The 144,179-nt window shown below is 40.5% G+C and overlaps 4 protein-coding genes across 7 annotated transcripts; 1 reads left to right on the top strand and 3 right to left on the bottom strand.

Annotated features, from left to right (window-relative positions):
• Nucleotides 1–43,526: 43,526 nt before the first annotated feature.
• Nucleotides 43,527–91,116, bottom strand: Optix (optix). Of its 4 annotated transcripts, none has more exons than XM_018460653.1 (3): nt 90,162–91,116; nt 44,915–45,313; nt 43,527–44,714 (listed from the first exon to the last, which is right to left on the bottom strand). In XM_018460653.1, the coding sequence occupies exons 1-3, from the start codon at nt 90,788–90,790 to the stop codon at nt 44,300–44,302; spliced, it is 1,443 nt and encodes a 480-aa protein (XP_018316155.1). In that variant the 5' UTR covers nt 90,791–91,116; the 3' UTR covers nt 43,527–44,299. The 4 variants fall into 4 exon arrangements, with proteins under 4 accessions (XP_018316155.1, XP_018316158.1, XP_018316156.1 ...); XM_018460656.1 differs by having other exon boundaries at nt 43,527–44,681; XM_018460654.1 differs by having other exon boundaries at nt 44,915–45,310.
• A 15,934-nt stretch (nt 91,117–107,050) lies between these two features.
• On the bottom strand, nt 107,051–109,839 carry LOC108730746 (vasorin). Its single transcript, XM_018460644.1, has 4 exons — nt 109,557–109,839; nt 108,828–109,184; nt 108,089–108,690; nt 107,051–107,614 (listed from the first exon to the last, which is right to left on the bottom strand). Exons 1-4 carry the CDS (start codon nt 109,614–109,616, stop codon nt 107,320–107,322), a joined length of 1,314 nt encoding a protein of 437 aa, XP_018316146.1. The 5' UTR covers nt 109,617–109,839; the 3' UTR covers nt 107,051–107,319.
• Nucleotides 109,840–111,093: 1,254 nt separating this feature from the next.
• On the bottom strand, nt 111,094–113,751 carry LOC108730748 (protein C12orf4 homolog). The gene is made up of 9 exons (XM_018460645.1): nt 113,216–113,751; nt 112,760–112,981; nt 112,468–112,671; nt 112,232–112,347; nt 112,002–112,138; nt 111,808–111,928; nt 111,617–111,735; nt 111,404–111,529; nt 111,094–111,321 (listed from the first exon to the last, which is right to left on the bottom strand). Exons 1-9 carry the CDS (start codon nt 113,749–113,751, stop codon nt 111,208–111,210), a joined length of 1,695 nt encoding a protein of 564 aa, XP_018316147.1. The 3' UTR covers nt 111,094–111,207.
• A 1,843-nt stretch (nt 113,752–115,594) lies between these two features.
• Aos1 (SUMO1 activating enzyme subunit 1) lies at nt 115,595–117,499 on the top strand. The gene is made up of 6 exons (XM_018460661.1): nt 115,595–115,776; nt 116,170–116,341; nt 116,428–116,684; nt 116,767–116,948; nt 117,025–117,157; nt 117,232–117,499. The coding sequence occupies exons 1-6, from the start codon at nt 115,682–115,684 to the stop codon at nt 117,392–117,394; spliced, it is 1,002 nt and encodes a 333-aa protein (XP_018316163.1). The 5' UTR covers nt 115,595–115,681; the 3' UTR covers nt 117,395–117,499.
• Nucleotides 117,500–144,179: the final 26,680 nt, after the last annotated feature.

Raw genomic sequence — 144,179 nt, 5'->3', positions numbered from 1 at the left:
TAACGCTGCTCTCCCTAACGTAGATAATCATTTACGATTATCAAGTAATTAGCGGATAGAACGTGGTTTATCTAGCATCACGCAGTTAAGTAACCGTATGACTCCGTACAATATCGCTTATAAATAATTTAGCAAATCAATGAATTCTTTAGGAACTTCCTGAAAATATATTTATCAATCTCCTTACTTGGTTTTTTTTTATGAGGTTTATATATTTTTACCAAATTAATGAACATATCCTTGACGAAAATGTAATAGTGAAACGTAATGGATAAACACATTCAGTATTACATTCATTCACTGAACGGTTAAGTAGCAATCGAATGTGATTGATTCTTACTTTCAGATTCAATCGGACATATTAAATTGCTACTTGGCTATTTAGTGGGCGATTGTAGTACTGAATGCATTCAATGATCGGTATAAAAGAGAATTCATGAAATCGCGCAATATTGTTTTTTTATTTTTATACGTTATATGGGTGGAAATATTGATATTTTATTAAAATCAAGCATCTCTCTTTATTTATCAGATGAATAAGATGCAGCTGCTGATATACTGAATGAGGTACATTGCGAGTCACGATGCGGTCGTGATATAGTTGACGTAGGATGCACCAGCTCCGGTGCCAATATGGTCTCGTTCGTTCGGGGCGCGTTACGACGTTTTTCTCAGTTGGCGTTTCAGCCGACGACGAAAGCCGTCGTCGTCGCCGCGACAAGACGAGACGGAAAGGAGAAAGAAAGGGGGAGGCCGTGGGATGGATACATAGGAGGCGAAAAAAGAGGCACCACGACGAGCGCGAGTGCGACAGAAGGACTTGAGAAATGTCAGCCGGCAAATTGGAAGAAGGGAAGAAAGAGCGAGACGGGTGGGTGAAAGAGAGGAGGATGGGGTGAGATAGGACGGGCGACTCTCTACGGCAGCCCCGACGTCAAATAAACATGCCAGGACGAGCAATTTCGAATATTAGAAGGTCCCGCAGGGTAGGTGCATCCTGCGTCAGGACGCGTGAGCTACGGTGATGACGTTCGACCGCAGGACGCATCAGAGACCGACTTGCGCGGCCCGTTGCAATTGCAAGTGCTGACCGCAAAGTAAATGGGCGCCGGTCAGCGAGAATTAAAGATCCTCTCGCGTCGCCGGTCCGCTCGAAAGACGAGAATCTTTGAACGTCGTTCGAAGTTCACGCGAGTGGACTTGGGAAAACTTGGGTTTGTCCTCTTTCTCGGTAATCGTTAAGCGATCATGTAGCTCGTTATTTTTATTACTTTTAGGATAGGTATTTCGATACTTTGCATTAGGTAAATGTTTCTTTACGTTCACATATTATAGAAATATACGTTTTTTTTACAATATTTAAGTATAAGTTATCTTATCTTATTGATAGACTTTTTAAAGAAGATAGACTTTTTACTTCGAATAGGTGAATAAGCAGTAATCAAAATAATATTACAGTCATTAAAATAGGTTAATAATACTGAGAGAAATATATGATTTTTTCTGAGGTCTGCGGTTACTCTGCAGCTACAGTGACGGAGACTGAACCGCAAATGGAATATTGTCGTTCATGTTTATTGCTAAGGTTAAGATACGTTATTGGAAATATAATTTACATTTTCTACAGTCGAAGGAAATATTAAATCCGAGTTATTTAACAATGCTTATACACCAGAATAACATTGTGATCAGAACACGATGAGATTCAGCATCCGTCTATCTTCTGATTGGGAGCTTCAATTGGGAGGAAAGAATGAATCATCCGTTTATCCCGTTTTTTAATTCGCCGAATGGGCAATTAGGAGTGCACGTAACTGTTATCTCGTTCGTAACTTTCGATCCTTTGTTTCACTAAATGTCAACGATGCCAATCTCCGTGACCAATCATACGCTGCAAATTATTTCACTCTTGATTCATTGAAGATGCGCTTATAACATTTTAAAAGATGACGCAGTCGAATTAATTAACTTAATCAAAATAAGAAATTCTAATTAATTCTAATATTAATTCTATATGAATAAATATTAAGGACATTATAGTTTTCGATACAATCGGTCGATATTGCGTATGATTTATGCGCTCTGACATTTGCTTATCCATTTTGAGATAATGAATCCATGAAATATTTTATCTATTTGTATATTCATAAATCTTTCATTTTTTATAAATACTTTTATAATACTTTCATTTTTTATAAATACTTCCCTATGCAACTTATTGTACAATTAGACACATCCGAAATTACACAGATTCGTTATCTAAACTTAAAAATATAACAAAATAATGTAAATAACGCTCGAAATTTGCAACAGCACAACAAAGTAACTTTCGGAGACGACCAATAAACGAACAACTTTAAAAATATATATATTATTTATTAATACGATAAGCAACGACAGACTACGTCGAAAATAAAATACAAATAGAAAATTCAAATTATACCAGCGTGCAAAATAATTAATATTTCAAAAAATAATTATTGCGTGCATAAAATATAATTATAAATGATTGTATATAAATAGTAAATTACTTACTCTACGGTTGCTTCGTCGTCGTCCGATGTTTCTCAGGTCTCTTCCTTTTTCTTCTTTGTGACATTAACACTCACTCGCGAAAATACGGTTAATTGCGACACTAATCATCAGAAATCACTAATCATCACGCGCTCACTAATCACCAGAATACGATATTCGCGTAGTACTTTGCGTAGCACTCCCGCTATTAATCGCACACGATGTGCACGTTATTATACTGCGACTAAAAAATAACACGAGAAAGTATGACATGCCTCTGACATTCGATGTTTCGAGGTGAAACGAACGAATTTCAAACAGTAAATAACGATTGCTTTATTCCAATGCCATTTGTAAAGAATCAGTGATTAATTGAGACAAAATACCGTCTATAACAATGTAATCAAAATTTGATATTGCATGTTCACGTATTGCGAAATACATATATTAATAAATAATCAATGTATCGTATTAATAAATAACGGTTTGTTACTAAAATTACATTTAATTACACTTAAGCCAGCGTAAAAGTAAAATACAACGCGAGATGTAATCGAAACCAAGGCTTACCAGAAATAATTATTGCCCACGCGAGAAATAATAATTTAGAAGTCTCATTTTCTTCGCTCCGATTCCTACATCAAATGAATAAATTGCGCGAGATATCTGTTTCGATGAATAACCGTCATTTCGATATGCTTATGAACCGTTAAGCTTGGAAACTCATTAATCATCAGTCCGATAATTATTAATTGCAATGTACATAGGAAATAAACATGTTCGGCATCTCGTACTTATCACGATCGCGTTTCGAAGATTAATGCGACGCATATAGAACGCATATAAAACAACTCGCGCCTATACTTGAATCTCTGCGCGATTGACAATAAGGTGATCGCATATACATATATTCACGAATAACAACAGGGTAAAGTCATCTATTATGGAATAGGTTCCTAATATGAGATAACGGGGTTTCTGCTAAACTAGTAAGCGTATGTGTTTGTTTCTATCATGAACTTTTTACTCTTAATGTGAAACCTGTTTAGTAGAAAATTCATTAATTGATCATGCGTGTAGTCGTTGTAAAAAAGATTTGTGAAATTGACTGTTGTCAAATTTTATAGAGATTAGTCTTTAAATCTTGTTTTATTATATAAAAATAAATATTGGGTAATAAAAAGTCTGTATGCAATGATAGAGTAAGATCGTATTCATAGAAAAACACGTGATATAATGATTTGTTTAAATGTAAAGATTAGATTTGGTGATCGTGAAACCGCAAGGCATGGAAGTCGTAATATGAGATACTCAGGGTATTCCTAGCTAATATAGAAGCAACTAAACAGTTCAATATCTCAAAGCATACTATCGAGCGAAATGTTAAAAATGACGATTTTACTGTTAAGATTACTCACACACACATACTCACATACTCACATACACACACATCGAAAAATTATGTAATTATTATATATAACATTTAAATTCTTTGCTCCTACTTGTATGTAATATAATAAAAGCGTGTATAAAAAGCTTATCTTTATTTTTTTTTAGTTTTCTGTTATGAGATATCATCTCATACAAGAAAACCCTTGTATCTTATATCAGGAACCCTTTTTTTGAATGATCAAAATCGATATTTTAAAAAATTTCACATACAACAAAGTATAGCTATTATCGACTGCTAATTTTTGGCGATAAAACTTAAATATATTTTCCATAAATTTGACATGAACATAGAAATTCAGGTTACAAATTAAATAAATTACAAGCCTTTAAAAAAGGTATCTCATAATAGGCGACTTTACCCTACGTTGCAAAACAAACATCATATACCAGTCAATTTTGTTCAGTCAATATACGTAACGTATGAAGTAATATACTGATCGAATAAAATTCTGTTCTTTAATTTGTGAAATATCGAACGTGCATATCAATGTTAAGTATAATATACTTATTTATTGCAATAATAATTTGGAGATACATATTCTGCGTTAATAAGAAATTAGAATCACGTAGCATGTCGTAGCATTTTCGAAACAAAGCATTCATCTGGCAGATAATTTCGCGAGGGAAAAGGCGAAAATCTTTGACTACGCGTGACAAATTTAAATAATCTTTCGAAGAGAGAAAAGCTGAAGAGAGATTCGTGCAGGGGTCGCGTACCCTGTAATCTCGGCCACGTGCAACTATACGGGGTCGACGACGTCGATGAGACACCGTTGCGAACAAGTCCCGTAGTCGACACCGGCATCGAATACGAGGCGATAATAAATATCTGATAGGAATGCACCTCTCCCGATAACTCGGCGACGATCGCAATGGCGGCTGCGGCGTGAAAATTTTATTGGCTCGAATGCCGTGCCAACGAATCTCCGATCGACAAAATCGCTCGATTCCTGCCCGCGTCACGCTCGGCAGGGATCGAGTGAGGCTCGGACGGAACGCGATACGCGCCGGATCTAATTTGCATGAGATCGAAATGCGCGAGCCCGACTTAAGTATAAGTTTCTGCGTCGGAGTGCTGGTTAGCAAAAAAGCTCACCTGACAAGCGCGTTGCGCGCTCGTTAGATCGCGCGCCGATATAACGCGATTGCCGCGTCAAATTATTCGTTTCGTCGACAGTGCATTGATGCGATTTATAGGGGATGTGGGGTGGGAGCTTGCATTTTTACTGGCTCAGCATTTTTAATAAGAATAATGAAATTTATCGTAACTTTTTAACAAGATAATTTATGGATACGAAAAGTATTAATGTTTATCATAAAGCTTATTACATCGATAGTATTTTGACGAGATTTATAGCGGACGCGTGAGCTTGAATTTTTATTAGTTCAACAATAAAAAAAGTAACATGTTTCTTTTCTGTATTGTAGTTTAATAATAAACGGTTTGATTTAGTTGTCATTTATTTTTATTATAATATTTATTAAATAAATCATAAATTAAATAAATATACTTTATAAACATTTTAACGTTTGAAACTCTTTTACATTGTGTAGAAATAATGAACAATTGAGTATTTAGTTAAATACCGTGATTTCATATGATAAAAAATTTGCAATCGAACTGTAATTGTATATGCAGTTTTCTCAGACATTAGAAACTAATATCCTTACAGTTGTTAATATTAATTATCCTTTATAATTAATGTGTCAATCTTCCTCCACTCCGATGAAGGAAACTAATTGCGGAACGCCTCGTATCTCCTTCAAATTACCGTCGTCTGACGCCGCCGAGATATCGACCGAAAGACTCGCTACAACTACGCGCGAGAATTGCTTTCGATACTATCGATAAGTTGAAAAAAAAAAGAAACAACTGAGAAACTTCACGGCTCCAACTGCCAGATCCATTTCGTACCAGTTCGATCTCGCTCGAAGGCAACAGTGCCGTAGAACGTAGGCGCTTCGAGGGGGTCGTCGTTCTCCACGAAGAGTGAGATCGACCAGTGGTTCACCAGTTACGAATAGTCGTTCGATCGACGATACGAGGGAGGAGAAGGGAAGCGAGAATCAAGGCAAGAAAGCAACATGCCGAGGACGTCTCGACGATGACTGGTGCATCGTGCTCGAGAAGCGTAGACGCGTGATTCTCAGAAAAGAGCCAGGCTCCGTCCGATAGAGTCATCACGTGTCGATGCTAGGATAGTACTTTTATTGTAACATATCGAGCATGGGGTATTGGCTTGTGTGTGAATGTGTACGTGTCAGGCGGGAATCGGACCGATGGTCAGGGTAGGAACGCGGGCGTGTTCTTTCAAGCGGGGGAAACTGATTGCGGGGTTAGTTGTCCCGCAGCGGGGGTGCTTCGCCGCACGATCGGCCGATGTATGATCGATCTGACACCTGGGGCACCGTGGCTCACGTCGCACGTACCTGGCGTATTTTGTCTTCGAACTCGTCGGGATCCATGTACAATCCTCATGTATAGCTGAGAACCGACAATCTCGTAACAGGACAACACCGCGAGCAGCATAGTCGGGAATTTATCGGGGGAAGAGAGGAACGGGAAGGTCGATTTGACGTAGCGGGATTGATTGAAATTACACGCGGGGATTACAATCGGGTTTCGGGTACAGGACAGCTCTCGGCTGTCTCGGGTTGCTCCGGCAGTATGCGAAAACAAACAGCACGAGCGGCTTCGGAGCAATTTGTAGAACGAAGTATCTCGCGGCTCGAGGCTGCGTAGAGATTTCGATCGCGGGCGGCTCCGCTGATCAAAAGCGACAGGCTCCTGGTTCCGCGCGCATGGTTCTAGCAATACCACCGCGGGATTTCATCGCGGAGCCGTAAATACCGATCGCGACGTATCGTCCATCGTATCGCTTCCCGAACAGACCTCGTTCTCGGAAAGATCCGATCTGCACGTCCGATTCGTTAATCTAACGACTCGCGAGTTGTGCGACCGGCAGACTTTCTACCGGGAGGGCCGCGTCGATTAGTATCTCTGTAGTAGAGAAAAGAGAATTTGAGCATGTCTCTCCAAATCTATGTTCAAAAAAATACTTCAATGTAAGTTACCTTATATCATCCAACGTCAACAAATATTTAAGCTATTTGCATAAAAAGACATTTAGTAACACAGATTGATTGACGAAATTAATTTAATAGCGAATTCGTTCACTTGCATTACACTAAATCGGTGCATATTAAAAACTACGACATTGCACATGAAATTAGCAAAGTTAGATGTAAAAACATATCAATGCGTTCAGCAGAAAAAGTAGCTTTGCAACTGTTGTAAAATTCTTTAATATGATTGATCTTGCCCTTAGTTCTTCACTGGATCTAAATGTATAAACCAATCATATTCAAGAATTTTATAACAGTTGCAAAGCTACTTTTTCTGCTGAACGTAGCCAATAATTATATATTTAAACAATTAAATACTCAATAATAGTGATATTAATAGAATATATACATATTATTTCATTGTTAATTATGCCATTTAGATACTTTACATAAAGCAGTCTTTAATGTACTAATTCAGTGTAGTGTGAATAATCGAATTCATCATAAGTTAAGTCTTGTAAGTTCCACACGAGTGAAGTAACATGCTATAGGAAATGTGAGTAATGTAGACTTGACAAGAAAAATCACATGTGTAGATAGATAAGCTTTGAGTTTTCATCAACGACGACGGCAACGACGACGATGACGATAATGATGACGATGACGACGACAGCGATGACGATGACAGCGGCAGATGCATTATCGTAAGTACGAGATTGCGTGTTTCAATTATCCGAGGTGATTCGCCCCGAGGTATGTATATATCGGGATTGTCTTCGTCCTAACTTCCTCTCTTCCCGTTTCATCCCCTCGTCTCGCCCGGGGTCTCCGCGCGAGGAATCGCTTCATCATAATCGGTCATCCGGCGTTTTTCTACAAGCCGGACCCCCTACCGGCACGACGCCCGGATATCTTAGCATCGAAATGCCGCGCTGACAGGCAAAGAATTTGATATCGTGATTAGCTCGTTACGGTATTGTGCGTTAACGCGCTGCACCGACTCCGCTCGATCTCGTCTTTCTTTCTCCATCGCTCTCGAAAGAGAGGGAGAGACGGAACAGTAAATGACGACGCTCGTCTTGGAGATCCGATGCGATTGATTCTACGCTCGATGTGTAAATAGATGCATTGCTATTGCCACACAATTTACACGTGATTCTAATTAGCGTATAATTCGTGCGTGAGTCTGTGTCGGCTTGTTTTTATCTCGATTGAATTATCATCGCGAGATGATGCAGGAATAATTGCTGTACACCCTTGGGAAGTAGTAATTAGTGTTTTGCAAAAGTTGATTGCTTCCTCCAAGAAATACTGAGAGAGTTACCGAGACCATCTGTTTTATCTTTCAAATCTAAAAGTGGCAGGTAAATTATTTAATTTTTCATACAACTTATATATAAAATAGATATTAATTACAATTTGTTGTGTAGTCACATTACGATGTTATAAGACACTTTGTATTGCAGTAGATATTAATTATATTTATAAAATGTATATTATTCTTTGCAAATTTCTAATAAGATATGAACTTCTAGATCAGCTCTTTTATCGTCTTCAAATTTTTCACTTTCGTCGTCGTTTAGTAACTTACTAACGACGTGCGCGTTTCTCGAGTTCGTTTCGCATGTACTTGATTCATACCGATTGCTCCTGCGAACGCCCTTGGCAGGTTATCGGCTGGATCGTGTGCCAGAGCAGAAAAGAGTAGCGGAGTCGCAGCGCAGTCGGAGGTGTCACGATAATTCAAATCCTTCCTATTCTCCTATTTGCACTTCGAATCCTACCCTTCGGCCGGGGTGCACCCGTGGGCGTTGCTCAACCGTGGCCTCATTACCAAAGCAAATATTTTATAGTCGAGCCCTCGGTGACGGTGACGACGACGACTACGACGAGGACGACGAGGACGACGAGGATGATGACGACGAGGACGAGGAGGCCCGGGAAAGAAGCTGGAGTCGAGATACCGTTGGATAAGAATCGAGATGTAAAAAAGTCTCGAATAAAGCAAGAGCTCTTATCTTCTCTTTTTACAACCTCTTCCTGTCGTCCAATATCTACTGCCGACAACGGATCTGTGAAATTCGCACGATATTCTGTTATTATTTAAAAAATAATGACAGTTCCAGTAGCATTTTTCATAGTTCTGCAGTTCTTCATATTTAAAATTTTGGTTTTTTAATATGAAGAATACGGAACTCTTTTTTTATTTTTTTAAGGAATTGTAGAACTATGAAAAGTGCTATTAGAACTGTCATTATTTTTTTTTATAATAATAAAATATCATGCTAACTTCACAGATCCGCCGGCAACGACAATGATGACGACCTCGTGGGGTGCGCCGTGGGTCGGGGAAATAAAAGGAATCCCTTTCTCTGGCATCCGCGATTTATCTTTCAACTCGCTTGTTTTATATCCAGCATTCGGTACCCTTCTTCTCCACAGCGACATAGTCGATATTCCGAGGTGAAGCGATCGGCGTTAAAAATTAGATAGGTCGCAGCGTCCCCTCTCGTTCTTTCCTTCCGTTTCCCTTTCGTAGCTCGCGAAATCGATGTCGAGAAAGGAACCGAGTAGAGTTCTCTTTTCTTCTGATGAAGAAATCTATATACAGAGCAGACTCGATTTACCGTAGGAACTACCATCTCGTTTTATGGTTTATAAATGTATTGTTATAATGTAAAGTTAATATATTTTTATAATATATTCTCTCTAAATATTTGATTCTCGTTTCTCCTTTAAACTTTCTTCTTTTCGGAACAAATAATATATTACTAATACGTTTCATATTTACATTTGCATCCATCGCTTTGTCATCTGCACAACTTCTAATCGGTTCTGATTTGCACGAAATCCACAAGGTTTGATCAATTTCCATAATATACTTAAATTGATCCTTCGCTCAACGGTTACAGCTAGCGACGTAGTGTATCCTATGGTGTTCGATTGAATCGCCAATTTGTCTAGCATTATATCCAAGTCTCGCCGGGGGATTGAGACGGGATGATGGAAAAGGACGGACGATCGGGGAGGGTTGGAAGAGGAGGGAGGGGGGTTGGGAGAGGAAAGGACAAGGCGAAGGAAGGAGGGCAAAGGCGGACCATGCGTCTCCAAAGGATTTCGTGTATTTAGGATAACAAGCTGCTCCGCCCCCGAATTGGTATGCAGAGACCCGCGAGTAACTCCTTTATATTGACATATCGTCGAACGTGATCCAAATACATGCGACATTATACCGAATTGCGAACAAAGCTGCCGTCGCGGCGACCTCCGTTCGTCAAATCGCCTGTGAATAGAAAACAAATCGCCCGTGTGAGGCAAATTCCGCATATTCTCGGCTAGAATCGATGTGCGCGCGTGAATCGATTATGTACGAGTCAAATTCATCTCGGTCGTTACTATGCGAAGAGCTCTGGCCGGGCTCGAAATTTCGCTCGAAATTCAGAGCTTCCTATCTCTGGCGTACGAGAATAAATGTCACGAGTATACTAACTATATCAGAGGTAGCAACGAGAGGAATTGAGTAGCAACTTTCTACGTTATTTTTTACATGTTATTCCTCGCAAATTGCGTGTTGCACTTTCGTAAATTCCTATTCCGTTGAAATTACTTTTGAACTGCTCGTCGGAAAATCAATTACTCGTATTATTACAAATTTATTAAAAATTGTCCACGCGCGAAGTTAAAAAGGACGACGAGATGGGAAACGTGGGTCCTTTACGCGATCGCACCGGCCAAATAACAAAGTAACCGAAGATGGATATCCGTTTCAAATATTCACGCCCTTTTCGCGCCGCCGCATGAAATTGATGCGTTTAGAGACCCCTTTACTGGTAGGCGGACAGTTACGACGGCATAAATATTGCCGAGAGCCCTGCTGACCACATGGCACAGATACGGCCCTGAATAATATGCGTGCCTGCGTACGTGGCCTGCGGGTACCGGAAAGCTTCGTCGTCAAAAACTGCCGATCGAGGTTTTCTTTGTACTAAATACGGACTTTGCTTTATCAATTCTAGCGCTATCAATTTTTTAATTATATTTTACAAAATTGTAAGGACTAAATAGAAGAAAAAGAAAAGATACGAGACCGTTGTAATCACAAAGTTCGAGTTTTGGTAGAAGTGTATATTTTTTAGTTGTTTTATTTCTAATGTAGAAAATGAATTTTTAATGAGTGATATAATATTGCACGTATAAGATCATAAATGCGTGAAATATTTTTAGCACCGCGTCGCATCGCGATAAAGCAATTTGCCAGCCGGCGTCCTGAGAGAATCTAGATTGCATTCCGATGCATCGCGGCTTGCAACGCCATACTCTCGCATTACGTGCATCTCGACCGAGCGAGAACGCCTGGTGACGGTATTTGTTCAGGCATTCCGGTAGGAAATTCTAGGCGACTAAGAGATTATTCGCGGCACCCGTTGCGTGAATATATAATAGCGCGATGTGTTTATGTATCCAGCTATGACAGGCACTTCCGTTTCCGTCGAGCGCTCTTGACTTCGTTCCGTTTCTGAACGCGTAAATGTGTTTACGTATACACAAATGTACGTATACCGATACACATCACGCCGCAACGTCGTCCGTCATTGCTAAGTGCATCGTGCGTAACATCGGTGGTGCTCATAACTGACGGATTTCCCGAGATATTTCAAGAAATCGAACCATATCGATCGGCAGCTCGCCATTCAGAGGGAAAGGGAGAACTTGTACGACTCGACGAACTTCCGAAGAGGAAAGTTTAACTGGAAAACTAAGTAGCCTTATACAGCCCGTCGGGGTACCTATCCTTTGGAAAGTTAACGTTGAGAAATACAACACTTTGCATTTTTAGTGATCTATAAATATTTCAACACGAAGGTAGACGCGCGTGCTATTCGGTGGGGGGAAATCTACAAACCTATTATTATTCAATACTCTTCTTGAAGCGTTAGATATTAATTAGCGGGATGGTTAGCTATCAATCTTGATTTAAATTTTCCACCGCCTGCTGCTAATTATTTCGCAGTAATTAAATATTTTACGCGCGACGATAATTATTAACATGCAGAGCGCATGAATATTAATAACGAGATTGCCTTTTGACGTCGCCGTGCATAATTAGCGGAGATATCGCGACCTTGAGGTATTAAATTCGCCATTAGCGCGCCACGTCACGTCGCCGTTACTAATTCGACTTTAATTTCTACGATTATTTTCAACGCGCCGACACAGCTCACCGCCATTACGGGCGTCCATTTATTTCAACTTTTCCTACAGTTGCGTCGCATTTCCTGGCTACCGTTTCTCTCTCTTCATCAATTTATCGGCTTCTTTCAGCGGTCCTAACCATTAGCTTAATTAATTTGGGTTTTAGGGTTTCCGACACCGCGGGCGCGGCGAACCAAGTCAAAAGTGTCAAACCGACGGACGGCGCTCTGAAAAATGGTGCGCCCGGGGTGTTAATTGTCTCGAACACGAATATCCTTGAGGGGCGCGCGCCACCGGTTTGCACAACACTGTGATCGCCATCTGTTCCGTCAAGTGACTCTGCATGTTGCAACAATGTTTGTTCTCCCGGTTTACACATAAAAATGCATGCACGGGAGAGAAGCTTACCGAGCTTATCGACATCGGTGCACATAATTATGTTCTCTGTTCTCGTACAAAAAAAAAGTATTGCATCTAGTTACAGTAATTATTCACGATACAATTCACCCGCGGGAAATATTTTACAATATAAATGGAACACTCACCTTTGAAGTTCTCAATTTCACTTGGAAATGCAATCTTCTTATATATTTTTTTCATACGCTCAGATTAATTACGATTTTATCGCACGCTATTCCTTGGGAAATAACATATTACGGAAACGGAAATTGGCATCGCCGATATTCTCGAATCTTTATTTTTTTATCGTCAAAATATTTTTTGAAATCGAACATATCAGAAAATCTGGAACTTTTTGAGAGGATGCCAGAACTTTATCGATTGTATAAAAGTTTCATGATTCGACTTTATAGAGATAAAAAAAATTTTCTGTTTCATTGCGATTACAAGCTGCCGCAGTTTCCTTTTGCGACACTGTGCGAAGACGTAACTCGCGTACGGCATCTGTAATGTTGGCGAACAGCCGGCAGCAATGGCTGTAGAACAGAGAGATAAGCGTTAGAGTCCATCTACATTGTAATGATTTATATAAAGCGCGTATATCTCCCTCCCTGCAGGTGTATACGTCCACTGATTAACGTTGTTAATGCGAGGTAGGTATATCGTGCTGTTATGCAGGTTTATCTCTTGATATTCCCCTGTACGCATTTCCACGAAATTTTGTTTCATATCCGGACGCAACATGTGTATACATGTTAGACGTATGTAAATGGTTCGTTACTATTTTATGAATATGTGCATGAGTATATGCATGCTAGAAATACAGCGATCAATGCATCCTTTTGCATTCAACTGGACAACGATACTTTTTGTCGATTGTTAAATGTCTCACCGGCGGCTTTCTGCGTGCATTGTTTCCCTCATAACTCGCAAAGCACTCGCAAACGGCACGATAGTGACAAGTCGATTGCGACGAGCAAGAAGCAAACGATAATAGTATGTTTTCTAACTATGATCTACGTTTTCCCTCGATAAGAATACACCACGTAATAACTATATATTCTGCTAAGTCAACCTTGCTGCATAAGGGCTTGCTTTCTTCATCATAAATATCTGCCGGCCCGTTGATTCTATACAACCTAAGTACGACATCTACGCGAAGATTTCGCTATTGTGCTATCTGCTTTCTTCACAATGGCACATTAGATATTTGCTTATACAATACGCGGAATCCTCCCGTACTTATGTTTCTGACATGAATCATGCGTCATGCGTACTTTACTAGCCCTTTTGAAATTTGAATTAAAATTAATTATGATTTATAATATACATTTTACGCAAATGACAAATGTTTACTTAGTAAAATATAATTCCGAACAGAGAAAAAAGTGTAATAATTCATTTTTAAAACCAAAATATTTAAATCTTCTCACATCCGTGTCTTTTAAATCTTTCATTTTTTTTCTAGATTTCTTTTCTGGATATCTCTTTAAAATTTTTGTAGAAATTTCGAAACTTTCGTTTGCTTTAATCTTTTAGGTTTGAAATTTGTAAAATATAGATTCTTTTTGACCAATACTTCTCTCTGCTAGTTACACTATAGACATCTTTATTGTTGCATTTCCGATTGCCCCTTTGTAATTCCGGTAAACTCGCGCACGGAACTCAAAAACGATAGGCGTTGCGAATAATTCGCTGCCGTGGCAGACGGTAACGGGGACATGAGAAAGAACCTCTTCCTCTCCCACCCGCGGCCTATGGTATATCATTGGCCCGGGTTGGGCGGAGTACCGCGCGAGGCTGGCGCCGGCAGCGATAGATACCGCTAATTATCGATCGTAAATAACGTCGCAGGCCGCACGGCAGCCTGATCCTATCGGTGCCTCGGCACTCGGCATCGCCGATGTGCGGTTTCACCCCGCAGTTCCGCGACGGCCGTTGGATGATATAGGATTGCCTCGAAACGGGGTTGGCCGGCGAAAGATAGACAGACAGAACGAGAGAGAAACAGGAACGGGTCCCCGGGCCCCGCAACGTCGTCGTTTCTATCCGGGGACTTTGCGCGGTCGCTCTCAGGGTGGCTTGGATATATTACACGTGGCCGTGGCCGCGCACAGTTATTATGAGTTGCGTGGTTGTAATTGCGAACAAGGTGGCACAACATTCCCGGTCTCTCTTGCATACCGACGCGCAACGTGTGATTTGCGCTGCGCTGCGGGAAACGCGCCGATCTGCGCTCCTCTGCGCGAGTCGTCGTGCCATGCCGACTGTCTACCTGGCGCAAATCAAGTCCATACAAGTCGTGGCCACGAGCCACGATACGCTCGGCCTCCGCGTGATTTGCAGCTCCGATAATGGCGGCCGCTTTCACGCGTTGAGAAAAGTCGCACTGGCTGATAGCAGCGGTCGAAAGACGGATTTGTGTTCTCGCAAATGCCTAGTTTCAATCGAGTTCATTTGTCTAGAAAAATTATTAGTTCTGCAGCCATTCATGTCGATTAGAATTACCATTTCGATAAAGTGTTTATACAAATTTGTGCTTATACCAATAAAATTTTGATTACGCTAAAATTAAATTGTATTGCTTAAATATATTCATCCGGTTATTTTTTACATACTCCCTAAATTCTTTGGAGTGAAATATCACTCTAAAGAGTGAAAATTGAGCCAGTCTTGAAAAAAAATTCAATCTTTACAAGTATGATTTCAAAATGAGATTTACTTTGAAAGTTCTGGAGAATATTTTTCAAAGATTGCATATAAAGAAATAGTGCGCTCTTACTTATATTCAATATACAGAAATATAATTGTTTAAAAATATTAGCATTCATATTTTTCATTTCGTTAATGCAGATATACTATTTTTAAGAACTCTACAAACTAAATTTTGGGGGATTTATTATAGATATTTAAAATTTTATACACTATATGTAAATTTAGAATTTAACATAATTAAGCAAACTTTTCAGAAATCCTCAAGTAGCAATTACGAAGCAACTGTATGCTAGGTTGTAAAAAAGTTACGAAACTTTTTTCTTACAAACTAACATTCACCCTCAGGTAGAAAGCTCAATGCGCGACGTTGAATCAAAGTACTTAATTGGTCACTTTAGCCCAGTTACACATCCACGTCAAGAGGATTAAAATCTGTGGTATGAAAATTAATTGCGCGAAAGTAACTCGTCGTCAGCTGGGCTGGGTGAGTGAACGGGGTTCGCGCGCGATGCTATCGGCACTCATTTAATTAAAATCCAACCTAATCGCGATACGTGACATCCCTCGCGCGTAATCGCGTCTGAAAATCGCGGCAAAGTCGGATCGGCTATTCGGCATTAGGAGAAATACAGTTGCGAGCGACAAACTCGTATAGCGCTTGGTCGCATCACGCTATGTTCTCCTTTGCCTCAGTCTTGCCGATCGCGACTCGATTTGCAATCGGTATGCCCGTCTCTCCCGATGCGCGAATGCGGCCGCGAGGCACGCCATATCGATTCTTGTTTTGATAGCGTTCCGTGGTAGTTTCTTTGAACGGCGCGCACAGCACGCGGCGAGAGTTCGATGGACTTGAACGAGCGCAAACGTTAAAGACGCGGCATTGTCGGCGAGCACAGCGGGTTTGTTCCCTGAACGCGGGGGACGATCTCTGGATGACCTCGCGATAGTCCTGCGCGGCGAGCGATTACTGATCGGCGATCTCGATACAGCAAGAGGACTGTCGGAAGGTTGCCTGACCGACGTCGACCATGAAACAATTTTATTAGCCATAATCGCTCGGTTGTCGCTCGGGAATACTACGTCGATAATTATACGCGGTAACGTCACGATTATGTCCGCGACAAAGAAGCTTTGAGTCCGTTATGAAAGGGCGTTTTTAACTAAGCAGGAGTCTCTTTGGCACACGCTCTGATTATCGATCGACTTGTTTAACGATAGTTTTATTTTTCGCGAACTGGAAACTCTAAACGATACAACGTGCCGCTTTAATTACGTAATGATAATGTCCGAGATAATATCGTTAGTTGTACATTTCTTTTTTAGAATGAGTTGCACGAGTTTCAATTTCTGATTACAATTTTCTTCTGTCCAACGTACATAAAAGAAAAAAAAGTAATTCCCTCTTTTATTTCATCTTTCGAAAAAGAAAAACAATCAATTATGTTGAAATAATCAATTACTGTGAGATTACAAACCAGCCCAGTTTCCGGTACCGTCTAGTTTCTCCTCGTCGGATCAAACGATCCTCTTTGAGGCAAGATCATTCTTCCTCCTTTTCGCCGACCCCTCTCGCGCCGACTGTGCTGCAGTTGACACCTTACCGGCAACAATATTTCCTTATGTCGCCATTTCCGATCTTCTCTTTAGTCGGCGAGAAAGAGGTCGGTATTCTCTTCGACGGCAGATGGAGGTTCTCACAGAGGGTGTAGAGAGGAGAGAGAATTTAATGCACGCGCCCTATCACGCGGAGTGATATCGCGTTACTGCGCTGGCCTTTGATCTCGCGACACTTACAATTTTCCCGACCGGCGATACACCCTTATTTCGCGTTGCGCCACGCGAGTTCTAATGAGAGGCTATGGTCGCTGCCTGCCACCCTCTCCTCGTCCTCCCTGTCACCCGGCTATTCCCGCGTCCTGGATCTGTCGTAATCACAAGGCATGATGGCTTGTTCTGCTACTGCTGCTGCTGCGAGCCACCATCCCCACTGCCATCGACTACTTCGTCGTACCCTCGTCCCTTCTTTCCCCGTAAACCCCTCTTGTGTCGCACCCTGTCCTCTCTCGCCATTACGTCGTGTGAAACGTTGATACGGCGTCGTGCGCGCGTTAACAGAGTCAAACGAGAGCGCGATAACGCTGTTGGGAGGAAGGTCTGTAACAAGAGTCGTCGATTTCACGAGTTCTGTGCAGTAATCCTATTGATAGGAAGTACCTGGAATTCTATTTCTAACGATTGCCATTGTCGCTGCGAAGTTTATTATGCGAGTAAATTCATTTAATGGGAGGATCACTATCACTAGAGTATATACGAATACGTACATTGTATCTTCAAATAAAAATAATAATGATTTTAAAATTAATTTTGTCCTTTATGAAAAATAAAGACTTGAAGTAGGAGATTACTAAAAATTTTCTCTCAGAATTAATAAGTAAAAGTTTTCGAAATTGTATAATTCACGATATAGACAGTAACATTACAAGACAGATAGTTACAATCTTATCAGAAAAATAAAGAGAAAAAATAATATCGCAAAATGATTCTATCCATAAAATGTGTTAACACATAGCCATTTGTAATCTAGTCTTCTTACCTTTAGCGGGAAGCTATTAAAGGTCGTTCGACGTTCCTATGTGTCCACAACCTTCGATGTATCTTCTTTTCGAGATCTCTCTCGCTAGTAGGTAGATATATATCTTCGTTCGAAACGTCGGGTGGTTTTCTCGACGAGAAGAAGAGGCTGCCACCGCGCACACACGTCGAGACCGTTGCTCGAAGCCTCGGTGCAAATACAATAACCCTTTATTTGTTCCCCTTTCCTCGCGGGGCTGGCCGTGATTCAACAATACTCGACGTGTAGGCGGCAAACATCGCCGCCTCGCCGGTCACTCGCCCCTGGCGATTTTCGCGAAATTCACCGAGTCCGACGAAGGATACGTGGATAAAGAATCAGCCGAAGCACGAATTGTGTGCGTAAAGATTTTTCCACGCCATTTTTCTTCTCTTGCTGCTTGAAATGTAATTATTTACGCATATTTTAAATTTGGTATATTTGGATAGTTTAATTTAATTTTGAATTCTATAACACGCTATGAAGAAAAATAATACATTTCGTTATACATTCCTTTATACATTTCTAAGTTTCTTTAGGTTGCTTCGATGAGTCAAAATTTTATAAATTTATTTTATATTTTGAAAAATTAATAATTAGTTTTATCGTTTTTTAAATCGAACATTTACGCGTTTGATATATTTGATAGTGTGAAAAGAGCTTGATGCCGATCAAGAACGACGATATAGAAGTATCGGGAATAGAAGTGAGGGCACGTGGTAGAGGAAACTCTGAACGAAAGTTAGAGAGGAAAAGAGAGGGACGTAGAGATAGAGAACGAAGAGATCGGAGAGAGCGTTGTTGGACACAGGGCAAACACTTCAGGAGATTGCCGCTTCTGCGTTGCAACGTCGTCCGCGGAAATCCTTCCTTTCCCCAAAATCCGTAATCTTCCTGAAGGGCACGGATTAATTCCCTCGACTTGTCACGTGCGTTGTCCTTCGTGGCAGCTGATCGCTACGATTGCCGAGCGTGATTACTTGCCACGCGTACACTGACATGACATTAAATTTAATAAACAGTGCAGCACACGAGTGTACAAAGTATATATGTATTCTGTCAGAGAGAGAGAGAATTATAGATTTAACAATTCAAAAACTAACTTTACAGATATAAAACATATGATTTGTCTAAAATAATATTTATATGTAAAGGATAGGTGTAAATTGAAACGGTTTATTCGTTAATACTTTCAACGCGCTTTAGCTGCCACGAAATAAAAATTCCCTTTCATATAAAAAAAAAACTCTATTCTTATATCATCGCGAAGATACTTTCGTCTGCGAGTTTTCTTCGCAGTCGAAATTTTCATCTCGTCCTTCGAATATAATATGCTCGCTGAGGGAGGATCTGTCTCAGCCGCGGCCGCGTTGGCAGCCACATGCAGGTGGAATGTTAAGAACTCGTTTGGATATATCCTTAACCTCCGTGCTGATTCTGCGCTTCACGGGGCCCCGGGGGAGGATCCCTGAAGGAGCAATTAAGCCTGAAGTGTTTCCTGCAAGGTGTGACTCGTAGAAACGCGCGGACGGGAACGAGAACGCCGGCCACCTGACACGACCGGCAGAGAGAGAGGCGACTTCTTGCACGTCAAACGGTAGTAATTCAACATTTTATTCGAGGAGGATGCAATATATTCATCGGACTGTCTACTTACGTCGGGTCGACGCCCGACTGGTTATGGCAGTCGCGTAACTGTAATCTTATACGATACTTTTCGGGCTTGTATGTTCGGTCGCGTTCTCGCGCCTTCGAACTCTTCAACCAGTTTTTTCTCTGGCGCATCTTTGGCCTCCTTCTCTTTCTCTCCCTTTTAAATTGACATGCGATTTTGGGCTCTGTTCTCGTAGCCGATGATTTGTGCACTCGAGGAAGTTATCGATCATCGACGTAACTTGATTGCGAATCGGTAATGGCAGACAGACATAGATATAGATAAATGTAGAGGAAAAGAATTTAGGATAAAGCAAAAATTTGAATCATCAAAATCACCGCGGTTTTGATTTTTGTTTTCAGAAGCATATGATGATTTTATATCCAACGAAGGACCTATATTATAATCAGTATTTTTATTACTTTATATACACTTTACAGCTTTTCGCAGAAATAAAAAAGCATCTTTTTTTATCGCGTAGTCGGAAGGATGCGCATTCTCTCTCTCTCTCTCTCTCTTTCTCTTTTTCTGCCACTTCACACATATTTTAATACCGCGCAGTAGAATCTTCTGTTGTATCTACCTTTTTTCCAACGGAATATTCAGTAATCGTGAGAGATTCAACGCGCACACGAATATACGTCCCGCGGTAGTGAATTTCTCGGCGCGATGGTCACGGTGGATAATAAAACAAACAGGCTCTCTCGGCCTATTGAAAAAAAGGTGCGACCTGCCATGCTAGGCATTTCGCAGTTTGCCGTCGAGCTTCTTCTTCTCCTTCTTCTCTTTCTCCTTCTCCTCCGGGATGCCGCTTAATTGCGGGAATAATAATCTCCCGAGGAATTATAATCGCGGAGGTGTCACGTTGGCGAAATCTTTCTTCTCTCTCCCTCTTTCCCCCCTCTCTCTTTCTCTCTCTTTCTCCATGCATCGCAGTACGAATGGAGATCCTCGAGTGCGCGAGAAGGTAGAGGACGTGGCACAAAAGAGGGAATTGAATTAAAATCCGGCCCGTCATGCCTCGGATAAATTCGAATTAATTAAGCGGTTTCGGCCTAGACTTTCGAGCCGTTCGTTTTTTCCGTTTCTCATTCTCACTCACTCGCTGCTTCACTCCGCCGTCGACCTTGTGTCTCTCCCGCCCCCCTATTTCCTCCACTTCAGCCCGATCTGTCTTTCTCCTTTTCAATTTTTTGTTTTTCATTTGGAGGCTCCGTGGCAACTTAAGCGCGGGAGCCATTCCGGTAGCTGATGGGTTAATTGAGAGCCGAACTAGCCCTCAGACACAAAAGGGCTTTCATGGACCAACGAGGCTGCGATGCCGAATAATGCTTCGCGATATCCCTTGTTGCCTTTCGTCATTTAATATCGACGGCGAGTCTCGATTTTTGACCGACTTGCTATTGTTTATTCATCCACGTTGACGTCTTTAAATATCGCTTACGAACGTTTATATATATATATATATACATATATATATATGCGATATATTATACATATTTTATGTATTTTTTATATAATATTACAATTAATCAAATGAATTCACCCATAATAATCATAATTGTGTAAAATATATTTTGCATTAATTACATGAGATATAGCTCTTCGAGATTTTGAGATTTTTTTCCTGTTTTTTCTTTATTAACTGCTAGAACGTTTCGACTAGGAACTATTGTACAACTGCTAAGTACTCATTGTCAGTAACACTGGTAATGGGTCGCTGAAAGCTGTAATAACAGCATGAATATTTCATCTCATCATGAAGCGCTCGATGCTAGAACCCCTTTCAACTGATCCCTGATCCGACCTTCTTGGGTCATCGGGCGCCCTTCAATTGTCTTCAGAATCGTTTCGTATCGCCACGTCCTTGAAGCTGGTCCGATGCCACTTGAATCTCGCTGTTTCCGCAGCTTGCCGCAGCATCCGGTAATGAGACGTCCGAATCAGGTTCGTGGACCAGTTCTGGTTTCGGCACAATGTTTTCCTTTCTTTTTTTTCACGGCACCACTTCGGCGGACGATGGTCAGTGGATGTGGCGGTTAAGTAACTGGTTCGTTAGAATGTTTATTTGCTTATGGCTCTTTTGTCGGGCTTGCGACTAGTGTTATGACGACCTGTTACAGTCCCCAGTTTTTCCGCGTCGCATATGTCCCGTGGGCACGAGGGATGCCTTTCAACAGCTTTGGCGTCTCCCCTTTTAAAATTCCACTTATTTCCTCAAAGGCGAATGAAAGATGATATAGAATTTTATGACAATTGATGCGCTGCCGGAGCTTGCAATCGTTGTCGGGAATTATTTGATAAATGATATATCACGGAATTCGATCCGATGATTTAAACGAGTTTAATCATGCATTCGCGTTTGATTACGTTTCTAATATCTACAATCGCATTTAACAAAACATTTTTATCCCATGTTAGTCGATTATTTATACTAATCAAGATCCTTTTAGTGATTCAGCACTATTATATATTCCGATCTCCCATAATTATCGATACATACGTCAAATCAAGAGAATTACATACCTCCTTCGGTTTTATCTTACCGATGATTCATCTTAAATTACGGACAACACTTCCACGCGTCTTAAGTGATTGCCTGATAGGATTTCGCACCTCCGGTAAATCATAAAGATTTGCATTCTCGCTCGCTCGCTCGCTCGCTCTTGCCATCGATGCCCCGGATTGCCTTTCGAGTTTTACTCGAAAAGCTCCTTGTGATATCCGCTTCTCGCGTTCAATGAGCGCGAGGATTGGATCATTAGTCAGTTCGTGTCTAACGGGCATATCGAGGAACGCGCTCGCATTAGAGGACGAGATGAAGACGTTTCGGGTGGTGGAAACTCCTTTCATCAATTATATGGTCGACGTGCGGGACAGTAGCCGTTCATTAAAAGCGTATATACGCCGCTGCTCGTTGCACGAAGAAAAATACGCTAACGATACCGCTCGTGAACGTGTTCTGAATGCCGCTCGCGTTCACGCGCTTCACCTTGTGTATTCGTAATCCCCCCGGCTCTGCGTCTGATTCCCGGGTACGAACGCGGCCGTCTCAGGAATAATGCAAAGTGTGGAGTCACCCTGCGGATGGTAGTCACACACAGGTATCGCTTCTGCTTCTTATTTATATAAATGACCAGCGCATAACTCGGAGCACCCGGCGGAGGACTAACGCGCGCGCCTGTTTCCACGACGGGTACATACACACACGCACATACATACACATATACGTACATGTATACACTCCGGCTTCGCGTGTTGACTCGATGATAAATTAATTGCGACGTAGAACTAATGTCACGGTTAACGGCGAGATTTCACTTTGCCGCCTTTCGCAATCTATTTCCAGTCCGAGATGAAGTAACTCCGCACCTCTTCGTTTTCTTTGCTAGAAGCATGACAGGGACGCAATACGGACGTTGCGTCTTATTATATTTTGTCGAAGGAAGAGATACTTCGTGACGACTAGTGTGGCACACTGTTGTGATTTTGGGAGCGACGATTTTAAATCTGTCGCCTGTTTGGAATGTCCGTGCACGCCACCGGCGACCGGTCGCTCGTAAGTTTAAACGACGTGGCGGATGGATCGGTTATGGTGTTCATTGTTGACTCGTCACGGCTTTCAAGGGGTGCCTTCCTGCTTGAAAGGACCATAACTTGTCACGTGGAGCCCTTGGACTACCGTGGCTCGAGGACTGCGCCCATCTCTTCTGCTCGGCTAATTGAAGACGGCGAGTCTTAAACGCGCGTTACGTTACCAAATTAGAAAAAAATGAACCTTTTGCAACGAGAGAATGATATTATATATGTGTATTGTGATACATCTGGTGTGGATTATTTTGCGGAATGCGGATGATTTGCGAAATTCGTGTAAAGATAATTTTAAAGAAATCTCTACTTTCCCGGATTTTCTTTTCAAATATACCTCCATTTGATACGGTCGGTATCGTATATTCTAATATCGTTTCCTTACGACAGGCCTGATGTCTTTATTCCAAAGGATTCCCTTTTCATGGCGATGCTCGAAAGATTCGTTTCTTTATCGTACGCGTATCTACCCTCGAAATAATAGGTCGCTAAACCATAGGGCTTGGTTAACTCCATTTACTTTTCATTCCCGAAGAAAACCCCGTGTTTCTTTTGTCGAAAACAATCGTGCCGTCCTCGTACATAAATGTATATTGCGGTTCGATGGGGATAGCATCGAGATGATTCAGTGTTTCTCATTCGGCTTTAGAAAAAAAAATATTTATGTTATTCTCTTTATATATTTTCAGATATAGATTTTTTTAAAAGGCTTTCCTTATAATAAGAATGATGAAATTTTAATATTTAATTAATAAGATAGATTAGAAAATATTGAGGTACAGAAAGTAGAGTCAAATGTAGAGTAAATTGGAATCGAAGAAGAGACGGTAGCTTTAATTCTAACAACCTTTGTTGAAAAATCAAAAGAATAATCAATATAAAAATTATGCCCCTTTCAAATTTTATCATCGATTTTCATTCACAATTATCTTCATTCTGTTCATTCACAATACGTGCGATAGATTATACTTGTTTTCGAAAACTTGCTAATTGCTCGCATGTTTGTAATATATATCTGCCTTTTTTTTATTTTATATACAGACTCCGGACGCGACTCATGATCGAGTCGATTGTAATCAGAGCTCATCGAAAATCATCCAGGATCTGGCTGGGTGTATGGCTGGTAACCGATGAATATTAACCAGCAAACAGCCGTGCGCCGACCGCCACCCGAACGAAGCGCGGTCGTGCCAGGGGAACGAGAGGGAGTTAGGATCGAGGGGGCGAGAGTGGACCGCGTTAGAGTAGTGAGTACCGGGAGTAGGAGGGTACATATTCATGACGTTAACGAGCCTCCGTCGAACGTTTAATTCCGCCAACCGCCTGAGTTGGGTTAGGGTAACTCGCTCGGCAAACACGAGCCCTAACTAACCGTGCATCTCTCGGTCCTGTGCTGCTACTTTCCTTCTCTCTCTCTCTCTCTCTCTCTCTCTCTCTCCCCTCCTCCTCTCTCTCTTTCTTTCTTTCTGTCCGTGGTTGCGTTTCTTCGCTTCTGGCCTCTGTCCTCTGTTTGTCTTTCCACACTGTGAAAGAACGACTCGCGAGCGCTTGCTTGTCACGCTGATGAATGCAGGTATTCCGGAAGTTCATGCGAACAGCATCACTAGTCATCGTTTCTAATCAGCGAATTCGGATAATTAAGTGTTTTGAAAGTATATTGCGAATATTCTAAATTATTCTAAGCCGAATGCATTTAATGCGAATTAGTCACTGATTCACCGGTAGAAATAGAGATAACATAATAACGTAAGCAATCGCGGTTTATTATCAACTGTAATTTTATACGTTTGTATTGTTAGTCTGTGCGAGATGTATAGCGTAAAGTTTGAATCATGAAAATGTTTCTAGCTTATGCGTGATGATCAGACATAATCTGTTCCTTATAGATTGTGTACATATGTACATATATATATATATATATAATGCTATATAGATAGCTAGAATCAGGTATGATCCATGTAAATTTAGCTCGAATCATAATCCGGCCTGATAAACCTGACTGTGGAACGAGCGAAAGAGTCGAGTCGAGGAGGTTAATACGTTTTGCATCGATCAGCCACGTCCTGCACTCGATACTGCGGAACACTAACACAGCGATGGGGATGACCCAACGTGGTTAACACGCAAACTGGCAACGAGCGTGGGGCTGAAAGGAGCCACCCTGTGTTACATTCCAGCGATCGGATATCTGGATCCCGACTTCTCCTGAGACGTCTTACTTATAATATCATGGGTCCGGCCGTGCCTCGGGTTAACGTGTTACTGGAGTGACTTGCGACTTGGTAATTTCATCCCCGGCGTGGTGCCTCTCTTTCCATCCATTTCTTTTTTTATTTCACGGCTTACTATCTCCATCGCCATCATCATCATCATCATCATTATCATCATCATCATTATCATCAGCATTATCATCATTATCATTATCATCATCGTTGTCGTTGTTGTATTCGTTGTCATTCTCGTAGACAGGACGGCGGAACGTTTTCACCAACACATCTTGGATATTACCGCTGTCTACACTGAAGAGAGAGGAAGGAGGATAGAATCGTGGTACCGTGTTTGCCTACAAACAATCCTCTTCAACGTAACCTCGGTCTCTCATATGCATTTCCTCCTGCCATCTGCGTCTCTCGTGATCTGTCCTTGTTCTCGAGATGGAGCTGGTGTTAATCCGGTGTTGGGATAGACGTCTAGGAACACATTTTCCCACGTAAGCGCGCGTCCTCTCACCGGCTCATTGTTCCCAACGACGATTGCCGATTCGACCGGATTATGCTCGGTGCAATTGGACGAGGTGCCTCAAAGTCCTCGGCATATTCTCACGAGATAACAACGAGGATGCCTGGCCTTTCCTCGACCTGCACGATCGCGCGAGTGGAGGTTCTCGTTCTACCGGCTCTCCTCTTCATGGATTATGCACGTTTCGTTTTGGTAAGCGTAGGCGTAACAGAGAGAGAGAGAGAGAGAGAGAGAGAGAGAGAGAGAGAGAGGCCTAACCCAGCCGTTTTAATGCGGATCAACGTTGGATTCGTGTGTCGATGGAGATGTAGCAGATATCTAGGATGCATTTTGACAGGCGGATCTTTTGTTTTACTCGACGGGATAATGATAATGATGACTGAGGTTTTTTTCAGGGTGTGCAGGCTACACCATTGTAGTTCATAGCGCAGTATCCTCGTTGGAATACAATATGAGGCGATCTAGTGTACATCACTCGCGGGTGGTGTTAGTGGCGCCAGAGATAATCCTCGCGATAGTTTCCCCTCTTTCTTCCCTCACGTCAATCAGGATTGGATTCGGTTTAGAGCTCTCTATAGCTAAACCAGTCAGATCAGAGGTGCTCAAATGGAATTGAATAGCCGCGACATGGAGATAGCTCGGAATCCTGCTTTCATTGTTTTAAAAATTCATCATGACACACATCAGATAAACGTTTCCATCGCTACCATGTATTTCTCGCCATCAGTGAGAAATAGCAATGTCAGGATATACAACGTTATGAACACATTGTTATAAACCGTTATGCTTCATTTTCAAGAAGATACTCTTCTATTCAAAGGTCATCGTTTTATTTCTCGAGTTATCTTTAAAATTCAGCACGATTTGAAATCGGAGCTACATTGCGACATGGCATCTTTGTCGAGTCGCGCTACGCTCCGATTTCAGAATATATACCTACTGAATTCTCAAAGATAACTTGACGAATGAGCGCTTATAGAGTACCAAATATAATATAAATTATTTCTCCCCGTACATTTCGCGTAATATACTCATAGACCAGATGTTCGCAATTCATATTTAATCGCGTTTCCCGGCACGCATTTGTATGATTAAATGGCAAACAATCTAAATGCTATAATCCGAACGTCCTTCAGGCACATGGCACCGGGCGTACCTCCGGTTCGTTATGCTCGCGTCCTCCGTATCCTCCGCGTCCTCCGCGGCGGTTCTTCTTGCGGAAAAGTCGCAGGCACGCACACTCACTTGAGCGGTTCTCGTGCGGCCAAGCTCTAGGTCTGGCGTGGCGGAGGGTACTTAATGGCTATTTAATTCCTAATCCAGCCGCGCCGCCGGCGCTACTTTCACGGTAATCTGTAGCCCGTTGCCATCTTCCTCGAAAACAGAAATACAGCAAAGACGGTCTAATCCACCGCATCTGGGATTCATGAATCCCTCTGGCTCCTCCGCCACCGCCGCCACCGTCTCGTCCTTCTCATCCTTCTCCTCCTCCTCCTCCTCCTCCTGCTTGCTCTTCCTCCTCCTCTGCCTCCTACTTCCTCGTCCGCGAGAGCGACGGCGAGAACTCCCTACCCGCCTACCCCGGTCTACCCAATCGGCCGGCGGCTCCCACTCTTCCACTTTGTAGAGAGCTACTTCCATATTTACATGGGAGGTAGTCGCAAAAGCGAAGTTAGCGCGGCTAAGCTGATTTAAGCATTCGTTATTATAATTCTTGGGGAAGCGCCGCGCGGAGCTAACCCCGCCGAGAGAAGAGAGCTCTGTACTCTCAACTTCTCCTGCCATCGCGGCTGGGTGCGCAACTCCAGGAAGATCTCGATTTGCAAAAGGTTGTCCGCGGTCGGCCCGCGGTGTCCTTCGGCTCCGTTAATTTAGTATGCGAATTAGCCTGGACTTCTACCTTGTGACTCTTTATTTATGCCGTAGTTTATTTCCGTCGTGGAACCCCGCATTGTAGGGAGCGCGCATACTATCTTCACACCGAAGACGATTCCCTTAATTAAGTTCTAGGATGAGCGATATGAGCGCTCGTTGCTGATCTCAAATCGCTCGCACTTCATTACTCGTGTGGAAGACAGATGTAGAAACGAAATTACGAGATGTAGGTATTATGATGTAGTTCTTGTGATGTGGTTCACACACAGTTTTATGCTACACAATAATAAATTGCTTTGTTTTTCTTTTGATGAATTCTCTCTAATAATATATTTAATATATTTCTCTCTAATATAACATTATTTATTTCTTGACTACTATGTGATATAAGAAAGAAATTGTTTTTTTTTTTTTTAATTATCTCGGGGCTTAGAGTTTCGCGTTTTAAGCGAGCATTCGAAAAATATTTTTAAAACACGATAATCATATTCAGACATGTTGCGCGTCTTAAAATCACTAGAATCGACACCGGTGCAGTGATGATTTTTTGATGAATCTCGTCGTTAGGTGCTTACATAATTAGCAGTCAAGCAACACCTTTCATCCTATTCCGTCTCCTCGCGTTCTGCACCTTGCGCGGTCCGAGCGCGATAATTAAGTTCGGTCCTTTTAGCACGCGCTCGTTTCTAGCCTAAAGATATCCATGTCTTGACGCGGTCCCAGTCTTCTCAACTTCGAAATCCATCGTACGCGATTAATTTCTCGCGGTCCCCCGGGCGAATTTCAGGCCCCGCGATCGCCTTCGCCGCCTCGTCCGTCCGTATTCTTAATTAATAACCGAGGCAGCTGCCTTAACGCGCTGACGTCATTACCAATCTCTCTCTCTCTCTTTCGACGCGGTTTCGTCTGTATCCCACTCTCTCTCTCTCTCTCTCTCTCTCTCTCTCTCTCTCTCTCTCTCTCTCTCTCTCTTTCGCTCTCCATGTGTCTTTTTTTCTGTCCCCTCACCCCGACCTTTTCTGAGATATCGTCGATATACATCATCAGCACCACCAACTTGGAAACTCTTAATGAAGCTGTGCACCGGCCGTGGCTATGCTAAGTTCACGTTCGAAGTCTGCGAAGACGGGATGATCGTTGTCGTTGAGACGAATGCAGCTCGCACCGTGAAATTCGCAAAACAAATGCCGCTCGTTGATGCTTCTGCAGGGCTGCTATCGGCCGTGGTAACCACGTTTCTCTTTAGGGTAAAGGAACTCGTCGGAGCGTGGCTCTCGAATGCGAGCCAGTGGATGCGCAGTAATGGCGATAATGATGATGGTGATAGAGGCTTTATGGGTCTTCAGAAAAACTGACGGCAGAGTGCACGTGAAAACGTATGGAGCGTGGTTAAGCGGACTTGATGTTGGATGCTCGGCTTGTTGCTAAGTTAAAGCGATTGCCCGATATCTGGCCGGGCGCAATCTGAAGTTATCATTGCAAAGTATCATTAACGATTAGAGGAAATGTTTGTCTCGTTTCTCTGATATTACGCACTTTCGCGCATTTGTGGAAAGGTTTGTGATACAATAAAACAATGAATTATAAAAATTATAACGATAATAGACGCAGATCATAATGAGTTAATTTAAAAATTGAGATAAACGTTATAGTGCAATCAAGACCAAATATCTCACCAGGACGCATTGTAGAAAATATCGCAGACTGGTTCGAGCGTCAGGGGATATCTACCTCGAGTCGTGCGTTTTGTCGGTATCCCTGGTCCGCTATAAGCTTAGGCACGCCGGAGCTCGATAACGGATGGCCGGTCGTTACGGTAAATGTCTCACTCGGGGCCTCGAACGGCCGATGGAGACCACTGGGATAATGATATTATTACGGCCATCTTGATTCTCCTGGGCCACACTATCATCATACGTCACCCGTTGTGCGCGCGGTCGTGCTGAATCCACGCCGTATTACGGGCATATATTTCCTGGCGTGTCCTGGCGCGGGCAGTTGCTTTTTGCCGCGCGGTTACAAAGTATGATGATCCCGGCGCGGACGTGCCTGTTGATGAAATCGTCAGGACGCCGGCACCTGATCGCGGCCGCGGTCTGACTTTAATATCGACGAGGGGCCCGGTGCCAGAACCAAATGCTCGACTTCTTCGTGCGAGATGAAGCAATTTGCGCGCGGCGCATAGCCGCCGCAACGATCTCCATTCCGCTGTTCGTACCGCTGCAGCCGCGGTCGACCGTGTCCGATCGTTCGGGACGAGCGTAATTGATTAGCTACTTAATTCGGAGATGAATTCCTACAGTCGTCGCCCGGCCATCGCGCGAGCGCTATATACATTTGATTATGCGGGAAACCGAGTGCTCGAGGATAACGCATAAGTCTAATGACCCGTGAACAGAGAAAGATGGCAATCAGATGTGTATATTTGCGGAAAGTTTGCAATTTAAAAAAAAATTGCGCGCAAAGATGATACCGAGCAAAAGTCATAATTTCATATAGTTACGTTCTCTAAAATAGTAGGATCCGTTGATCAGACAATAATTTGATATACGAGAGAAATTACGTGACAAGTGTGAATGTACAAGCACGAGGACACACAATTTTTGATCGTAGACGGATATGAGACATACGTGTCTCAGGAAATTACCGCGTAAGAGCCTATTTTAATCTCATCACGTATGTAGACGCGCTCTCGTTCACGCGATCGGGCAATTTAACACTCCGAAAAAACACGAGGGGTTTCATGAGAGAAACAGAGAAAGGAAGATAGAGAGAGGGTCCCCTTTCCTCATGTAGCTTCAAATCCATGGATCAGAAGGCACGTGCCTTCCGCGCGTGTAATTATCCGCACGAAGTGCATGCGTCAAGGACTCGCCTATAACGCTCTTCACGTTCATATGCGAATGTGGGTCAGCCTGTTTATCAATCATTCCTTAATATAGCTTCGCATCCCCCCTCCTTCTATCCATCTTCTATCATGCTCTATGCATCGAGGCTCCATGTGAAGATGCATTGATGAGTGTATGAGCGCTTATTGTCGGTATTATTAAATTTATAATATATGGACACCTCGGTTACGCTAATAATACTTCTACGCTGTGCCTACCTGTCTTGCGTTGCTGTGTCGTAAAGGATATTATATATAGAGTGCATATGATTATTGAGTAACGTATAATTGAAAGATAGAAATATTTCGCGTCTCAATCTCAAGGATAAGTCATTTTACTTTATTAGCGTGATGAAAAAAAAGTAACATATCTTATTTCGTTACGGTTTATTAGTATGTCCAATATATTTCGTGTATACATACATACCTAAACATTATATTAATTATTAAGAATATTAATCATAAAAATTATAAATCACAGCATCTATTGTTGATTCAAATAAGATTTAAGATATTTTCAACCGGATTTAACGAACAGTTATAAATAGCAATGACAGACAAGGCCGATCGAGAATCGATCTAACAATATCCTCAGAATATATTTAACCAATTGGCGCACTTCAGTGACGATGCGATTGATTCATCTACGGTAATTGATACGCGATTAGTAATAATGCATGACGTAAGTCCCTTTCATCGTGTTGCACATTTAACGGAGTCACAGTCGTCAAATGCTTTTAGCGTGTCAGGACAAAAGACGAAGAAGCGACGAATTAACAGAGGCTGCGGTTTGACTCCGTTGCCCATCATAGAATCGGAATTCAAGAAGAGCGTAACGCGTCGGACAGAGACGGAACGAAAGACAGAAAGCGGATAGAGAGAGCCTCGAAGAAGAGAAAAGAGGCGGACGTAGCCGGCCGTCAGCTTCAGCATCCTCTCTGATGAATTACTCTTCGTTGATCAGTAGTTCTCATTCGCTCATTCTTTCGAAATTGCGTTTTTTTATTATACGATACAGGCTACACTTTGTCTCCGATGAGAATCTCTGTCTGTCGTTGATGAGGATTACTGGAGCTTTCTGATATTGTACTTTTCGTAGCGATTTCTCTCTCAGATTGTAGTTACTACACCCTGTACATATTGCGCATGCTGTTCTTTTTACGAACATTTGCTTAAACGTGTCGATAATCAGTGTAGCGTAATACGAGCATTCATGTCAATAAGAGGATTAGATTTAAAAGGTAAAAGCGCCATACCATCTTTCACAGTATATTAACGAATAAAAAAAGTAATTAATTGGTAACATTATCGTTTATTAATAATATTAAAAGAATATATGAAATATCTATGTATTTTTTATTTGATTTCAAGTGCATCAACGTTTCACTATGTCATTTTATTGATTAATGTGTTACCTAATATGACTTGACAGATGCACGATTCAATAATCGCGACCTCGCTTTCAAGTCACTTGTACCGGTTCGTCTGTCGCAGACATTTCGATAAATCGGAATAGATCAGGATATACAGCGGTCCGTTCAGAGAGCCACTGCGATCTTCTGATCAGGATCACCGGAGATGTCAGTCATCCTTTTGTTCCCCGATACCGCGCCTTTCCTATATCCTGTTTCAGGGCTCGCCGTGTAAACTCCCCGGCACGCCGCCGTCATCGTCGTCGACGAATGACGGCGTATAATGGGTCGCGCAGCGGCTCGGTTAGTGCGCGCGTCAGGGGAGGAACTTACCGATTAACTCATCTACCATGGGCATTGTTGCCCTCAATGAGAGGACACCGGTCGCGTTTATTGTGGGTATCGCGTTATTATACTAACCTAGTCGCCTTTGTGCGGCGATATAAGTTTTCCGGTAGCCGACCCTCACGTTGGGTGAAGGTGATTTACTGACGAACCGAATTGATTCAGCCGATTTGCGAGTTCAAATCTATTGGTTAAGGGTGTCTCAGTTGCGAGAGGTTGTATTAATTTACTGGCGCAGAATCGGTGGGATTAATGGAGTTAGTTGTGCAAATAATTCATGCGCTACTGTAAAATACTCGTTAATTATGCACTGAGCTGGTTTGCGATTCATGACACTATACGAGCTTGGATTAATAACATATCAAACTTCTTGGTATACTACACTGCATTCGCTCAAAATTATTTTATGATTATAATCGCTGCTACCCTACTGCCATTACATAGTACGAGTATGCTCTCAATAACAGATGATAAAAAGATATGAAAATTCAAACGCGCGCATAAATGTTATATATCGGAGGAAATTTGGACATGCACTTTTCGCCGCAAATTAGAAAGTAATCTGTACTTTCTCTGGCAAATTGCAGGTAATCGACGCGATAAATCTACGATATATGGACGTCGAGGTGTCATTAGTAAGAAGATTTTAATCATGTGCTATTAATGTCGCGTTAAGAACGAAGAATAAGGCAGCTAAGATGGATCATTGTGAAGCTCATCATGTCTTCCAAGGAACACGGACGTTTCTTTGCAGTAAGTATTTCGTCAAAATGATTTTATTTGGCTTGACATAATTAATATACTGATGGCACGCGATGTAATTACTGTACTGACGGGAGTAGTTTAACGCTTTGACCAAAGATCTATGAATAAAATCAAAAGCACAATTAGTGTCAGCGAAAGACACTGTTGAAATTTATAAATATTTGACACGATGGTACGACTGATCGTAGAATGATTGGAAACATAAATAATTATGAAATATCCATGCGGCAATGTGCACATAGCACGATACACGAATCGTACATACATTAGATTCTCCGAATTATTGCAACCGACTATGGACCAAACTCTTTGCATTTTCTTTGATAAATCTGTTTTGTTAATTATCCATGATATTTATTGTAAGAAGACATTTTAATGTCATGGGGGGGAGGGAGATTTATGCGCACAGTTTTCCCTTCAAACCTCAGATAATTCTGCTCGAAGAATCTTGGCGCCTTCGATCTCGCGAGCGTGCAAACTTCTTTTTCCATTCCGACGATATACTAGAGCGAGATGGAAGTCAAGGTGTATATACTCCTGTGCCGGATAAGTATCAAGTATACAGGTCGGGCAGATATAGTCGGCCAGTATCGACCGGGTAGCCAAGTTCAACAGCCAATCCCTGGCTGCGCATTAAAACCACGCCCTTTATTTCGCGGTTGCATTAGCCACATCTCGCGAGCTGTATTTAAGTTAAGATGGAATACTTAGTTTCTTCCATCTTCATTCGCAGGAAGGAGAAGGAATCGTGACGACGATGCCGTCGCTCTATAGGAGCCGCGGAGTTGAAAGCGGAGAGTGACGGCTTTTATATTTATTTGCCACTGGTGTCATTGAATTAACGCGCTTCTCAAATTATTTCCACGGCGTAACAAAAATGAAAAAAAGAAAAAAAAACAATCAGTATTCGAGTCGGTTATATACTTTGCTATATATACTATATATAGCAAAAGATAAATTTTATTATTGTAATAATATTTTTATTACGTATTATTTTGCACCTTCTATATTATTTTATTTTATTATACTTGCTGTTTCTCTCTTTCTCTCTTCTCTCATGCTTACATTATTAATGATAGGTAATTGAGATAAAATCAAGTGCTAAGTATATTTCTATGTTTATTGTTTTTTTTTATAATTTATTATACATAGATAAAATATCGGGATTTTAACAACTTCGTTGTTGAATTTGTTGATAAACTTGTCTCGAAAATCTACTGTTATGCGAAATTGGATAACTGCAGCGCGAAATTAGCGGTGTTGATTATTGTACAGGCTATGCGAGCTGGTTATTCATGGGAATTCGATGAGAACGAGCCCCGCAGCAGTAATATACAAACACCAGAGCGGCTCGCTGACGATTAATTGAATTCATTTGATCGTAACGAGGAGGAATAATTACCTCTGACGCGCCCGTATACTAGTATTACAAATCATTTGAGAAAGTATCATTAAAAGCAGCCGCAATCGTAGCAGTCTGTCCTCTAATGTTGGCAGCTTAATAAATCGCTTTTATTAGAATTAATATCAAGTAATATAATATAATAATCGTCGATTGATCAAGGGAGGATAATAGAACATACTTTTATGTCGAGAGAAATTTTATTATGTGCACATTTATCCCGCCATTTTTCATCTTGCATGATTTTACATAACAAGATTCAGTATAAATGTTCATAATCACGTCACATCGTAGAAAAATTATTCTTTCACACTATCTGCAACACCAAATCATTTTTCGGTACAAAGTGTAATGCTGTAGCAATTTTTCACAAGATATATCATAGTATTTCGCGCGACATAAATTTGTCAAATTTACAATCATCAACGAATTTGCATTTACATAAGTAAGGAATTCGGTTTGCTGTTAATAGAAGCATGAATAGAGGGGATGGCTCGAGTCTCAGGACTTCGTAAAGGATATCGGGTAGTGGATGGAAGGTGTACGTCGGTATAACGGGTCGAAACGAAGGAACAGAAAGCTCTCGTTAATGAGCTTCCTCACCCTCAAAGCTTTGAAAGCCGGTTACACTCGTCTCACTCACCCCGGCGGAGCGAGAGAGCCGTTCAATTCAAAGCTTCCAGGAAATTATACGTCTGTTACCGTTCTATCGCGAGCAAAGGCTCAAACCTGGGGCCTAATAGCGGCAATATCGTATTTTAATCTCGGCTCAAGGAAGTGCATTTGTCATTCCCTTGTCGCACAAAGGCTACTCGTTTCAGAAACTGCAATCACCCGACAAAATTATTCGCTGAATTCAGCTACAGCTTCGCCTCTCGCGTAGATTGAAATTTGTTGAATCAAAAATAAGTATAATCCCTCTGGCGCGATATCTGAAAAACCGCTTTGATTTGACGTCAAGATTATTCTGTAACTTTTATATATTCAACATAATGACATGCAACAGTTCCTGGAAAAATCAGCATTTTTTTTCAGGATAATTTAGGATAATGAAACGTTCTGCCTTGTACAATTTTTAAAACACAAACTAAGTTAATGCGAGTATATATATTACAAAATTCTTTTTAATTATTTTTTTTTATATAATATATATAACTATAAATTTTTATTTTATTTTCATTCAGAATTTATCCTTTTATGATTTCAATTTCTATCAATTTCCTATTTTTATTCGTTACTAATATCTAATTGCCATCGCTGACAGTATACATATGGCTCGTTGTAACTCGTTTTCGCAACACAAGTTTCTTCGAAGTTTCGCGACACTTTAGTGACTTCTTGCCGTCGCTCGTATCATCACGTGTGGGGTGCTTCGATTTTCCATCGCGGCCTCGCTGAAAACGCAGGCATTACGAGAGCCATCTGGCCGAGATGACACTCCGCGCAAAGTATTTTCCATCGGCGTGGCAGAGTTTGGACTTTGTCGCAATGCTGTCACGGCAATTTCTCCGGGGATGGTTACTTACAGTGTTGGCTTAAACAACATACTTAACCGGGCTACTTAGTACTCACGGGGGCGCAGACGTACCCCTTGCAATAATAACATTTCGCCCCCTTTAATCCGCGGCCTGCTGTTAGTCCTTGGCTAAGTATCTGTCCTTCTCGTTCCTAGCGTTCTCGTTCCATCGGGTGCAACCCCTCTTCCCTCGTCCTCCTGCGACCCCCGGGCGAAATCAAAACACGGAAAAGCCGATACAGTTTTGCGTAATACCCTCGTCAGGAAGTTCCTCGCGGTGTTTTCTATCCGTGTTGTTAAGAGCGGTCTTCTAGATGGGGAGTGGCGTGAGAGGAGCTGTTTTGTGTACAAATTGCACTAACAGTGGCAATAAGCTTAAACGATTTTTATTCATTTCCATTTGCATTGGTGAAAGTCTGCTTAAGAAATAAGTATCACATCGATAAATCGAAACTAGTGTGATATGTTTTGCGATTACAATACTACTTGTAAGATCTTAGTTTTCTTAGCTATAAAATTATATCAATTATAATATAATTTATGTATTATTATTTATAAAATTATATCAATTATATATATTATATTTAAAAAAATGATACTTCTATATATCTAACATTAACCAAAAGAAATAAAAAAAATTGAAAAATGTTTTTATAATAATTCATTAATATATTTTTAAAAGCTTTAAACACAATTCGATGTTACACATTTTTACGCTAAAATCTACATAATTTCAAGCGATTTGGTATACTTTCATATATCTCTCTATGGTACACATTATGACGATTATTTAATTTGCTTCACGAATAATTGACCGTTGTCCTCCATTTTGATCGTTGACCAAATCGTAGGACGATTAATCAAATTGCAGCGTGAAATGCAATTTTGTCGTAACCCGTGGATGTCAGGATCGTCGTAAATTCTGACATTTCGCTGGATTCTGCCGAACGTCATGATGGAAGTATGGGTATGGATGGGGGGATAAGATAATGCGCGGTAAGCGAGGTGTGGGCCCCTATATAAGTTCTATGGAGTTAGTAGATACCCCGCCAGGCACAACATAAACCCCATAGTGCTAAGCGGCTTAGTACCTCGTAAGGGCACTGACGCCTGACATATCCATGTATACCCTGCCCAGAATTCTCGCGATTCAGGGAAGGCTTCCGTGGAGACTTGCTTTTGTCCTCGAGCCTTCGAGAACTTCTGCAATTCCGTTCACAATATTTCGCAATGATAAAACAATTGTTCTAATTCTGAGATATTTTTATCTCTCTATTTTAAAATACAAGGATCTTATATAATTCCATGAAATTCATTTAACTAAAATCAGTCGTAAAATAAAAAAAGAAGACAGAAATTTACAAAATTTGATCTTATTTAATTGTTGTTTCAGGTAAATGCAAATTAATTGCATTTAAACATACGTAAACATACATTTACTTACCACAATTGTCGATACGTTTAATTAATTCGATTATTCTTGACATTATTGTTATTAAATCAGTACATAAGTATCACATTGTGTGTGCTTTACAAGCAAAAATATTACGGCTCTCAGCTTCTCTAATATTTTGTTTTTCCCATGAAGTTACTACTGCCCCGTTATAGAGGTACCAAGGGTGACGCGTGACACACCCCCATTGAAATCCCATGTACGGGATATACTTAAATTAAATGGACGCCGGTATCACATTATGGCACAGAATAGCAACTTATATCTAACCTCTCATTAACCCCGTGTGAACCTGGATCAGGACCCCACGTGAAAACCGAGACGTCGATTTTCAAACTGAAAATCTGCAGAGGGGTGTTTCATTACGGGTTACGGCGAGATGCGAATGACATTTTAAACGGACTCGTATGCGCGAACATTGAGAACATACACATTTTTCGTCACTTTGAATTTATGTACTCTATAACAATTAGTCAAATTTGCACAGATTATTTTATAATCATCATACAATATTTTAATAGCGCATTTTTAATAGTACTAGAAATTAATTAGGATCAAAAATTTTAATATGATAATATTAAGATTATAACTTTTGCGTTACGAGTAATTAAATATTGATCTGACATTTGTCCTGATTTTTATAAATTAATTTCAATAATAATTTTAAAGTAATTTTTAGAGTACACTGAAATTAATAATTATTTGAAACATTTTGTTTAAGTTGCAGATGTAATAATTAATTAGTATATCGTAAAAATATTCATATCGGAATTTTTTATGAGAATATCGATTGGTTGTAAAGTCATACGATATCATAGGTAAAAATACTAGCTTGTCACTAACTACTATTGAGCCAAACCGCTCGTAAAAATGCTGAAAACAGATCCCCTTAATCAAATAAAACTCTTACCGAGTGACGATCGATGTTACAAATATTTGTTGATTTTTTGGCACTAGTCGAGGTGAGAGTACACAAATCAGAGCACGATTCATCGACGAGCGAGCGTGCGCCATTCCGTGTCATCGTTGCGCCATTATTCCGCGACGTGATGATTCACACAATGCCTATCTTTTTTTTTTGTGCCCGTTTCACGCTTTTCCGAGTCCTCCTCTGGATCCTTAAGCAGCTAAGAGCCCGTGATCCGTGATCGCCATGGCCGGAAGAAGAGATCGAGAGCAGGGGTGCAGCGAAACCTCGAAAACTTCTTTAGCGCAACAATGGCGTACGTCGATTTTAAAAAGATCGAACGAATTTACCGTCACTTTCACACCTCTACACGGGTCGACCTAAGACCTATAACAAATACCTTATGGGCGTAATCTTGGTCGGGGCCCTCCCGCTACGGTAGGACCCCTGCGCCGGGCCCCATTATGATATCCGCGGTATTGTCGAGGTGTCGAATCTGTCTACAAATAACCACTAGAGAAATGGTTACTCAGTCTCGCTACTCTCTTTCGCTCCCTTGGCTCTTCCCTCCGTTCCGCTCCCTTCGCCACAGAAGTATACTGCTGTCTCTCGTTCGCTCGCCCGTTCTTCATGCGTCGCCCTCTTACCCCTCGTCACCGTTCTCATTCCGCGTCTCTCCATTCAAAGTGGACTACATTATTTCGTTGTAAGGCCTCGACCACGCCGCATTATCCTAAACATCTAAATCCGGACAGCTGGAGCCCTTTCAGCGATTCTCAACTTAATCCTCGGGAGATGGTCACATATTTCTAAATTTCTATATTAGATCATAATATTCTTTTTCGAAAACGATTACGAGTATTTTTTTACACATCACTGTATGCTTAACATAAGATACAAATAATTCGCAAATAATGTTTATATGATTTTTAAAATTTAATGATATCAATGATGGATGTGATAGTATATTTAATAATTTTAATTATACTTAGTTTTGATAGTGCTTTCCTGCTGTAAATCTGTGAAAATTTATTAAAAATCTATTTTATTTCCTTGAGCACGATATATTATATCGTTATATAAAGTATTTTTACATTAAAAAATGAGGAGCAATTAAAAATGTTTTTCAATCGTTTGCATCAACTCGTTCTCATCTCGAGAGTTTATGTACTATCTTAATGTTGATCATGAGAACCACTTCCTAATGAATGCGCCAGAGGTGTCAGAGCAGCAACTGTCAAAACACGACCGGCAAGACGGCGACCGTGCCATCGAGTGCATGACGGAGATAAACGATAGCAGAGTGAGAGAAAGACAGAGCGGACCTTTTCACGCCATATTGGATATACCTTCAAAACAGTGCATGCCACCGAAGCCTATCGATAATCGCGACACCCATCCCTTTATTCCATCGTACGAAATTCCCGCAGACGCGTGTACGTTGCGGACAAAACAGACAGTTGTTGCGGGGTAGCGTTTTTCAGTCTCCCTCCCCTTATCGCGCCCTCTTGTCGAGTTATTGTCGATGCGATCCTCTGGTCAAGTAAACCAACGTTTTTCCACGAATAGACTAAAACCCCACAACTCTCTCTTCATTCAATTCATTCATGTTTTTTCTGTCTTTTTCCTCTTTTAGAGATATAAATAATAAATATTATATAAATAAATATGTAATAATGTGTGTGTGTGTTCGATTATTTATCAACATTTTATGTTGTGTATGGGTTGTTTAATCAATTTGAAATTTTTATCTTTTCGCAGCTAATGTTACCTTTCGTTACTTAAGCATACTAGCGAAAAGATAAATCTATTAATTATTCATATTTTTTTTATAAAAAAGATTTTTACTTGCGTTTAAATCTGTATTTTTAAAGATTAATTTTGTTCCCTAAATCATACATAATTCGTTTACTAAATTATAAAATCTTGGCTGAATTCATGTTGCGTAGTCGCTTGAAAATCTTTTCATGTAATCTTTGATAAAGAATGAAAAAGGATTTAACGCGTATCATAGAAACAACACGTTGCCATGTCAGACACAGGTTCCATGATTTCTCTTAAAAGTCACCGGCTGAAAGCCGCCGCGACAAGCCTGAGAGCGCTACGTAAAAGTTCGCGTATTGCTCCATTCCCCGCATCCCGACGACTCCATCTTCGTGTCTGGAAATCTACCCAGCTGCCGAGCGCCAACGAAGGGGAGAGACGAGGCGGACGTGCGATAGAAGAGGAAGAAGATACGAGAGATGGAGGCAGGAGGGGAAGAGAGAGAGAGAGAGAGAGGAAGTGGTCGCATGTGGAGGTATCAAGCAGGGTGGAGTCGACGTTGAGAGAGAACTTAGGCGTGCGCCCTGAGCATATCGGCTTTTCGGGAGAGTCTTGGTCGATGTTCCCTGGTTCCTGGTTAACCCGCGGGATCGGTTACAAGGCGACCCGGCCAGCCGATTGGTTCATTTTGTCAGCGACACCCGCCCACGCCGTGTTATCGCGCAACCACTCTGTCTGCCTCTCTCTTTTTCGTAGCTCTCTGTTTCAACCGCCTCTCCTCTGCTTCTCTCTATCTCGTTTCTACCTGTCTTGCTATACTTATCTATCAATTCGTCTCTCTGTCTCTCTTCATCGATAATCCGGTCTTCCCTCATCACATTCTAACGCGCGTTTCGTGCCCAACTCGAGCCTACCGGCTCGCTTTTGACCTTCGACGAAAAGAAAAAAAAAAGTGAAATAAAAGATCGTCTGGACACGACTCTAAGATTGTTAACGGCCGATGACTTCGCAATTTTTCAACAGCCTGGCGTGGAAGCCGTGCGACGTGCGAACCTGTGGGAAGGACGGGACTATTTTAGCAATAACGTGCTCCTTCTTGCACAGTATCGTTTTAATCGTGGTGTGACACGCGAACGTAATGAGAAATTGCTAATGAGAAGTTTTATAAATAAAATAATAATTTTCATTTCGGGACGCATGCATTTTTCAACGTCGTACAACAACGCGAGAGAAACGCGCGTATTCCACTTGTGATAGTGATTTCGTTATCACGGGATCGTGTGTCCGGCGTTGTCGAATCGCGCGGCATAAATGTTAAGCCATTTTAATGCGTCGATGCGTTTAACACGTTTCGTGGATTATGCGCGAAATTTGCCACTCCGTTTAACAGTCAGGACCGGATAGGATGTATAATGGATGCGAGGATGCGGACAAAATACTCATGATGGTCTGTTGTAATGTCATAATAATCTGTTAATATATTTTCGCGCGAACGTATGTACAGGCGCAAATAATAATAATAATAATATTAATATTAATAATATTAATAATAATAATGCTTCATTTCTTTTTCATATATTTATATATGTATAATTTCGTATCGATAGTCTTTAGGTAAATTACGTGAGTCTTATACCTATAGTATATGTATATATATACTATATATATATGTATATCGTATGTATAGCGTACGTATTGTTGTAATATGTTCATATTTATAAGACGGATTATACAAGAATTTTGCTAATCGAGTCTATCTACAAGAGGAGGGTGAAAGCATGAGGTTCCTATCGTCTCGCGCTTAATAGGATCGATTAGCCATACTCGGCCTCGAAATTCTCTTCTACGCTCTTTTTATTCCCAGAGTGTGACGCAGGCCTTCCCCAAAGAGCCAGGCGATTAATGAAATATACAATGTCGCTAGTTTCTACTTAACCTAACGGGGAGGGAATTGGCGGGGGAGGAGCGTAAATTGGCTCGTTCGGGTATCGCACTCTTTTCTATAAAATAAAAGCCATGTTTTTTTCTCTCGTTCAAACCCGAGCTGTTCTTGTAATTTTATCTAAAGTGTGAAGCTTTTTCTCATTCTTCAAAAAATGAAGGATTACAATTGATATAGAACACATGTACAATCATAATAATAACATGGATAATTGAGATATAAACAATTATGCTACGAATGTAACTGAAGTCTTAAAATGGTATTATATTACAAATGCACAAAATAAAAACCATGAGGAAGAAATTGTAGACATTTTGGACTCTTCTTATATATGTATATAAGCAATTAATAAAAAAAGAAGAATCACAGAACGTAAGATTTATGAAAGTGTATCAGAATAATTTTTGAAATGAAATGCAAAAAGAAGCGATAATGGAATGTAAATATTTTATAAACGGAAATCATAAATAAAAATTATAGTTTAGCAGAAAAAAAGCACGTGTGACTATATTTGCTTTGAAACTTTGAAGTTTTCTAAGATATCTGGTGACGGTATAGATTTCTTAGCACAAAGAAAAGTTATTCAAAAAAAGAAATAGATTTTATTAGTGACCTCAGTAATATGATTCAGCACAATTGTTGTGCATTTTCATTCATTTTAAACGAAAGAGAGAAATACAAAATAAAGAAGAAGAACTGCTCTTGGGTGTTAGAGAATATTTCATTGCGGCTACGACATTTTCCAATTTCTCGAATATCGATATCGTAATGCAGTGGTTTCTGTCTGTAGCTAGGTATTGGGAATTCTCGTGTTTTCTGCGCATCGGCCATCGAGTCTTACGATGAAATCATTACCGTAGCGAGTTGAATTCGAGTTTTCTCGCATTTTCATTTTGTCGCCTTGTAGGTTGGTTTGCTACTTCGACGTCCGATGCCGGCAAAATGCAGGATTTTCATATATAAGAAATTAAAATTTTATCATAAAGAAACAAATTTATGTAGTAAGGAAATCAGAGTTTCTTTAAAAAAATTTCTTTAAATAATTTCAAAACCTCAATAACACGATATTGAAGAGAAGTTTTTAATTACATAATTCATTTCTTTGAGTTAAGTAAATTCTTTATCAAATATATTTCTATATAATTGCAATTGAAATGTTCAACATGATTTTATGTATAACATATACTATGTAACCCATACAAATGTGCATATTATAATATATGCACGTTAGTATATATGTGTATACTGTATATAATGTAGATAACACAGAAAAATGAAAATTAAATATATTTTCGAAAGCGTTTACTTCTCTCATGAAAATCCTGTACAATTCGCTGGTTGATCAATCAATCTCAGAGACTATTCATGATAGAGAGTATCAACTAGAAAGCGGCGCTATTTACAAACTATAAGACTCACTGCATCTGGTTCTTGGATTTCGATGAACGGACGAATTGGGAACGTCCAACGGAAGTTATGTACACGCCCTGATCGTTTGTTTTTTTCTTTTTAAAATTCGAGAGATTGCACTTATTTAGCGGATTTGCACTCACTTTTCGAAACGTCTATTTCCGCATTTTATAAGAGCGTCCTATCACACATCACTAAATGAATTCTTCCTAAGATTCATAGTGTAGTAACTTCTCATGTCTCCGAGTAGAACTTTCGGCAATGTATCTATGTATTGGTATCGTTGATTCTCCTTTGCGTGCATTATTTCTAGCTCCTTAGATCTGTTTTTCAGTAAAGCTAACTGTTGTTGTGGAAGAAAACCATCTTGCTAGATACTGGTTCACATCTTGCATCTATCTTTGAATAATCTCCGTAACTTTATTGATCCTAGTCCGTTTCGTTATATCGGTCTTCACGAAACTGTGAAAAGTTCCCTCAGAATGTTGGATCTGTGATACCACGCACATTTATAATTTTCTATAGACACAACCGATTCTTCCCTGTGATCCATGATGATTCTTCTCAAAACCCCCGCCTTCACAACACCTCGAAACTCTCATTCACGACGTTACCGCACCTGTAGCTCTTTTTCGACATTAAACGATTATCTGTATCGACGGCGTTTTGCGATTCGTCGTCCTTGTCGTATCACGCAGGCGAAAAGGGCCTATGAATCTGCGGTCTCGGATTCGCTGGTGGTGGCGTTGCGACCCTTATCAACCCCTGACCTTGGGACTGACCCTGAGGTGTTGGTTGACGGGGAGGTGGACTTCCTCGAGACGAGGGGGTATGCGGGCTAGGTACAGCCACCCTCAGCGGACCGGTGACCGATAGGTTTGCCGCCATCAATGGTGGGCTGTGGGCCTCCGATAAGCTGTCCGAAAGACGAGATAACCCACCGTCCGATAATCGCGACGTTTCGGATATCCTAGATATTCCCTCGGACAGCTGATGCTGGGGGTGCGGGTGGTGTAGCAGACCTTCGTGCGGATGCAATCTTGGCGGTGGCAAACCCAGCGAATCCGGCAGTCTGTAATAGAGTAAAGAAAGAACTGCATTTTCTCTGGAGAAAATACAGTTTAGCAGAATCGCGGTCTATTATGGGACATCTTATTATTGTAATAATATATAATATAATATCAATTTGCATATAATTTACATGGATGTATAAACTCTTGGATAGATTGATAGAAATCAGTGAGAATAAACAATAAAATATCTCGAAAACAAATTCGTGAAAAGAAATCAGCTGCAAAAACTTACCTCGTCGCCGGATCACCCCTGGGTCCTACAGCCTGGAAAGGGCTCGACTCCGCGAACCTGAAAATCCCACCACCCGGCATATTCGGATGGTTAGGCTGCGGACTATGCGGTCCAAATCGGAAGCTCGTCGGTGGGAACTTGAAAGCCGTCGTATGACCGAATCGAAAGTGCGTCTGCGTAGGATCGAAACGGAAGTTCAAAGAGGGTGGTGGCAAAGGTCCGAGAGATCCAAGCGGTACCGGGGACGGTTGGTGGTTCGGTGGCGGCGAGGAACTTGGTGATGGAGGTGATGTTCCTCCGAGGGAAATGTCGGACTCTTCGCTGCTGCTGCCGCCGGGTCCCGGACTCAGAGTACGTCGCGCGTTTCCGTTTCCTTGACCCGACTGTTGCTGCATTCTGCTGCAAATAACGCGTAATTTGCGGTTATTAACTGATATTGTTGGTGCATTAAAACAAAGTTTAAGGATCATAAAACGATTGTTGTTCGATAAGAGCATTCAATATTTTAGTAAACGAAGGGAAGTGATCAAAGAAAAGACAATAAGCAATTTAATGTAGAAATAAAATTTTGTATAAACTTTAATAAATAATAGAAGCGATAGAGAATATGATAACATTAGAATTTATCAATAGTTTAGATTCTCTGAAATTACACATAAAAAGTAATATACAGAAAAAATTAAGCAGTATACATATCATTTAAATAAAACAATTATAGACCAGGGAGAGATGAGAAGAAAAAAGAAGCGCAGCGAGAAATTATAATTATAATGGTTGTTACTAAAAATTCTAAGATCGTCGATTCCAGCTGCCGTATTTAATTTCGAAACAAAAAGAATAAAAAAAGAATGAAAAGAAGAAAGCATCGTCGACTGCGTGAAGTCTAAATCGCTTATAGCTTTTCAACAAGGGGCGAAGGCGCGTGTGGTCGCGATGGGAATTTTAATTCGTTCCCGCTTTAGGTGGCACATAAGTTGTGGACGTGGTGGATATGCGCGGTACTGAAAACACTTTGTTTCCAGTCATCGCCGCGCAGAGAGCGCGGCCGTAATTAATGAGCGCGCTCATCCTTCCCAGGTGGAGGCGGCCGAGGATTCACGGGAGAGTAACGACGATCTCCCGACGACGGGGCTCTCGCATAAAGGAGGGGATCCACCTCATTACTCGGCAGATCACGTATAGATATGGGAAAACATGGTAAACTTCACACGCGCGCGAAATGACGAATGACCATGCGTTAGGGTAGCCGAGGTGTTGGGTGTATCGTCGGAACGGAAAAGATATTATTAAGTCGATCCACTGCCTCAAAAAAACGTGCTCCTTCTAGCGGCAATTAAAGATTTATGTGATATCCCAGACTGGATTGATATTAACTTGTTAAGAGCCTTAAGCCTCGCGCGAGATCACGCGCGATTCCTATCTTGGGAATCAGGTTTATCGAATCGCGGATAGTCTGATCGATCATGGAATTCCACGATGGGGACGCGAACGTTGAAGTGGCGCCGGAAGTGGCGGAAAACGGAGGTCGACTTGGTAAATGTCATCGAGAAAACGTTATTTCGAAAGCAGACGATCGTGTTTATCGCCTATTGACTCGCAATTGCAAAGTGGGGGGAGGGGGAGGAAGAGGAAAACCACCTCCGCTTGGAAATACAAGGATGAAGAGCGCGCGCGAGAGTCGTTCGCCATTCTGTTAAAGACAATGAGGCGTCGCGGTCGTCTTAAAAGCCTCTCGGCCGCAGATCGATCCTGTAGCGGGGCTTCCGAGATCCTCTCGTATTTTCTTTGCTAATCGAGTCTCGAGTCGGACCCGTACTGTTACCACGGTAACGCCTCCTCGAGAGGCGGAAACGTCGGATTGTTCGACCTGTCTCTGTCTCTTTCTTGCGATCAGGGAAAAAAAATCCGATTGCGATGAACAGTAACCCCGAGACGAATCATTCGTCCCCGAGAAACGCGTTCGCGATGCAGATCGATCTCATTCGCAATATCTACAATTTTTAATTCCACCGAGACAGATAATAAGATTATCACAGTATTCCTGTTATTGTACGAAGTTAAGTGTTTTAGTACAATATTTTGATTAAAACTGGTGCTTGTGTGTCCTTTAAAATAAATTCTGCAATTTTACCATTCTGCAGAAAAGAGATGTAGGCAATGGCAAAAAAAAAAGAAATTAATGATATTTTTTACGACCCTTATCACGCTCGAAATATGCTCCGCCTAAGGTTATTTAATTAACACCACAAAAATACGTCTTGTATTTTACGTGAATATTCATGTAAGCTCCCTTTTCATCGCGTCTAATGGCGTACTCAGTTAGATTAATATGACACACGTCTGCGTACAGGCGAATCCTTCCGACGGTGGTGTTGAAATAATCTCCGATCGTACGTAGCAGGTACCGCGACTGAAGAGCTAAAAAGTACGCGATGTGTTAATCAGATGAAATAGCGTCATGTTCTTGCCAACGCAATCGGAACTTGATCGTGGCTGAATTATACTCGTGAATAATGAAATAACCGACCGTGAATACACGCGCCGTTCGATTTTGATTTTGTGCGAGCACGGTCATGGTACAAAAGACAAGAGCGGCTATTAACACATGATTCAAGATCTGCTATCACAAGCGGGAATCGAGTTCCGTTTTATTACTTGTGCTTTCAATTCTCTGTTCACTTATCTCTCGTTTGTTATCTGATATCTGTTCTGCGCTTATGTATTATATATGCATTTATATCCCTCTGATTTTTCACCAACTTGCAACTTTTAATACATATAACGTTATGTTTTACCAAACACTTGGAATTCATATTTGCTTATTTATTGCTTCGTCGACGCAGCAAAAAATAACACGTGCACAATTTTCACACTTTTGTAAGTTTCGCTTTTTTTTTTCGTCTCATTCTTTCACCCACGCCATCGCCTTTCTCTTCGTCCCCATATGCGAGACATCCGACGCATTTTAATTATGCTCCTGGACCGCTGGCCTTTATCTTCGGCCTTTCACGAGATACCCGCACGAGGCGGCACGACTTATTATGTGCCGGGGCCTTCCGTCCCGTCCCACACGGTGTTCCACGGTGATCGTCCATTGAGATCGTCTTAATGTCGTGGCATTAAAGCGCGAGGACTCGGGTGTCAATTTTTCGGCACGCATAAAAGGAGCATTAAAGCTCTGCGGTTTAAATTTCGATGTACCGTGCAACGCTGCGGTCCATATTAATTGCGTTTCGATAAGCGAGAAATCGAATAGTTTCGATATCTTTGTCATCATCTGTCTACAGCGACAGCAACGTTGTCTGTATTCATGCAACGATTTCTTTACTTCAGTGGATTTTCATGCCAAATTGAAGTAATTCATAAATTAATATGATATTCTGAGTTACAAAGAGAGAAAACTATGTAAATTAAAATACTGAATTTCAAACAACTTGAGGCGCTAAATGACAGGACGATACTCCTACAGATAAATTCGAGATATTTTTCCGTAACTGGGAATATTATCCTTGACATTTAGCTGGTATTTGATTTTCACTCTTCAATTATGATAGTTGAAACGATGAAATATTGTATTTAATCGTCGTTTAATCCGATCACCTGTATGCCTTCAATCCATTAAATCAGCATGCTCGTAATTCTTGTTTCACAGAGCTATTACTTATGAATTTACACATCTTCGTAATATCTTTTAAATATTTCTATCAACGCTAATAAGGGATTAAGCGCGGATCCATCGGGGAGCCAGTTGTAGAATAATTTACGATCGAATTATGCCAGTCTCCTCTCTTCTCGGAGGCCAACATTAAATTTTCCGCCCATCGACGTTCGGAAAAAGATTAATGAAGCGTATGTCATTATAATTACTATCCGAACCAGTAAATAGACTTTTTGCACTTATACATTGTCTTAGCGTTTGATAATCTCGTTTACAAAACAACACAAAAGTTAAGACAGTTCTAGTAAAGGACAACGAAAATATATCTTTATGCGTAGATATAAAAGGAAAATAATGTTTGATACGTTCCTCTTTTTAAATTCTCAAAAAATATATTTATAACTCGAAGGCAAATTTTCGTTTAAATACTTGTCCGAATAAACACGCGTAACGCGAACTCGATTCGCCTCTTCGCGGTTCGCTTTTCTTTTCCGGGTGCACTAAGAACGATTTCGTATGCACTTCGTTATGCATTTACGCATTGCTCGTACACAAGCGCGCGCGCGCGCGCGCACGAATTCGCGTGGCGAATCGCAGCGCCGAAAGAGCCGCGCGATGGCAAAGGCCAACAGGTGACGTTGTACTTTCGGCGCGAGACGCGGCGGTGATTAAAAAAGAAATTCATCAGCGCGCCGGGGGAAAGTATCAGGTGCAGCAGCGACGGACAAGAGAGGGGACGGTTGCACCGCCGCCGTTAAAGTATTTATGCCGCATGACGAGTCACTTTTGGAATCCCGCCGTATATTATAAAGTATTATGCACGGGGACGATGACCAGGGCTCAAACCGTGACGGAAGCTACTGTAATTACGCGCAAGATGGTCGTGCGTAGCCGACGTTGGTAGCCTCCATTGATCCCCGATCGAGAAACACGCGGTGAAAGGTGTGCGGCTTTTGTCCCGAACCTCGGGGAGACAAGTGTCCGGCTTTATTCGAATTATTCGGAATTACGCTGAGAAATTGCATCGCCAACGCCGTCCTCGTGATTCTCGTTTCAATCGTCACGCTCATACGTAATAACGCAGGTTTAATCCTGGCACTCGGCTAGGTTGCTGTTTTTAGAAGAGAATTAGCATGCAAAGTGGTACTTATAACGCGTTCTTTACGAATATCAGCAGTCTATATATTTTTTATATACTGTTTAGTATTAATAAACCGATTACGTTGTACCTATGACGTTAATTATTGAACTTTGAATCGTTCGTGACACAATAAAAAATTCATCGCGTTATAATTAACTGTACCTGCTAGATGACCGTACTGACGTATTATTCGCCTTGCTCGACTCTTCGAGTTGAAATCACGGCACCGCCGAATCAACGTAATTCTTCACGAACGAGTTTCACTCTTTCCCTCTTTTTATAGAGCGTAAAAAAAGCGATCGATTTCAAGTCTGATATCACGAGCGGATCTATCTTGAGAGTTCCGCGAGACTGACGGGGGATATCATTTTAACAAAATCTACCCCGGTGTCAGGGGACACCATGGATTTTGGTGCGCGAGACCAATATCCCTTCTTTCTGCCTCTTCCCCCCCTTGTTCGGACCCCTCGTTCGGACCAACCCCGTGCCGATGCTAAATACCCGGTGCGTACAATGGAGTACATATCGTTCGAGAATCTGAGCCATGCGAAGTCTTCCACAAAAGGTAACTGGATACCGGTACGAGGAAGAGACGGCATGTGAACAGAGGCCCCGCGATTTCAAGGGAGGTTACTGCATACCCCCCTCGTGACGCTCTTTCTCTCTCTTTCTCTCTCTCTCTCTCTCTCTCTCTCTCTCTCTCTCTCTCTCTCTCTCTCCTTCACTACGTTTGCGCCTTCCTACTCACCCCGTCCATCCCCGCATCGTCATTTCACCCTCGTTTCTCAACTTCTTTTTTTTCAACGCTAGCTCATTTTTAATAGCCGCTAATAGAGACGTTAAAACGATACGGGCCCTCTTGCTCGACTCGGAACCCGATGCTCAATTCTTTTCTCGCTATAGCAAGCCCTCTCACTCTCGCTCGCTCGTTTTGCTCCCCTCGATCATATGTCTCTGAAGAAAAGCGCGATGCATTCTGGCGCATTCCATTTAGAATCGTGAGGCGAGTAAACATAAGTGAAATATGGTTGTAAAGGAAAATTTTGGTTGATTGTAGAATTCTATACATTAAAAAAAATTATATAAATTAATTTTCAATTAATTGAAAAAAAATAATGAATAACTCGAAGTTGAAATTGTGATTTAGAATGATTTCTTCTTATTTATATATCCTTTTGCATTTTATAAAAGAGGATAATTGTGTTAAGGGGAAATGTCTGAAGAACTTTTGAAAGAAATTTCTCATAAATCGCGCATGGTCAAGAAAAAACCAATTATTGCCAGGGATCTCATTTTACGTTGTGCAACGAACAGGAATTTTATTATCGTTGTACGCAATAAAGATGGATATAAAGGCAGCGACGCGTTCGTTCGCAACTCTATCAGGGCTTCACTCACCTCGGAGGTTACATTAGGCGGATAACATACTCGAGACAAAGAAAAGGCCTGCTCGCGCATTACGCCGGAGACGTTCGAGTGGCAGCGCGATGAACGAGGCGGCACCACGAACAGGTAGCCCATGATTTGCAACATTTTTATCCGGGCCAACATCGGGAGACGTCTCACCGCCGCAACATGGCGACCGAGTATGGAAGAGGAGGTTCATGCGGTTTGCATTTTCTAGCCCGACCGGGTTGACAGGCCAGATCCTTTCTGTCCTTCTGTGTCACCCTGTGTCTCGGAAACTCTTAGAGACCGGGCAAATGTTTGCCCGCGAACAAAGAGTATCCACTGACGTGGCGACCTCACTTGTTGTTTCGTCGTCGTGCAGCCAGCCCCCGGTACAGGGGCCGCGGTATATATTTGTGAAGATTTTTAAGTGCGCAATGTACCGACCGAAAACCGATACCCGCGCACTGTGTCTCCTCTCGGATCCCATCACAATCGGGTGGACGGTCGCGTTCCCTTCTCAAGCGAATTTCTCGTTTGTTTGGGATGGGAAACCACGTCGTTTTATGACCATATTTCTAGAAAACCATATTTCTAGAAAACGAGAACTCAATCTCGTTAGATATATCGATATATATCGATATATAATATATCGTTGGACATGGCGCTTTTCTTTTTTGCAATCACGCTGTTTGTACTTATTTAGTCACAAAACACTCGTATCTGTGTGACACATTTGCATTTGAAATTATACATCCCGCTACATCGAATGTGTGACGTTACCTTGGCTTATTTATGTTGAAATTAATTATCTAGCGTAAGTCACAGGCGATATAATTTACGATATGCTATCGTTTGATGTATAATTAACTATCATGTAATTACTAGCAGTCATTACTTACGTCATTGATTTGTACATACGTTGAATTGAATATCACTCGATTATAGCTTTAGTACGCATGTGTATGTGCATGGTGATAATAGCATAATGATTATCTCATTAATTTTATAAATAGTTAACTATCTGTATATTAAAGTGGCATTGATTGATTTTCGAGTTCAGGCATAAGCATTTGAGATTTAATTTCAATTCTATATTATAATATAGAATATAAATAAAAGAATATAAGCAAAAAGAAATCAAATTTAATTTTTAAAAAGATTTATTGATAAGTTAAACCCCAAACAATAAGTTAAATCAAATATTTTAAAGATACAAATGCAAGTTTATTTACGAAGCGCAGGAAGTTTCAACAAAATATGATTTGATTACGTTGTATCAATTTTTAAATTCGCCATTATACGGAGTCTCGCGATGGTAGTCGTGTCGCATTAGCGAAATAGGCATCACCCATCTTTTTCCTACTCGAAGGACGTGCTCGTTGACTAGAGAGACGACGACAAACATTTTCCTACAGGAGCGTAGACATGTCGAGTGTTTGCCCAAGCATTCGTATGAGGTACCTAGTTCCCTGGGTATTCTCCGTGGGAAAAATCTCCGAAAATTAAATCCTTACCAGGATATTCACCACGGACCATGCACTAATCCCATTGTCTCAGTCCCGCGTATATATTATCTATTTTTGGTGGTTGATAGACTCATCATCTAGTTTCGATCCTTTTTTTAGAAAAATTATCTTATGACGGAAGAGTATCCATATCGGGGCAAAGTAAACAAGAGAGAAAAACTTGGAGACGTGTTTTGCTTCGAACATCCGCTCGAACATCCTGTTCAGACAATCGCAAATTGACAAGTTAATGATTCGAAAGTATCTGATCGACTACCTAGAGAGGTTTTAAAACTGGGAGGGCATGTTTTGCAGACTTTACACTGATTACGGATCTTGTTTTTGTCCGCTTCTGTGAATCTTACATAATGCGGTGATGCATCGGGCGATTATTCCCTCAAATATTTCACAGTTGATTAAAGAAAGCACAGACGAAGGTATTTAATGGAGCAAAAAAGAATGGAAGACATTAACAGAGCTGCGAAATGTTTATTTCAGTAAGGTACTTTTTCTTCTAAAAAAAATGTTATCTTCACTTGGAAATGTAATGATTGAAATATAGTTTGATTTGTCCGTTCCATTTTAAAAGAAGGGACCTTCGTAATTTGTTAATGATAAATTCTGGCGATATACATAAGAAAACGTATACAGTAAAGATTTAAAATCACGTACATTGTACTTTCTCGGGGCAATACATTTCGCATACGCTGCATCCCGCTTGAGTTTGCCATTGGAATTAGAGTGCGTTGCGCGTGAATATTCACGGGGACACGGTGCGCGGGAATTCGGCGTTTCATTTAATTTAATGACCCGTTCCAAAGAAGACGGAGGTCGGTACGTACATCAGAAATCGCTCGGTAAATAATTAATATGTAATCAGACTCCGTTTGTATGCGAGAGCGGTAGGGACACGAATGCTTCGTCTCATGAGGTAGGTAGCAGGGGCGCCATCGAGGCAACGCTAGAACGAAGGGTGTTTGCCGGCAAACACCGTGAAGGGCCTCTTAACGTATCCTAAACGTGTGCGTAGGGTTCTTTTTGTCAGGCGAGGTGACGCTGTAGATGGAATCAGAGAGAAAGAAAGAAAGAGAAAGATTGAAAGGAAGGGAGAGAAAGTAAGAGGAACTTACGATGTTCATCTACTTGCTTTTCACGACAGATTGACACGGAAATGGATGGTTCTTGAAGAAGTGCTGGGAGAAACAATGAAGACGAATACGTTTCTCATCTAAAATATTTTCTTCGTCGTATATACTCTTATTCTTCTCCTTGGCTTTACAAAGCGTTCATTGTGGCGACTTTAAAACTTATTAAACAGAGAATCTATCGAGTTTTGGATATATCAAGTATGGTAGTTACTATTCGATATAGTCAATTTTCCGGAATTTACGTTCCATCTATATAGTTTCCAAACTCCGACAGAGGTTTCGAAGAAGCTACTTTGTAGGTGGTCGTTGGCGGAACGAATTCTAACTGTTCGCGAGACTCGGGGAAACTGGACAAGATCGAAAGAGCCGCTATACAATCGATGCCTCTCAATTATCGCATGACGAGAGGAGAGGAACCTCAATGGCATCCGATTGAGGCACGCGCCGTCGCTTAGAGACTCTCCGAGGTTCGAGGGCTCTCGAATCGATTCGAGTCCCGTGGCACACTTCGGGGCAAATTAAGTTTCGCTCCTGAAATATGCCCTGTCTCTTTCTTCTCTTTCTTTCTGCGGTTCTCCTCCGTGCTCGCCGTGCATTTCGTCTCCGTCAGCGATCTCGTTCAACAGCGGCGTTGCGAATTACCGCGAGACGTTTATTTCGTCCGGCGAACGGAGAAGGCGAACGAAAATTCTGCGGTCCGAATGAATAGCCCGTTCTCCTGCCCGATAAAAAGCGGATAGGAAGCCGTAGCGTGTAAAAAGCAGTTCGCAAGGTGGCGCGATTTAGGATTGCGTCTTTTCACTAGAACTACTTAAAGAAAGGAAACATATTAGTTTCTTATTTATATTAAACATTCTTAATATGAAAGTAGTCACTTGGTTTTTTTATGTAAACGATCACTTGGGGTGTTTTTTATACCCCAATAAAATCACTATTATTATATTATTAATAACATATTGTATGTTATTAATTGTTTTCCGATTTATTAGTATTTAAGAATATTATAGATATGGATTTAATTATTAATACAATTTTTTTAAAAAAGGAAGGTTAAAAATCAAACAAATATTAAATGGAATGAACATATTAAGTAACTTATTATGACAATATTAAAAAAATAAAGATTTTAATTAATATAATGCTGTTTGGGGGTTTTTGATGGAATTACATATTTAAAGATTTGTAAAGAATAATTACTAAAAAAGAAAAAATATGTTAAACAATATTTTACAACAATTCACATTTTTTGTTGAAGTGTAAAAATACTCTAGAAAATTATTCCCGGGTTAACATGGCAGCATATGTGATTTCCTTTCTTTTTCTTTTCTCTCTTCCGTATTCATTTTGAAAATATAATTACTGACTGGTACTATAAATCTCTTTGAGTCATAAGAATTACAAAGTAATTTGAGAGACAACTTAAAAGAAAGAAGTGTACAAATAGCAGTCACTGATCGTCATCTTGACAATAATACGAATATAAAAGATTAATGAAGAGTACTCTTTGTTGTATCTGACCGGAAGTTGTTGGCTCAGTTAAAAGTGTATGCTGCAATTCTCTTTCATGGATATATATATATATATCATTGAAATGGAAAGAAAGAAAGAAGACCATATAGGAGACCATATAGAGAGAAATACAGTGAAAAATGGCGAAAGAGATCCGCGGGTGTAAAAAGAGAAGGCAACCTCTGGTAATCTCCCGCTTGCTCTGCGTGCTGCGCACGCTCAATTAACCATATTCAGGAAAAAAAATTTGCCGTCCAAATTCTAAGCGACAGCCCGTGAAGCCCGCGGCTCGTGTTCATCGCAAGCTCTCGATCAAGAATCGAAGGGGGGAGAAGGGATATTGTCGTGATCGCGAAGGAGAGCGGCCGAGAGGAATGGGGAAGGGACGGAAAGCGCGGGAGGCCCTATTGGGTGTTATCGTTATGTATCGTTTTTCAAAGAGTTTCTATTCTCTCCTCTTTCTATCCGCGACTTCCCTCTCCTTCATCGCCTATCTCTTCCGCTGCCTTTTTGTCTCCTTTAGCAAGAAGAACATCGTATATGCCGCGGTCGGAGTATAAGATTTCACGTGTATACGTAGGACGGATCAGATTGGCCTAGCCTTAAGCCGTCGCAAATTACCCCGTAAGCCTTTTAGTCGTCGTGTGTGTTTGGCTGGCTGCGCCCTAGACTCTATCCTGGCCCTCCTCTCCTCGCCTTTGGCTCTGCATCCGTCCCTTCTGTTGTCCGCCCTCCCCCTCTCCCATCCGCACACGTTATTATTTTGTTGCTCCGTAATATTCTCGAGACCCCCGTGGGGCTTTCCAAGCCACTCTAAAGGGAATCTAACTGGAGCTTGTGCCTTGGGGTACGTTGCAGAAGTGATTTTAAATGGAGAATTGTCGCAGTTCAAGTCAAAATCTTCCAAGTATAAATACGCGAAATTCTTCTGGCCTATTCTTCGCAGCTGGAAAGTATAGTTGTATATGAAGATATTAGAAACTCAAATTTTTATAAATAACGATTTATCTGGCTTGCCTTATTCTTTAAATGAACGATAAATTAAATAATCATAGAAATCGATTATTACTAATAGGATAAAATTGTAAAATATTATTATAATTGTCAAACATGTTTATACTTGACTCAATAAAACACGATTGTGAGAGGTTGAGAATTAAAAATATTTCTTGGTACATCTTGTGAATACATCTTCTTTAGCGAGCCGCGAAGGTTCAAAAGACCAAGATGTCAGGCCCTGGGGGCGCGGGAGTAAAAATTTAAATTTAACGCAATTCCGGGTGATTACCGCGGCCCGTTCTCTGATACACCCCTTATATACCTACCCCTTGATTGGCTTATATTGTCGATGCTTAACTGTTTCATGCACCAGTGACCGACTAGGGGGATATCATTGCGCACGATAGGGGTAACGCTTTCATAGCCCGAGGCGTGGGTATCGTCATTGTCGAAATTCAAATGTAAAAATTGTAACGCGGACGTCGATAACGCGATACACTGTCGCGTATTTCGTGGGACGGGCTGTGAGCGAAATCGTTTTTCAAATTTCATCCGCGCGAACGAACACTTTTGCCGGATGGACGATCCAACAAAAAGTTTGTAAAGTCTGTTTAATTTAAAAATTCATTACAGCAACTTTTGCCACAGCATTATACATATCGCGTAATAACTCTGAATGAGAGATTGATAATGCATGCATTTTTAAATACGAAATTTAGAAGGAAAATAAATGTTTGGACTAGTATTTCGTTTGTTGGCAAAATGTATATTCTCTAGCTTTTTAATATTGAAATCTCGTTCGTTCAAAAAAAGTAAAAATTTTTTTCTTAGACTTTTCTCCAAAATAATCAACTTTTGTAGACCTGTAAGTCAGATATGCGATTGTTTCGCAAAAATATAATTCTCTGTATATTATCTCAGAAGTAAGACATGCAAAGATCATCCGATCACTTGGCTTAACTATAATACGCGGCTTGTACATGCGAACAGTACACGCGTGTGCAGAGCTATGGAGATACCATCTCATTCAAGGATCAGGATCAGGAGGACCCGTGGTGTTGCATTACATCACCGGTTATGGTTATCCCTTGATATACCGGGTGTTCCCTTAACGAGACCACAAACGAGCATCGTGTTACCGGAGGAGGTTTGGAGGATCGGTCTTTAGCGCTCAACTGGGAACAAAAGAAATCCAAAGTTCTGGGTTCCGTAAGAAGAGAGTCTTGCCTATCGCGTCACTGAGCGATCTTGTATCTAGTCAACTAGCTTTCCGGTGACCGCGATGAAATATGTCTACGTGCGTCAGAACGTATAAAACGTAATGTTTTGAAATGGGTAAGACGTAATTATTACACTGAAAAAAAATATATAAATTTTAATATATATTTCTTTGAGAGAGAGAATAAGTATACATTTACTTACAGTAAATAATAATTTACTCAATAAAAAATAATGGTTAAATAAAATTAATGATTTTTTATCAAATAAATATATATTTAATAAATAATTACTTGAAACTATTCAAACAAACATTTATTAAAATTTAGTATTTTTTCAGTGTACCATTAAAATATCAATACTATACCTACTTGTTGTTAATCGCAAATATTCCAAATGATATGGACACAAATATATAAATGTATATATAATTTTATACGTGATAATAATTACCGGTGGTTTATTATTTTTGCATAATGAAAAATATATAGTTTTAAAGGATCGGGAAAAAACCCAATTTTTCCGCGGATTTTTTCTGTTTTTTTCCCAAGGGTAGAAAAATCATTTTGGAAAAATTCACGCGTGCTCGTAAAACCTACCACGTTTGCTTCTCGGTTCTTTCCGTAAAGAAAATAATTGCGTATAGAGTACACAGCGGGATAAGTTAACAGAAATTTTGAAATTGTGTAAAAGATTGAGGTCGCATAATGTATTCAATAAAACATACAAAATACTATTGCACCATTAATGTAAGAAATAAAATATAGAGTCCAAACATCATGTTTATATGCTAATAGTAGGTCTAGAAAATAATTTGGATTTAAACTGAATTCGTAACAAAATATTTGAAAAAAATTAAACTACAAAGGAACACTTCAGGAGTTCATTAGACCGGAGTGACAAACTAGAGTTAAAAATTTGTTTACTTAAGCTTTGCCATATACTAAAGGAAGATTAGATTAAATTTTACTATAAAAATAGAAGGATAACTAAAAAATTTAAATAAAAATAATGCTACATAATTTCATAGGTCGCATTAAGTTTATAAAGGAATTTAGAAAAGTTACTTATTATGTCTTTTACATAGCAAAAACAGTAATTTTTCCAAAAAATCAATTTTTCAGAAAAAACCGAAATCTTTCCTGTTTTTTTTCCAGCAATTTGAAAAGCGGCTTTTTTAAAACTATACAAAAATAAGAAAATTAATGTTTGTACATTAGCATAAAGATGATAATTTAATAATCTTAATAATGCGGTCCATCGAAGGGAAAATGGGCAAGTAGATGCAACATGGGAAGACAGACACAGAGTGCAAGAAGAATCTCTGTTACCGTATCGTGTATAAACTATAAATGTCTGTGTGTAAGATTTACTGTCGTAAGATTTACTACGTCTGATTAAGCAATTAAACGGCACGCTGCAGCATTTTGATGTTTTTGCTGAGCGCTCAAGATCGTCTCGTTTCCTCGTTATATACTCTACCAATTTTCGATACGCAAGCTTGTCAGGTCCCCCTACATTCATCTGGTTCTCCTGTCGCCTCTTCTTGTTCCCGGTATCCCCCGATCGGAAAGGCACGACAGGGGGGAATGAGGGAAGAATATGTCAGAAATCTCGTCACGGTGTACCTCGTGCTAATTGTCGCTATAATCTACGTGGCGAGACCAAAATTCCAGGTTGTTAGAGGCTAACGATTGCGCCGGCGACGAGGAAGAGAGAGGGAAGAGGAGAAACCGGGAGGTGGGACGTTAATTATCGCGGCTAATAACGCGACTACGCGCCGTATAGCTGCGAGTCGATTCCCCGACTTCTCGGTTTATCTTCTCTCTCTCTCTCTCTCTCTCTCTCTCTCTCTCTCTCTCTCTCTCTCGCCTCAGCTATTCATCTCTCAATCGCAATATTTGCTTTTGAAATACATATAATACGAAATATTTTACGAAAATTATATCCTTGTATACAAACAGATGAGGAAATAGGTCTAAAAAAAAATATAAAGCTATTAAATTATATATATATATTATATATATAATTTATTAAAATATCTCATATTTATGCATACATAAAAATTTTATAATCTGCCAGTGCTCTTTGCGCGTGGAAATCTTGAATTATGAAGGCTTAAGCGCTGTCTCAACAAGAAATTAGATTCATCAGGACGAGAGGTACAGAATCGAGCCATGGAAATCGAGCGGCTTCGTCGGGCAAAAATCCGTTTAGCTAATTTTTGCTCGGCGACGCGACGCGCACCCCACGGCGCCGGTTGTTGATTCATTTTATTAATTTTTTTCATTCTTCGCGATAATTCGATCGGAGCAAGCAGGAAGACGCGTTTTTGACGGTCCGCGAGTTAAAGACATTATCAGCAGTTACCCTAAAAATCCTGCCGGTTTCAATAAGCTCCTTCCTCTTGATACACAGAAAGGAATGCGTACGATTTTTTTTTAACAGGTTATATTTTTTTATTAAAATTGAAAATTATGTACTTTGATTTCTTTTATTTCGTTATTTTTTAAATGTATAAAACAATAACATGCTGAAGAGACAATTTAATAATTTCTATTAATGAAGAAACGTGTACTATACATATATATTTATGTATAGTATATATTTCTATTAAAGAAAAATGAAATTTCAATTGTGTGTGTGTGTGTGCGTGTGCGCGCGCGCGCGCGCGTGTGTGTGTGTGTGTAATACTAAAATTTTCATAAATATATAAATAAAGAAAATACGAGATATTCTGTATTTACACAAAATGAATTGCAAGATATGTGACTAACGTGACACAAGATCCCAAATCTTAAAAAATTCTGAAAAAATAGAGTAGAAAAGGACGCTTTTTTGTGATAGCGAAAGGACGAATCATTGACCGGGCCGTTGGGAATACACGCAGCCGAGAAGAAAAATTAAACGCATTCGGAATCCTATAGGGTGGACGGAAGGGAGGTGAATCAATTTCTGACGTGCCGCCCGTGCGCGTGTAAACCAATTTCAGGCAATTTCGCGTCAAGAATAGCCTCTTCAACAATGAATTGACCCACGCGAGGACCTTTCCAATTTTAACCGATCTCGAGAACGCTTCTTCGAGAGCGCTCCGGTCGCCTTCGGCCCGGAAACTCCTCTTATATCCCTCCTTAAACGATCATGGAACCACGTCGAATTAGATTCGCCTGAATTTCCCTGACCGAAAGAGAGAGAGAGAGAGAGAGAGAGAGAGAGAGAGAGAGAGAGAGAGAGAGAGAAACGTCGTCTGCGACTATTTTTCCGCGGATCTGTCCTCGTGTTCTGCAGTAACAGCACTTTCTATATATATTATGTACAACTGTGTATATCGAGTATTTTCAAAAATATAAAATTCATAAAAATAAAAATTATTAAAGCATTTTAATTTGTACAGCATGAAATAATAAAAGAAATCTGGACAATTCTAGTCTCTAGTATTGTGAAGATCAGTATTATGCTCGCGTATCATTCTCCGAGGAAATTAGAAGAGATTTGTCGATTGCATCTCTCGGGAATTAACGACGCTTCGGCGATTTTGTGGCGCGACAATTCACGCCGTCACTCGTATGTGTTGTCCAAAGCGAAATTAACGAATCCCTGGTCCCCGGAGGCAGTGGAATATCCCGCGTCCGTAGAAGCGGTTGCTTCGACTCCAACGTAATGCCGGATATATATTCTGCTTGATATTGCCCAGCCCCTTTTCAATGTTCCGAGTTCTTGAAGTGTCAAATTTAATAAGCTGCATTGCTCTCTACCGTTGAAGATGTATTTCGATAAAAGAAACTCGTATTTTTCCTATCGTAACGTTTAAATCCAGGTGAACGATAACTTGTCATTTTTAAAATAATAATTTTGATGCATTGCGATACGATTTCAGATAAATACAAATGAAAATTTTTATTAAAGAAATAAAGAATAATCTCAAATTTATCGAAACATTTAAATGCATGAAGAGAAAAATGCTGAGTTATTTTATATAAATAAATCGGTGCATAGAGATAGCCGTATTTTCATTAAATTTTTCAAATCAATATCCGGTGCGTTAATTCGATCAACGCACAGCATAAAATTCGCTTAGGCGCCGTCTGGAAACTTATTACGCACCTCGGAAAGATGTCGGACTTGCGTTCCAAGGAAATTCTTAAGGATCATATAACTTGTTCATAGTGTTCATTGATTGTGCCTTCTTTTCATTTTTGTTGTGCATTTGTATTTCCTGCAATCCTCTGGTATTGCGTTGTAACGGCACAACGGTGTCATAACGGATCGTCTAGAGCTGCGTACGAAACAGCGCGCAGCTCGTCTATCGATTCTCGGCGTGCAGCGGTGTCTAGGAAAGAGCAGGGTGAAAGGAGGCGGCAAGAAGCTGCGATATTGCGTTTAAGGCGAACATGGCGCAAACGACGGGCAACTAATTACAGCTTTGATAATGACCAAGCCCTTGTTAAGGCAACGAGCCGACACTGTTACACGCGCGCGCGCGCGATATCGTTAGCTTCAACGAGATCCGCACAGAGTAGCAACGATGTTAGCACTGTCGTGAAGTTTCATACCGCTCGCAGGATGAAGCATGCACAATGCTCATTATAAAGCAGCAAGTTAAACGGTACATAATTAAGAATAATTATCTACTCAATCTAAATAATAAAAAAATGATATAATTTAGTAATAATTTAAAACGGTATATTATTTAAGCACGAATTAGTATTCTACAATTATTAATGCATTTGTTATGTACATATACATTAATATTTATATACGTTTATTATCTTGCTAAGCAGGTGAAAATATTTTGTTTGTTTCTTTGTTTCCAATTTTTTCGTAAAACATAAACGAAAAAACAGCCTTATCGAGAGTCTTATCCCGGAAACGGTCTTAATGACGGTGAACAAAAAAATTTGTGTTCTCGAGAGGGTCAAGTGATATCCGCGGACGGTGAATAGGTGGAAGTTTCGAAATTAATCTTCGTATCCCATCGCGCGCGATCCTCAGGATACCTGCGAAACGCGGTAGCGGGATTACATGCAGATTTCACGTGCCGCGACGACGCAGCCAGTCGTTGCAACTTTTTGCACGCGTTTTCGATAGGTGGACGCGCGAATATACACGGACGTTGGAGAACGCTCGTGCTTACGCAGATGATATCCTCAACGCTGCGTATGTATGCGTGTGCATGTGCGCGTGAAAGGAGAGCGAAAACCGCAAGAAAGACACGGCCGCGCAAGAAGAACCGACGGGATACGCACATTGTATGGTACGTCGGTAGGTAATTAACCCGTTATCTCCGGCATCCGGTCGCGATTAATTTCACGTCTCACCGTGCGGCGTGGTATTCTTCACGCGTGTCATGCGTCCGCAACGACATCGAGTGACATTAATCGACCGGCGGCTTTTCAGCCGTGCAAATTAGTGTACGCGGCATCGATTTTTCGAACCCGACTGCATGCCACTTTTTTTTTTTATCAAAATAATGAAGGCGGGTCGGAGGCTTAACGAGGTGCTGGATTTTCTTACCGTTAGAGTTGACTTTGATTATTTGTGTGTGTGTGTGTATCTGTTTGTGCTTCGAGATCTTGGATTATTATTATTATTGGTCCGTAGATGAATCGATTGAACGTTTCCTCTAAGTAAGCATTATCTCTTAAGGACCGGTTGGCGTTTTATAACTTTGTAATGTAGCCGGTAGTACAACCGGTTTCTTGCTTAGAAAGCGATCTCTTTTTTCGATATCACTGTGTACTATCGCATATCGATTTGTCGGGCGATAAATGCCGGCGATGTTGTAAACGGCGAAATAATTGTCGAGTAGCCGCTAATGCATTTAATATTTACTAAAAAAAGAAAAGAGGACTTCGTCAGAGAGTATCGGCTTTCGCGAATCGATGATATCTTAACTACGGAAATCGTGCAAGTGCACGGTGTGAGATCGATGCTCTGATTATGCAATTCGAAAATAAGATTCTGTTTCAAGGTGACACGTTTGATTTCACGGCTGATCTTCGCGTGCAAAACGACCGGACAAATCCTCTGTCAAAGTTTTGCATGCCGCTCTTTTGTTCACTGATCCTAATGACGCTTACGGCGATATTGTGGCAAGGCATTGCATCCCAATCATTATACTCACGTAACGTTTCAATGCATCCAGCGTAATAATCCCAGCGCTAATTAGCGGGACGGTTACGACAGCGAGACGGTTGTACGAATTTTTGTACAGCCGCGTGAGAAAGGATTCGCGTACGCGACAGCGATTAATTTCAAGGGTAGCCGCGCAATTGCGAGATGATGACATCAGAATTTCTGTGCATTTCTGTACGCAATAAATGCTGCTCACCCGTCGCCATTGCGTAACCGTTCGCTCAATCGAGTACTCGCGCGCCCGCGGTTCTTTGTACGGCCAGGTAGAATATTTCGATATCGCCGGGATATTTGTTGCTTTTCCATTTCCGCTTGCAATTAGAACGGCCGGGCGTGTCCGAATCTGGTAAGTCGAGCACACCTACACGTCTCCACATTGTATTCTATATGAAGAAAATATGAAACTAACAATTACATTTTTTTATCTTGGCATAGGTATATGCTATTATTATAACGGACATTACGAATATTTTTAAAAATATTATGTACGTTTTATATTTTACAATAGAATTGTAATCATTTGCCTAAATATTCTAACAAAATATAATTGATTGTCAATTTTTATATATGTAATAAATACTTACTGTCGTTACATTCTAGCTTTATAACAAAATATTGCGTGTATAAAAGAAATATATTTTAATTTATGATATTTTCGTCTATATGTACATGCACATGCGCGAGGAATTAGTAGCATGATTTTCGAGATTTCACGAGACGCTATTGCGTGTTATATTTTTTCATTCCTCTTTCTTCCTCCAATATGATGAAATAATTTTTTTTTTTTTTCAGTAAAATGCGAGCATAGAAACTCAGAGGATCGCGATCGTACGCAATCACCAGGGTCGGGATTAAATATCGAATTGCTTACTTGTGTATAGAACTACTTTTTATTTCGAAATTGCAATGCTAAAAGGATATGAGTAAAAAATTAAAAAAATTGCAACCGGGGATTCTAATCTCACACCAGCTCTCGAAATTTCATAAAACTTCACATTGAGTTCGTATTAGTTCCCACTTTGGAAATTGAATGAAATTTTTTCACTTCAGAAAAAATTACTGGCGAAATAAAAAAGTAAGATTTATTCGCCCTGAACTATTTACTGTCATTTAAGTCTCGTAACTTCGATTCTAATGCGTCTGCTGAATCCGCAAGCTACAATATGCTCCAACATGCTCCTACCATAGCTCCTACTCACTCTATCAAGCACGTTGGAGTGAATAAGAGCTATGGTAGGAGCATATTGGAACATGTTGGAGCATGCGACGCGGACAAACCTCGAGATATAAAGACAGGCGACGATGACTGCCAGGTGGCCGGAGCGTTTCTATTTAGGTGCTCAGCGTTAGGAAAACGTCGATTCGAAAAACTACAGGAACCGGTTTCAAACGATCCTGTTGATCGATTAATGGAGACTTTTTCTTCGCGTCGGCATCAAGCGATTTATACGGCGCGCTCGTGTTGCTGGTAGTCTTAAAGCCGTCACGTTACCGAACACCTCCGCTATTCTTCTGCACGGATGGTTGAGCGCGGCGAATCGCGATTAGGTGCGCGAGAGCTGCGCCACGCGCAACGCGAAATCCGATAATCGAACATTTTTGCTACAGCAAGCTGTAAACAAGTGGCAAATAACAAATGCCAGAACCGCTATACATTTTCATAGCAATCTTTATTTCGAATTTGCATTATTTTGCGTATAATACAGATGGCTCGATATAACGTTACCGCGCGAGAACATCCGTATTGACGTTATGTCGCGAGCATGCTAACGTAACGACGCGGAAAGACGGAAACTTCCATGGTCCGAGCGTGGCTCGAGCAAGCGAGGCTTAGGTACCGTGATATGGCAAAGTAAAACTATAAAAAAGTATACCGCGTGTAACAAGGTGTCCGACGGTATAATGCATGTGCTCGCGTTATCTTCTAATTTACTGTACGACGGTCTTGAGAATTAAACGATAACATATGACGCTGTAATTTTACTAGAACACAATATTTAATTTCGCATTAGTTTAATTGATGTCATTCTTTGATAAGAATATTAACCATTAATTAAAACGGGATTAGTATAGTTACAATACACTGAGAAAAAATATACTAAATTTTGATAAATATTTATTTGAATAGTGCCAATTAAACATTTACTTAGAGTAAATTAATATTTACGCAGTAAAAAAAAATTATAGTTGAGTCAAATAAATGGTTCCTGTATCAAATAAATATATCTTTATATTTAATAAATATTTAGTTGGCACTATTTAAATAAATTATTAAGATTTTTATTAAAATTTATATTTTTTTAGTGTACGATGGAATTATGAAGTTTGCAAAATAATAAACATTTATTTCTGTTTAATGCAAGATTGGACTTTCCTTTCACAAGAGTTATGACTAATATTAAATAAAAGTACGGGCTTCATGGTCGATTAAAAAATGCTCAACGGGCAAAATAACCATTAAAGGGACAGATTCGAATACCGGGGAGATGTCAAATCTCATTATAACCTTTTTCCAGTTGACCGTAAAATTTAGTTTAGCATGTTATTCTGTCGGACCCTCCAATTACACTGTATAGCAACTCGCGAGTGAACAAAGACAAAGTACAAACGTGCACGGTGCATTTTTCGGTGGTGTAGCATTACGGGCTACCATATTTTTGTGCTACGACCAAACGGGAGAGGGCTTGTATCGCGGCCTCGGATCTTCGCCGGTAAAAAGCCCGCTTTTCTCCGTAAATTAAAGGCCCGCGGCTATTTTCGATGGCGGATGTGACGTTGCAGCCTTCGGAAGTGGCCCTTTTTGTCGAAGCCACAGTTCGGACTCGCGGTCGGCCACTTAATGACCGGTAGGCTGCCCCTTGTCCATGTATTCAGGGGGATGACGCGGTTTAACAATGTGTGAAACGTATCATTCAAAATACACGATGTTACTTTCGTTACGTTGCTTTCTTAGAAAGTGTTAGGATTCAAACATTAATCATGAATATCGAAAAGTTTAATATACTATAAGAAGATAGATGAATCTACATTATTTTACCAAAATATACGTCAATTTTTGTATAAAAGAAAAAAGTGATGTTAGAGTTGAATGGAGCATCATATGGCACAATTACTTTACATCTACGAAAGGATCGATGACAAAAAGCCATCCGAGTAATGACCTTCTCTTTGCACGATAATGATCCTTCGATAATTCGGGACACATGTAAGAAGAAGCGACTCGTTGGAAAGGTTATAATGACGGTGTAACGAAACGCGGATCCCGAGAGCATGTTTCGCCCGTTCTCCCTTCCACCGTTCGTTCTTCGTGTGCACCTTGAAAGAGAACGAATGAGACGGCGGTTTCTTCGCGGTCTCGAGTTTTAACAGGCGTGCAGCCCCGTTCGCGAAAACGACGGCGACGTTAACGGGGATTGTTGGGTCCTCGTTAAATGCCAAATATATGTAAGAAATCGCGACATGGACAGCTTGAATCTACATACAAAATCGTAAATTGCGGCATATATTTTACAACTTGAAGGATTATACATACACTGAACCAAAACTATACGTAAATACAATAAAATATTCATTGAATTATTAAAAAATAATGAAAATTGGTCCAATGAATTCTCATAATAATTTAGATTATAAAACTATTACTAGAATTCATTGCAAGAATGAATATATAGTTGTATAAATGAATCCAGTTATTGTATCAATGAATTAATTATATTAAGTCGGACATTAAGTCGGACATTGATTAACGATCATTCATTGGACCAAAAATGAACAAAATTTTTTTCAGTGTATATAAAGTGTCACTCGCGGCTTTTCTCTTAATCTCCCTTTTTTGTTTAAGCACGAGTTAACATTTAAATTACAATTTTTTATAATCTCTTATAAGAGAATACTCTCTCTTCATAATATATTTTGTGTATATATGGTACTTGTTTGAATACTTTCTCGAAATTAATTTTAACATGATTCTTCGAGAGCTTTCATCGCCCGGCGAATTTCACCGAAGAAAACACATCGTTCTTCAGCGATCTCGCGATGAGAAGCAGGAAACTCCAAGCCGAAGCCAACTGTCGTTTGCCGGTGGTTACGTCGCATAACTTTCCGCTTTGACGTCGCGTATCATTCGCGATTCCGCGCGGAATTCCGCGTATATACCTGGGTTCGCATAATCCGAAAGAAGTATCGGAACGTGCAGATAATACGCAGAATGACGAGGAAATATTCGCGGCCATGTAATTCATCACGTCGCCAGGTTGTCGATTGTGACAACTTTATTCAGCGAAACATATGGCACGATCATTATAATATGTATTTAGAGAACTGAGAAGTTATAAGGTTGGTACAAATGATGAAATACAAAAATGATACAAGTAATTACGTGATATATATATGTAATATTATCGATTGATCTCGGTTTTCATCATTGCATCCGAGTTCCCGTTATGACATTGTTCTCTGACATCCGGTAACAGATATACCGAACTGCGTAGCATTATGCTCTGACAATCGGTCAATTCGTTCTTCCTTTAGAAAGTCCTTCCGACAGAGAACGCATTGTTCCCGGATATACCATTACGGCCAATCGCAATCTCACGCTGCCATCGAGCCAGCCACTTCCTCACAGTATTCGATACAGTACTTTATTAAATTTGATTACGGTCATCATCGCCGTCTTATAACCGAGCCATTAGCGGTCGGGGCATGTCGCCTAATATGCCACTCGGCATAGCACGAAGATTTATATACGCCCGGCGCGACGTATATAATAATTAGGATTCGCGAAAAGGGAGAGAGAAAGAGAGAAGAGAAGGAGAAATGAGGACGAGCAATTGACTGTTCTCTTACGCGTTTTACTGCGCGCGATGGTAGAAAAGGTTGGCAACGTGGGTCGACTCTTGCGGCCATGCGGTTAATTATGCCTTACTAACCAGCCGGAGGTGAGGCCCCCATCTGGGTCCTGGGGCAGAGGCCCCAAAGGCAACCACGGGCACGATGGCACGACGATAATCGCAAATTGGATTATAATTTGCGGGAGATAAGTTCCGCCAGTCTTCTCGAGAATCGCAGCGGTTCTCTTCTCCTCCCCCGTCCTTCTTCTTGTCTCTTCGGCGTTCTCGCCACCCTCTTCGTCAATTATTTAGTAATTGAATGCGAAGAAGCCGAGAGTCATCGTTTAAATTATCATTCTTGGCGAGCCACCGGCGGGCTTATTGTTTATCGCCATAGTGGGGCCGTTGGAATGAGGAAAGGAAGGGCCCCGGAGATATCATCCCCCGCTTCTCCCTCGTTTCTCCCTGTCTCGTTTGTCAACTGTCCACCGCGATGTGTTCCAATTGTTTTTTTCCTCTTGTTTTTTTTTCTACGAGGGTAGATGCTTTGCGGAAGACCGGACTCCCCGCGATACTCTGACCGGAAATTCTGATTAAACAGCACGATGAAATTACGGTTTCATCAGCGTCACACTGATGTTGTGTGATGTGCCATCATACTTTGTATAGAAATTTTCGAGTGAACATATGCATAAAATATTAGTACGAAGACAAATGACGTCGGTTATGCAGTTACAAATTTTCAATCACGTTTGAAACGGAACTGAGAGTTCATTTTGCCCTCGTAAATTTATACCGGTGTTAATTAATATATCGATCAAGATATTGGGGATACACTGTCGAGGTGGTGACTTGATCGTCTCACCTTGACGGCGGAAGAACCACGTCGTCACCACGAATCGAAACCGAAGAGCACGACTTGCTGCGCGCGCTGATTCTTATCCGGCTAATAAATAGCCCGGGACATGACTACAATGTTTCGTGACAAGTTAATCACGTGGCGTAGGACCAATTCACGCGAGTGAGTGGAAGAGGGAGTGAGAGTGACCGCGGGGGCGCGATGGATGAATCCACAGAAACCGCACATATTTATGTAAATGCGCGCGAACCGTCTATTCTGTGTGTCTGTACCTCTTCTAACGCTCTTTGTTTTACAAATACGGCACTCGCCGACACCGTACATCGTTCATCGCGGCCATCTTTGTTTGTGATGACTCGACGACTAGTTGTGCCGGCAACCACGTCGATCATCAGCCCCTGATTGGCATACGATTAACATTAATCATGTGGGCCGTGCCCCGATTCGATACGGAATAACTTTCAGCCGGTATTACCGTTAATATATTTAAAGTGCACAGGATTACAATATCTCCGGCAATTAGCGCACACGTAAGCAATCTGCATCTCGTTGACAGGCGAGGGGATGGTGAGAGTGTATTTCGATCGAAGAAAACTCGATCAGAGAGAACAAGCTTCTCTCTAAAATTAATTATTCATTCTTATAAAAGTATACATTATATAAATTAAATAGATATAAATGTATGTGTGAAATCTGTTAATTATAAAATTCGATGATTTTTATAATTTCTATAATAAAAAGAGAAAGTATCATTGGAAAAAAGAAAAAGTATCATTGGAAGATAATCATCTATACTGAATCCAAACATCTCTTTACATTTCATTCAGCAACATCTCTGTTTTTATACTTGTCTACGTGTATTTATCAATTAGCGTTACCCATAAGACTGCTTTTTATTAGTCGGAGTCGCGAACGTGTGACGAGGTCGCTCCAGCGCTTAAAGCTTAAAACTATCCTCTTACTCGATCACACACCCCACCCACGCTGTGCCCCACGTAGATCCCAGGTTATATTTGTATTCCTTGATGCTTCAGCCACGGCACGGGGTTGGATTAGCGCAAATGGTAATCCCGTAGGCAAAGCGCGGCATTACACGCGGTAGCTACGGTGTGTTTTTACAACGGGGACACGTTAACGCCCCGCGTCACTTGTTTCGTGTTTGCTCGCTCGTTTGATCTTTAAGCGCGCTTCATTTGACGCTTATTTGCCTTGCGACAGCGGCGCGTGTGCCCCATCTCGCGCGTCTATACGTCCGCGAGTAGCAACACGCTGGCCTCTGAGATTTCTCAGCTCGTTTGTGAGGGAAAGGGAACGGCGAAAGAGGAAAAGTCGAAGGGACTGATTCCGATTATACAACGAGCTGCTCCTTGTGCTCCGCAAGTCGAGCATATTCGCACAGCTTCGGCACATGTTTCAACATTTTATTCTTCTAATGCGCGATTGAAGTATAGATATTAAACGAAAGTGTGGAGAATTCGGAAAAATGTCCGTAGAATGGAATACGATCCATAGAAATTCAGATGTAGTACGGTATAGTTGTGACATTTTATGCGCCCCGATATATCGCGCTACCATATGGCATCGTTCAATAAGCTCCTTTTAATTTGATGAAGTGCTAAGATATTCAACATTGCACCACTGCCGTTCTCGTCAATCTAGCTGCCGAGAGATTACCACCGTGCTTCCGACCTCGCACCACGTAATGCTCAAAGTGCGCCATTCAATTTTTGGCGAGACACCTGGTTGCAAAGGAAAACTGGTGCCATCGTCATCTCAAGGTGTGTCTGTGTATATTTATGTATGTGTACGCGCGCGCGAGTGACGATTAATTCTTCCGTAACTTGCCGCCGTCAGAACGCGCGGATGTGAAAAATTTCGGACGGCCGGTAATGAGGCGCGTTCACAAAAGGGCCGCGTTCACGTCGGACGGCCACTGTCATTTGTTCTTGGATCCATGGTCATTTATCTGAACGCGGGCCCTGGGCTCGGCTTTTGTTGCACACCGTCAAAACAGCATCGCGCAGCATTAACGACTCTCGTCCCTCGCGCACCACCCTCTATATGGACAGAGTGGTGGTTCGGCATCACGGTGTCGGTCTGTAATGACATGTTCTTTGACAAATTTGGAGCCGATAGACGCCCACGTTGCGTGACTCCCGCAATAGTCGGTCGTCGCCCATCGAAATTGTCTCAAGGATGACGCATTGATATGAAGGATTATCGCAATAGAGACATCGATGAGCTCATCGTTTATTCAACTGATTATTTATCGATCATATCCTGAAAAAAGAATGTAACGAAAATAGACAGTAATCTCTATAGTCATTACAGCTGATTCACGTTCTGACACGTTCGATCGAAAATAATTGATATGCGTTAGATCGAGCAAAATCGCGAGATACTGGAGAAATGTTAACGCTTAAAGGCCATCGATAGATTAACATGTGGCTTTGTGTAATCTATTAAACGTTACGTGCGTATTGATTGCACATTAGCATGTTATCGATAACATTGTTACGTGTAATTAAAAATTTACACAATCAATGTGTGTGCGCGCGTGTATGTTACGTACACGAGTCTGCCATTGGGTATCTAGAATTAACAGTTCACAAACAGGAATATATTAATCGCGCTTACTTATTAATATGATATTACGCGAAATTATATCGTCGTAACTCATTCCGCGTAGTGATTTGTGTAGCGTCTAATGCATGATAATTATCGACCGTAGCTCTCCGCGCAATAAAAAGTACACGCACGCTTCTAACAGCTAATAATCTATGAGAGTCGTTAAGAATTCAGATTATGTATCGCGGCTTCTAATCACCGTTTACAAGTATCCATGACAGTCGGTATATTAATCAAACTATTTTTTCCAATAAAAGAGAGAGCAGGATATATCGTAGTTCAGCTCGCTGTTATACTTCCCGATGTTTTGAACGGGTTATGGACTATATGGCTGATTATTATCTGCGTAACTAGATTTTAAACCAGTTTACCATTAGCAACGATCATCCATTGCAGCCTTGAATACACATATTTCTGAGTATTTATAAGCTACTGAAATAGATAAATTCTCAGTTACAAAGTCTAGCGCTGATATATTGAATATTTCATTTCATCGCGTGGTAATTAGATCGAACAGTGTTTTTAATTTATAAAAATCGCTCTAAATATTTATAATAGCTTCAATTAATAATTTAGTAAATAAATAACATGTAATAATATGCAGAATATGTAAAAAGTAGTCATAGACTGATGAATGTGGAAACATCGTTAAGTGAGATATCATTAAATAATTTTCTTTGCTAAAAAAAATTAAAAATAAAAGTTTTGTTATTAATGCATTTATATTTAAATATTAAATAAATAAAAATATAAAAGTAAATAAAATGTACATTTTTAAATAGCGATGCCATATTATAAGATCCAGCTGAATTGAGAATCTCTGAATATCACACCAGGATATTCAAGTACATATAACCGATGATTTTCGGTTGACAATCACAGTGGCACCACCCACCGAGACTGCCGCGGGTACTATTAGCATCCCGAGACAATTGACCGCCGCGGGTCACGACAGTACGAGAAACCTGCTGAATTTATCGTAATTTTATGTATGGCACAATCAGCGGGCTCGGTGGCGGATAAAAAGGAAAGCAAAGCGGCAATGATTTACTGCCCTTTAAGAACGCTACCATAGAGACGATGCTGGACCACAGCAGTGGAGGTTACGCGTTTCCGACGCAGCGCATTGAAAGCGATACCTCGGGATGCATTCTTAAAACAGACATCATTTGGAGGCGGTGGAGAGGCTTACGAAACCGGTTTTATATTTAGTCCAGCGATGCGTTTTTGATGACTCATATTAATTTGTTATTTATAACAATACAAAGTATCACGGTGATACTCGTGTTGTTATAGAATCTAAACTTAATAATTACATGAAGAGCACTATAGTGCGAAATATTATTTTTCAATTTTCGAGACGACCGCGTGATAATTACCGTTCTAGTTGCAAACTGACAAAGTTAATAAGCGGCGACATTGCATAGCGCGTTGGTATGATTAACCGTTGTTATCCGCGCGAGATGTGTGTACTTTGGAGCAAATGGAAACTCGACGGGTGTTATTAAGACATTGATCGTCGGAACGATTATAGCTACCTAACTTTCACACGTAGGTACTCTCGACAGCCCGCGGCGAGCAAGTGAGCGAGCGAACGCGACGCCGCGACCGCGATGAGCGAATTAGGTGCCTTAAAGAGTGCTGATTGCCTCACTGTGAGATCGATGCGAGATTTTCTAAGACCATTACTGCAGCGCACGGTGTACATCACGGCACGGCATCGGAGGCTTTGTTTTTGTGGGGGCAAGCAAGATGAATGACGAGAGGATTAATCGTCTCGACCGAGGCGGGGACGGCAGAAACCGCCGTGGCTCTAAAACTGTAAGCGTTGCTTCGCGAGCATGTAACCGGTAATCGGTTGCGCACGTAGTTAAGTAATTTATGCGTCATGCAATCACGGATCTGCTACGGATTGAGTACGGCGGTGAAAAAAAAACCGAGAAGCTTGATCTACGAGATTTACTATCTCTCGTACTCGGTCTGGTGAAAATATGAAAGCTCTCTCTCTCTCTCTCTCTCCCGCGCGCGCGCGCACGCACACACACATACAAAAGCAAATATCTGCTCCATGAACGCTCTACTAGTGTAGAAGGTTTCTCGTTATATATCGAACGAGGAATTGAACAGAAGATTCATGCAGCATAGGCTACGTTTACACCGTGCATTTAGGCCTCGGCCTATACAATAGATGTCCTTGTTTAGCCTGTACATTAAACAAAGACACCTATCGTATAGGTCGCGGACTAAGCGCACGGTGTAAACGTAGCCATAGATTGTTCAGCAATATCGCAGCAATATGCAGTAACATTGCAAATGTTGCAAGCTTGTGTGCTGTATGGGGAACGTGTGCACAACCTGATCGTCAAAATTTAGATAAAAAAATTCCGATAAATTCTCTGAGTGATGCGTAGTCGACTTTTCTAAACTAAAATTATAGAAAGAAATTGGTAGCTCTGAATTGAAGGTAATGTTGAGTTGAGGGATGTGTGAAGTATAGAGGGCGAAATACAAGGCGAAAGACTTATCATATGCATATATCCGTCCCTGAACAGAGATCAGCTGGTGGCTTTACCTAACGATCGGAAACGATCTCGCGGCTCTTATGACTCGACTCGACGGCTGACTGGTGTGCGCGGTGCAAAGACCCGGCATACTTTGTAACCTCATATACCGTAGCTAATTGACACGCGAGGTGTAGGGTATCGCGTCGTGCAGGCGACGATAATCTGGAAAACATTCACAGTCTCTGCATTATACTTTATAATGGTAGTCGGGCGGAAAAAAACTCGAATGAGGAATCGACGCCGACATTCAATTTTCTTGCTGGATTGATGGCGCAGTCGACGTGGAGAAGGTGAGAGGAGACGGAGGGTATCGCGAAGGGAGGCGAGGGAGAAACGCCGTCGAGCGGCGGAAAAAGTCGTCCTGGTGGGTTGTAACCACCTCCTCTCGGAACTCTTTTATGCCACGCGAGCTGAACGATCGGTTCTTAATGAAGACGTATTATGTTGTTGTCGAGGACGTATCATTTAATGCACGAGCTGTTAATTCGCTATTTCATAACTCGCTCGTTTTGCCGTATATTACACTCCGAAGACTTATTCTTATAATGTTTGCGCGTGATCGCAAGTGAATTGATTTTGCACTTGCAGAAGGTGATTACGACCAGTGTCAATGTTAATATGCAATAATATGCGTAAAAACAATCATTACGTTACGCAAAGTTGCATGCTAAATTATCAAGTGATCTATCGAGCAATAATTTTTTTCTTTAGTCGCGACGGTCGTACGGATTCCCATCTCGAGAATTTCTTGAAGCGTTATTCGTCACGTTCGCGACGACGGATGTGGTTTCTCGCAAAAATTCTTAAATCGCGTTCAGAGTTGGGGAAACAAGTGCCACACGAGTTACATCACGCGGGCGTCGAGAATTTCAGAGTTGATACGTCGCTTTTGGCGGATGGGGGAGATAGAAAGAGAGAGCGAGAGGTCCCCAAGGCGGGACGAATGAGATATGTGGTAGGCGGGAAAAAAACAAAGCGCTCTCTTGGAGGACCACCGTGGAATCGAGTGTTACTTGTCTTCGCCGCCGCATCGAGCGTCCCCGCGGGCGCACTTGGAGTGCGCCGGTCGAGGGGGATGAAACGGTCAAATCGATACAGTGTTTTGTTTTAAGTGACGCTAAAAGGGTCTGACGAGACAAAACATCGGGGACACCCCCTCCCCCTCTCCTCCGTCGATGTCGTGCTGTCGGTGAAATTTCCGTGGCGCGCCATCTTGCCATTTGTCCGCTATCTCCGCAGGGTGTTTGCGCTTAGACAAATTGCATCGAACCCTCGTTTTTTGCGCCAACGGAAACGTAATATTCGTAAACGCGTGTTTCCCAAAAGAGACAATTATGACTCCGATATTATCGTTCGGGGATTTGTATTGGATTAATGAAATTACGTGAATTGCGTGAGATTTTGTAAATGTGTGGGAGCGAATGCGGTTTGTAACAGGCGATATAAAAGACCAATTGAAATCAACAGTATTTACGTAACGATAACAATTTTCATGAAGGAAGGAAAAAAAGAATCGCAACCACGTTTGAACGTCGTACAATATTTTCCAAACGAGCGACCGTCATTTGGAAAACACAAAGTACCAACAGCGGTCTCTCTGTTAATAAATATGCGCGGTTTTGCGAAGCGTTCGCCGGAGACCTGTGCGGCGCGTCGCTCCGCGTTTCCTCCCCGGAGCAGCCGAGCGGACGCATTACATCGTTGATAAGTTTTTTCAATTCGCGAACGTTAAAAAACAAACGCGTTGCCTTCGGTGCCGGTTGGTCGCGCGGGCGGTCGATCAAAGCGCCGGCATTGTGACGAGAAACACGAATTCCTGGTCTGGAAACGAGTGTTTTAACAACGCCAACTCCCCCTCTGTCTCCCTGCACCCCTCCGCTCGTGTCGCTGTTCCCCACTCACCCCCTCGGTGCCCGGGCACGGCTCTCAAAATCTATTTTCATCGGCGGACAGATGTAACTTCGCTCTCTCGTGGCAGCGACGCGTGCATCGATCGTCAGATGTCTCTCGCCCACCTCCCCTGCATACGCTCTCTCTTCAATCTGCAGTCAATTGTTTCCAGCTAAACTGTTTGCCTTTCAGTCGGCACCCTTTTGCCGCGCAACGCCGTCTATTTGCCCCGTTAAATGCGGCGCGCTTTCGAGACGTACCGAATTTTCGACGCGAGACGTCGAGACGTTGGGTCGTGGAGACTTGGCGAAAGAGAGAAAGTGGAAAGGGGTGCGAGAGAGAGCCTTACTCGATTCGTGCACGATATAATGATCCAATAATGTCCAATGATATCGCGATTAGATGTCGGATAGTTGAAACGCGTAATTTCCGGCGCAGCATCTGTGTCTGGATAAAGACAGTCTATTTTATATAAAATTGCTATTTGTCGGAGAGTAACATGGATCGTTTGCAATATGGGTAGACATAGGTAATGTTCTCAGCCAGCCAGGATGATTCGTCTTGCTAATATTAATAAAAAAAACTGCCTATCCCTTCGGCCTCGGCCGTCGCCAAGACGATTAGGTTGTCGCGCGGGATTCGATTACGACCGGATCTCGTTCCTTCTTTCTCTCTTTCTTTCCCTCTCTCTTTCTCTCTCTTTCTCTCTCTCTTTTTCTTTAGTCGCAATCACGGACACGATGAAATTAAGACGCCACCGCGTCTTATAGGTTTTCAATTCGAAAACAATTAATCACCACCGCCTCCCGCGCGCCCGTACCTTATCCGGTAACGGCTTAATTATAAAACAATCATACTCGGTCGGGGTACCGGTACGCGTAAAAGGCGATCGAGCGCCCTCCGTGGAATATGTGCTAAATCATCTACAGGTCGTTTGTTAGCAGGTATCGGGACCTTTTTCCTGGTATAACTACCCACCGTGAGTGCACGAAATGAGAGACGATACCTTTTCGACGATACACCGACCGGGTAATCTGCCCTCGTCTCTCTCCCAATCCACTTCAACGAGTCTATAAAGTCACTGGACGTATCTTCTAAATGAATAAATCGTGAGAATTTTATTGATCTTTGATTATAATTATGCTTTTGGCATTAGATATATATATATAAAACATATTATAAAGAATTTTGCAATAGTGAGGATTTTGTGTATAATATCGTTTTTTGCTAAAATTGTTTTAAATATTTTAATTAAAATTTGTTAGGCTATCGAGATTAGAACGCGTCATAGATACAAAGTTATTTTGGGTAGGTCGTTGCTCCTCTCTGAAAATGTTCCCGTGAAAACGATCCATTTTATGTGTTCTCGTACAATGACTCTTTCAATCGGCTTAAAAAGTGGCGATCCTGCACGAAAGTGAGCGAAAGGCGGGACGCAGTTTGTCGAGGGGCATCGAAAAATATCGGCCGATCGGTCGATTCGGTGGTGCGTTCTTCCCAAAGGTGGCCTGATGATCAGGACGATCGATATCTCCTGTCAATCTCCTCCTTTCATTTCTTTTACCCCAAAAACTTCCTCCCTCCCCCATTCGCCGTGCTCGCTTCGTCGTGGCTTCATTCATGCTCGAGGAATTCCTTCTGTTTACGAGTTCCCGAAGATCGCGGGCCTCCCTGGCCGCTAACCGTCTCGTGGTCAGATTGTCAGTCGCTTAATTAACCGTGAAACGAGCGTGGGGTAGCCGGACACCATAGACGAGACCGCAGGATGGTAGGACATTCGATACACCCTCCGAACTCTCGTACAAGAGCAACCTTGCTGGAAGAACGTTGAACGAGAAAGAAAGAGAGAAAGAGGGAGAGAGTATGAGTGAGAGTGAAACAGGGTCGTTGGTTCTCTATGAGGTAGTCCTTGGAAAACATCGTAGGTAGATACGTGTACCTGGCTCTAACTAGGTAACCGGACACCCCGATCGCAGGCTGATGGAATTCTATATCGCACAGGTGGTAGTGGTTACGCACGAAAGTGCCTCCAGTGACAAAATGAATGTTCTCCTATCTTACTGCTAGAACGAATCGCGCGGGAACGACATAATTCTGTGCGCGCACCGGAACATTGTTCGATTAATTATTTCTCGAACCAGAACCTTCCCTTCCGGCAAATGAAACATTCGATTTATGTGTGCGTTAATTTAAGATCTCTATCTCGCTTATTACTAATATATACCGATACTTTATCCAGTTAAAATATTATATGTTCAGTATAAAAGTGAATGAAGTAATCAACCGGTATCGGTCACGTTTAATCAGTTTAATGTAACCATTTAAGGGATATCGCGCGACGTACAATTAGCTCTTGCACGTTACGCGATATCCCTTAAAATTACGACTGGTAATTCGCCAACGGTTACTAAAATTACAACTAGTAATTCACTAACGGTCACTAAAAATCCGTATTGTGCGAGAATAGTAGTTACATCAACGATGCTAATTGAACCGTAATTTCATTCGACGCATACCGACAATTCGCGTATTCGATTTATGCGTTTTGCATTACACGCGCTCGTCATAACGACGCCGATCGTTCTCGTATGCGTTTATTAGATTATTAAGGATCGAGCAGGTGGTGCGTAAAGGAGACGAGTCGCGGCGCGAATCAGACCCGCGTAGATCAATCTCGAATGTGAAGTCTGTGGGTGATAAATCTCGTGGAGGTCGATATGCGCGCGCGCGCGCGCGTATCCGATATCGTTAATTATCCGTCAGGGCCGCGTTGTTACGAGACGCGTGTAATGAGCGGTGTCAGGTGATCGAGGCTTCGTTTGAGAGCGTATCGGTTGGCGCCGAGGTCACGCTAGCGTGAGCCATCTTCGCGCGTCAACACCTTCCTGAGAACGCGCATCACGGGCATTGTAATCACCGCGTGTGATGTATCACGCTACATTAGACGTCCGTCGACGTTATCGTGGTTCTTTTTCTCGTGATTCACGCCGCGAGCGCGTACCGAGGTACCCTAGATCGACAGTCGACAGTGAAATATGTGCGACGGTTGAGATGAAATTTTCACGACAGAGTCGATTTCGTCTTGCGTGCGGAACGCATTCTTATTTGTGTCGTTGAGTTTCTTTTTCATACGACGACATTGAATCTTACGGTTGATTGAAAAGCCCGTTCGAACAAACGTTGTTTCTACGGAATTTTAATTTAGAGCTTATATTAATTAAATCGGTAACGTTTAATGCGCGAATCTGATCTCGATCAAATCTAACGGCTGTATACGTAATAATAACTAACGTCGTTGTGAGAAAAGCTGCAGATGCGGCGCGATGTTTAACGCCTGTATGTGAAAACGGAAAGACACGCAACCGCGCATTAACTCGGCACCGCGAGAGGGAAAGGGCGCTCACGATGGCATCTCATCGCTATATTTCATTGCCGGGTCCAGGAACAAAGCGTTGCGAGAGAGGTATCGGTTACCTCATGAGCCCCTATGAAAAGAGTACTCCACGAGTACTCTTTTCAACGCCTTCAACAATCCCTCCCTCCTGACGGAAACCCCCTTTCTTTCTTTGCTTTCTCTCTCTCTCTCTCTCTCTCTTTCTCTTTCGTATCTTCGACCGCATCACCTCCTTTTCGTTCCTCCCTGTTTCCTCCCGGAGTTTCTCGGCAGTCCGCCTCGACGCGATCCTTCTTTTCAGCGCGCATAATACGCTCCTTTAGCCCCCTAATGAGCGGCAATTACTGTGTCTCTACGACTAACGATCAGTGACGATCGATGATCCCTCTCTCGCGCGGAGGGCCCCCGCGTGCACGCCCTCCGTGAACTGGCGACCATTTGTTCGGGAACGAAACAAAGCCGGGCCGGTAACGCGCGATAACACTTCGTTGGTGGAGGGATCGATGAAGTTGCAGCGCAGCATCTTTCTCCCTTCTCCTCCTCGTCTCTCTCTCTCTCTCTCTCTCCCCCCCTCTGTCCGCACGCGTGTTCCGTGCGTGGAAAGTCGTTCTTGTATGTTCGTTGAAGAGGCGATCCAAGCCAGCAGAATATTAATGAAATGACGATTGATGCCAGCTAACCTCTATATGTCTGCAATTACTCGTTAAATAGAAGGATGATTATTAGTAGGTAAGTCTTAAGACGTCTGACACTTAACGGCTGTACTCATTGGTAATCGTGGTATACAGACAGTGCGCTAGCTTCGACTGGACACGTTGTACGAGTGTACTATCAAGTTTTATAAATATGATATAATTCTCTTTGAGAAAAACGTTTCTTTGTATCTTGTAATGTCTGTCGGCGTGACATAGAATATTTCCACTTGATCTTATTGTTCTATCCAATCTTCTCATTAAAAGACAACATTGTACGCTTCTTCGTGTTGTAATTCATGATCGTTAGGCCGAGGAATTGCGACGCCGAGAACATATTGCTACACTCGACCGTAATTATGACGGACTCATTTCGCCAGCCGAAGCATGAATGAGCACTCTCGATGAATGATCTCGCATTTACACGTTCAAGGCTGATCGAATTGTACCAACGAGACAATGGCTGGTTTCCGATTCATCCGAATGCAAATAATAATGTTTCGTTTGAATTTGAAATTCGCTTTCGTTCGTACTGTCCGATCAGCTATGAGAGCGTGATAAATCTCGATCGTTGATTCACAATTACAGTGCTCGCGTTTACGAGAGCATCGATCGATCCTGTCCTCACCCCCTCTCTTTGCAATCGTTCAGATTAACAGCCGTGGTAAAACGACAAAAATCCCGCGATGAAAACAAAATTTTATCGGAAACCTTCGGGCGAATCCGACGATTCTATTCGCGTATAATGTTATTTTCGTGTTTCCGTCGAATGATCGTATTCTTCAAATATAGATCTGCGTCACGTGAGCAGGCGTGATGAGAACGCTGTCGCGTGTCACGCCGTTGTCAATCTCGCTCTCGCTAGAAGCGGACAAAAGATCGGTCTGCAACTAGGAGCCTTGACTGCCGGAGTTGTGGTGAAGATACGAGGATCGGAAACACCAAAGCGGCGGTGTGTTTGTGTGGAGAGACGTGTCGGATTCACGTCACCGGGCGATTTCGTGTACGAATCGATATCACCGTACGAATTAGTAGCTTGTGGTCCAATATCTCGCCCTAATATTTCACCCCTAACTCCCCGTTGGGCCGCACACATACTCGCTGCCGTGGCAAGTAAGTGCCCCCCTTTCTCCCCTCCTATATATGTTCGAGAGAACCCCCACGGCGACGGCGTGAAAACAGGCATCCGCACACTGCCGGTCCACTCATAGACTCGTGAAACAAAAAGCGATCCCGGCGGAAACAAGTGACAGCTGGCCCGTGCACGTCAATTACCTATTTGTAACCTCTCGCCCCTTGCTATTTCGTCTTTCTAGGAGTCGCGTCTTGCGAACGCGTCTAATTATTTGCCGATGGACAGCTCCGGCGAGGCTGGTTCCTTTGAGAACTCGTCAGACTTCGGACGGAAATGTTCATCGCAGACGAACCTTTGTTAGCGAAATACGGGTTAATCGTGCCGCACATCAAAATGGATTGATAACAACTTAAATTAACTAATGCCAACGTGTGCGATATTTTAAATCGGCACGTGCCAGTAAATATGTTACGAATATAAGCACGACGTCTATTATGCATATCCCGTCCTTCGAATTAATCAGCGTCGAGTTTCAGACCTCAGTCTCCGCTCCTCGCGAGAACTCGACTGTACGTCACCGAGCGATTTTGCCGAGCACTTAATTACGTCCCGACACTTTCCGTGTCCTTATTAAATCCGCGTTTTCTCTCCTCCATTCCCTTCTTCCTCTACCTCGCGCTTTTCTGCGATCGCATTCGCGAGATCGCGAATGCAGAATGCCCCGCACCCGATGCCGTAGCGCCCGACCGCCATCAATCACGTTACCTCGTAACAACCCCTTGACAAAAAGCTGCCACGCGAATTGCGCGACCACCCCGAGGGGTGATACGTGGAGGTAATACCCGAGTTCTTTTTCATCGCTTCCTGAATATCGCTCAGAATGTCGAAATACGGAATCATTAGTAACCGTCGCGCGCGCGCACGATCCCAGGCCGCGATTCCGTCCTGCGCGCACCATCTCGCTCCTCGTCTCCGTTCCTCCTCGAAGCGGCCCCGCTCTCTGCCCCAGCAATCTATCACGAAGGGCTCGTGCGAGCAGGTGTCATGGCAGTCTGGCCGCTAATGATCCTGGACATCCAACGTGGAATTAATCATTGCCTTTGTCTCTACTGCTTTTTGCCCGCTACGCGGCCCGCTTGCCGCGGCTTTTTGGCGGTTCTCTCTCGACGAATCGCGTGTTCGCTGCTCTTTGGTTATTATCGTCGTTAATTCGCCGACCAATGTTCCTCAGGCCCGGTGCCTCTCGATGACGAACGCTACTTTTCAGAAGGATCATCATCGATTCGATTACTAATGACACACATAGAGCGACCGCGCCGCCGGGATAATTAATTGATTACACGAAATCATTTTTTAATGCTGGCCGGCCCCCGTAATGTGGCTCGCACTCTGACACGTGTTAATTCTTTTTAATGCATTCCGTATCCACTCCGCGTCGAATTGTGGTAATATTAAATTTATGCGTAACGTAACTTTGAAACTGACAGAAATCTAATAGACAGTGTTGGTGGCCTTAATGTTTCCCGTCTGAGACTCAAAGGTTAAGTTGATTTAATAAAAGTCTCAAATGGCGAAGGCAGCATTATTTATAGACACGATGTGTTCACGCAGCTTTGTCGCTGTTTTGTCGCAACGACCACGGGAAATCGAACGGTCCGCGAGAGCCGACCGCGCGCTCGTTGCACCTCTCTCGCTTATGTGGGGATTATGATTTTTCTCTCTCGTAAAAATATCTCGCGCTGTAATTTTCTCACGCTGGCGCTTCCCGAAACGGGAGTTCCACCTGATTCGTCGTCGTACATCTGTTGTCCATCTGCGGGCGGACATTCCCGAAGACCCGCACGGCCACGGAACATTTTTCGCGGTAGAAGATTGCGCAACGCGATGACATCCGCGTCTTCTTCCATATTCCTTTCTCGTTTAAGGTCATCAAGATAACGGCGGTACCGCACTGAGTGACACTTGACCGTGACTCGAAGAAGAAGGTACCGGAAGGCATGTAGTAATGATTCGAAAGGACGTGCATCTCGCACACCGGGGAGACTTCACGCGACCATAAATCCTGCCGCCGTCTTTTCTGGACGCTGATTTAAGTTTTATGCAAAAATCTTCGCGCTTCCTCCAGGTGCCTACGAGAAATTATTTCCCGAGGCGACACGTTGTTTAACCAAACATAAATCCCCACGATAGAACGAATGGACGAATCTTTACGGTAATATTTTCTCTCTCAAGAGAAATGCATACTTAATTTTTCGTGCCTCTTCCGAAAGAAAGATATGTATAGAAGTAAATAATATTTTATTTAAAAAAAGGAATCATGCAAGCGGCAAGTGAAAGCGAATAATAATGTGATTCGCGGCGTCGTATTGCTACAAAGTACAAATCTCGTTAAACAAAAAAAATGCGCGTGTGTGGAAACGTATTCCTTCCATCGTTCGTAATCATTCGAATAATAAAAAAAAAAAAGAAAGAGCGCAGTCGGGGTCTCGCCGTTCACAAAGGAAGGAAGTAACCGGCATCGCGAATCCTGATGGAAGAGAACAAGTCCAGAGGGTTGAGGTGGGGTGGAGGGAGGGAGTGATAGTGGTGTAGCGACGAGAGGTGGCAACGCAGACGGGATTCTGCGTGGAAACGCAAACAGCGCGGGTCTCTAATACACCGGGGACTTTATCAAAATCTGATAACTTCAGAGGCGAAGGCAACGCCGAAAGAGGAGAGTCGGGAACACGCTCGAGCTAAGCCACCCCCGAAAAGCTGGCAACGCGGAGGGTTGCCGAGGTGGTTATATTCCCTCCCTCTCCCCTTGTACCCTGCCTGGCCGTAGACGCCCCTTAGGAAGCCTCGATTCTCGCGTTCAGGCTCCGAGTTCCCTTGGACGTAACGCAAACCAGTACGTCTGTATATTCGCGCGAGGGTTTCTGCGCGAGTACGTATCTCCGATTCCGAATGTGTTTACGAGCTCCCGCTTAAACCCCCACGTTCTGCATAATTAATAACAACATGGTCCTACGAATGTACCGAAATTGATAACGAGATTTGCAATGTGAGCCTAATAAAGGATAGCTAACAATTGAAAGAGTCATATTTCGGACGTTAACGTTGAAACGCATTCTTCAAGCGGCGATTACTCGTCGATCAGCGTCAGTTCGGTAATTGATTGTACCGAATGCGCCGCGGTCTTCTATCTCTACTATCCGTGTTCTACCGCAAAACGCGACGGAACGCGCTCACCCCGTCCGCGCCGGGTGGAGCGGCACCAGCGGGAACGTACCCATTCCATTCTCTCTCGTCCCCGTAATATATAGCTCTTACATACACCCACACAAGGATATTTTCACACACGTAATCGTGTCGGCCTGGTATCCACACAGACATGCGAGTATGCTACGTGCAAGCGCGGAGATTGCTCCAGGGCTTTCGGGGTTGAGCATATTGAATAACTCGCTCGCTGGACCGCGAAAATATACCGCGAGGCTGGCAGTATGCGGATCGACGTTTCTGAAAGGACCTTCCAGGATCCTCGGGGCGGGCACCATATCCTGTCTACGTGTCTACCTAACCCACCCCGGGTCAGGACGACAACGACGACGACGATGACGACAAGTATACGCAGTATAGTAGATTCGCCCTGGCTTCACCCCTATGTGTCAGAACTGAAAATGCACCACGAAAGGAATTTCGTTATGACGCGACGGGAGCTGCTACGTTCTTCGCGAGCGCCGACACGTGACGAAAATGAAACATTTGGGACGCGCATCTTGAGGATGCCCTTGCATCTCTCGCTCTCTCACCCTGAAACGCGACACAAACGACGACTTGGATGGTAATAATCCTAGAAGCGTGTCTAAATTGGCGATTACATTGACGTAAATCGACGCAGAGCTAACGTTGAGAAACGATCAAAAATATTTTATATAAATTTTTGTATTGCCAATCGAAATATAAAAACGGCAGCATATGAAATTTTTGGTACGGAATGTACTTATTTACTAGGATTTTACAGTCTGATCGTTGGCGGATTTTATCAATCGGGAATTAAGCTCTTTACAATGCGCGCAGGATGCCTTCCTCGTCGATGTTGTTCAGAATTCATAATTCGCGAATAAAAAGGGAATTGCCTAAAAGAGTGGAAAGTACGGCTGATAGATGGAAAAATGATAAAAAAGCCGCTATTTTTTTGTGGATTACATTATTCAGCGTTTCGGAACTAACAACGATTGTAACAAACTGCGTTATCCAGTGATGCAAAATATCTCTTATGAATTTTTTAATGGTATGCTTTTTTCCGCGTCGCGGCTAATGAACGCTACCTGTACTCGGTGACCGAGTTATTAAATATTGGAAGCACGTAACAAAAAGCGCAAAAACCCATTTCGATATAAATATGAATTGGATGTGGAGAAAAATTACAGGGAAAAGTCCTCTATATAATGCTGGAGATAATTGAATAAAGCGTATAAATTTATCTAAAAATTATCCAAAATAAAAAATTATCACAGTTCGGTTTTTGCGCGCCTGCACGCAGACATAGTATTAATTCTGCATAATAGAAATATTATAAATAAGTAATTATGTTATATTTCCTGTAATTATTTATTTATAATATTTCTCCATGATATGATTAGTAATTAGTAATTGCAAATACTATCAATAATAAATAATATTGATATTGTTAATAACAAATAGTGATAAATGTGAACTAAGAATAATACGAAATTTAGAGCAAAGTGACATCAGCCCATGTTATAATATATATATATATAACGATAATCTCTATTTCTTAAATATTCTGAAACAATAACATATTGTACGCGGATATAGATTCCTCGTCGAATTCCGTACGCAAGTTTTCGAGAGGAGATGCGGGAACCTCGGGAGGCTTTCTATCTTCCTATGTCTATCTCTAGATGTACACAACCGAGAACTCTCCGTCCCGAGATTCGATGGATTACGTGCAGGAAAATGTGGCTCGGGGCCAGACACGGAATGTCATTACGTCGGGTAACGATAGGTACGTCGCAGCCATTGTTGGATTGCTTCAGTTGAACATAGAGCCGTGTGACTAGCATAAGCGATCTTTTCCTTTTTTTTTAACCATTTTGCATTGTTTAAATAATGATGGTAAAATAGCGTACTGAATTTTGTCATGTTAATAGACTTCCTTGACTATACACCTTTTGTTTCTTGTAACAACACTAATAGTTGAATATTCGAACATCGTTTCCTCGATTAGTCAAATTAAATTAACATTTCGATGACGTTCTCAAGAAATTTGCTGTTTCATTTCATAATCGCTAGACATATATTTAAATGTTCTGAGGGATTATTTATAAATTCGCGTAAGAGATAACGTTATCTTCCAACATAACAACATTACATATGTATATACATATGAAATATGCGTATAGCAGTATTTCTAGTTGCACGATTTATCATCACATACAAAGAAATTCTGGCACAGTTTTCATTTGATCTTATCACGTTGCATAATTTGAAAGAATTATGCAATATTATGTTCCGCTTAATAAATCTTGTGTTACGCATATTTTCTCGCGACGGCAAAGCAACAACTAAACACGAGAACACGATCTGTTTTACCGTCAATGACGCAACTATGGTTCTATACTTACGGTGATTATGTGGCAGAGTTATATAAACATTTTCCATTTTTCATGAACGTGTGATCGCCAGACGACGGTTTAGAGACAATGTACGTTTCAAACGTATAATCTTTACTCGTCGCACGAGTTCATCAAGATCAATTAGAGCAGTATGGTCGAGCCATCGTCGTTCGTTAACGATATATCAATTACAGCGTTAGACGTAGGTAATGACTATTAATGACTTCATTCAGAGCGCAATAATTACACGATGTACGTCCGCGGACTTGAGGACAGATCTAGGTCGGCGCTGTTTTCCACAAGAGGAGACAGTTTTATCGTGTTTGGGTTATCGATGCATTCATCCTGATTTACGATTGAAATAACGCACCAATGCGAAATGAATTAACACTTTAATCTGCCAGAATATTGCGTGTCACTAGCAAGATCGTGCTTGGTTAGTAATATGAGATACTCGATACATACTCATGCGTTAAACATGTTTCTTAACAACTTTTCAGCAATCGAACGATACAAATTGATTCTTGGGACAACAAAAAATATCGAGAGTGACGGCTTTAATTATTTTTAGTTGCGTATACATTGAGAATTTTAAATCATTTCATTCGTTAGACGGCTTTTTAGTTATCGATTTCTAGTTCTATATAAAAAGACGCTAGAAGAGTACAGGTGTTTTGCTTCTTTGACCTGAAAGTCATCTAATTAACTTTCAATGTCACTTAGATGGTACATTAGATAAATATCTTTTTTCCGAGGTAGAGAATCAAAAACGAGAATCAACGATACGCATTTGGTAATATATATCATACATGCAAGGTCGCGTGTTTGAGATGCAGAACGTTGTCTAGGATTCCGGAGAAGCAATAGCAAAAATGTTCGGGTAGGTCTTCCAAGAACTCATAAATCACTAGGAGCAACATCCGGTGTTCGCGCGTGGAGACTGCTCTAGGTTTCCTAACGAGAGAGAAGGAAGAGGTGCAGCTCATGGCATAGAAAACCCACCTCAAGTTTCCCTTTTATAGGCAAATAATGGCGGCGTCGAGCGATAAATAGCCGAACAATACGGCTGGCAGACCGTTACCTGCTTGCGACGGAACCGCTCGTGTCGAATCGAATTGACAGGTGGTAATTCCCAACGAAGACTACTTCCGTTTTTCTATCGTCTACACGTTGAAGCGATGATCCCCTAATAATGACCAGCCGTGATTCATTGGAATTTATCCCTTTTACAACCCTTATATTACTTTACTGGACGTATCGTTTTTCTTCTTTTTGTGAAGTTGATGATATTTTGTTACACGATCCCTTGAATGTTAAATGTCGTTAAACATCTTCATCTTTCATCGCAGAATTATGATTGATTGCCAAATCGAAGAAATACCCGAAAAAATAAATCAGAGTATAGCCAATAATGGGCCAGTAATCAAATTCCTAGTCAGTGTTATCATGCAATTTACTTGCTACAGTCTGCTTTATTTCTTTGATTAGAATAAATTATGTATATTAGCGTATATTAATTATTATGTGTGAATTGTTTTGAATAAAAGATTACCTTTTTCACTCTATATTTTTTTGTCATAAATAATGGCCTACAACAAGTTTATTTTGTCTCGAAACTCTTATCTTAAAAACATATAATTAATCAAAATACGATATTTCATATAACAGGAAGTAAAAAAAGTATATATGCGTGATATCTCCTTCATTTTCTTGCACAGACGAAGAGAGCAAGAATCTGAGACCGATTCTAATGTTATTTTAAAGCTATTAGAGAGAGAGAGAGAGAGAGAGAGAGAGAGCGAGAGCGCGATGTCAAAACACAATTTGAAAGACGTAATTCGAAAATCGTCGTTCGCCCGACGGCAGCGACCCTCCGTCGGACGTCAAAATGAAATTATGCGACCCTCCACAACGGGGACCTTGGGGCAGGCACAAAGGCTCGTTTGCCGAGGACACAGTACAACAATCTGTCTAAAGGGACCTAAACCACTAATCGTTTCGCGATTAACTTCCATTAAACGCTACTTAATGAACAAAACTTTCCTTCTATATCGTGACCAACCGCAGACAGTCTTCAAGACGTTCTTATATGTGAATTAAGTTCTTCGTTTTAACCTCACTGAATACTCCGTTCGCGTGATATTTTAATAAAATGATTGCTTCAATAAGAAGATTTACAATAATCGACAAAATGTTTTCATAGTGTAACGTAATCATTTATTAGTATAGTATAATTTTACGAGTATTATATTGCGGTATTGCGAAACGAGTGGTGGTAGGACACAAACGATTTTTCAGTAAACTACACCGACGAAATATGTCTTCCATATGGGTTCATTGTTTAGCCACGTGTTACCAGTGAAATAGAAAATACATTCTCTTTTTCGGAAATTTTTTTAATGTTTACTTTTTAAAGTAATCAGTCTTTGTTCGCATTTAAGAATTCGTACTTGAATATTTTAACATTAAATAATTATCGTATGACGCTATAATCATAATCCAGTACTTTCGGTATCGCGGATTCAACAATTTGCACTGTTATTAATGAACCGGCGCTCTCGTAAGAGCACGCGTATATGTACGAGTATTGGCGAGAACTGTTTGTTGATTTAGCGCGTATTTAACGACATTGAAGGAGATTTGAACGTATGCGAATACTAGACATCGAGTGGCATATACGAAATATTTCATTGTCCCGGAAAGTAAATATATTCTATTAGTCTATTAAAGCTAATATAAATACGTACAACATTCCATCGTATTTAGATAAAGCGTACTTCATTAGAATCCATATGTATTGATCTGATTTATTCTGTGAAAAGAGGATTTTGCAATTTGAACGGGTTTAACCATTCGGAATTTGACAAACTATTTGACAGAATCGCAATAGAAGCGTGATTTTGGTCCGGACGATTATCAATCCTCTCAGCAGTCTGTCCTTTCTGATTAAAGAAAAGACAGGGAAGAATACGATTAGTTTTACGACACACCTGTTTTTCGCTGCAGCAGCGCGATCCCTCTGTCTCCTATTCTTGAACCAATTTCCAACTTGCGTTGGTGTGAGTCCCGTCGCGGCGGCTAGCTCCCTCTTCTTTCCCGGATTCGGATAAGGATCCTGGAGGTACCATTCTCGGAGTAACGATCTGGTTCTTTCTTTGAAGCAGTGCGTCTTCTGTTCGCCATCCCAGATTGTCCTCGGCAATGGGAATTTCTTCCTTACGCGATACTTGTCCACGGGTCCTAGCGGCCGACCGCGGAGTTTTTCGGCTTCCTGGTAATGTGCCTCTAGCCACATGGCTTGCAATTTACCGTGAGAGTCCTTGGTGAACTTGTGCCTCTCTAGTATAGCGTAAAGCTCCCGATAATGTCCCGAATGAAACGCCACAATGGCTCGCGCCCTGAGAACAGCCTCGCTCTGGTTCAATTCCTGAATATTGGGATGAGCGACTGGAAGGCTCCATAGGAACCTGGCCAGCCTCTCGATGTCGCCGCTTTCTTCTAGGGTCTCGCAAACCGTTGCCACTTGACTGACGGAGAAAGATAGAGTTGGCAAAGCAAGATACGGACAAGGTACAAGCGGACCGTTCGCGTTTGGCGGCGTGGTCCCAGCGGCGGACATCTTCCCGAAACGGTGATCCTTTCGCGATACACCAATTTTGACTTAGCTTGTCTTCTTGGAGTATTGATGTCACCCGGATTTGTCGCGGTTCAGGAAACACGCGGCTCCGATTTATGCTTGCTCTTGGACCTTCTCATGATTCGTCAGAGTCACGCGCGGTATGTTTGTTCATTACAAATGGACGTGACGGTCACTGGATAATTATCCACTTCACTATTGACACCACAAAATTTCCAAGTTCGAATGTATAAACAAAATCAGGTGTTATGACATCTGGAGAGAGACACGAGAAGTTTTAATCTCTCACGAGGCGAGAGAATTGCCCGAAGAACGACGTTTCCGCAGATACTAAATTCTGAAAGCCCACATTGGCGATTCTCTCCCTCCCTTTTTGTCTCTCTCTCTCTCTCTCTCTCTCTCTCTCTCTCTCTCTCTCACGCACGTCGCGACACGTCACTGATTAATTTCGAAACAATTCCCGAGAAGCGGCACGTGACAACGTCTGAATTGGAGCAGGTACGCGTTGTGAAGAGCTCCGATGCCCATTGAAGATCGCTGTCAGGTGGGTTTGCGCGACCGTTCTCCAGGTCGCTCAGGTAACACCCACTAGGCCAGGCGCGCTGACGTTCTTCCACGTCGTGGGGATATCACGCGAGGCCGCTGTTGCCTGGATCGTATCGGATAGCAAACTGGTTTCGTTTACAAGCCGGCATCTCGGCACCGGCCCTACCCAGCATGATACGTTTGTACGCCCGTTGCAACCGGGCTGTCTTGCTGGCGCTCTAGACCTACCTCTACCTCTCTGTCTCGCTACTTCCACCACCGTTCGATCTTAGCGTAGAGGTACAAGCGAGAAAAGAGACGGCGATAGATGGCATCGGGGGGTCCAATGCACAGACCACGCCTACGAAGTACACCGGGATTGGCCGGATCCCATCCACGTAGCCATGGTAACCTTTCTTCGTCCTTCCGTTAGGCAGCATAGGGAGCTACGGTTGTGTCGGTTAATTATCCCTTCCACGTACAGCCGGGCCGGTTATGCGATCCCCACCGTGAACGTTCTTCCACCACTATCGTCGCCCGCGGGCACCTCTCACGCCTTCCCCTCTCTGACAGGCGGAAAGGAAGCGAGACGAGGAAAGAGAGAGAGAGAGCGATCGATGTACCTTGCAAAATGTGGGACGGAGAGGTTGGTAGCTGTCGCGATCGTAGAGGGGAGAAACGACATGATCCCATGAGCTGCTGCTGTTCCTGCCGCCGTGACGCCACTGCTGTTGCTTCTGTTGCTGTGATCTCGCGACGAACTGTTTTCGACGTTGGACTCGGTACCCAAGTGATAGCTGGATAAGATTGATAGGCTGCCAACCATCCGCTCTCAGACTAGCACGTTTACGTATTTCGCTTACTTTTAGTTTATCCTTTAGTGCGAATTTCTCGATGTTTCGTTTACTGATTTCGTTCGCTGATTTTGCTCCTTCATTATCTAATATCTAACTGACAAATATTTTATCTGATATCACTATTCTTGTATGGAGATTTAATTTACAGAGAACATTTCGTTATTATAAATTAACAAATTAATTATAAGAAACAACTCTATTTCTATCATTTCAGAAATGAGTTATAGTTCAGAAATAAAAATATTTAATATTTTTTCGTATTAATCAGAAAGAATATTTAACTCTTTCAAAATACGGTCTCGTTAAAATGGCATGGCCATTGCTAAAGTATGACATTCAACTTTCGTATGAAGAAGCCTTATATTTATAATCGAGTAGATCTCATACCTCAGACAGAGCGACGACAGAAGTTAGCGTATTGAAGAATCGAGGGCGCGCGACGGCGCCGAAGGCGTCTCCGTTTATCGAACGCGCAGCCACCACAGAAGTCTCAGTCCTGTGATAGATATTCTGATTTTATTCTACTTCGGTCGTTTCAATGTAGCCCAGCGAATTTCATTTTAAATCTGCAATCCATATACCTACGTGAATTCTAATAATTTATTATGTGTACGAACTGGTGTGCATAAAAAGATCCAACTGAATCACAAATAAGAAAATTGTCCGAAAGTAGTTTAAAGGTTACCTGAAAACTTTTTTACAAGAAGTTTGAACTTTAATAGCGTAACTGAGATTGTAATAACTTTTATCATAGAAATTTAAATTTATTTTTTAAATAAAAATTATATATAATTTTTAAGTTATTCGTACTTCAAAAATTCAATATTTGGATCCTTTCAATTTATTATAGCGTTAAAACGTTAAAATATATATTTTCGTACTCCTGTTATTCAAATTAAAAGCATCGAGTAACATATAATATCTCTTGATGACACATTTCGGTGCGAATAATAATCACTTCAGGGCTTAATGTATCCACAAGCAACGAGCGCGATTGTTAAATCTCTTGATCGATTCGTAATAATGAAAAAGTAAACGTGGTTTCAACATGGAGGATGATTCCTTCCGATTGCTCTCGTTTATGTTACCTCAACGACCGTTCCGTTACACGACCGGCAACCGACAACGACTGCGATTGGTCAGGGTTAAATCGGATTACGGGACGAGCGGGATTATCTCGAGTTTTTCGAAAGACACCATTTATCCGTGATTATGCTCTCGTAGTTCATGGGATGTGTTCTCGTATTTTCTCCCGTCACGATTTGTCATTCATCCGTCTACATTCGACGTATGTTGTTCCTGTAGTGTTGTATTTTAAAAAGAATTAATGTTTTAATACTTATAGTAACATTCTCCTATTATCTATTTTATCTGAAATTTTATTGAGACCACAGATGTTTATGCCTATTGTTGATACGTATTTATATTTTATTCTTTTTCTGTTATATATATATATATATTTATTTTTGTTCTATTTTGTTTTGTATTTCACTAAAAAGTTTATTGTCTTTCGTAAATTAATATTTTGAATGTTCTGAATAGATAAAACATCATTTTTTCTACTTCAGCATGCGTCTATTGCAAACATAGGTGTGATTGAAAATATTTTATTACGTGTGTCAACCACGCGGCTTTTTTTTTTAAAAAAACTCGCATGTTACACTTATTCCATATTTAGAGAGTTTATTTGCATGGTCATAACTACATATTGGTGGATCTATATCGCGAGTCATCAGTATGGTGTCGCGTTTCAGTAGAGATTTATCAACAATATTCGAAGTGTCGAAAATTGTAACGCTACGAAGGATCAGGTATGACGTTTCGAACAAACCTGAACTAAAATTATTGAACTTAATCCAGGGACGATACTATGTTGTTTGATAATATATAAATAATTTAAATTAGTATTTTTCTGAGATATACACATATATATATATATACATGTTTTTTCTTGCGATATAATACTATAAAAATTATAAATATGAAATATTTTGAAGATTCCAAGTCGTTTAAAAGTCGCATAAATCACTACAGTAAATATGTGTACAGTGAGCAGTTATAAAATTCGCAACTTTTGTTTATTTCAAAATTCATTCTGAAAGAATATCCTATTTATTAGCGACGTTAGATTCTATATGTTGCTTTATTTCTTCCTAGTTACCTACTATAGTTCAAATTTCGGGAAGCATGAAAGTGTCTCCCGTGTAAATGAAAAAAAAGAATTGAAAATAAATCAGTAAAAATTTCTAAGGAATATTATAAATAGATATATTTATAACCACAGGGTATGTTAGTAGATTCTTATAGACGAATGATTATATCGGTGAGGTAAAATGGAACATTGTTGGTAGCTATTATCCGCCACTGATGGTTTCTGTCTGCACATTGTTGTACAGACAATTGACGCTTGAAATTCTTTCCATTCATCTTTCACAGTCTCTTGTGCACTTTTATCTTAGACAAAAGTGCAGCGTCGTAGACAAAAGTGTTGCGTTTTACAATATTGTTTTTAAGGATATATATGTATAATAATTAAACTTTAGTATTAGTATTAGTTGTGCTGAAGATAGAATCTATATAAAAGTTTGCGCAATTGTCAGATGTCAAGGTCCATGAGACCATGCATAATGTATAAATGTGATCGTGAAAGTGACCGAGATGCAGCAACAGCAACGGCAGCAGTAACGACGGACAACTCCGGCGCTTTAATGGTGTCACACCATTGAGTCTTTAACGATCTCTCGGTGTTCGCGCCCGGTGCGATTAATAAACGCGCAATGGACAGATACCGAAGGTCGTAAGCGTACACATGCCTACAGGATACGGACTCGCCGATAATGGATTACGGTCTCGCACGGGATATAATAGAATATCGGACGCGGAATAGCTCACAGATAAATGTCGCGATAACGACAGGTAGGCCGCGGGTATTACACCGTTCCATCATCCATCCCACCCTCGATTACGCGGATCGATCTATCGCGTGTGGGGGTCGTTTGTTTGCCGACCCGCAAAGGTCTTCTCCCCAGAACAAATGATTCCGTCGCATGGCAGCCATTTTACTTTCTCGCCGTGTTCTTTCGTTCATTCTGCCTTCCTCCATCGTACTCGTTTTTCCTCTTCGCCGTAGCATCGTAGCACCGATTTTCACATGGCGCACGGGGTTCGCCATGGCTCTAAGCGGAAACATTTGTCGGCTTTACGGGATGCGAGAGAGAAAGATAAAAAGAGCGAGAGATTGTGTGTATGTGTGTGTGAGAGAGAGAGAGAGAGAGAAAAGAAGAGAGACGGTACTGTGGGTGGGTATTGTGGCGAGACCAGACGAGGTTGTGCTTCCATTGAATTCCTCATCTGGCGGCGGCTATTACTTTCCGCGATGAGAACTGTCAAGAGGGAATCGTTACACGCCGGTAGATTAATCGCCGCCGGGAAACCGAGGAGAGGCGGTCGCGAACCCTTGTTCCTGCGCTCGTGGCACGTCTGTGTACGTGAACACGCGTTTTACATGGCTTCGCGCTATCGTTGCTATACGTTATCGTCGCTGTCATCCAGCCGATTACGTCGCATCGACTGCATACGACGTCGGAATGCAACTGCGCATTCTTGACTTTCCCGGCGGATTAGAAGCGCGGTTTTGCCGTCTGAAAGCGATGAATGTCTCTAAATAACGCAACCAATTCACACCGCGACTGCGACTTTACGTAGCACGCGCGAGTCGTACGGTAATTGCACGTCGGGTTATCAAAAAATTAAAAAGAAGCATATAATTGCTCCTCGACGTACACGTGCGCTTTAAGGATAAACAGGATGAAGGAAGTTGCATAAATACCTTATAAATACCCCGTGGCAAGCACGGGGTCATTCGTCGAATCTTTTAAAATAATAATGGTATAAACATAATGGATTCATGTGTATGCGTTCATCTTATCTGTAAGATGAACTAATGCCTGCGTATTGCTCTAGCCTGATGCACGTTACAACTATTACGCTATTTTCAATACTACGCTATTTAAATATTTTTGTTTTTTTTTATTTTTATTATTTCTCAGCTGCTATTGAAGCTCGAACTCTCATTGCATTTGTATATACTTTTATATATTTATTTAATTCATTTGTCGTACTTATTTTAATACCTTCATTTAGTTATAACTATATCGTTTTATTCTAAATTATTATCCATTACAATCTTTTATTTGATTTTATTAATATATATTTTTTGTTTCTAGATTACTCTCTCTCGGATGTACCGTTGCTTTCCGAAGAGATGGAAGCTTTTATTCCGTAAGTTTATACATATATTTCTTCTACTTTTAAAAAGGCTCCTCATAAATTCTATGAAATTTTTCTGACTTTATTGTTTTCTCTTACTAGCATTTGAAATCTACGATCTTTATGTAGTTTACTCTAAAAAATAAATGTTCCACTGTCTCTTCTTTATCATTCCATTTGGAGCAGTGGGTTTCTTTCAGCATTTGCCTAGATTTATTATACTATATAACCTAGTTTTGCGTGTCACCGATTTAAGTATATCATTTTCTCCACTCGATGCACAATCGTTGATATACGTCAATTCCTTCGTGACGTCCCGAAGAATTGTCGTCGAAGAATTGTGTACATACGTGCCGATCGATTTATCAATTGACCGTCGATATTGTGATCATGAACGAACACGCAGATCGCGGTGGAATTATTTATCGGTCTTCGCGGGTAAACAGCTTATTTCGTAAAAATCACCAAGCTCCAGCATCGAGAGTGCAAATCGGCGGTGGAAGCAGGTCGATTTTATCGAATGTAAGCTTGCTGCTATTGTGTAATATGTGCGCGCGTACAAACCTCTCGTTCGTGCCATCCGAGTATGGAGCTCAACATACGTCCGAGGCCCGTTGCAACGGGAACGTTGCTAGCAGAACTGGCAGAAGGGGGAAGGAACGAGACGTATCGTTGTGGGATAATCCTCCTCTGCTCGGTGCGGACTACGGGTTGCCCGCGCCTAATATGGCGGCTTTATTATTTAACGTGCGTCTAATGGGGAGTTCCTTGTCCCGCACCTCGTTGCGACGTATCACGCATTGTACGGGCTCGTGGTGATCGCAGTTGTGTTCGCAGTTGGGCGAGACCGAGCCGGCTCTTTATGCTTCGCCGTGTTATTTTCTTTCTTTTTTTTCTTTTCGTTTTTTACTTTATTCGAATCGACAGGTTTTCTTTCACGACATGGAACTGTACACGCTTGTAACTACCCCATGATACATTTCTGCATGTGTCATTCTAGTTATTGATTATTGTATTAGAAATTTTTACACGCGCGTTTAGATTATAATACCACGCTAGCTATCTAATTTAACTATACACATTGTAACTTTATAAATACGAAGGCGTACGATCGAATTAGATCAAAACCTTCTTAGCTAATTTCGTGAATTGTGCAATTTGTTTTTTATAGTCTTATTTTTATGAATTATTATCGTCGAGATGTAGAAAGCTAAAGACAGAATCACATGTCTAGTTAGAGATTAAGAAGTTACATGCAACATATTCATGTTGCGCCTCGCTGCCTCCTCGAGAGGCCCCAGACATCACACTACGTAACAGTTGTCCTATTATTTTCTCGACAGTCCTCCGCACAAGTTGCCTCTTATCGGTAACGATCTGCTAACGGTACGGTAATGTTCTCTTGGAACAGATCCGGCTGACGTTCTGCGGGAAGTTATCTTAGATCCGGCATTCTACCAAAGTTCACCAGTCGAAAAATCAATTTTCGGAAAGCCGCAGATCGCCTGTCACACAGCGACCGGCGCCAGCGGGGAAGTCCCTCCTCGGGGTGTGTGTTTACAGAGGATCCACTCGGTGTGCAGTCCCGAGGATGAAATTTAAGGTTCCGAAAGGAGGATGAGGAAGAGGAAGATTGTAGGGTTTCCGGGGGAAGAAGGGGTGTAGAAAAACCTGACTGAAAAAGATTGGGGGAGGCGGCGGCGAACCCGCTGAATGACGGGACTCATCTGCGCGGTGGCGCCATGGCCATTTGTTTGTTTTACTTTTCTGGGCCAGACCCGGCTTCTATAACTCGACCGATTCTCCTCCTCCTCCTTCTCTTCCTATGGACGTAACCGTGAGTTAATGAGGTCGTTAACGAGGGTCCCACTAATTCTGCTATATCCTTAGTCAGAGGCTATGCCCGCATCTTCACCCCTCTGAGATAATATCGCGCCTCGTTGCGGTTGGTAGTGATTTCGGAGCACTTTATAGACGTCATCAGGTGAATATTGAGAGTGCAGCTAAAATATTGCTGACTGCGTGGTCGTTTTGTATGCGTTGGATTTTGTTTCACTAATGTTTGCCTTACGATTATAGTAATACGTACGTGTCGTATAATTTAGTAGAAAGAAGAAGAGAATAATTTTCGGCATTATCGTGCATGCGAAAAATCAAGCGATTAAAAATTAAGACTAATTCCATCGATGTCGAAACTGTTTTTTGCGCGAGCTTTTCATCGAGAGCTCTCTCTAGGATTAATTTCAATTGATTTACCGAGACGAAAGCGCCACAGAGATTACACCGTCAACTTTCATCGCGCCTTTAAACAATTCGATTGCGCGTCGATCCGCCGTGGAAAAATCTTTCGTCGCGTGTGCTCGTCAAAACGTTAAACGAGCTGACAGAGAAAATATAGTTCGCGCAAAGCGAATTTATTAAAAAATTTTTCCCCACCGCGCGCACCAAGGCTCGTCTCGTACGTTCGTCTACCACGCACATTTTTACCGCGGCGGGAAAAATCTCATCGCCCACTTTATATTCAAAATAGAAGAGATTCGCGCCGACAGGCTTTTCCAATGCTTCCCTTTCAGCTGGATATTTCTCGGGAAAGCCTGCTACACGTCGATTAAACGTTTCGCACATTTTCCACTGCTCTTCCTCTACCTCTTTTTCTCCTTTGTCTTCTCCTTCCATTTCTTCGCCCTTGATATTCTTCCTCTGTCTCTTTTGTATGCATTTCGCACTTTGCTTTTTTTGACACATCATTTTTCTCTCGTTTTTTACCTGTCCTTCCCGTCCTTTCCGTCTTCCGTGACACTCTCGATCTCTGGTGCCTGTCGCTTTACCTCCCTCCTTCACTCGGCCATCTCTTCACTCTCCTACCCGATTTTCTGCCATCCGCTCTGCAGTCCTCCCTTATTCTCCGTCGACATCTCATTATTATTTTTCGCACGGTTTGCCACGCGTGCCGTCGCTCGGCCGGCCGATAAAATTTCCCGCGATATTGTGTTTGGCATTATCGCAATCATAAACGCGCCGCCCTCTCGCAACCCCTCCGCCCTTCTCGTGCGTTTCCGGGGTCGTGCGTACGCGCTATTCCGAATTTATATCGCGCTTTTAACAGCCAACGCCTCCGCCATAATTTTGTGCTCGCGCGCAAAGCCGGCCGACCAAAATGCCGCAGCAAAACGATGCACCGGTCGCGACATATGTATGTAATGTTGAATTTCGTCCGAAATGTGTAGGAAGAATGCATCGTAATGCGGCGATAATTCCACGAACCGTTGGCGATTTTGTGAGGTCCATGGGGAATTTGCAGCTGGCAACCGACCCGTTCGTGCATAAGATACGTAATCACGGATAAATGGGTATGAGATGTATCGACGATTTTAGTATAATGAATTTACCCACAGCGAGAATTCTTTCCAGTTTGTTACAGAAAAAATATAGTGGCAAATCGGATTGGTGATCGTGGGAGGAGAATCGTGCATAAATACGAATTCGGAGTTACAATGCGCGGCAGGACGTATCGCAGATATATCGTTTGTATTTTACGATGGATATTTAGTTTCTCTCTTCTCTCACGGTAGTAGATTGAATCCGTATAAATTTGGATATTATAATTTTTGGAAGTGCATTAATCGCCACGTAAAATGAAGCGTCATCTGCACATTTTGTACGCGATTACGCTGTACGATAAATATTTTTAATTTGACACTTGTGACATATGAATAGTGGGACTACCAACTCCCCCACGTTTGCCATGAATGAAGTCTATTGTCGCGCGCGATGTATTTTCGTGCGCTATCTGCGGGACGCGGTTCTTCGGGGGTGGCGCTCGTCAATCTGTGGGACGTCAAACCGCCGACTGCAACGGCGCCACGAAGAAGAAAACGATGATGAAGAAGCGCAGGAAGTGCCCGGGAACTCGATATCGCCCCGGGCAAATACGTTTCCTCCGGGCTGTTTGTTATGTTACATCTTAGCCCGACGAATGGGTGGCCTTTTAAAACGCCTCGTTGTCACTTTCGAGCACTGTCCTTTTTTCACTCTCGTTAACGGGGAGGATTGATCTTACGAAAATTTGCGCGCGAACCGCCGCGCTGCCCGGATTCCGACTCGTGAGATGGTTTTCGCCGGCATCTGTTTCACATAATTATATAGCGCATAAACTTTTTCTTTTCATTTGAACTTTTCTTCACGCTATTATGATTTATCGATCGATTTATGTAGTTTATAAAATTTATTTCTTCATTTATTCAAATTTTTGATGAAGTTTTTCTTAAGACTTTATTAAAAAAATAAAACGTATTTTAAATGATGTGTCTATAATCGATCTGTTTTTTGAAATTTTTAACGATAATTCATTATATTTAGGGAAAAAAGAAAAAAAAATGTATCATGAAATATGAATCCTATTTTCTTTATTCCAGAGCTTGAAAAGCTATCAGTATACCTCTCGATTTCACCAAACGATCTTTAACATATGTAAAATTGTGCGGTTGGTGCAAAACTGTGCGAGGACAGATCTCTGTGTGTTGCTTCTAGACCAAGAATCTAAACAGAAGGATAATAAATTGTAAGATTGGAAGGGCATCCCTTATAGACTTTTTCCTGTACCTAACATTTGAAAGTAATTATGAGAGAGAATAGTAGGTTAGATCTTTTGTAGAATGGAAAGAAAAGCGAACGTGACTAACGTCGAATTCCAGGATTAGTGATTAGTCCTTCACCTTTCTTTTATTTATGACAGCATGTCAGTCATAGCATATTATTTTATTTCTGAGGTTTAGGACAACACTGCTATTTTTGTAACTATTCTCAAGGCACATGTTAGCTTTTGAACAGTAAATAAGTTAAACAATTTTTTTCTCTTAGAAGCAATTTAATTTTCGTTTACATGAGATCTCCGTAGTTTCGAGACAAAAATGGAATCAAGAATTTACAAATAATACAGTTCAACTTTTTACATTCAAATTTTTGTGTTAATTTAACATAAGATGATTATGTTAGAAAATAACACTAACATTATGTAAAAAAAATTACACAAAAATAGTAACACAATTTGTAAGCAAGCTATAATGGAAGCATATCTTTTAAATAAAATTAAAATTTATGATATTGTAAATTAATATTCTCTTCTTTGTTTTAGAATTTACGTTTCAAAATATATTATTTTTATGTCATTTATTCCTATATCATAAATTATGTTATTTTGATACTAAGAAATATCAATTCAATATAAAATTTTAATAAGGATTTGAGTGGACCGGTTTTAACACAAATACAAAATACTTTTACTGTGTATTTATTTATCCGACGCGTCTTGGATAATCATGAATTATACAGTCAGTTTTAGATCTTCAGCCCGGTTCAGAAGTTAGAAAAGTACAGGCGGTCAGTATTTTTATATTCAAAAAGCGTATTTTGTCCATTCTCTATTGTGCTGTGGCGAATAGATCTCTTAAGCCGAACGGGACGAGATCGAAAGATCGAGGTATTGATCGTAAGCGGCTTGGTTTGTGGGGGCTTTTCCTTTGTAACCACGATCGGCTATTGGCTACGCTCGTAAGTTCACACCTTGGCATCAATGTGTTCCGACACATTTGGCAACTATTACGGCCGTGACACTTACACCCCACAGCACAACCTTTCTTTCATTTAAAAGACGACCATTCGAAAATATCTACACACACCACAGTTGCGAATAAACGAGTGCTCCACGAGACTGGATCATTGTTATATCTTACCTTATTTCCCACTGTATATCACGTCTTTACTTTGTTAATGTAATAAGATAAAAAGTAAATAAAATGGATTATTATCAGTATCACATTCTCATAGATTAAAGTTTAGACTCACTTATTTAATCAAGGAAAAATCTTTCGCAATGCATGAATAAAATTTTTCGTGCTTCATATATATATATATATATTTATAAATATATTTATAAAATACTAAATTTCCCTTTTAATAACAAATTACTACGTTATATGTAAATGTGTAACGGGAAGAGTACTCCTAATTTGCCATTTAAATCCTCATCCTGCGAGAAACTTGCCGAACTCTTACGTGCGAAAAGCCGCCTGCTTTTCTTTGGCGGTACGTATACACGCACTCACGCACTAACACGCGTGCACTAACGCGCGTGTGATGTACAGCTCGTATATACGGGGGTTCCATAATATAAGTTCATCGCGGGCGCGCTGATGCGTACGTAATCCCGTGGTGCTTACCGATAGCATCACCAGGGTTTTATTTTCATTATTCATTTGTTCGGCCTCTCCCCATAGACGGGCCCGGAGAGCTTACACGTATAACCCCATGTTTCTACGTCGGTTTAATCAGATAAAACCCTGCCAGCGAAAATCGGCGAGCGCTCCACGGCATGCGGCGGCCGTTTTCGGTCGACGCGACGCACAAAATTTGGACGTGGGCTTGTAAGTGCAATACGTGGTTTAACGAAGACAGATGTCCGTTATATTGATACAGAAGATCTTGTTACATATCCGTGTGGTATCGTCGATGAGTTGCTGAAGAGGATTGTTAATTGTTTGACGACAATTTGCTGTTGCAAGATGCGGTTCGCTAGTAAATTGAAACTTCCTTGTTAAATTTGATGTAATCAAAATTATCTCGCGTGTCTACTGCATCGTATAATATCCTATTATTGAACGTACGAAATAAAGCTTTTTCTTGTGATCGATAATTATTCGTTGATTACGTTAATTGAATCGGTGATATTAAGCGCGATATTTATGCGGTGACTTGAAATGAATTATTGTTATATATCATGCTATATAACGTGTGCGAAAGTTACCTGTTTACGAGTGTACGCTCGCAGCGTGATTTTTTCCGCATATACACACCGCGAGACTTTATCAAATTCTTTAATTACCGAGTGAAGGATGATGTAGGAAGCGTGAGAGTCGCCGCCGGAAGGGCGGGAGAGAAGAAGCGAGGAGAAATAAGAGGAACGTAATTAAGGGATTAGCTTAGTTAATGCAGACGCTGGCTTAACGAATCGTAATGTAGAGGGCTGTTACAAAAATATGTTTCGCCGAGCGCCAAGTCAGCCGCGCTTGATTAACGAAGTGCATGTCTCGGGAAATTTTCTCGTTGTATCAGAAAAACTTTATGTATTTAAAAAGTATTAAAAAAAACATCGCGCGTGCACAACACTTATATCGGATATAAGTATGGCATGGTGCGCTTTAATAAATGATGATCAAGTTAGAAGTATGCTCAAGTTTTCTGAAATGACATGAAATATTATATTTTATGTATACACGGAAAGAATAATTTTGCTGAAGCATCTAAAAATTTAGTTAGATATACAGATTTGAAAATAATTTTGTATGTTATTAGACCCTCAAAATAATGATGTACGTCAAGCATAATGAACTACTGCAAAAAGTTTTAATATTCTAATAATCAGCTTTGAGCGTCTTAAATAATTATTTTGATGGTCTAATAAAATTATTTCTAGATCTATCTAACTAAATTTTTAAATAGTGTAGTTTTTCCATGTATCTAAATAATAAAATATTTCATTAGTAATCATATCTCGATATCCATTACAATTTAGCAACACGAAAATTTAATTTGATACAGTCTATTAGAGATGGATCTACTCGATAAAATGCTTATACAATCCGTTTGATTCTCAAACGCGGAGGGATATTGGTTGTCCCAAGGTGTCGATATATATCGTCTCGTTTAGCTAAATACTCGGGAGCAAGTATCTCAAGACCGTCATCGGGTACGAGCAATATCGCCCACGCTGTTTTTCCAACAAAACGCCATCGTACGGTTATCCGGGCGTCTTAAGACCCGAGGATAGGATCTTCTTCACGGGTCCGGAACACGATATTGCCCAACATGGCCTGCCCACGTGTTTCGCATTGACCGTTAAAATTCGCCTCCGCACGCTCTCGCGATCCGTCTCGTGTGCTGGTATATAGGCGGTGTATTATTTTTCCACCGGCTCTCGCCAAATTGGCTCGCACGGAATCTCGAATTACGGACATTCGACACCGTTGTGCGAGGAGGGTAGAACCTCTCGTTTTTTTTATTCCTCATCTTCCTCCTACCATCGAAACCTACCTCCCGTTCTCCGTGGTCCATGCCCGCTTTCCGACATGGCGGAAAAAATATTCCGCAATATTTAATCGTTTTACTCGCACTCCGGCTGGAAAATGGTGCGAAGTTCTCGCCAGTTCGAATTGATGTGTTTCGATGTTTAAAAAAGATATACCGCGTTCGGAGAGCAGCAATATATGTTTTTCTCGTTAGAAACTGAATTAGGTTCGAGATAAATGCGATTTTTCAGATAAACTGAGCTATTACGTAAATAGTAGTGTAAAACAAAATTTTTTAAAATAAAACTCTTACGTATACGGAAATTTTGATACAGTCCAAAATTATATTTTACATTATAAAAAGTAATTAAACTTCTTATCAAGTAGTTTTGTAAATTCTTTTACAATAAAGAAAGGACAATTCTTGTTCAATAAAAAAGTATAAACTCAATGCTAATTATAAGTAAATTAACAGTAATAAAAAGTAATGATAAGGAACAGGTAGATATCTACGTATTGTTTGTTTACGGAAAAAGGCGTGTTGAGGAATTAATAAAAAGAGAACTGTATACCTATAGGCGTGTAAATTCAACATGGAGAGTAGTAATCGCAGGCTTCCGATCAACGGAAGGCGCATCTCTTTAGTGATTTCTTGCGCTCCTCTCTTTGCATATTGTGACTCCCCCGGTAATACGACATCCTCACCCGTGGGGGGCTCTCTCTTTCTGCTCGGGCGTAACCTAATAGGTTCTCCCATAGGAAGATCATACTTCGATACAAAGGCTGATCGCTACATCGCACGCGATCATGGTGCACGTCACGTAAACTGACGATCTTCATAGCACCATTTGCTGGCTCATCGCATAACACGCCAATATTGCGCCCCTTCTTGGAACGGAACGCGTAACGCCCTACACTTTAACGTTTCATCAACGACCGATATATCGGCGAATGCATACGAAAGGTTTGATGGAATTGCGAGTGCGATCGTCCTCATTGTGACACAAGAATGGATCATTATATTGAAATAAACATTAATGTAGATCACGATCGTAATTAAAAATATTTCTTTTTGATGTACTGTACAACATGATGTAAAAATATTAGGGGTCGTCTTCATAATTTTGATTCAATCTAAGATCCGACTTGAGTTAGATTTGAATTAGTCTTCCATTTGAAAAACGCTTCTCAAACTACGATTTAATAAATTTGATTGGTTCAAACTTTGGTTCAAATCTAGCTCGCCTAAAATGAGGATCGATCTACGACTGATGAATACGGACCTAGGTGTAGCATTGCGCATAACGACAATTGAATATAACTTGGGGCAAATTTTTGATTGGTGAAAAATTTCTAATAGTAATTTTATATTGACTTATATAAAATTTGAGGCCAATTTATGATTAGCACAAATGTCGTCATAACTTTGAAGTTTGAACGACTGCATTCACAAGAATATTAGATACATGTATTCATACAATATATAGGCATATGGTACAATATATAGTCATCGGTTATAAAAGGTAATTCCTTTTTTACGTTTCGCGGCAGACTTAAAAAGTTTTAAACTCGATCATTAATAATCTGTTCTCTGAAGCGAACGATACTCGAGAAATATCTTTTATTATTTTTCGAAGACGGTACGTCGAAACGAAACATTCAAGGATGACTTCAATTGTGAAAAAGGCTCTTTTTGTCCGTCAATCGGAAGGTTACCGAGAATAGAACCCGTTCTGGCGGAATCTCGTAGCATTTCAATTAGTTGCGTGCGCGTTCTCAAGATGCCACGCACGATAATTCGTGCGTACCGCCACGCGTTGCCGCGTCGTTACGCGGAAGAGAGGATCTTACCGTCATTCAGGGCAAATGAGCCATTGCGTTCTTTGTATCCGCTTTTCTTTTGTGTTACGGCAACGGACGCGCCGTGTGGAACAAAGGTAAAGGGGTTTTCAAAACGCCAATTCTTACCGGTAGAAAAAAATGAGACAAATGTTTTATTCGACCACAGAGGTTTCAGTTTTATTATCGGACACTGGGAATGCTGTTCGAGAATTCGAATATGATCATTGAATTTAATCATTCGAGTTCACGAGGCATGAGAAATCATTCGATCGTAATTCATTTTGATATGTTTGGATACAGGTAATATAGTTTCGTCATCTATCGGTATAGGAATCCGTTTTAGACTGATTATTGCACGGAAAGGACGATCTTGCTGAAATATCTAAAAATTTAATTAGATACAGAATGAACAGATCTGAAAATAATTTTGTTAGATCGTTAAAATAATAATGTAGGACGCTCGAACTATTAGAACGTCAAAACTTTTTGTAGCATTGCCGAGCATGCTTGAGATTCCTACATAATTATTTTAACGATCCAACAAAATCATTTTCAGATTTGTATCTAGCTGAATTTTGGATACTTCAAAATCATCCTTTTTGCGTGTAATTTTCGGAAATTTTAATCTGATCGTTACAAAAAAAAATAATTTTTAATGTTTCAAAGAAACCTGATTTCTACATTGTTTACTTAAAATGTCTTAAATCAACATTTGTTCTATTTACATGCTGTGAACCAACATATTCCACCTGTATGAAGAAAAAAACAATAAGATAATCTTTTTAGGACGACTTCCATGAGTGGTCATCGCAATTACGATATTTTACGTTATTACAAGGTAATCATTACAATAAAGCTTTTTGAAAAAAGACTTGCTGAAACGTCCGCTGTTAGCGGACGATTTTTCCGTCCACTCGTCTGTGTTGTTCTTTCTCTTTCCACTTTCAATTTGGCTTCATTCTTCGTTGCGTTCGTGCGTCTCGGACACCGCCAGTATTCGGACCAGATCATTGTTCGACTCTACGACGTTTTTGTACGTGACGGTATCCCCGTTCCTTCCCTTGAAGCTCCATTGGCTTATTGGCCGTCTGAGGAGAACCAAGACCGTAGCTACGATCATGGCAACGATCAATATCGAGAGACCTGTCCACAGGATCGGATAGATGACGGACGTATTGTATTCGCATTGCAGCTCATAGTTCGGGATTTCAACCAGGAGTTTGGCACGATGTCGATCTGGTGCGTGGCATCTGTCGTACAAGTTTAACAAAGTGATTGATTATATCCTTGTATTCGCGGGTATCTTTCAATAGTAAAATATCGTTAAAAATGCACTGTAATTTCAATATTTACATCTTTTTTATATTACGCTGAGATAAGGAACTTAATAATATATTATGAAGATTGAACTTATTATTAACAAAATGTGATCTGTAATAATAGGAAAAGATTTCTTCTCACGGAAATTCTCGAGACATCTGAAGAAATAAAATTGAAGCTTGATGAACAGTGCGTGATACGAGAGTACTGTCGTTATATCATTTTATAACACATTTTTATCGAGATGTAAAAGAGATATTTATGATATTTATTAAAAGAATAATATAAATAATCAGAATAAATTCAAGAAAGCGATTATTAAAAAAACATTTTAATTTGTTTTGCTTTCACTTAATATTGGCAACTCTTACCAACTGAGAGTAACGTATTCGTCGATATCTTACCTAATGTCTCGACTGAGATTCCTGGTCGAATTCAACAGACTAATCCATTCCAAATTGCAGTCGCATTCCCAAGGATTGTTTTCCAATTCAACAACGGGCGTCCGTTGCATTAAAGAGCGCAGCTCGACACCCAAGGTCTTGAGGTCGCAGTCTTTTATAGAAAGTCGCTGCAATCGTGGTAGCACGATACCGATCTGCGACCAAAGACTAAGCAGGACCAGCCGTTTGGAACCGATCAATGATAACATCTCCAGACTGGTCAGGTTCTCGAGATCATTCAGCGCTAGCGATGTCAAGTTCGACATGTGATTTAGCCGCAATTCTCGTAGCTGCGGTAGATATAAGTTCTCAAAACTTATCATTTGCGTGCCAGATAAATCCAGCTCTTGCAAATTTATCGGTAATAAAGGTATCGCGCTGATCGGGTTCCAGGATAGGTCCAAAACTGATAAGTTCGTCAAGGTCTTGAAGAAATCTGATGAAAAGTATGGCGCGGATATGTTACTCAGGTCTAGATGTTTTAATGCTCTTAAATTCCAAAAAGCGCTTTCGTGAATTCCATCCTCTATAGGATTATTGGACAAAGACAAATATTCGAGAATCTGAAAAAAAAAATTCTTTTCCAGTTGTGTGACATACGGATGCGCAAAAAGTGATAAAAAATCAATTTCACGGATAATCTTCGTAAGAAAATTTCAAATGTGTTTAGGAGAGGATTAGAAAAATTCTATAACATTACCGTTAGATGTTGTAGCATGGTCTCGTTGACGACAGTGAGCTTGTTGAAAGAAAGATCTAATATCTTAAGTTTCGGTATTCGGTCATTGAGAGCATTATCATCGATATATTCCAGTTTATTGTGGCTCACGTTTAACAATTGCAAATTGTATTCTTCCTTGCATAAGAAGAAGAATCGCTGAAGATGATTCCGAGATAAGTCCAGTGTTTTTAGTGCCTCCAGATTAGTAGAGCAATCCAGAAAACTGTCAAATTCGTTTCCCCTTAGATTGAGATCCGTCACTTCTTGCAAATTGATCTTGGTCTGTATTCTTACAAAGAAATCTTCCTTCGTCATTTTTCGAAATGAGAGGTCTATCTGCAACGCAATCCCCTTTTTAATCTTATTTATTCACATAAAACGACTTCGGATTATTACGAACACGTGTGTGATTGGACAATATTGGAGCTCGTTAATTTATTTCTCGTTAATTTAGTAGCATTTTGTACGTATTTATCGAAAGTAAAAAAGAAAGATTTTTCGAAACATAATTTTAGAGCGTAAATTTAGAGACGCGTTTACGCAAGAAAGCGATGAAATTTAAAAAAGCGATAAGCTGATATCCAACCGGAAACTGATATTCATGACACAAATGACGGAAGTGTCATCGAGTGTCTTGGAAAATCGTAAAATGTTTATTCACAAGCGATCTGATTAGTGGAATCACCGCGAAATTAAAAATCAACCCACCGTTGTCGCCGAGACGAACGAAACGATGATGACGAAAAACGCGAGCGATCCGAGCCGCATCGTGTCAGGTGATAGTTATCTGACTAATCGATTTTTTAAGCGATCCGATCTTCGTTGCACCCAATCGGCCGACTACACCACCAGGACCACCTAATGTGAACTATGCTTCCCGCACTACGATCCAATGGAATGACAACGAATTCGTCCGCGACACTCTGCTGAAGATTGCAGTGCCGAATTAAGAGGGGAGTAGAAGAATCATTGCATTATAATGCACTCCGCACTTCGATCAGCGGTATACACACGCCTATTGATATAATTGGTTTCACTTCAGAAAATCACGATTTTCCACTTTATCTCAACAGAAATCTTCCTCGCGATCTGATCTGGAAATTGTATTATATCATATTAATACAATGTCGATGGAGGCATCGTTGTTCTCATTTTACGTTTGTATATAGATTGATAATGAAATTTTTTCGAGTACCGTATAATTTAATTTGTAAGTAACTACCCTATTTAGCTATTTACGATTATAAATCAACAAGGTTCAAACATAATCACGTATTAACGGTTTTTAGGCTTCCACGGATATTATCTTCAAAGATACCAGAAGGTTTGCGGGTTATCGCCGTGTTTTTATCCATTGCTAATGCCTAATGATCACGTATTGTTTATAATCCCGCAAATAAATTTTTTTTCTAAAATGAAGCGGTTGGCGTCGCGAAAGTCGCAGTGTTAATTTAATCCGTCCCCGGTCAGAAGTTCAGAATCACCGAGGCTAACGTACCGCTTTCTGATAAACCAGTGATTACACGAGTCGTGCGCACCGTAAATTCATCCTAGGCCTCGATTAGCGATTGTCTTTCCGTCACAATTAATCGCACATATTTTTTCAATTATTATAAGCGACGTTTGAGCGATATCTCCGTGTACATGAAATTTATGGATCGTTAGAACGATAGATTGATGTTGCTCCTCGCGACAAGATTCACGCCCGAAAAACGTTAACATATCTGCTCCGCTATGCTCCAGAGAATAAAAATACGGGCTAAGAGCGATAAACCTCGCTCTTCGTGCCGCGCATCTAACGGCGATAATGTTGCTCATGCATCTCATTGTAATTATCGGTGGATTATGCATAAAATTATGTTCATTTTCGAAGCTTTTTAATCTTAAAGATTAGAATTTTATTATGCAACTACGCATTATTTTTAGAATTTCATAATTATAGAGATTAAAGTTTAAACTTTTACATCATAGAAGTACGAGTTATTTTCGGAGCTTCATAATATTTTAGAGATTATAATTAATTAGGATATTCTTGATATAATGCAATTTTGGGAAATTAATTCTATTAATAACATTAAAAAAGAGAGATGCAGCATACATTAAATAAATCCTAAGATATTTGGTAGAAAATTTTTTTAACATTGAATTTTTAAACATGCGAATATCAGTTGAACTCGCCAGGAAATCAGTCGTATGAAAATAATGTAAACAAAAAAACTCATTAAGTCATTTATTCACAGTCATATCTTTTTTCACGCCTGCGGCGAATAATAATTGAAACTACATATGCGCAATACATAACAATAAATATAGCAGCGTTTTGAACGCATGCTACGATAACAAAGACACGAGGAATCGTTTACTTTTTCGGGGTTTGTGGAGTGCTGGTAGCTTTGAAAACTAATGGATTCGATACCCGAAATATGCTAGGCAACATTGTGGCTAACGTTCCGAATACCTCCTCCGACATTCCCTGCAACCGATAAGAATGATATTGACGTGAGTGCAATCTTTTTCTTTCCTCTTTTAATATCAGTGCTTATCGCCGAACTTACTTTCGGTACGAGAAATTGTAAATTCTTCAGTTCGGCTCCACCCCAAGAAGCCATTTCGATCATGAAACCTTTGACGCACTTGAAAACTAACTCTGCCCGTTTTGTGCACCAGGCGACCGTCATGTCCTATAGCGGCACTCGATGTAGATTATTTATATTTTTTACCTAATTATCTAAGAATTATCCGTCTGAATTATCCAAGCGATAGATTACCTCTGACATTTCATGGACAAGCAGCACGGGTATTGTAAGCGTCGTCACATCGTTGCAACACGCTGTCTTCAAAATGTTTCGCAATCCCAGAATAGCGGGATGTCTCGAGTTGATATCGCCTATAAAATCAATATTGTGCACTTAACTCCGTAATTCGTTACATAGGAAATTTATAACTGCTAGTTATTTACCGGATCTCAGAGAATCGTTGACCACCATGTGGAACACCACGTGAACTTGCGCCAGATTGGAATGTCTCGTAATGAAAATGTCGCCTGTTTGCAGACTCTTACTCGTCGTGGATTTTTTCGCCTGTAAACAACACGCACGGTTTGGCATGCCGATGTTGTTAACCATAAATTAAATTTTTAATACTGTCGCCTACATGGGAATCGCTTCCTTCCCTGTGATGCGCCTGCCTCCAGGCAACGGCATCCTTCACGTCTTCCCGAATCTTTTCCAATTGCTCATCGATAGGCGGAAAATGGAATTCCGTGGTTAATTGACATATGGAACATAATTCTGCAATAGTACAGAACTCAAGTTTACAAGAGGTGCATAAAAACCAGTGATAAAATAATTTCGAAATCGTTGACGTAGTCTATTAGAAGGCACCTTTTGTTATTCCAGAATAACTGCCTAAATGATTATCGCTTAGAAGAACTAATCCGCAGAGATCGTTTGAATACAGTCCTAACGCTGTTTGCAATCTTTGCGGCGTTGGATCCATCCTAAATGTATAATATGTTTTTATTATATTTTCCATTATAATCGATTGAGAGAGAATATTATGAGACATTAAGGAATTGGTTCAAGTATATTTTATGCTTCAGGAAAATTATTAGACATACCCGGATTCGCTATTTTTTGTACGGCAAAAATCAAGCACATCTCCGGTCAATATGCGTATGTTGTGCATTTGTTTCATTTGAGATCCCAAATGTATAGTAAAGCTTTCTTCTAATAAAGGATAATCTGTCGTTTGCTTCTCCTCACTGTGAACAAAGTTGTCTAAAGCTGGACGCAACGGCGATAGCGGCACCATGGGCGAACCCCTATTGCATGAGAATGTACATTTTTTATTTCAATAAGATTTGTTTAATTTTCTTAAACTGATTAGCGAAATGCAAAAGAGACACCTACATTGGTGTGGATACCATACTAGTCTGTTGCTCTTCGAGTAGCCTCATAATCCAATTTCGATACTGCCGCCGTTGATCTAATCTCAAAGCGTCGATTTTGGATCCCCAGAAACCTTGTAATAGGCTTTGTTCCTCGAAATGACGACCAGCCATGTCGTTTATGGACTTTTCAGTAGATCCTGCTTCGAGAGCCTCGACGGCGACGCGCATTTCGTCGGTTTGTCTGGAATTTATACAATCCTTCTTTTGAAACACTGTTTTCTTTTTCTCTTACTTATTATTTTTAACCAAAATAAGGTAATTGATGAATAACAAATAAACAGATTCTTAGATTTCTAAATGAAATTTATGAATAAAATATTTGTATTTTTTATGTTTCGCATTTTTAAACATACATTAAGTGCATACATAAAAAACTGTGAGAAATGAAAAGAAAAGTCGTAAGACTGTTACTAACTTTTGTGTGAGACGTTCATAATCAGTATCCCTCATTTGAATTACTTCAGTAACATCTCGTCCATATTTGTGTTCTTCTTGCAAAATTGGTTCTAAAGACGGAGAATGCACTAATCTGTGATATGCCGCAGCAAATAATTCTTCATCTGTGGTCCCAATGGGATCAGAATATTCTACTGTCTTTTGCTTGTATATTTTCTCCCAGTTCTTAATTATTTCTTCTAAATCCAGATTGCCTGCTTTGGCAGCTTCGATAAATTTCTCCGCTTTGTCATCATGAAATTGCAGTGTAAATTCCTTGATATTACATTGCAGAGATTTCAATAAATCCAATTCCACGTAACATGGTAGTTTGAACGATGACATTATACGATGCATTAATTCTTTTATGGAACCATGATATGGTATTTTTAACGGAATTTCCAGTGTGTATTCTTGATTTGTAGTACATGTTGGAAATTTGTAGACGAATGTTTTCTCGATGTATTCCTCTTCTGATTTATTCATCGTCTTCAATAATATTTGTTTGTTTGTCATGTGATTTTTGTAATGAATTTGTATTTATGAGAAGTAGATATGCAAAATGATACATTATAAGTAGTACAGTGAAGCAATCATATGGTTAATAACCGCGATTAGAGTAATAAATTCTACATAATTAGCTTTCTTATCAGTATAGACATTACAAGACTTGAAAAGAGTGGTACATTTATCCCGCCAAGGTCAAGTCTTTCACAATATTCGGGTTAAGAGGGCAAAGATAATTCTCAGTAGCAGTTTTTTTTATGTTCATTGTCTATATTTATTTTAACGATAGCGGCAGCCAATTAATTTTAATTTCAACTTTGAGTAACTACAAATTTGAATGCCTACGCAACATATAAATCTAATCAAATATTATGTAAATAAAATATTTAAACATGATAGTGAAAACATCTGTAAAATGTCAGTAGAAAGTGAGCATCGAGTACTTTTGCTATTTGAAATAAGATAGTTTTTTTGATCAACTTTCATTTCAATTTTAATTTAAACATATACATTGTTGTTACAGCTGTAAGTTTTCAATTATGGTTCAATTATTAAATGATAAAATAATTTTTTATGTTTCTTGATTTTTATGTTATTCGATCGCTTCTACTTTATCGATAAACATCAAAATACTATACAATAAACAAGCTTGTGCTCGTGATTCAGTTTATACTGTAGAATAAGAGACAAATAGACCCACGATTAATTTAAATATTGGTATAAAAGAATCTCTAATCGTATCAGAATTATTTCTTTAAATATATATATTAATTTACATAATAAAGAAAATTAAATAATAAGGAAAATAAAAATATTAAAGAAACTGATAAGATATTTTACAATAATCATTTCTCCAAATGTGCCTTCGAAAAGATACTCCACTATAATTTATCTATTAAAAAAAGATTTTTGAGAAAATAGAAAGAATAAAGAAATCAAATCAATTTAATTAATTTAAAGTTTACAGAAACAATAAAAAAAATGTAAACTTTTAGATGTTGTTACAATATTTTTGATGATAAGCTAAATGTTTTTCTCTGTTTATATCTATTATTTTTATACATTTGTCATTGCTTCTTGCAAGGCTATTTCATTCCATCTGATCATTTGATATACATTTTTCTCATGTTTTACAATATCATAAAAATAAGGAAGGGAGAATATATATACCATGTTAATAGAGAATAAATTTATGTACTGACATTCATTGTTCTACTGATTTTGCTGTGTTATTCGACTATTGTTTGTTTCGATTGTGACAATCTGTCAACTTGTTGTAATAAACATAACCTCTATAACTCGCATACGCAGAGATTTTCTCGCACTCTTGAACAGATGAAGCGATTTGACGATTTTTTAAATATAAATTTTTATATAAATTCAAAATGGATACCGTTTATCTCGTGTCTCTCCAGTAATTTGAAAACACTATCTACGGACAATCGGTGACAAATGACAATCAACAATTTTTGACATCCTTTCCCCCTTCCTCTTTCTTATCCCTCCCCTTCCTCTTTCCTACCCCACCCCTTTCTCCGAGACAATTTGCGTTCAGAAAATACAATATGGTCGGCTTTTGGAAAGTAGATCTGATTGGTGAGTCGTAGTGCGCCAATCATAGCCGATTATGAATTCCAATTATTATCTTACATTGCTTTAATCTAATTTTATTCTTGATATGTGAAGCAATAAAAATTATTAATTTTGTTTATATTGATGTAACATTGCAAGTATTATTTGTTAAGTTAATTTTTTAAGTTAATCGAAGTTTGGTCGAAATTATTATACTTTCTGAACGCAGCTAGTAGTTCTTTGTTACATTTATGCTCATAGGTTTGATTTGGACGCCATATTAGTTGTATAAAATATACCAAAAAATTCCGGTACGCTTTGGCGGCGATTCGCGAGTATTTCAGTGAAAAATAAATAATCTTTTATAATGCTGGATCACAAACAAACGGAAGAGTTGACAGATCATGAAGCCGAGTTGTATGACAGGCAACTTCGTTTATGGGGCTTGGACTCACAGAAACGGTAGGTCTCGTAAAATTATGAATATACATAACCTAATTCGGAATCAAATACCGGCTTTTTGTGAAATCCCAAATTACAAGTGCGATATGTATAACACGGCTATAGAAAGATTTTTGGAATAGACGTGATTTGTTTCTCTTCGCTATTTATCGATTACGTACATCTTTTAATAGACAAAAATAGGTTTGTTTTCTACAGCTGAATTAGTATATACTTTTGGAACTTGCAACAGTATAGTAAATATAATTTTTATATTTAGTGAAAATGAAACAAATTCTAGTGCAGTTTAATGCAGGAATAAAAAACAGATCTAACATTTTAGAATATAGAGTTTATATAAAGTTTTTGTTAAATATTGTTTTCTTGAATGTTTTTTATCTATATTTTTCACAGATTGCGAGCTGCAAAAATTCTTTTGATAGGACTAGATGGTTTCGGAGCAGAAATTGCTAAAAATATCATTCTAGCTGGAGTTAAAAGCGTTACATTTTTGGACCATAGAAATATGACAGAGTTGGATAGATGTTCGCAGTTCTTTATTCCAAAAGAAGATATTGGAAAGAATGTAAAAATTAAACAGTAGATTATACTATTACTATTACTATTTTGCTGCACAAATAAATATATACTGAAATAATTGTTTGCTTACAGAAAGCTGAAGCATCATTGCCAAGAGCACAAAACTTGAATCCTATGGTTAACGTTAACGCAGATTCAGACAAAGTTGACGATAAGCCTGATGAATATTTTGGACAGTTTGATGTAGTATGTGCTATGCATTGTACTATCACCCAGCTGAAGAGGATTAACCGAGCATGCAGAAATCAAAAGGTCAAATTCTTTGCTGGGGATGTATGGGGAGGACTTGGTTATGTATTTATAGATTTACAAGAACATGAATATGTAGAGTGCGTACACTTATATTTTTTAATTTGACGTGTATATGTTAAGAGCGAATTTCTTGTAAATAAATAATGGAAAATCTTTTAGGGATGTATCAAAATCAAAGAAAGTCATGATACCGGAAGGTGGAGAACCTGTGGGTAAAGAAAAGATTGAAACCATAACAGTTAGTGAAAAGCGCACGGAAACTTTTGTACCATTTGAGTTTATTCTAAATGTTCCAAAAACATCTTTAATTAGGGAGGAAGAAATCTACTATATGATGCTAAGTATGTTTTAAAGTTAGAATGTTTTTTAAAGTAAAGATTTATATTTTAGGATATTCTAAATAATAATTTTTTTTAGTATTGCTGAATTATCGCGAAAAATATGATGAAGATCCATTGCCTAACGAAAGAGGCTGTGAAAACCTGAAAAATGAAGCTTCTGCCATTATTAAAAAATATGAGTTAGGCGATAAAATAAATAATTTAGTGGAGTATGTATGACAGCTTTAGCACGTAAATTAATCAATCAAAAAAGTTTACATGTATAATATTTTTGTAACTATAGGGGCGATTTGTATGGACAACTCAGTCCAGTTTGTTCTGTCGTTGGAGGTATCGTGGCTCAGGAAATAATCAAGGCGGCATCGCAGAAACACGCTCCACTCAATAATTTATTTACATTTAATCCAGATTCATCGTGCGGAGTTATTTTGAAATTGGGCTATTAATCGAACGTGATGTGTGGAGCTGAGTATAAAAGATTTTCTAATAATACTGTGATACACTGAATATGACATTATATTTCCCTATTTATCCATCCTTTTCGTACGTGAAAAACAGAAATTTATTTTATCAGCAAATATATTTTGAAAATAAAATTTCTTTACTCTTACATATATAACAGTTATTATTATGAATTTAATATCAATGTGATATATATGTATACGCATATATACACACATACATATATATATCTATGTATACACATGTTTATGTATGTAATATATTTTGTGAGTATGGAAAGTACAAACGTTTTACGCGCATATATGGTATGACTCGCTATTGAGATTTCGGCAAGGCAATTTCAAACTCGCTTTGTGGATTTTTTTCATGCGCACTCGGATAGAAAACACGTCGTGAAACGTAAAATTGGAAAGGGAGCCGATTAGAGTATGCCTCGTTATGCTTTATCGGCTCACCGACATTATTTTCAAGGGAACGCATTCCACGCGTGCATTCTATTTCCCCAAAATTTTCGCGAAAATGTATAATTTGATTTCATAGTTAATTCGCACAAATATATGTGATCAAAGATTTTATTACATAGTAATAGCAATGATATGACAATTTAGTCTCAGTATTCTTAATATAAATTATTACTGTGTCATCTCTGCTTCAATATTCCTCTTTATTCGAGACTATACATATTCGACAAAGTATGTGTGCATATGTGTGTTGTTTGCGCTATTTTACATACACGCGCGAGTAAAGTGATTGATTCGATCTTCAGCTTGGAATTATGATATATCGTCTTTTCCCGTGCACACGATGTCGTTGCGCCTCGAGCCTATCAGCGTGCTATGTAAATGCAAGGGTAGACATGTAAACCGTTTCGCTCGACTCTTCCGTCGCAGGTATACATGACGTGTTTCTTAACGATGTGGCCACGTGCGTTCACGGCTGTCGAATTATCTCGCACGACGTTTTATTTCGTGCTCGTCGGGAAACCATTAGCTGGCGCGACACGTAAACGTTCCTCTAATTTGACATTTGTTAGTATACGATACTAACGCAAGCCGCGCATTGAGGGTGATGGGAGTTCGTGACGGATTTGCCGTCACATTTCGACGGGCGCGGCAAATCGCATCGACTGGCGATTCATGTAAATTTAATAGTACCATGTCGCTTGAAATTTGCAATCACCGCGTCGAATTTACTTCATTCTATTTGGGATTAGATAGACCCTTCAATTTCTCATTAACGCAGCTTTACGCGGATTAACTCGAGAAATGAGATTTATGATATGATGGATTATGTGTCTCGTTTGTTTTATTTAAAGAGTTATCTGATATACATGATTTACGTATCTCCATTCGTTTTTTCGTACAGATTTTTATTACGGATTCAACCGATGCGTGCTTTCTGGCGGACATTCATTTGACGTGTATCACGCGTTCTAAGCGGAAATATATAGACCATCGTTAAAAGATATGCGATGAAGTACCTTCACGGTTTATGCGATCGCGTGATTATTATCTGACTCTAAGTGGAGTAGGAGACGTACTGGTACTCCCTGTGACTCATGCAAGGAATTCACTGAGGCTACCATCGTACATGCCCGCTGCAGAATCGATATGACACGTATACCTTTAGGAATGTTAAACTACAGTTTCCCCTACAGTATGTATGATTTCATTCATACACTTAAATTATAGTTTACATCTCGTGTTGGTCATGAGTGCATTCGCGTTTTAGAATTAAAAAAAATTGCATGATTACAATAAATCTAAACGTATTTGAAATTTCTTAAGTATATTTAAACTTCTTATATATTACATAATTTATTTTCAAAATTTTAATACCAATCGGGCTCTCGAAATTAAAAAACAATATAATATACGGACAATGAGAACGTTAACACAGCGCGGGAATTGATGCGCAATTTATATAATAGTCAAATAATATTTACATAATGTATTAAAATTGTACAATGAACTGTCGATACAAACTTATTTGGACGTTTCGGTTTTCTTCAAACTATCTTCAGCAAATTCGTAGATCATTATCATAGATGTCTTGACAAAATAGTTGGAAAATGTTGAAATTATGCTCTATGTAAGACCAAGGATGAGTATCTCCCTATTGTCTGGTTAGGAATTGCCCAATTTTTGTCTCTTCGCTGTTTAGCCAAGTGACTAACTGAAGAGTATAATAGGCATAATTATTATTTGCAATGTAATGAATTCAATGTATGCTTATTTTACTCACCCTCTTTCTCCATAGATCACAACTCAGTTATTCAGAGCATAGTAAGTCAAATTATAAAAGTTACGATTACAAAACGTAAAACGTAAAACTTTCCTCGTTATTAAATTAAGTATAAAATATACAACACATAACATGTGCTATCTAGATTATTTGACTATTATAAATTGTGTACCAATTCCCGCGCTGTGTTAACGCTCTCATTGTCCGTATATTATATTATTGTTTTTTAATTTATTTTATATATATTATATATGTAATAAATATATAATATAATTATAAACTATTATAATAATTTATATTTATTATATAATTTATAATTAATAAAACTTTATATTTTTCGTTTTGCGCGCGATCTTGAAAATACTGGAAATGATTTGATTACAAATATGAGAAACGTACTTATGGGACAGAGGCGTCACATCCCGAAACACACTCGGCACTTCTACGCTGTCATATCCTTCGCGCGAAAAGGTTTTCGAAGGGTGTGCCCTTTGTACATCGTTGATTTATGACTCGACGAAAATTATTGCTGCTGTTAAAATACCACTAGACACATTTATTGACAGACATACGTCGTTCTTGTAGAGAAGCACAATGATCCTCAAGATGAGCACTTTAAACCGATCTTAAGCGCTGAGCGTGAAGCCAATCACATCGATGCAAATGTTAGCGCAGTATTTGGCGTTATTATCGAAATTTATGTGATTTCCTTCTTGCAGTGTCGAAAATGCGACATTAAATTCCAACGTTATCGTCAGACGAGAACTTTTAAATCCCGTGTGTGAACGCGACATTCGAGCAAAAAATCCACGAATCGCGAAAAAGCATTGTCGCTGTGGCAAAAATTGCGTACGTGCGGTAACTGCTTACGACTTCTTTTGACGATAGTGGTTTCTATTTATACCGTGCCGTAACATGTTTTCCGCTTATCAGTATCTTATTGTCGGCGCTGTACCGCGCTTTCTTTATTAACCCTGTTTGTACGTGGTACGCCGCCACTGCCGCCGTCGCTTAAAAAAAGGGACCATGCATTTTGATAGCGCGATTGCTGAAGAGAAATGTTCTGGGCAAAGTTACTTCACGTGTAGAATTAAAACGTTATATCTGATAAGAAAGCTACATTTTAATTTTAATAACTAGATAAAAAATGATGTTATGTAACAGATGTACATTAATTCCTTGATAATAAGAGTTTAACTAAATTCAAACAAAAAACAATTTCGATTTGACTATATGTATAAATTCAAGATTTTGCGAATGAATTTTTAAATCCTCTGTTTGCAATTATATTTCCTTTCATCTGTAATCTGAATCTTTTTTGTTCAAGTTTTTTTTACTGTTTTGTAGGCTTTCAAAAAAACGTGGAAAAATCCAGGATTATTTTTCAATATCTATTGCATTACACGACATACATAAATAGTTTTCTCAATTATTTTAGGAGAGGAAATCAGATTCTGTCCTCCTTTATTTCAGAGAAATTTTAAAATGAAATTCCTTTGTGCCAAAAAGATCCAGATTGCAGACAAAGGGTTAAAATAAATTCTCATGTTTTCCTCTACATATTATATATGATATTCTAAAACCGAACCTCTCTAAAACATGGTGTCACTTTAGGCATAATAAAAAAAGGATATAATTTTTCTTTATAGGAGATTCCTATTATACAGGCAATTGGTAGACATTTTTATATGCCACGGTATTCTATTACATGCCGCTTCGCGTTGTTTGAAGCGATACCTCGGTGAGGAAGGCGCATAGGTGAAATTCTGCGAGTCCGAGGGTGACATCGCAGAACGCGGAGGGCATAAAAAGATTTCATGGCTCGTTTTCTGACCGAGGTACATAATATTTTTCGTGGTCGGACATTCGAGGCGCGTGGACTACCTCCTCTATCTTTCTCCTCGCTCGCTGCATTAACAAAATAACGTAATAAAATCTGAGTGCTCTCCATTGCTTTTTGTCCGTCTCTTCCCCTCAAACTCGTACCCGTCTCTCGGCAGCTATTTTCCATCGCTCCGTCTTTCTTTTTTTTCTAGGTAGGCACTCGTAAAGTCCGATACATTGTGCGCCGAGTGTTATATTCGTCATGGTAGTAACTGTCGACGACGGTGGACACGCGATCGGCGAAAGGATCGATGTCCTGCGACGTCTGCGATCACCCGGTAGCGGCACGTGACGGTGAGTCGCCTTTTTTCCTGATTAATTCACAAGCGACGATGGTACGAGCGTGTTCGCTGTTCACTCTATGACTTATTGACTCCGCCCTGCGGCCATCTTTAACATTTTAACGCGAGCGTCTTTGATTATATTGAAGTTTTTTTTCTCGTCTCTTCGCGAAATCTCTTGCACGTTAATCATGGCAAAGAACATTTGTTCTTTCCATCATATTCCAATAATCATGTATTATCGTTTGCGTGCACATAAATACACGTGGATGACTTTCCACGACGTTATATATACATAGAAATAAGAATATATACGCAGAAACTAAATATGCGCGAGGAACGTCGCGTCTCTTGTGAGCTATATGAACGCGTCGCGCTGCGGCTGTAAAGCTCGTTCCCGATAACCGACGTTTCTTCTTCGAGTTTCCGAATCATTCAGGGAAGGGGATTAGCAGAGGGCTATGCCTCCAGGTCGCGACATTAATTTCGCTCGAGCTGTTGCAACGCGGCTTCCGAGTTTCGGATTTCGAGCACGATTCTCCGAGGAGCGCGATTCTCCGCGATACTGCCGGGGCTTTACGAGCAACCATCGGTGCAATTCAGGCAGTTTTTAGGGTCAAACGAATAGCTAATGCAAATACGGCTTCTCGCGCCCGGCATTATTTCACCTCCCCCTTCCGCAACCGGCCGTTAGTCTAGGCTTCTCGGCGTCAAGGATCCTCCTTCTCGTTCTGCTATTCCTCCTTGCTCCGTTCGTCCGTCTATCCGTTTAGCCCTTCTTTCACCCCCCCCCTCCCCACTGCAAGCATTACGCGAAATCTTAATGCCCTTCGTTATCAATTAAGACACGCTCGTTGCAATTAATTCTGTGGCCGGTCACCCTGTCTTCTCCCGCTGGAAACGGCAGACGGAAACGGCGTCGTCTTACGCCAAAGGAACTTTCCTTCGCGTCGCAATGTGTACATGAATGAGATTGCGCATGTGACTGAGCGTAACTATCCCCTGTCTCGTGTTGGCACTGAATACAGGTTGATTTGTGGAGACCGGAAAAGCATCGCTTCATATAGCATGAATTGCAATTGAGCGCGCAATAAATCAAAGATTTGGTAAACCTGTTAGTGCAATGCCCGTTGATGTAGATTACATTTGTAAGAAAAAGTTTGACCATTTTACATAATTTTTCATGTTTTTCCATTCTGACATCATATTTATTAAAGAATCTGGTTATTTTTGTTCACAAGTAACGATTATACAATATAAAATTACTAAATTATAAACTCATTATCCTCTTGCATTGTGTCTGAGGATTGACTTAAAAAAAATCAAATTAAAAGTTAATAGTTACTGATAAAATGTAACTAAATTAAGTTAAAAAGTTAAGAGTCTAAAATGTAACTAAGTTAAGTTAAAATTAATTAACTTTTTACCTTTTTAACTTAACTTTTATCTTTTTAACTTAGCCCAACCCTGCATTTGAGTGTTTAAATTTTAATTTTTTTTAAGATTCGTAGAGTCAAAACAGAGTTAAAATAAGATAAAAATAATCGTTTCTTCTATTCCGCAGTAAATTGCACTTCATTGAGCGAGTTTGGTATCATTGGATGACGTAAAAAAAATGTCGAACATGCAATAGGTCTGTTTTCTGTGGCTGAACTAGTATACACTTTTGGAACTTAAAGTGAGATAGATGTATGTTTGATATTTATCGAAAGCGAGAAAGAGAGTTCTAGTGCAGTCTAGTGCAGGAACAGAAAACAGACCAAATGTCATGGAGAGATAAAAAGAGAAAGAAAAATTCAGATTAAAATCGAATTAAAATATGCATGCCTGCGCGCAAGTTCGCTTGGAAGCGACGGTGATGGAACGACGAAATCTATCTACTGCTGTCCGGTGAACAAACCTGTAATTTGTCAGAGCGGTTGGTCTCTAAGCCCCGGCATTATAATTTGCGCTTATGCAGAGAGCAAACTGGAACCAAGCCGAAAACGCGAGGAGGCAGGGAGATAGGAGGTTAGCAAGAGAGGAAGAGGAAGAGATTGAAAGAGGGAGGGGGGGGTCAACAGCCTCGGACACTCTTGGCTCGTACGCGAATCGATCGAGACTGAAACATCAGAGAGCGGCTAAGTATTCATGACCGGCGAGGAGTTTCGGTAGCCAGGCCAAGCTGCTGATGAATTCCTCATGAGGGTCGTGAATCTAATGGCGAATCAATCGTGAAATTACCACGATGAAACGACGTTCGCTGGAATCGCTTTCGCGACATGCCGACTTCTTTGAAGTAACTTCGAGTTGAACATTTATCGTACATTAACTTAGCATTCCACTAAATCGTCTTATATAGGGTCAAAGCTTCAAGTTTTGCGAACATTCAACTTGTCATTTTGCTGCAATAAGAGCCCCTAGTCGTTACATTGTTGTTGCGTAGGTTCTATACATGTCACATGGTAAAAAAGCTGCGCAACGATAACATAACAACATTGTCGTTAAGAATTACTGAATAAGGATCAAGCTCTCATTGACACAGCGAAATTTTATTATCTCGCGAAGATTCGAGTGATTCTATGAACGATTATTCTATTGCGCGTGTTTTTTTGAATTGGTGAAAAGTGTTTTGTACTGATTTCATATGACATGGCGATAATACGGGATGAACTGGTAAATGTTTTGCGCCACTTTGTCATCGGCTTTTAGTTTTTTCCCCTCAATGTAAGTCCTGTTAAGTCGCAATGTTGCGGAGGAGGACTTCTCGACGGTTCTTTCACAGCAAAAAGCTTAAGAGGTCGCGGCCGAGAGGAGAGCGCGTCCGTTAAATTACAAAAGGATCGTTGGTTGTGTCTGTACTACACTGTTTTCCTTCACATATGCCGAAAGGAAGTGTATCATAAGTTACCGGGTGGGTGAGATCTATGGCGACGGGCTCGGGTCTATAATTCATGCTTTTGTTCGATTCTGTCGGGCATTATTTTAGGTTACGTCGAGAAATGCTTTCGGGATCGCGGTTTACCGTCCTCTTTCCTTCTTTTCTCGATAACCGGGAGAAAAATATGCCGAGTTTCCTGCCGCCTCGCCGAACTTACCGGGATTCTAATGCGCGCCACCCTTGTTCGACGCACGACTCGATGCTATATAAATGGTATAGCGTCTGCGTTATCGCTCGGCACTCGAATTGGGAAAGTAGCATTGACCTATAAGTTGCATAAATTTGGTACAAGAGATTTATATAAAGTGCAGAAAATGTTTTTTTCTGTTTTTTTTCCCCAGGAGATTAAGAAGTTCGACATTTCTCTATTGGTGAATTCGGTCACTTGCGCTACTTTGGATTAGTGCATATTATAAAAGCTGTTTTATATAAAGTATCTAAATGCAATTACATAATGTAATCAACTTTGACAGTGAAATAATATATGTATATTCTGTTAAATAACATGACACACACACACACACAATATCATTATTTAATTGTATTTAATCGTTTAAGATATTTATATGCTTTTACATTTAACTTTGCCAATTTCGTGTCTATCAACAGCTCTTAGTATACATATCTTTTAGTATATATATCTTTGTACATAACATAAATTCAAGCATATATACTTTAAAAAGTTACAACCATTTACAAATCTACAGGATATTATAGCAGTAACATGACATGTTTTATTTCCTCATTTATTTTATAATCTTGATATCAACGTGCTAAAATTCGCACGATCATTGTCAACTTTGGCCAATAATCGCGTGTGCTCGTAAAGTGTTCGGGGTAAAAAATGTCCGTTATAAATAACTGAAGGGAGCGTTATCCTTTTCGCGGCGGATCCCGTGCGATTTTAACGACCCCGGGCGCGTCGCGCTTCTCGAAAATCGTCACCCGAAAGCGCATCCACCTCCGTTCGGCCCGTGTGTGTCATTCTTCTGCTGTCCGTTTAACAGCAGCGATAAAACATGTCTAGGCTCTCGTAAGAGGCAAAATGCGCTTTCTCGAGGTGCGTCTATACGGGCCTGCAAGGCACTTTAAAGTATTTTCGGCAATATAAGGGCTGACTTATGGCTTTCGCAATTCCCTCGAAAAATAGAGTGAGAGATAGAAGGTAAGAGAGAAAGGAAGAAAGAAGAGATATCGGCAGCAAATAGAGGAGAAAGAAGGAGGGAAGACGCGGGCGATGGCGTCTCGAGCAGGACGACTGGGATATTGCATTGTGTTTTCTTTCGGGACAAATGATTTACCGCGTTTCCCCTTGTACATCGCCGCGAGCTACAGCCCCGCAAAAACATGTAAGGGGTTGCAAGAGTCACCAAAAGCGACGACGACAACGGCGGGGGTTCGACGGCGGGGAGGGGGGAGGGACTCGACGAAGAGAAAATAGGGAGCGGGGCAACCGAGCCGCACGATATGGGAGGTATTACATATTTATGGGCTTCTGGTCCCGGCACGGAAGCAAATTTCAGGCAAATCTCGGTCGGAAATAACGTTAAAGCCATTGGGACGTAAGGCCGCGCCATTTTCAAGCGGGCGAATATCCACGCGTTCACCACCGGGATATTATTTTCCTGGGAGGAAACGGCACCACCCGAACGACAAAGTCACGACTCACACGCCGTTCTCACTCGCGTTCAGCGCTCGGCCCGCAGCTTATTGCGTATAAACGTAAAATATCTATTTTAGCGGTTCCGATTGCAACCATTTTGTGCCACGGTATATTCGCAATTGCCGAGTAGAACGGTAGAAATGGAACAACGTAAAAGTGAATTGCCCTATTGCGTCAAAGACTAATTAATTTATGATATTTAAATTTGGAAGTCATTTTTTACATAACTACAATAACAGTTTTAAGCAGAATGAGGAATCTGTGAATAATTGAATAATATTTTAATATTTTGAGATAGCGAGCTAATATTGTACATAAAAGTACAGATAATATTGTATATAACAGTACGCGTCCGATTGGTGTCGCCAACTTGTAGCACATGCTTGTACTACGACTGCTGTTTACTTGAAACTCTTATTATATGCATCACATACGTGAACATTTTTCACTAAAATTAATTTATATTAATTTATTTTATTTTATTATATTTTTTATATTTTGATATATTTTAAATAATTTTTTAAATGATAATTTGTATCATACATTATTTATACAAAATTGTAGATGGAATTTTGTATATATTTAAATTATTATAAATTCAAAATAGAATTACTTAAATTCCGATGCGAATTTTAGGGTCATCTAATTAATATTGAGAGGATTAATAAGCGAAACGAAACGATATCCTCTGCCGAAACAAATCAGTGAATTGCGCATTCATCCGGCTAGCATTAAACGTCACTCGTGTCATTGCGTTGGTCGTAAAACCACCGCAACAATTACCGCTCTTTTGTCGAATACGCTTACGAATAATCGGCTACCACCGACAGGCATTAGCGTTTATGGCGTCATTAATGTGAGATATCGGAGAACGTCTTTGAAAACCGGAAGGGCTTAACCTCGATTTCGTGCTGCCCACCGGAACGTAATGCTTCCTCATGACTTCCGATTTGATTCGGTTATATTTTATGCGAGTCCACCGTGGGGGTCAGTGAACGTCGATGGGGCCGTCGGCATCGTACTCGACGGTTGAGCGAATTATTGAATATTGAGCACGGGGCCACTTCTTCATGATCGCCATGCGAAGGGTAGCGGAGAGACAATGTTCCCGACGCGCTGTGATTTACGTGCAAATATCGCTCGGCCTGAAATATAGCTCAGGGAAGAAATGATCTCTGACGCGATATTATTCGTGTGACACGCGTAAATTTACGTCACGCACCATAATCTCTTAATTCATCACGCGAAATAGTGATTCTATTTTACGACAAAGAAATCATTATTACATATCGCTAATATTATTTGATGTTCCTGCTTTGTTCGGTTTAATTGTTGCGTCGGAATTCAATCCAAGAAGTTAACGTTCTATGTTCGGTGATGGCATTTATTCTTAATTAGCAGATCCACTTGAGTTACGGATAGTTTATATCTTGTACAATTAATTCTCATTGTCGACTCACTAGCGGTCGTTTACTGTCTGGCTTCTTAATTCACCATCTCGATGAAATTACGCTTCTCGCGCTATCGTCAGTCCTTTTCTAAGCACTCCCCGGAATTAGATTCGCGCTTCCAAAAGGCGCTCTTTAGAACGCGGAGGCGCTTTCTGCACCCTCCGTGTTTCGTTACGCGGTGGGTGCCGCAAAACCGAATAATTTTCGTTCGTAGAGACGAAAGGGTAGATGAATAAGTAAAGAGACATCATTTCATCCCATTACGCGTGTTGCACTTTACAGGTAACTGTATAATAAGTATCCGTTAAGAAATGAGGCTCAGAGTACAGAATCTGAGAAAGTTGACACATTAAAATTTAATTTCTACATCACCGTAGCGCTTGAGAGAGAAGATAGATTTTAAAACACTTAAACTAGATCTCTGGCATATCGGTTGCGAATCAATCACACTATTTCTTACTCCTTCCACATCTTGAATAGCCATTAGATGTTAAAAATATTATGCGTTGATTTTAATTAGATTCGCGTTTCTCTAAAGAGAGTTGCACTTCGGAGAGAAGTAACCCCTTGGGCCGCCTTGGGCGGCCCATCCCTTGCGCCGAAATCCGGCGCCCGAGTAATTTTCGATTGCCGAGGCGAAACGACGGATGAATAAGTAAGAAGATATCGAGCCTCGAGCCATTTGCGCCCACTTTGTACTTCGACCGCCGTCGATGCGGGTATCAGGAGGGGAATGAGGAACGGGGGAGGTGCTTTGCTAGGCACGAGACGCGACGGGGAGGGAAAGGAACTCGCTTACACTGCCACGGGATTTCGCGAGCAATTACGTGATTAAGACGCCTCCGGCTGCGCTTGGGGTCTACTAAGTACGTACTTAGGTCTGATCCGTTACCGTACTAACTGGCTGCGGCTGTCTTCTTCTCTTTCCTCCGCCTACTCATTCTCGCTCGCTGCTTCATCTTCCGTGATTCCTCTCGCAGAGCTTCTCTTTCTCCATCGTCGTATCTCTCATGTACTACTATCTGTTTCTCCTACGATACGATTTTGTGTCCTATCGTGTTCCTCCTCGTTTCTAAGCACCTTGCTTTATACCACTCTCGTGTCTCGTTTCAAATGGCTAACGATGTTGTCGTAAACTGTTCGTAATCTGCTTTACCGTAACGGTCTGATAATTCTTCAGCAGATCCTCTTGATGTCTTTTCCTTTTTTTAATAAAAAACATGTATTCGTTGTATTGATTTTAATTAACGTTCAAGTTGTATGTAATTTTTTATCTTATACATTTCGAAAACTTATGCTATATTTATAACTTCTTATCGTTATTTGATTGTAATATTCAAGTGTTTTGAAAAAACACGAGTTTCAGAACGTTTGATAAATTCTGTTTTGTTTCACTCTTTCAATTCAATTCTGTTTCGTCTTCATTTCTCGCCCTTGGCGACCTTTAAGATCGCGCCTGTAGTCTATACACTCTGCGAGTTCCCTCTTCGCTTCGTGAAGCGTCGGAGAATCGCGTCGTTCCAAGGATGTCGGAGTTGGCTGGCTGGCTGGCTGGCTTTGTCGACGACGTGAGTTTCAGTTTACCGGAAATTAACTAAATAATTCAAGAGGCGCAACTCCCGAACAGCCCATCTTTGTCTGTCTCCCCTCCGGTCCGGCTATGACCGACGACGAAACACCTCCGTGGAGAGATTCGCGCCGATGTAAATTAAAAAAGGCTGCTGTCCGGCCTTTTATCATCCAGCCTGTCCTCTCGCTGCACGGGCTGCTGGGTTTATGGGCTCGCGAGAGGAGTTTCGAGTGCGTTAGGTATTCATTAGAGACGATGGACAAGCGCGTGACTGTCCGAGAAGATAGTGGTAAAATAAAAAGAATAATAATTGCTGCTGAGTAACGCGCGGGTGTTATAAACATTTTACGGTGCTTTTAATTAATCTAGGAATCATGATGCTTTCCCCGCGATATTCCGCACTCTTTATTCCGAGATAAATAAAGTTTACAGATATAATATGAACAGAGAATATACAAAGTCGATTCTAATTCGTGGATTTTATAAGGCGTCTGAAAAAATTAATTTCAATTTGGTTGAGAATCTCGGATTGAGGAATTTTTGAATCAAGAAACATTACGTTACATTTTCCAAGCATAATGCTCCATTGCGTATAACATTCTACACTGAGAGAAAGCATTTTGTTAATTTAACAAGCCACCAGTACCTTTAACAAGTGATCGGTAGATATGTGACAACAAAATTGATTTGTTGTGATTGCTACTAGTCTGCTATACCAACTAATTATTAATAATAGAAGCAAACTACATAGAACCTAACCTATCTTTTGGATAGACTTTAGGTCGTTTATCATAGAAATCATAAATCGTGGGGTCTTAAGTTGTAGAAAACTGACCAATCACAGTCAAATATAGGGAGAATACTTGACTAGAATTGGTCAATTTCTTACGATTTGAACCCTACGATCGTCTACGACTTCTATGTATATTATATGAGCCTTTTATTTGCTAACGATACTATTGATTATTTGTTATTGACGAATGAGAAATAATTAATTTGCAATAGTAACTAATCGATCGTTTTCTTAACAAATATTACATTTGTTTTCCCTTGATTTGTTCCTATAACAAAATCATTTCTCTCAGTGTATTCCCGCGCTTAATTCGATACGAAGCGCTCTGATAATACCACTGTTGTTTGATCATTTCGCAAGGCAAAAATGTGAAATTAGAATAGACTCCGGTGAAAAATGGTGAAAAACCGATAACGATAAAGTGCTGAGTGTCAATGGACGAATCGCTCTGTGCCATCCCCTTTCGTCTGACACATCGAACCGCCGCGAGTGCCTAAGGGGTATATGACGCGTGGCATGGTGTGAACGAGGCCTCATTTGAATCCGAATGGAGACGATTTTCGCAGAAGAGGCTGTCAGTGAAATGGCAGTTCGCGAGGGGGTGGTAGATAGAGAGACAGAATGAGAGTCGGGCCCCCGTGTCGAGGAACGGGGATAGCACGAAGAGGGAAGAGCACGAGAAGCCGTGCTTCGTTCCGTTTTCCAGCGTAACGGCGATGCTAGCAATATGTCACCGACAGATATTCGTATTGGTATTCCGAAGAGCGCGGGCCGTCGACCGGAAGCTCATGTATTTCCGTTTCCATGCCGCGCGTCGAGTCGGGATTTTCCTTTTCTTCCTTGCTCTGAATTGAATTTCTTCGACTCCTTCGATCCTCTTGAGATATATACGTACGGTATATGTGCGCGTCAAAGAGTTTCACGTGATTTAATAACTGTAAAGAAAGAGATTGCGCGAGAATCATCGTAGTAAAGTTGTAGGCAAAGTTTGAGCGGAAATATTGAAGTGAATATGTTTACGTGTATTAAATATATGTATGAGATTTCTTTTAAAGGACTAAGCGCATTTCACATTATGTCTCACGTTATGTTTCACATAAGATGCTCTAAGTAAAACTTACTTAAAAACATTATTTTGTTTCATTGTTTCGCGATGGTCCATCCCTATCTTTCATTCCCATCGAAGTAATATCACTTTGCGTCGTTATTAAGTTCTTGCGAAAAACACGACTTGAGTCGTAAGAATTTTCCGAGAAGAAAAGGCACTGTTGAGTACCGCTCTTTCCCGGTTCCATCCGACGAGATTATTATCCTGCCGATTTCATAACATCCTTCGAGGTGATGCCGCCTTCTTCGCCCACCCTCTCAGCTCTACCGGCGCTTCCGGCATATAGCGCTCGCACTCCATTAAAGTAATGAAGACACCGACGACGGCTCACTCTGCGTCGTGACGCTTCAGGGGTCCAAAGGGTTTCCTTCCAAGGAGTTTATTCCGCGTCGGGGGCCGTTAAACTCAAAACAAAACCCGTGGAGCCTTCTCTGATTCCCCTCGCTCTCCTCTTCGTCCCATTTTCCGTGTCTCGCGTCCTAATCTTATCCGCGATCCAACGTCAACCGGCGCTGGTGTTTCTCGTCACGGCACGAAGGATTTTATCGTTCCGCCTGTTTCGCATCCCGGGCATTAACCTGCGATGAGCAGAGGCGTATTATTCTTAAACTACGCGACGCCCGCCGTTCCTACGGCCGGCTTCTTCATTGCCATCTAATTTGACACGTCCGCTAACGCGCGCAGTTTCGCGTTGTACGAGAGCTCCTTGGTTCTGTCTGTCTTAATTCACTTTGCCCGCGTGATGATCGTGCTGGAAACTTAAGCGAATTGTACTGGCGCCGCTAATTGTATTACAAATGGAAACTCGTCTATCAGGGGAGCGTTTATATTTGATTGTCGCCGCATGAAATTCAGGTACAATCCTGCAGATACATTGGATTTTGTAATTATTACATTAACCCAATGCTTTTCATCAATCAAATAAACGCTCATTATGTCTGGTCGATTAAATAATTACTGATAATTTTATGTGTAATCGTCCAAATCGGGAAATTGAGAAGTATACATGTACATATAAGGAAGTCTTATACATGTTTGCATTATGTGCTTGCCATTAAATAATAGTTTATTGTATCCGACATTTGTAATGATCGCAGTCTTGCAAGAGTCATAGAAGTTTTTTCTCCCATTATACTAAAGTGTATAATGAAGAGCGCCATTAATCTTTAATTGCATGTCAATTTTCGACTTGTCACACGAGTCAGATTCGAGACAACCGAAATGAGAGATCCTCGCGCGAGTCGCGCATGCACACCATCGCCCGCCATATGTCGCGCTGGTCGCGTGCCTTCACGAGAGGCCTTCATGGTAGCGTAATTACGTGCTCAAGAAATAATGAACGACTAATATTGTCGTCCTCTGGCTGGCGTTCCCCTCCTCCTCTTCTCTCTCTTTCGTTCTCGTCGAAAGCGCCTGGTCCGTCGCGACTTATCGACCTTTCGTTGTGTCGCTTTCTACGAGCACGAGTCCTTTGATTGTTCGACCTTTTGTACCGTATTCACGTGGTTCGCTCTTTTATACATTTCTCCCGCTCGTTGTCTCAGCGAACATTCGGTCGTATTTCAAGGATGGCGGTATCGATTCGTTTCGTAAGCGGTTTCGAGTATGCTTTAATCGCAGTTGGGAGATATGGCTCTGTTAGGCAGACAGGTGAGACGTGGGAAGCCGCTTTATTGAAGTACTCGATCCCAGAATACCGAAGGTACTCTAGAATGGATGATCCCTTGAATGAGCCTTGTTGAAAAACGAGATCTTTATATGGTTTCGATTTTGTGATTTATAAATTAGTCATTTCTACATAAAGGAAGTTGTGTAAAGTACATTATATCGAATAATTAAAATTTATACATATTCAAAACGCGAATACATCTAAAATGTAATGTGATAAGAAATCTACTATAATTATATGAACGTGTAAAGCAATAAAAATATTTTTATACAAATGATAACTTATAAAATTAAACCTTTTTTGACAACACTTGCAAATCTGATTATTTGTGTTGCTAAGAAAACACTAATTTTATAAGATAACTTTTTATAAGTATATGTTTATTTCTCTCTCTCTCTCTCTCTCTCTCTCTCTCTCTCTCTTTATTTCTTTCTCTTTCCATCATACAATAAACATGTTGAGCATCTTGAGTTGCGCTAGTTCCATTTCGGAGATACGCGTTTTCATAACAGACTGACTTTGAAAATTTATAAACCCTCCGCGAATGACATGCGCACGCCATAAATCAAATCACTTCGCGGGAAACGTTTGAGGATAAATACAAATGCCTCGGTGTATAAGTCCTACACTAGAACGGGACTGGAAAGCGGCGCTATTAATTAAACTCTTTGTCGTGCGATCAATGAGCGAGAGAAGAGTTGGTATCATGTTACCCACCCTGATTCGTCACGGAGGCGGCTCTTGGCTCGATAGATTTTGGCACGATACATCCGCGAGAGGTTGACAGGGATGAGGGGGTTGAAGGAAGAGAGGCGTACGTATTCCCCGCTGTTCATCGTGTTTCCTCTCGCGAAGAGTTGGAGGAACGTGAACGGGAGGAGCGGGGAAGTGGGAGGGTTCTAATTAATGGGTGGCACTGTGCTTGACATGTTTACTCTGGACGCAACCCCCTTGAGCCTCTCCTACCTTCTATTCTTTTTCAGGGAGGGCGATACAGTCGTACCCGGCATCTCCCTCTCGCTTCCTGTCGCTTTCTTCCTCCGTCTATCCTTCATTCTTCTTCGTACACTGGCCTCTCTTTCCTTTTTTTTTATTTCCCCGAGTTTAGTCAAAAGCGCCACGCAAATACTCGCTCGGCGAGCGACCAATTATGCCGTGCCGACGAGAGTCGGCGAGAAACTTTAGAGTTCTGATTAAACACAGTGCTCTTAATGGATGGTGCTTCCGGCAGCGGAAGCTGGAAACACGTCATGCGCTTAAGCGATCGGTGATAGCGAAAAGAAATTGAGCGAGAGAGGGTTCGCGCGCTGTTTGTCCAAATGAGAGTTGTTAATATGGCAGAACAATAGTACATGTATTCTTTATTTGCGTTCTATGAAAGCATCGTCTCTATCAGTGGAAAAAGATTTTACCATGCCAAATACGCACTTAACAGCAACATGACTGGTCAGATCGAGCTTCGTGGAAGTCTTTCACAAATGAGAAAATGGTAGCAGATAAAATTAAAGCAGTGGCAAAATTAATGTAATGAAATTGGTGCAATATGCTTGCTCACAATTTTCAACGCACGTGTGACTAAAGCGACGCGAAATAATTATATAATTACCGCTCGGTAATGCGACCGCAGCCAATATCATAAACTCCTCGCCCTCTTCTGATACACGGTCTGCATACACATATATTGACGCGGATGCGAATGTAGCGCACAGCGTGCGTGGCTACGTTTGCAATTTTATCGCCGTCCCGGTGTTTTAGAGCTTCGATTAAATGCTTCGCGTAACGGCCGGCGTATCCTGCTCATAGAACTGGCAGCGCGAGATGCGGGTATTACTCTAATCGCTGATAATGGAAAGAGATTAAAAGGAGCGGCGGTAACCTCGGGTAACGTGAGTTCTGCGTCGCAGCAGCTTCGCACGCGATGCACCGCGTGCATATGACGCGTGGTATTACGAGTCCGTGTACGATCGCAGCTATATTTAGATCTTTAGGTATAAAAAGTATAATTTTGCATTTGTATGTTTTTTTAGGATTACCTGGAGGAAAATTATTATCTAAAAAGTATAAGTAAATTGAATAAGATTATTGATAGTATGTAGATTATATTAAATTAGATTAAATTGTGTATGTGTAAGTACTTGTATATAGTAACATTAATTTTTACACAGTAAAAAAATTTATGTATTTGTGTTGGAAACGATCCACTCATGTTTGTGTTGAATTTTTTAACATATTCGCGAGTGTTAATTTAACATAACGTGTTTATATTATGTAAACATTTTTTGTGAAATTGATATTCAATGTTTCTTACACAAAGTGATACAATTTATGAATAAGTGAACAAGTAACATAATGTGTTTTAAAACGTAAATTCTAAGACAAATGAATAAAATATATATGTGTTAATTTAACATATCATAAATATTAATTTTCTGAAAAAAAAATATGTGCCACGGTTTATTTATAAACTGTGTCAATGTTATCTTTTTTGTATTTATTCTCTTATGTAATATTTTGGTTACCTTCTAACATATTCATCTTGTGTAAAATTAACTCAAAAATTTGAGTGGACCGTTTGGGACATGCAATTCATGTTAAATTCAACACATTTTTTCCAACTGTGATAGGCATAAAAAGCAGAATTTTGCGTTTACTACATTTTTTTATCGAGTTATTTAATTTTCGAATAGTGGGATTGTTTGACAAGAAATTATCTATAAGAATTTTGTAAATTGTCTAAAATTTTAAGTAACAAATTATCTTATATATAAGTAAACATTATATGATACATCGTTCCTTTATTTCTAACTAAAAGTGGCACAACTAGAAAAATGCGATTTTTAAAAATGTGAGTTATTACTATGATTGAATTAGATAAAGATTATTCCATCAATTATCATAAGTAAATTTACTTAACTTCATAGATCATCCGTAAAATAACACTTGTGTTGTTCTTTAAAAAAAATTTTTTAAAAAGATAATATTTTCTATGAGAATGACATTTTCTAATGAAAACTCTTCTTTTTACATACAAAAATGACAACTCACAATGTATGTACTTTACACGTTATTAATAAAATTATGCGAGTGTACTATTATAGTTGCATAATTTAATAATGTATACTGATATAACAGTAATTTCTAACTTTAATAATGTGTACTGATATAACAGTAATTTCTAACTTTATCGTTAAAACCCTTCGTTGCGCGTAAATTCTATTACGTTACTGCGCGTTGCAGTACGACCTGTTATAATAATTATTTGACTAGCGCAATGTACGGCTAGTTATCATTTTCTTTAATTTTGATATACACGCAGTTGCGTATTTCGCGTCGACCTATTACGGTATCGACTGAATGTATGACAGTACGTTCCGACGTTTACATGGCGCGAGGATGGACGACGATGTTATTCCAACGCGTTACAGGATTATATCGGTTGGACGTTCAAAACAAATATTTTTTTCAAATTCGTAAATGATGAGAACATTTTCATCATTTTTTTCGACGTGCTTCCATAAATGACGCAGTTGTAGCTCCTGGATGCGGTTGGTCGGAAATAAACAGATAGCCCGGCCAGTACGTCGCGAGGGTATCAAGATCAATTTATCGCGTCCAGGTAGTAACATTGTAGTCTACGCAGATGATAATCGCGCGCTTGCAGTTAATGCAACATAGTGTTATGTGCGCTTCGATCCAGCCTAAACCTGAATACACAGCAGGTTGTACATTACGGAGCAAATGCTACGGTCCGTTGTGATAACAACGTTGCTTACGATAAACCCTGAGTCATGCGAACTCGTGTTTCTTGCTCACTATTACGCTACATTTTATGCGTACCTTTGCACATATCGTATTCAACGTATATATCTCATACCAGAATTAAGAGGACGAAGATAAACCTTAAATGGCCAATTTTTCTCTAATTTTTTACTCCTTAATGATATCATATATCTGAATGTTCAATGATCAAATAAAAAATAAGCGTAACCCAAGATGAGTTTATCAAGCTCGAATTTGATTTAAGCGTGCAACTTGTACACACGATTACACTTGAGATGCAGTAGCGTGACATCAGTATTAATCAATTCCATGCAATTTCCAAATACGCTTGATTGATCCTGGCTACTCAAGATAATTATAGTCTAGGAAGCTGCTACAGGTGCTTGTCCGTCTACGTTCTCCCTCCCTTCCTCCCTCCCCCCCTCTCTCTCTCTCTCTCTCTCATGCGCGCGTATTCTCCAATGTGCATTCCACAAATCAATGCGCCGTGCGACATGTAGCATGACATAACGCGTGTTGCACACATGCGTAATATCTATCTAGAACAGAATCGTAATCGCGTGCTTTAAAAGATGACAAAAGACATGTTGTAGAAGTGTCTGCGCCCTCATAAAATACCAATTATTAATGATTCTTAGAGTTCGTTGCGTTTGTCCACGATTACATTTTGTTGTCAGATATATTATGGTGGAGATTATCATTATTAGCATTGCTAACAGAACCTCTGCTCTTCTATAATGCAATCACGTATCAATACATCGCCGCGTATATCTCTCATGACAAATGACAGTGCTCGCTACGATCTCTCTCTTTCTCTCTCATTAAACTTTAATCTTCCTTGGAAGTACAATCGGAGCATCGCTATTTGGGATGAATTGCATCTTCGACGTAAAAAGATAAAAATATTACGCAACTTGAATTGATCTGAGATGGTAGATCAGCGTATATAGATGCGAGACAAACATAAAGCGAGAGAGAGAGAGAGAGAGAGAGAGAGAGAGAGAGAGGGGGATCTTGCAAACTCGCATGCAATCTACAGAGATTGATCGATCGCGCTTTCCATTCAAGATAATTATCATCAACCGAGCTACTGTCATCTGCGTTCTACCATTCCCTAATACGAGTCTACGGTTCGGTGAAAGGCAACGTGTTGCACGACACGGTTGCAGTATTGGAGATGCAGTATTGTGGTAATGAATGGTGTTCGCCCTTCAAAGGACTAATGTGAAACAGCTATCTACCAGTAGTTTAGAATAGCATTTCTCGTTCTCGGAAATAAATAATAGATTCCGATAAAAATTTTCGAAGTAATCAATTTGTAATTCTGATGTACAATATGTATCTGTATATAGAAGTTTTCCGCCGCTGCTACTATTAGCTGTTAGTCACGGTTTGAACGTTTGAATCTTCACCAGCCTAGGTAGCAATTTCAATTTGACGATTGATCGATATCTATACCACTCCACGTGATTGCTGCTTTTGAAGTTCACGGAAACGCGTCTACTAATTATGTAGGATTATACCGTAGCCTGCACATTCATTCGTAAATTAAAGAATCTGTGTTTTAAATATCACTTTCGCGATGATCATGTAATATCTTAGTATGTAGTTTTAATTGCAACACTGATTGGACATTCTTTCAGAAATATAGACATGTAATCTCTCTCTGAGATTTAATGATAAAGACGCTTTATATTTCGTCTTCTCGAATTTAATATTTCACCTTGAGAATTTCGACATAATTGATTCAGCTTCCAAAAAAATTGAGTGCTAATTTTGCAAATGCTTCCCGTAGCTCTTCTATTATACTGTAATTATTTAATTTCTTGATTAAATGCTCGAGATTGGTTATATCAGAGAAATACAATCGCGATTGCTATCAGATGTTGCCTCTCTCTTCTTCTTTCTCTTATGACATGATGCGAGTCGGATAACGAATGTAACCAGCTGCCACGGTTCATGTGCACGCCGATATATCGCATTACATTACTCGTGCTATGTATCTGTTTATCCTTACGTTTTGCTGCTTTAACAAGCACGAGACTCGCGCTTGCACGTGCGTACATAGACTTGCTGCACGTCATGGAAATTCGGGTTGAAAGCAAATAGCCTTTGGCGCGAAGCATTAATAATTGATTATGGCGTCAAACCCGGTCGTAGACATATACTAATAATAAGTGTAACAGTTTGGGCACATAGTTTGGATATTTAATTATCCGTTTTGTCGGGACTAAAACGGTACATATTGTACTTGAATTGTAATGAAACGATCACTTCAATGACACTTACTTAGTGATATTATTATTATCTTTATTATGAAAAAAATTGTTTTAATTCTAGAATGTTATTGCTATTGGATGATACATAAATTTTATGTACAGGGAAATATTCCACTCTTAATATAACACAAGTTTTTCACACTTTTATTTAATGATAAAATATTTATAATCTAGACTTTTATATAACCACAAATAACCTAATTATTAATTTAAAAGAAAAGAAAGAATAAGCACATTATTAAATTTAATCTTGAAATGATATAGAGTATGTAATTCAATTGTGTGTTTTTACATATTTAAATAAAATATATAATAATACAAAATAATAACACAAAACTGCTAAAAAATTAAAATCATTTATTACACTATGTTATAATATTGATCACCAGGAAATTTAAACTGATATATACGAGATATATACTGATATATACAAATTTTTAAAAGCTTGTTGCCGCTTGTTCTAGCTTTCAATATGACAGATTGGATCTCTTAATGACCATTGAATGATCTCGCTCAATTGAACGTAAAACATATATTAATAGTATTCTAGGATTAATAGAATAAAAATTTAATTTATTGATATGAAAATTTTAATTTATCAATTTTGACATTAACTAAGACAGAGATTTGAACGAAGGGCGATGATAAATTTGTAAATGATCGTCAAACAACTTGTACACGATCGCGATCTACTTTACACGAGGCATTAAACGCTTCGCCGATGCGATATCGATCATTGATCTTCGGCGCCGTATTTATCGCGATCCTTTCTGTGCCTCTCGTGCGACCGGCTCTGGTGGTCTCGGCAATAAATAAATTTCGCCACGCGACGCTCACAATTCTTCGCTGGGCTACAGAACTCCCAGCACCATTCACTATTTCGTGGATCGGCACCGACTGACCCAACCACCCACACACGCATAGGACATAGGACCACACAACATCGTGCATTTTTGCCCGCATACATCCGGTTGTAAATCAATTCGGCGCATCTCGGAGGTATTTCAGTTAAATGACACATGAGAGTGTTCCTATAGAGCGTTCTCCTTTTTCGTTTCGCTATTCTCCGCTAAGTCTATCTCTCGTCACTCTCTCCTTCTTGTTTTCTTTTCAACCGTACAACCCCGGGAGGATCCTACACAGGCCCGGCTGTAGAATTGAATGCGACGCATTGTACGGCGTAGTCTGACCGTACGATATTACGAGAGCGAGAGGGGAAACGACGAGAGGGAGGGAGGAGACAGTAGAAAGAGAGAAAAGGAAGAAAGATGGGCGCGAGGGTCGAATGGGGTGATGAGGAATAAGTGAGAAGGGCGCCAAGTCTTCCGAATAGAACGAGAGTCATGGAACGGAGCTCGAGTTATATACCGTCCACCCTTGTTCAATGGGCGCGTTAAATTATGCTTTGTCTCGACTAGGACAGGATGCATCTAGACCTTTAAATGCACGAAATTTTCACAAAAAAATTTACAGTTGGAATTGCTGCGTTTTTACTCTGTATACATATAATTACATACAATTAATTATTTAAATGAGCTAATAATGATTACTTAAATGAGCTAATTAATATTAGAGTTATAATTATAAATAATCACATTTTTGTAGCATCTTTTTTTTCAATAAAAACGATTAATTTAGTATTTCTGAAGAAATTCTCTTTAGCCACATTGAAAAATCAGATTTGATTGTTTTTAATGTTTATTAATGAAAATTTATTCATTTTATAATGAAAAACTTTTTCACGAAGATCACTGAAAGTCGTCCATCAGTTCGTTATCTAGAATGCATTAACTTTTATCACTTGTCTGCAACGTAGTAACGTTTGTTCTTCCTTTCTTGAAAAGTGTAAACGACAGTGGAAGACGCTCCATCATGATAAGAAATCTCGAACTGGAGTCTGAGGTCATTCGAGCGCGCTCCCGATTTCCTTACCCCTAGAACCTAGCTGATTTGTCTTATCCCTTTCTTCGCCAGAATTCGTGTCTCGCGTCTGGTAACGAGGGACCAGCATGGAGGCAGGAAAAGGCCAAGTTTTATGGACGGATCGCCGCCGCTACGTTAGGCGGTAGGGAGTAGGACATAGAAAAGCGGACAAGAGAAAGAGGAAAGCGGGAAATAAGGGAAAAGCGCGATCTGGGAATCGCGCGTAATGAGACTCTCAAAATATAGCCAAGGACGATTGTCGAGGGTCAGTCTACCATGCCCTAACTGCAACTGTCCGTTTTTATTATTTTCCTTCCGCTTTGCCTTCTTTCTTGCGTTCTCTCTCTTTCACTGCGCGATTCTCCCCTTTTCCGAAAAGGCACTCTCACTCCCTGTCCATCCCCTCGACGCGTCGCGGTGTCGGTACGGTCGAACGATAAATTCAAGACGCTTACTGCCTGCTCAATGGCGCGACTTGAGGAACGGGATTGAGCGACTGAGACGATGAGCTTCCGAAATATCATATTGAGAGGAAATAAGACGGGACGATAACTCTGGTAGAATTATGGCGCGCCGTTATCTGTGAGAGCAAAGGTCGCGATCCTGAAATTTATCTTAGTAGGTGCCTTTAGTTCCTAGTGCTGGTAAGGTGTCCTGCGCTTTACTTGCAACCTTAAAATCAGACTGATTGATAAATATCATCTTTTTCTTAGTATCCCATATAGGAATTGAACTTGAATCTACGCAAGTTTGCACTTCTTTTATCGTCGTATCTTTTTATCTTCGTACTTATTGAGAACGAAGCTATAAATTATCCACACAAAATATACATCAAATGAATTTTAAGCTGAAATCATAGAACGTTTATTAACATAGCGTTCATAAAATAACTCACGCAGATGGAATACGTGACATATACGATTTGTCACGAGGCTCACGTGTACAACGGTAATTCAGACGTCCAATTCGAGCGGCGTAGCTTATCGTAATAGTTGCCGCGGTAAACGCGGGTCGCAAAAATACGACCCCGTACCACCGTAGGCACTATTCCTACTCGCGGACCCAGACAAAACAGTTGCACGCCAAATTGGCAATATTCCACCCGTGTGTACTCGGCCGTCGCTGAAATTGGAAATGTAGCTCGCGCATCTAGATTGGCCTCGGTTGAGCGAGAACTCTTTTCTCTCTCTCTCTCTCTCTCTCTCTCTCTCTCTTTCTCTCTCTCTGTGATGGTACCATGTGGACGACCTTCGTATGCTCTGTATTGAGAGGTGACATTCGGCTGCTTATACTGCCCTGCGGGTTCTCTTTTTTTCTAGCTTTGGTCAAAGCTCTTTTTGTCTAAACTTTTTTCTATGTATTTCTGTACCTCTGCATAGATTTTAGTGAGATATCGGACTACTTTATTTGTGCTGGCTGTCAATTTTTCTCGAAGCTAGGTGCCTATCGCTACTCTCTGGTTGGTCTGGGCATTTGTTTGCTGACGTTTCAAAGTCGTGTGGGATCAGGATATTTCTGTTTTATCTACTGTCACACGGAACAACAAAGGATTAGACGGAAGCGTAAATAAACGCGGTCTCACTGTACATGAATCTTCTTGCACATACGAGTTATGCCCAGCGAATAGATTGATCAGTTTTATAAGTGCGTCCTTGAATTAAAATTTTAATCGATGGAGATCATAATATTATATTTAAAATATTATTGAACTAAATTCTATCACCACTTATATTGTATTTAAAATAATTTACAAAAAATATTGTTATATTTTATCGTAACTTTGTGTGCACTTGCACTAATGAATGGTCTCCCGTATGTCGCATCTATTTTTTATTTTCTATTTTTGTTTTTGGTTATTAGAATTCACTTATGATCTTTTAGTTTGTAGTATTCTGGTTTTTGTATTATATATCTCAATTTATTTTTATTTTACTCTCTGTACGTTGCGGTTTATTTGTATTTTATACTTTTCTTTCTATTATACATATTTTTTTATTTTCTGTATGTATTATACCTATATGAAATCTACTTTTGTTGTAATCATATGTACATCGTAGCGCTTGAGAGGATCTTTACTTAGAGCGCTGCACAAAGAAAGATATTATATATATATTTCTCTCTCTTCTTTTTCGTTCTCTCTCGTTCTTTTTTCTCTTTACTCTTGCTTGTCTGTTATTGCCACATCACCAGAGAGAATATCGGTACAGACACGTTTTATTAGACGGAATTCCTAACTGTAACAATTTATCTGTGCTGCCACAGATATTACCCGGTTGCACCGTCACCTCTTATTATTTCTCTATCTTTTTCGTTCGTTTTGTGGTCGTGGCTGCATGAGTTCACGGTTGTCAAACCGCAAAAAAGTGAGGTCCACTTTTATTACCGTCATTATTATCGTTATCGCAATGCACGTCCGTGAGGAGGAAGAGAGAGGTATCGTCGTAAAATTCAGAGATATTTCTCCTAATTGCGAATCGTCACGGACAGTCCGTTTCTTTCGTTGTTTTGAGTTTCGCGGGGAAACATAAGATCATTTTAATGTTAGATCGTAGCGTTTTCTTCGTAAAATATAAGCATAGACTTGTGTAACCAGATATCTTCCGACCGATAAGCAATAGAGAAAAACAAAGGAAGAAATCGCAAAACCTCATCATTTTATTCCTTGAAAGTTTTATTGCTATACGGTCTTTAGAGATGAACGAAAAATGTTTTGCCAGCTAATTGCAATATCAATAATCGAGAATATACGACGAGAAATTATAATTAATTATTCGAGGGGTGATATCTTTCGGGAAACACATATTGATAATTATGCTATATTATTATATGCACTTTGATAATAATTCGATGACCCATAATATCAAACGCACAAAGCAAAGAGAAGCATCAGTGAATCAATGTCATTTTCATTTGCACGTGTCAGCCGAATTGATTCCTCGTCGAATCGGATATGATCGAATGATTTCCGCTAGAGCGAAAGAACGAGATCGTTTCTTCGTTTATGTGCTGTCGTTGCCACTGTTACTTCGTCCCAGGGGGGGTCTTGGACGATCCGGTGCAATATCCCGAAAGCGCGATCGGATCCTCCGTGGTCCACCACGGTTCATCTCTTGCTCGTCTCGTCTGACCAACCAGCGTGTTCTCCGGCATAAAACGAGCGAAATGGTTTTGACGTGAAGTGCGGGAGCGACGGCGACGGCGACG

This window comes from Mycetomoellerius zeteki, unplaced genomic scaffold (genome assembly GCF_001594055.1).
Source record: "Mycetomoellerius zeteki isolate Tzet28-1 unplaced genomic scaffold, Tzet1.0 scaffold96, whole genome shotgun sequence".
In the NCBI taxonomy this organism is placed as follows: Eukaryota; Metazoa; Arthropoda; class Insecta; order Hymenoptera; family Formicidae; genus Mycetomoellerius; species Mycetomoellerius zeteki.
Note: the sequence above shows the minus strand (reverse complement) of the source record. Positions and strands in the feature narration are given on the sequence as shown.

Excerpts from the sequence above, each read along its gene's own strand:
- Optix (XM_018460653.1), bottom strand. The coding sequence starts at position 90,790 with ATGTCCGCCGCTGGGACCACGCCGCCAAACGCGAACGGTCCGCTTGTA. Across the intron at positions 45,314-90,161 it reads GCTGCTGCAGCGAAAAACAG|CAGAATGCAGCAACAGTCGG; the intron begins GTGTGTCGTAAA and ends CGTTATTTGCAG. Across the intron at positions 44,715-44,914 it reads AGGGGTGATCCGGCGACGAG|AGAAAATGCAGTTCTTTCTT; the intron begins GTAAGTTTTTGC and ends TATTTTCTCCAG.
- LOC108730746 (XM_018460644.1), bottom strand. The coding sequence starts at position 109,616 with ATGCGGCTCGGATCGCTCGCGTTTTTCGTCATCATCGTTTCGTTCGTC. Across the intron at positions 109,185-109,556 it reads CGTTCGTCTCGGCGACAACG|ATAGACCTCTCATTTCGAAA; the intron begins GTGGGTTGATTT and ends ATTGCGTTGCAG. Across the intron at positions 108,691-108,827 it reads CCATGCTACAACATCTAACG|ATTCTCGAATATTTGTCTTT; the intron begins GTAATGTTATAG and ends TTTTTTTTTCAG.
- LOC108730748 (XM_018460645.1), bottom strand. The coding sequence starts at position 113,751 with ATGACAAACAAACAAATATTATTGAAGACGATGAATAAATCAGAAGAG. Across the intron at positions 112,348-112,467 it reads ACAAAAAATAGCGAATCCGG|GATGGATCCAACGCCGCAAA; the intron begins GTATGTCTAATA and ends TTATACATTTAG. Across the intron at positions 111,322-111,403 it reads TACAATTTCTCGTACCGAAA|GGAATGTCGGAGGAGGTATT; the intron begins GTAAGTTCGGCG and ends TATCGGTTGCAG.
- Aos1 (XM_018460661.1), top strand. The coding sequence starts at position 115,682 with ATGCTGGATCACAAACAAACGGAAGAGTTGACAGATCATGAAGCCGAG. Across the intron at positions 116,949-117,024 it reads AATCTACTATATGATGCTAA|TATTGCTGAATTATCGCGAA; the intron begins GTATGTTTTAAA and ends AATTTTTTTTAG. Across the intron at positions 117,158-117,231 it reads AAAATAAATAATTTAGTGGA|GGGCGATTTGTATGGACAAC; the intron begins GTATGTATGACA and ends TTGTAACTATAG.